Source organism: Cucumis melo, chromosome 9 (assembly GCF_025177605.1).
Source record: "Cucumis melo cultivar AY chromosome 9, USDA_Cmelo_AY_1.0, whole genome shotgun sequence".
NCBI classification, from domain to species: domain Eukaryota; kingdom Viridiplantae; phylum Streptophyta; class Magnoliopsida; order Cucurbitales; family Cucurbitaceae; genus Cucumis; species Cucumis melo.
The window spans coordinates 9,644,420-9,746,684 of NC_066865.1; the positions used below are offsets into that span (position 1 = coordinate 9,644,420).

General features: G+C 33.8%; 4 protein-coding genes and 2 long non-coding RNA genes across 10 annotated transcripts; 2 read left to right on the forward strand and 4 right to left on the reverse strand.

Moving 5' to 3' along the window:
* Nucleotides 1-15,724: 15,724 nt before the first annotated feature.
* On the reverse strand, nucleotides 15,725-18,643 carry LOC103503364 (uncharacterized). Its single transcript, XM_008467537.3, has 5 exons — nucleotides 18,027-18,643; nucleotides 16,796-16,895; nucleotides 16,589-16,718; nucleotides 16,223-16,318; nucleotides 15,725-16,114 (listed from the first exon to the last, which is right to left on the reverse strand). The coding sequence occupies exons 1-5, from the start codon at nucleotides 18,373-18,375 to the stop codon at nucleotides 15,977-15,979; spliced, it is 813 nt and encodes a 270-aa protein (XP_008465759.1). The 5' UTR covers nucleotides 18,376-18,643; the 3' UTR covers nucleotides 15,725-15,976.
* Nucleotides 18,644-25,242: 6,599 nt separating this feature from the next.
* Nucleotides 25,243-26,063, reverse strand: LOC127150842 (uncharacterized). Its single transcript, XM_051089532.1, has 3 exons — nucleotides 25,818-26,063; nucleotides 25,459-25,684; nucleotides 25,243-25,319 (listed from the first exon to the last, which is right to left on the reverse strand). The coding sequence occupies exons 1-3, from the start codon at nucleotides 26,061-26,063 to the stop codon at nucleotides 25,243-25,245; spliced, it is 549 nt and encodes a 182-aa protein (XP_050945489.1).
* Nucleotides 26,064-39,798: 13,735 nt separating this feature from the next.
* Nucleotides 39,799-59,918, forward strand: LOC103503365 (protein RETARDED ROOT GROWTH, mitochondrial). 4 transcript variants are annotated; one of them, XM_008467538.3, is made up of 7 exons: nucleotides 39,799-40,426; nucleotides 40,712-40,823; nucleotides 43,562-43,724; nucleotides 47,699-47,847; nucleotides 49,426-49,577; nucleotides 58,329-58,443; nucleotides 59,505-59,918. In XM_008467538.3, exons 1-7 carry the CDS (start codon nucleotides 40,143-40,145, stop codon nucleotides 59,643-59,645), a joined length of 1,116 nt encoding a protein of 371 aa, XP_008465760.1. In that variant the 5' UTR covers nucleotides 39,799-40,142; the 3' UTR covers nucleotides 59,646-59,918. The 4 variants fall into 4 exon arrangements, with proteins under 4 accessions (XP_008465760.1, XP_008465761.1, XP_008465762.1 ...); XM_008467539.3 differs by having other exon boundaries at nucleotides 40,279-40,426; nucleotides 40,695-40,823; XM_008467540.3 differs by lacking the exon at nucleotides 39,799-40,426 and adding an exon at nucleotides 42,865-42,946 and having other exon boundaries at nucleotides 40,708-40,823.
* A 12,068-nt stretch (nucleotides 59,919-71,986) lies between these two features.
* LOC103503366 (uncharacterized) lies at nucleotides 71,987-73,904 on the reverse strand. Its single transcript, XR_540793.3, has 3 exons — nucleotides 73,655-73,904; nucleotides 72,438-72,553; nucleotides 71,987-72,154 (listed from the first exon to the last, which is right to left on the reverse strand). It is a non-coding gene; the product is annotated as an uncharacterized LOC103503366 (long non-coding RNA).
* On the forward strand, nucleotides 72,500-76,628 carry LOC127150816 (uncharacterized). The gene is made up of 3 exons (XR_007823408.1): nucleotides 72,500-72,612; nucleotides 76,202-76,274; nucleotides 76,590-76,628. It is a non-coding gene; the product is annotated as an uncharacterized LOC127150816 (long non-coding RNA).
* Nucleotides 76,629-77,328: 700 nt separating this feature from the next.
* On the reverse strand, nucleotides 77,329-80,620 carry LOC103503367 (transcription termination factor MTERF4, chloroplastic). 2 transcript variants are annotated; one of them, XM_008467541.3, is made up of 2 exons: nucleotides 80,375-80,620; nucleotides 77,329-79,175 (listed from the first exon to the last, which is right to left on the reverse strand). In XM_008467541.3, exon 2 carries the CDS (start codon nucleotides 79,142-79,144, stop codon nucleotides 77,570-77,572), a length of 1,575 nt encoding a protein of 524 aa, XP_008465763.1. In that variant the 5' UTR covers nucleotides 79,145-79,175; nucleotides 80,375-80,620; the 3' UTR covers nucleotides 77,329-77,569. The 2 variants fall into 2 exon arrangements, with proteins under 2 accessions (XP_008465763.1, XP_008465764.1); XM_008467542.3 differs by having other exon boundaries at nucleotides 79,690-80,600.
* Nucleotides 80,621-102,265: the final 21,645 nt, after the last annotated feature.

Below are 102,265 nucleotides of genomic sequence, written 5' to 3' on the forward strand. Positions count from 1 at the left end.
TAATAATACTACATTGAATTGCATTAAATTTGAAAAAAATGGAAATCATGTAGCAAGTATATCAACAAATTAATACATATAATATAAGTACATCACAACACTAATATACAAAACTGATACAAAGTGGGAGAAAAAAATAATGATTGGGGCCTTAAAAAGTAGGAGAAGAAATATGATTAGGACATTAAAAACGGGAGAAGAAATAAGTTATTGAATGGTAGTTTGAGAACAATAAAATATTTAAGATGTAAGTATTTTAAAAAGTGAGAATGTTGTCGTGTTTAAAAGCAACCATTTGAAAGAAGTTTGAAGAAAGAACTTAGATTTAACAAAAAATGATGATCGAAAATTTGGATAAAAATGGTGAAAAAAAAAGAAGGAGATAAAGATGCCAAAAGCAGAGATTAAGGAATGATAGTTTTTTTTTATTGTTTTATTTTTTATTTTTGAGAGAACCTACAGAAAACCAACCGAAAAATAGTGTTTAAGAAAAACAAACTTTTTTATTATTAGATTAATTTTTTATTATGAATACAAATATGATATAGAGTTTTACACCAAAGAAGAAGAGAAAGTGGAAGATGAAGCATCAAAGGGAGATCATCAATAAAGAAAGAAGCATGTATGGGGGCAATTTGGGAATAAATAAAAATTTTAAAGTAGACAATATTTCCGAAATATTTTAGAGATTAAAATTTGTCATATTTGCAAAATTTAAAAAGTATGTAACATATTTACTAAAACCTATTCACATAGTGCTACCCAATACAATTTCCCTTATTTCTAATGATATTTCTATTTTCAATCCATCTTATTTCTAAAAATCCATTTTAGTTCCAATTATAGATGTATTAAAAGGCCTAGAGACTAAATCCCTAACTTTATTCCTTAATAGAAGAACGAGTTCTCACACCTTGTTCGGGATTGCCAAGAATTAAATCTTTGTGATGGGATGGAGCATATCTCCACTCTTTAGGCAAGGATGAAGAATCATCTTCTTTCTTTTTTATGATGTTCACATCTTGCATACTTGAACCAATTTTTTTGTCTTTGACACTAACAAGTAAATCTCCAAAATCTTTTTCTAAATCATCACTACAATTAGACTCATTTGAAACATTATTACAAGATTCATAAAACACAACATGCATAGAATCCTCGATAACTAAAGTTTTTTTATTGAAAACTCTATAAGCTTTACTAGTAGAAGAATATCCTAGAAAAATACCAACATCCATCTTAGAATCAAATTTTTCAAGTTTTTCTTTCTTATTTAAAATAAAACATTTACAACAAAAAACTTTGAAATACACAATATTTGGAATTTTGCCATGCCAAAGTTCATAAGGAGTTTTATCTAAAGAGGGTCTAACTAATTTAAACTCTTTTTGCAAAACTAATAAAACTTTTCAAAGCATCATCCTTATGTTTCATCATCAAAACCCAAGTAAATCTAGAAAAATCATCAACTATCACAAATGCAGAATAATTTCCTCCACAGCTAGCAATTTTAGAAAGGCCAAATAAGTCTCTATGTAATAGTTGTAGGGGTCTAGTAGTAGACATCGCATCTTTAGATTTGAAAGAGGACTTAGTTTGCTTACCCATTTGACAAGCATCACAAATTTTGTCTTTTTTAAAGTAAAACTAGGAAGATCTCTAACCAAACAATTATTGGAAATATTTGAAATTAAGTGCATGCTAGCATATCCTAGTCTTATATGCCATAACCAAGAATCATAATGAAAATTGGGAAAATATTTATCAATAATATGACAATCATTCAAATCATAGGTGTACACATTTTTATCCATATTTCCAACAAACAAAACTTTTATATCACTAACATTTTCAATTATACAATTTTTTTTTTATCAAATATTACTCTAAATACTTTATCACACAATTGACTAATGTTAAGCAAATCATGCTTTAAGCCATCAATCAAACGAACATTTTCAATCAAAGTAGATGAATCATTTTCTATATTACCCTTACCAACTATTTTACCTTTCTTGTTATCACCAAAGGTTATACCATACCTCCATCCTTTTTAGAGAAGAGATAAGCTTGGATCGGTTTCCCGTCATGTGTGTTGAGCAACCACTATCCATTTACCATTTATTTTTCTTGGAGGTTTTCAAACAAGCCTAAAAACAACTAAGTTCAAGTTCGATCCTTTGGTACCCATACTTGTTTGGGTCCTAGAATGTTAGCATTTACATATTTATGGATCCATTTCATTTTTTCCAAAGACATTACAAAAGTTGGATCTAAATAAGTAACAAGAATAAGCTTTATGTTCATACTTGCCACAAGAAAAACAAACAACATTATACAAGGATTTATCTTTCACAACAAATTTATGTACTCTACTTTTCTTGGAGAATTCTTCCTTGGACCATTGTAAAACTTTACTCTTTGTGATTTCTTCTTGAAGAAGTAGTGTGAGCATACTTCAATTTAAAGCATTTAGGTCTAATGTGACCTTCAACACCACAATTATTACATATAGGTACAAAGCTAGATTTAACATGATTAGACACATCAGTAGGCATGTTAAGCTTAGGCACAATAAGAGATGCTTTAACAAATGTAGTTCTAGAACTTGAAGGAGTAGATGATTCGTCAATATAGCCTAAACCTATCTTATCACTATAAGATACTTTCCTACTTCATTAATTTTGTCCAATCTTTGAGTACCTATTGTCAACTTTTTAATAATCTCCTTAGCTTTATCAAGATCTTGTAAAACATTTAGTTCATTTTCTGTAAGTACTTTAATCAAGTTATCTTTTTCACAATCATCATGCTCAAGAAATCTAACTTTATCAAGCAAAACATCTTTCTCATTACAATCACAAACATGCTTATCAAAAGAGACATATTTAATTCTTCAATTTGCACAGTATTCATTCTCTTTAAAACAAGCAATTTTATTGAGTAAAGAACTTATTTTCACTAGTTAAAACATTGTATTTCTTCTTAAGCATAACATACTTAGAACTAAGTTTATCTAGGTCATTTTGCATACTTTCAAAATTTTCAAACAAGATCAATTGGAGGTTCTAGAGTTTCCTCATCATCATGTTCATCTTCTTTATCACTATGAACCACGAGACCAAGGCGTGTCATTTCTTCAACTTCACTTCCACTTTTGCTACTATCATCTCAAGTAGCCTGCATTGCTTTCTTCTTGGATTTCTTAAATGATTTGAGGAAGGGAAAGTATGTTCTTATGTGACCTGACTTTTTGCATTCATAATAAATCACCTTATCTTTTTTGCTTTTCTCACATTTTGACTCTTTTTGGGTTGATAGGTTTTTCTTGATATACTTTTTCTTTTTTATGAAATTTTGTTTACTTACTTGAGAAATAAGTCATGTCATCTTCATCAAGGTCATCCTCAAATTCAGGATCAACTTCCACGGAAACAGTCTTTAATGCTCTTCTTCTTTTTGAACTCATCCTCCAAGTGCTCCTTCATAATGATCTCATAAGTCATGAGTGAGCCAGTGAGCTCCTTCAATGGAAGTTTGATGAGATCCTTTGCTTCTTGAATTGTCGTCACCTTAGCTTCCCAAGTCTTAGGTAAAGACCTTAGAATTTTTCAAACATTTTCAGAAGTTGTATAGGCTTTTACCAAGACCCTTGAAAGCAATGTTAGTAAATCTAGCAAACATATCGGTGATAATCTCATTAGCATCCATCTTAAACAATACATAATTATGAACAAGCATGCTAATTTTAGACTCTTTAACTTGATTTGTTCCTTCATGAATAATTTCAAGAGTATTCCAAATTTCTTAAGCGGAAGAACACATGGATATTCTATTAAATTCATCTTTACTCGAAGCACAATATAAACAATTAATAGCCTTAGCATTAAAAGAACACTTTTTCATTTCATTTCCATCATACTTTTCTTCTAATGTAGGCTTATCAACTATTTTTATCGGTACATAAGGACTTTTAGCAACAATTAACCACAAATTATAGTTAATAAATTGAAAATAATTTTTCATTCTAGCTTTCCAATATGCATAATTTGAACCATCAAAATAAGGAGGTCTAGAAGTAGATTGAAATTCGACAATCCCATTTGCCAATAGGTTTGCCATAATGATCTAACAATAAAGTTTACCAAGGAATTAAAATTTCAAAATGAACAATCTCGCTCTGATACCAATTATTGGACCAGTATGACAACTCTTTAAGGGAGTGAATAGGGTTTAATTAAACTTTTCATTAGATATGTCCAAATTAAATTAATTAGATAATTTTTAAATTTAATAAAAAAAACGTTAGATAATATATGTTAAATAACAAGATTGATAAAAAGTATGTAACAAAGTATACAATAAATCTCAACCAACATGAATATGCAACTAGAATTAAATGAAAAAATAACTAGAAATGAGTTAAAGAAGAAGACACCGCAATTTTATTTCTAAAATAACTCATACGCTTGTCTAATAAGGTCTTAGTTACTTGCTCTCTCTTGAGTAGTTAACTAACAAATACTTAATTCCTTCTTTCGAGTAGAATTATGTACTGAATATAGTTCTAATTAAACAAACTAAACATTATTATAACCATCTAGATTTCTCAAAGAAAACATTTTAACTTTTTATTTCATTCATAGCATAGTAAGCTAAAACACAAGGTAACTATAAGAAGGGAGAATGATAATGAAAGTGCATTGCGTTTATATTAAAAATTTTAAGCCTATTGATCATTGGATTTGTAGTAAAAATGCAACATAAATGAAAGATAAAAATGAAAAGACAGAAAAGTGTGTCAAGCCTCAAAATGTAATCTCTTGCATCCTTGGCTCCATGGTTATATGTTTTACAAGGTTGGGAGAATAGGATTTAATCATCTCCTTTCTACTCTGACAACTCTAAGCTCTCACCTAATGTTACTGCAAGCAGGAAGGAAAAGAGGATGACAATGTTGAATTTGAGCAAAACAAAGTTTTGAGGAGATGAACTTCAAACGCCTACTTTCTATCTCACACCTCTAACACTCTACCCATTGAAATGAAGCTTTAGTTGCCTATTTATAGGTGTTTGACGGGTGCAACTGCAAATGAGTTCTTATTCAATAATAAATTCCTTTGAAGCTCTTCACTACTACAACACTACACCACTTTCGACTTGCATCATTCTGCATGTCGCCTAGCATTCTCACCAACTCGTTTTCTTCTAGTGATTTTACATCGTATGGTATCTTTTTCATTGCCTTGGTAGTTGACGCAAGCCAAATTCAATCACCTAATGTAGCTTTCACTTCATTGTCTTCTTTTCATCAAATCCCTACGTTAAGATAAAAAAAATTTGTGATAAACATGTGTTTTATTTTTGGTAGCTTGTAGATATCGCATATCTCAATTTTCATAGAATTTATCACGCATTACCTCATGTTTTCTCGCAACTCTACTTCATTATTTTAAATAAGAGGTCGTTATAAATTGTATTTTTACAAGTTATCGCTAGTATTTTGCAGCAGCAAAAGAGGCAAAATCGGGTCAAATTGAAGCTAAAACAATGAAAAGAGGTAGAATTATGAAATTGCATCTAGGCTTAGAGCAGCGTTGCAACGACGGGCAAATAAAGGTGTTTGGCGAGTTGTACCACACACATGCAATAGGTGGCGCATCAAGTGGAGAGCGCCACGACTCTGTGCTGCAGCTAGACGTCAATGGACACGTCGAACGACCTAGTACATTAGATAAAGATTACATCAGCGTTGCTACAAAATTCCTAGTGTTGCAACGCTATGCTCCTTTACAATCACTATAAGTTGAGCTCAATTTCACTTTCAAATCATCTCATCGCATTCCAACTTTTTCCTACCTCATTCCCACGTCTCACTTTCCCTCTTCTAGTCCATTTTCTCTTTGTTTTGAGTGTTTAAATAGTTTTAGAGTGAGGATTTATTTGGAGTTCTAAGTTGATCATCACGGTGTTCTTGAAGGTTTCCATTGACAATGAAGGCTACGGAAGTTGTTCTTCTTTGGTTTTCTCTCTCTTTTACTGTTTTGTTGATATTTCTATATGAGATAATGACACTTAGAACAATGGGTGACTAGACTTTTTAAGTTTTAGGGTGCTGATGAAATTACTTATGAATTTGAATTGATATTTTGATGTTTTCATGGAATTATTGAACTCTATGCTTTACTGTTATTGGATGGTCATCAATGGTTGTTAATTAAATGTTCAATTTGAAAGATTGCATGTTTAATTGAAACTATAACATTGAATTGATACTAGCCTATCATTCAAATAGTTAGGAGAACAGTAAAAGATGATAATGACCATGCCTATTACCATTAAAGTTTCATGCAAATAATCTTAGATTTTGTTTACTAGACTAACTTTTGCATACTGAATAATTAAGATAAAATAATAATTTTTTATAATTAATTATTTTTTATATTTATAAACCAAAAGTTTATGGCACAAAACCCAACAAGAGAAGTATTGTTGTGGGTGAAAAAGTGAATACCTATTTGGCTAAGCTGGTGAATGGTCCATAAAGTCAACCATGAAGCCATAAATTTATTTAACTAAGTATGGAGACAAACTCATGAGATCTTCCATAAAGCTTGAGGAGTTTGACCATATGAAAGCAAATATTAGGCCTAAGTGATGTACTACTACACATAACTTGGTCACTAGTTAAATAAATCCAACAATTCACAACAGTTAGTAGCGACTTGATTAATTGTCTGAGAAATTAATTAGCAAATAATTGTTACAAAACTTTTTTTATATATAATTGAGAGGGCCTATGACATTTTAGGTATGTTGAAATACATCTCAACTTTTATACTCTCTAGCTCTCTCTAAACGACTACTGACTTGATCATCGAAGTGTTGACGATCAAGCACCACATTGGTGTGAGTTTCTCTACTTTGCAAAACATATTTTTGTTTCTCTCCCAAAAGTTACAAATTCATTGTTGATACCAAAGTTCAGGATCAACAATTGGAGTTGCTTATGGGGATGAGATTCAAAACACCCTAAATACATTCTTGTTTTTTCGTTACAAGTGTGGTTTGAGTGCCCTATTTCTATTCCATCTATGCTCAAGATCGAGATTCATCAACCTCATGGAAAACTTTCTTAGTTTGCAAATGATGAAAAGATTAAAAAGGAGGGTGGAGAGATTTAATGTGAGGATGAAAGTCCCAAAAGGATAATTCACTATCGAACTGATGCTACAAAAAGCATGGGCTCCTAGTGCAACCAAAGTTTTTTCCTAAACTTCTTTGAAAGAGAAATCTTGAGGAACAAGTTGTAGTCATGGAGGCCTCGATCAAAACTCTAGTGGGATGGGCTCAAGTGGAAAGAGCCTCAGGAGACAATGAATTTGGCGCTACAAGACCTCATCAGGGCAAATGTAGGCATAAGATCATCTTTCATTCACTAAAGGAGGAGATCACCCAACTAAGGGTCACAATTGAAACACAAATCAAAGTTATGACACAACAAAACTATGATGATGCAATCCCCGAATGGAAGGAATGACTACATCAAGGTTCTCAAACACAAGACTTGGCAAAAAAACCTGAGGTCATCCAAATAGACAGTGACTGTGAGGATGACTATGAGTCTTGTTGATGTTCAAACAAACTCAAAGTGAACAAGTGAATACTGTGTCGAACATGTCATGAAATTAAAGATTGCACATGGGTGGAAACATGGGCACAAATGAACATAACATGTACTTATTTTCGAATCAACTAAAGTTCAAAGAGCAAAGCAGCAGCTCAGAAAAAATAAAGCTTCAGGGCTAACTTTAAAAGACTTAATGTTTTTTCTTAATTATGCAACAAATTCTTTCCAATTTCACTTCATGAAATATTCTTTTTTTCACAAATTTGATACTATCGATAATTGTAGAAAGACAAGTAATTGTTCTTATTTATTCACAAAAGTAAGAAAACTAGTAGGGAAACACATCAAATACACTTAGAAATTATGAAATATGCTTACTAGGCGTTCACATGTTTACAATGTGCTTAATGTCTGGGAAACTGTAATTATAACTTCTTGGTATTTTTCATTGTAGGATTTGATAAAAGTTGGAATAATCAGGCTAAAAGCAATCACTAGGAATTCTCAATGTACACTTAGAGGCAATGTTGCGAAGAAATGCTAAAGAGAGGAAACTACTCAAAGCATAGCAAAAATTCTAAAAGACAGTTTGGTACACAATAAGCAATTCATCACTTAGAAAAGCTAAGCACCAAAAACCAAATGTGGCACATCATTTTTAGAGCGTGGTTGAGACCCACTAACGTAAAAATAGCCCCCAAAGAACACAGAACATACTTAGTGGATGATGAGTGTCGAAAGCCTCTAAATATCCTCATTGAAGAGCCAGACACACACAAGCACAAATATTCTTCAAGCCGAAATTCTACTCAGATTCTCATACCATCTTCACTCTCCATTCATTCCAAAGTTCAGGAGGTTTACAGAGATTGATCAACCTTAAAGAGCAAGAAGTTATGCTCTATAGTTTATCATTTCGTTGTGTTGGTTATTGTTTACATTCCATTGCACTCAATGATTGTATTAGCTAAATTGGCATTGTAACAAATTCATTTTATCAATATATATGACCACTTCAAGTTTCATCACATCTACATCTTTGGTTTTCAATTCTTTTATGAGTAGCTAAATTCATAAATGTATTAAGAAGTTAGACTCTGTTCAGTAGGATAAGTATAGATGTTATTCTTTTTTTTTCTGTCTTTTAAAAATTATAACAAAGCGGCAAATTAAAATATTTACACTATAAAGAACAATTTCGAAAACGAAAAAAATGCCACAAGCCCACAATAAAAAATACCAAAAATGTCTGTTAACCACGTCGTCAAAAACACGCGTAATATATTTGGTACACGATTGTTTAGATTTTTTTTCAAAACTTGGTACATGATCATTTAGATTTGGCTAAACGAATTTTTCAATATTCTTTTGGTACACGATCATTTAGATTTGTTTACACGATCGTTTATTTTTTTCAAGATTATTTGGTATACAATCGTTTAAATTTGGCTAAACGATTTATTTTTTTAATTCTTTTAGTACACGATCATTTAGATTTGCCTACACGATAGTTTTTTTTTACACGATCGTTTAGATTTGATTTGGCTACTCCAATCAAAATGATTTTTTTTCAAGATTATTTATATACAATCTTATAGATTTGGTTACACTAATCTAAAAGACGTAGAAAAGAGGAGGAAAAGAAGAAAAACGATAGAAAGAAATCATATTTGGTTATCCAAATTCAAACGACATAAAAAAGAAGACGAAAAGAAGAAAGACGATGGAAAGAAATCACAGTGGAAAAAAATCACAGTGGAAAAAAAAAAGAGGAAAGGAAGAAAGACGATAGAAAAAAATCACAGCGAAGAGGAGAAGAAAGACCAAATGGTAAACCTGGAATATTTTAAAAATGACTAACTTTATGGGATTTGTTACACGGGCCGTAAATATTTTAATAGTTTGTTATATTTATCAAAATTTCTCTTTTTTTTAATCTTTGCTTAAATAAAATGCTTGAACGCATCGAGAAATTATTTCAAGTAAAGGATAGCAAATTGCTCGAAAGAAAGTGACTGATACCAAGTTGAACGAAGATAGAAGATAACTTAGAAATAAGCACAAACCTATTGCATTTCATGACATATGTAGATAAATCACAAATTGCCACGTCATTTACCAAATTAATGTCAAAAATATAAATAATCGAATTTGGGAATAGTTAAAAGTTTATAACATGTGTCTCAAATGGAAATCAGAGACATAACTAGATTGGCAAATCTTGATGACTCCACATGCTTTCATCATAACCGTTGGATCAAGTTAATTACTTTGTCCCAAATAAATATTATTTATTTGGCCTAAAGTTTAGTTGAGCCCAAAAATAGGTTTAATTTTAGGCCAAAAACTAAATAAGGCTCAAATCCACATGGTTGAGCCCAAGAATCTGATCCATGGACCAGCCAAGGCCAAACCCATAAAGCTCACCAAAGGACTCTATAAATAGAAGATTTCTCTTCATTTGTAAGGTTCAAAAAATTTTACTCTAGAGAGATTTAGAGAGAATTCTCCCAAACAATCAGAATACTCTCTAACTCTTGAAGACTGAACTAGTTCTTGAAGCTCAAGTTCTTTGGAGATACAAATATTCTTTTAATGCTTCAACTTCAAGAACATCAAGCTCTCCGCTTCCATCCGAGAGAGAACTAGAAAATCAAGTACTAGAGATTAAACCACGTCGCATCAAATCAACATAAACCCAGCATCAGCACAAGTTCAACTCTATGAAACACGTTTCTTCAAAAACCTCGTACGAACAACATCATTTACATCTAGAAATAGAGTATTTGTGGCATATAGGTGCCAAAAGGACGCTTGTCTTAATTAGTAAGTGGATGCATGAATAATGTTTATGTTTATTTAAGGACTAGATGAAAACTTCTTAACCCTACTTCATCATGCACTTTCCTACAAATCAAAACCTGCATAGCCTTAAGACGGTTAATGCACTTCCCATTTACACCCATCCATAACATACCACCTAAGCGTAGTACTCTTAGTAAAACGCAACCAACCTCACTGAATTTCAAGATCATTTATTTCACGAAACCGAGTAAGATTTCGATTCGCATTTTAAACAAAAAAATTTCTTGTATTTGACCATATACTCACCATGTACCTACTTCTAGTTTATACTTGGACTGACTAGGAAAGCACAAACCATTTCAATGCATAGACATTTCACCGCATAGCCCATAATCACATCATAATTCTAGCTCACAACAACTATTCAAGCATTTTTTTACTAAGAAACTGTTTTTGGAACATTCAAATTTTATGAGGAAAAATATTAATTGAATTGGATGCAATTAGATAGGTTCTTTTATCATAAAGTTTGTTTGAATGAGATTTAAATTATAATTGTATAATTATATGAATAATTGATTTATTTGAATAGATTCAAATAATTAACTGTTTGATTCAAGTAAGATTTATATTAAATAGATAATGGAAGAATTAATTTATTAGAATATGATTTAAATAATTAATTATTCAATTTGAATGAGATTAAAATTAAAAGGATAGGTTAATTTACATAAATGTAACAGAACTCCTAAATATTGGCTCGTATAACAAAATAAGAAAAGCTCATGAAGCCTGATTTTTTTTCATAAATTCCATATATGCCCTTGTTGGTTGTGAATACTGTAGGGCGAGTTATGTACTTCATCACTTCTTCTTCTACTACTTCTTTGTGATCGTTTATGTCTAGAGCTTTCTCGTCATCGTTTAGAGTTTATTATCCAATCGTTTAAATTTGAAGCTTTTTTCCCCATCGTTTAAAATGAACTACATAATTGTGTATCATAGTCTAAAACATCGTTTAAATTGCAGTACATGATGATTTAAAAGAATATTATTTTATCCAATCATTTAAATTTGAATTTTTTCCCAATCATTTAAAATGAACTACACGATCGCGTATTATGATCTAAACCATCGTTTAGACTATAGTACACGATCATTTAGAAGAAGATTATATTATACAATCGTTTATGTCAGAAGCTTTCTCGTCATCATTTAGAGTTTACTATCCCATCGTTCCTCATCGTTTAAAATGAACTATACGATTGTGTATCATGATCTAAGCCATCATTTAGACGGTAATACATGATTGTTTAGAAGATGATTACTCGTACTCGTGTGTCTGATTGATCGTGTGTTGACTCGGGTATTTTTGGTATTTCATATTGTGGGCTTGTGGGTTTTTTCCTTTTTCAAAATTGTTCAATGCAGTGTAAATATTTTATCAATTTGTTATACGTGTAAAATCCCTAAAAAATATTTAATCATAGTTTAAGTATTTAAAAATTTTTAATATGAGATATTAAATTGATAATTAATTTTAAAATCTCTAGTGGTAGAATAATTTAATAGCACTAAAGTGTAATAGAGTTTTATAAATAGAGCGTTGGAGGGACCTTAAAAAACATACTGCGTCATAATCTCTACGACCATTAACAATTCTCATATATCATCATTTTCCATAGACAATGAATTTTGTATTCCCTTTCAAAATTGTGGATTTTCTCTTTTCTTGCCCCCTATATATGTTCTTTATTTTATATATAATTTCATTTGGAACGTAAGTAACTGGTTAATATTAATTTAGAACATTTTTAAGTATAATAAAATAAATCAAAATACTTACAAATATAGTAAAATTTTGGTTATATTACCGATAGATGCTTGTGTGAACTTTGCACGCAAACTCAATATCAACAGCACCAAAAACTTGGGCTTGTTGGATTTTGCATTGTTATTTGGGTGTTATGCTATGCAAAATTCATTTCATAATTATATCATGCAGACTCTAATTTATGCAACTAATGCAGGTGTCTAGGTTAGGATTACGCGATAAAAGATGCATGTCTTACCTATGAATCGCTAACTTCATGATAATCTACGTTGAGTACAAGTTTTCCTTCCACTTACCCAAGTGTAAGAAAAGCAAGAGGTTTCCTAGGTAAGCCAGGATTGAACACAAAGAATTTCCATCAAACCATCAGTTACAAAGCTTGCTTCTCTACCGGGCGGTATAAATTCTATACAGTATGAAGTATGAAACTATAATGACCTACTTATGTACACAAGGATTTTGGAGGGGGAATGGAATGGATGATAATGGAATGTTAACTAACTTCCATTAGAAGGGTTGAAGAAGTGTCTTAGTACTCTAGGCAATCTAAACTGTGTGGCAGATCCTTGATGCAATGTAGATCACTTTACAATCTTATATTTAAGACGAGCAACCTCTCAACGTCTAAACACCACACTTTTTCTCCTTTCAAGATACAAATGGTAAAGATACATCAAGTGATATACATCTAGACTTCCTTATTTATAAGCATCATATTTGACTCTCTATTTAAGGCGAGCAACCTCTCAAGACCTAACTACCACACTTATTCTCCTTTCGAGACACAAATGATTGAAGTCAAACGTCAAAATGGAGTTTGTTTCCAAAGTCCCTTCTACACATGTTTAGCTATATCCTTGCTACTTATTCTCTTGAGCAGTTGGTGGCCAGCATTGGCCAAATGATTGAGTACAGCTCAACTAAACATGATGAGACTTATAACTAAAGAATCCTTACCAAGTACATAACATGAACTTAAACTACTTAAAACACATTAACGAGATGGAAAGTAAAGAAACGGAAGAGATATAGTGGATAAAAATGCATTGCATTACAAGTGTAGGCCTTTCGGCCATAAAATGAAGAACATTCATATAATACATCAAAAAGTACAAAAATGAAAAGAAAAGAAATGTGTCGAACTGCAGAATGCAATGGCTTGCACTCTGTGGCTCTTTTGCAAGTTAGGGAAAAGGGAAGGGTACTTCTCTCTCTCTAATCTCTTTCTAAGCTCTCACCCAAACATTGATCGAAAAAATGATGGAGGAAGAACACTACTACAAATGTTGAAGGACTTTAAAACTCATCCTTCACCAACCTCCTTAAGGGATGAATCCTCTATTGATAATCTTCTTGGTGGAGTTGGACTTCTTTTATAGGCATACTTTAGGCTAGAAGTTAAATGCTCATGCTACACATTCGTTCTTGCCTATGTTTCCAGTTGTCCTTGCCTACAAGTGTTAGCCCAAAAAGTAATCGTTCCTTGTCACATCATCCCCAACTACATACCATTCTTATCTCCTAACGAATCTTCTCGCGTAGTGATGTGCTAGCATCTCGCCTTGCGACTCGTGAATTGCTAGTCTTCTTCTTGTTGAGTTAATGCACGATCCTCACTTCATTTCTTCTTTTCACCACCAGTGTTAAAAATACTTAAAAGCATAGTTAATCAAGCGTTAAGACTTATGTAAGGTGCATTCTGATGATATTACAATTTGTACTAAATGCTACACGTTTTGACCATTTATCTCGCATTTTGACTCCATTGTTTTACTTAAAAAGCTACAATAACTTGTATTTATACAACTTATCAATAGACACTTATAGATTTCTATTAGTGTGTATTAATGATATTGATAGACAGTGATAAAAGTCTATCACTGTCTCTTAGTGCCTATCATTGATAGAATCTAAAATTTTATTATATTTTATAAATATTTTCAACAGTTTTGTTGTTTACAATAATTTTTCTATTTATTTTAATAAATTAATAATAATCTATTAAAATATTTCCTTAACTTATTTTTGCAATAAAAATTGTTAATTAGTTAGCTAACAATATCTTAAAAGTTAATTTTCATAAATATAACAAAATATCAAAATATTTACAGCCCATGTAACAAAATCAAAAAGCCCATGAAGCTGGTACAAAATTTTCATAAACTCTATATTTGCCTTTGATATTGCAGACAATTTGTCACTTATCTTTCTTCTTCTTATTTGCAATTTATTCATCTTCTCTTCTCGATTTCTTTGGCTCCTCTTCAAGATTTTCTTTCTTTTGTTTTTATTCATTTTTTTTTTTATTTCTTTCTTCGTCTTCTCTTTCTTTCTTATAGCTCCTCTTCCAAAATATCAAGATCGTTTAAATATCATTTTAAACCCTAAACCCTAAAAGAACTATATGATCGTGTATAATTTCCTATATGATCGTGTATAATTTCCTACATGATCGTGTATCATTTACTACACCGCGTATTATGATTGTTTAGAAGAAAAATTACATGAAACATTTTTTTCATCGTTAAAAAGAACTACATGATTGTGTATCATTTTCTACACGATCGCTTAAATGAAAAATTACATGCGAGAGTGTGGCCGATTAATCGTGTGTTGACTAGGCATTTTTGGTATTTCGCATTGTAGACCTGTGGGTTTTTTCCGTTTTCAAAATTGTTCTATACAGTGTTAATATTCTGCTGATTTATTATATTTTTTAAAAAACTCATATTTTAAATATATTTAATTAGTAAACGAGGAATAGTTAAATTCAGCTGCTAATAATTTATTGTTTCATTGTTTATTAATCAAGCAATTATCTTTCTAGATTAATTTTAATTTGATTTCATTAGGAACATATAATCATTATTGATTATTTATAATTAATTAGGCATTATGTCATGAAATCAAAAGGTGTAATCGCACATTTCTATTGAGATTCAATTCCCTTCAATTGGTATCATTTTAAATCTTTGATTGGGGTTGAAAATCTTAATACATGTGATGCATGAGATTTTAATTTCGGTTTGCAAAATTTATTGTTTAGGCATATTTAGGCATTAGATATTAAAGTTATTTGATTAGATCGATTGTAAAACCCTTAAAAAGTTTTTCTTGAACATTAATTACAAGTTCTATTGAACATCAAATTCAAATTGATATCTAATGACTCAATTGATTTCACAAATTTTGAATTTCTATTAGTCACAAAATTAAACTTTCAAAAATCTATTAAACACCAAATTAAAAATTTTAAAACTTAGTAGCTACATTTAAGATCAGAGCAAAAAAAAAAAAAAAATGCAAACATACAATTAAACCCAGATATAAAAATCAATCAAAATGTCCCTTTTTGGGCTCACAGTATGTGTGCTGAACATGACAAACTTTCTTTCATTTTTCCTCAAATGAACATCTCGTCCATTTAATAATAGGTATATATAAAACAGTGTAACTGGACAACGTGTGTAATTTGATATTATTAGAAAACTTCATCATAGACAGCAGATTTATCAAGGAAGAAAATAGCCTTCCGCGCTCTAAATCTTTCTACTTTATCTTGTAGACACTGTTTGGAACAATATCATTAGAGAATCAATTTATATTACACCAAGAGAATATGTATGTATACCATTGCATTTTTCTGTATGATTGCCATTAGCATTTCATGTCACAATTATTCCATGTTTCCTGTGCAAATACGATGTTCATATCAACTCGTCCTGGTCTTCAAGTGATCGTTTACGAGCTTTGAGGTTAAGCTCGAGGCTTTGAGGCAAAGGAGGTGTCCTCCCTCTTCGGAATAGGACAGCAAGAGCCCTCATCTTCTTGCAGAGATCAAACACCTGAACAAATATGCACATATATATTTCAAATTCAGCGAGTACAATAACTATAAGGCAAAAAGCATCATGTTATATGAATTCAAGAGAGATAATATCGCTAACTGTTACCGAGGAGGCTTCAATCTCAAATACACCTTCACAACCTTTGCCTCCACCTTGCAACAGGTCACAATATCTTGCAGCTTCATTTTCATCTTCAAACACCTGAAACAGAAACAAAGTTATTTTTGTACTATTTTTTTTTAAACGGATACAAAATTCTTATTAATAATAACTCAAAGTACAAGAGAATCGTACAATTAGCGTAATAAAAAAGTCTAAACAACGAAAGAAAAACTAGGGATCAGAAGGTGCACTCGGACATCTCAACTAAGTTTAACAAGATTGACTAAAGCTTACATATTAAGACTCCGTATTACTGATATTGTCAAAAAACATGTACTACAATATTTATGGGAACAAATGTGCACTTACAAGTACTCCGTCCCTAATATCTTCCACAAGCATCTGAAATTTGATTCCTGTTTTGGACTGTTTTTTCTGATTTTCAGGCCTCCATTTCCCACCTTTAGAGAACAACAATCCAAGTTCCCTTTCTACCTCACTGTTGAGTAAACAAAACGCCGACTTGAGTAGTGAGTACTTAATGTTAAGACCAAGGAAACAAAGACAGTTATATACCTCCTATTTCTCCGAGTTTTCATTGTGCATATTTGGTTCTCGTTGTGTGTTAGTACGTATACAGGTTTCGAACTTTCTCTCCACGGATTGGCTTCCAACACTGAGTGAGATGATGGAAGAATGGTAAGATTAAACTATAGATGTTCGTATATGAAAAGAGCACCACAAAAATATAGAATTGAACATATTACTCATATTTAACAAACCAGCTTCCAAATACAAGATAATCGAAAAATTAATATCTTTAGCTTGTAACGAACCATTCCACACACAGTTTTCCCTTTCTTTAAGTTAAAAAAACTTTACCCATGTCCAGTCACCCCACCTCACCAACGAAAACCATACAGCCCTTGGAGGGGGTCATGTAGTACCCAGATGATGCTTATTTTGCAATACATGAAAGATAGAACTGTTTGAAAATTCTGACCAAAATTGGAGATTAGTTGGAAAATTAAGGCCCTATTTCATACTCAGTTGGGTTTTGGGGTCCCACACATCTTTGCTTTTTTTTTTTTTTCTTTATTCGTGAATGTCCAGGCTAGCTTACGCGGTTAGCTATGTTGTTAGTTATTGAGACTATGTCTCCCTTTTTAACCATGAAGGTTTCTCCCACCTTTGTTTGGTTGTCTACTTATTATAAATGTTTTGAAAAGAAAAAATGGTTTTATAAAACTTTCTTTTGTTTTGAAATTTTAGCTAAGAATTCAAGGTTCCCTTAACAAAGATGAAAACCATTGTAAAAAAATGTGAGAAAGAAACACACTTTTTTAAAGAACCTAATGATTATCAAATGGGACCTAGAATACCTTATCATTATTCAGCCAGAAACAGTCTTTTCCAATGAGTAAAATTGGTCAGTACAATGTCCTCAGAAGTTGTTGAGAGTTGAAAATTCAAGAACATTATTAATGGTTAGTCCAATTCCAACAAGCAATCAAAACTGAAAAATTGAAGAACATTGTGAAACCTTTTTAAACTTTATCACCAAATAGATATATAATCATTCTACCAAATTATTTAAACCCTATAAGTCGCTTAGCTCCAGAAGAGAGCATTCGGTAGTATTATCTGAAATCATACTAAAAAAGTTCAAAAAGGAAACAGAGCAAAATGCAGGATGCAGCAACAGATAAAGCATAACCGCGCCTTCAAATAAATCAATACATTAATCTTAAGACGAAGGTGGGTGGGTGGGTGTGCGATGAATTTGAATTATGTAGAAAGAAAATACCGTCATAACTGCTGCTATCAAACGTCTGATGAAGATGCCTTCTCATATCATAAGCACGAGAAGAAACACGCTTCACAAACTCATTCGAAGTACCAGGAATATTTCCATCTAAGCTAAGTGCCCGCTCCATATCATCTTCAGCGTCGCTGTCGCCTTGGTTAGCGCCGGCACCGCCCACTCCACAGGAAATTTCCCGCAATTTCGTCGATCGAGGACCGAACAAGACGCGAACACGAGGGAGAGGGTACCGGAGGTCCCCAAAAGAGACGGCGATTCGGTGGCGGCGAGAGCAGAGAGGGTTTCTGGAAGGGAGAACGAGGGAAGGTGAGACGGATGAGAGGGAATCCATTGGAGGAGCTGATTTGAAACTGGAGTCCGTCAGTGAATTGTGTTAATTACGTGAAAATGGAGTCTGAGAAAGGGGATGTGAATCGGAGAGCTGGTGGCGTGAATGAAGGGAAATTTTGGGATGAGCTTCTGTGCGTGAAGGTTTGTCCAACTTGAGAGTGGAGAGGGGAAGAAGAAAGAAGAAGAGAAGGAAAAGTTGGTTTCCTGAAGTTAAAGAAAATGGCCAAGATATTTTTCAGAACCGGGACTCCGGTGGGGCCCGAGGAATGTGAATTGGGTCCCATTTTCCTTTTTTGTCCGAATCATCTCACTTTGAAGTTATGAAAATGGGTGTAGTCATAATACAGTTTTACTCGCTCATGAATGGTAATAAATAAACTTGAGTCACTTTGGATTGTTTTTACTAAAATTTTATGTCCCTTAGCTTTCGTATCCCAGAGTCAGCGTTGGCTCAGTAGAGTTCTTCTGTTGTTGGTATCCTTTTCGATCTCCACGTATTTCAACGCTCCACCGAAAATTTCCTCTACCCCTACCATAATCCAGCTTGGTAGTTTCCACCGCTTGTCAAGGATTGAGCCCTAGGATTTGACGACAATTTCATAGAATTTATAGTTACCAATGCCTCTATTTCTACCTTTAAATGTTAAAAATGCTAGAAAGTTTACATCAGAATCAGTATTCACTCTAAATAGGAGAGCAATAGTGTGGAGAAGCGTAAAGCAAACTTGTATAACTAACTCCACAATGGAATTTGAATATGTAGCAACTTGCGAAGCGACAAAGGAAGTAGTATAGCTAAGGAAATTCTTGACAGATCTAAAAGTTGTTCCAAATATACATCTACCAATCACTTTATACTGTAACAACAGTGGTGCAATTGCAAATTTAGGAGAACCTGGAAACCATAAACGAGGAAAGCATATTAAATGCAAAGACCATCTTATCAAGAAAATTGTACATCGTGGCAACGTTGTAGTGACCTAAATATCTTATGAGCAAAACATTGCTGATCTTTTTACAAAAGCCCTCACAACTAAAGTGTTTGAGGGTCATCTACGATGTTTGTAAACTAGGACAAGTGGAAGACTTATTGTGCATGTGCCCTAGTTTTTTATATATTCATATGTTTATTGTACTCATATGTATTATTCTCTCCCATGGTTAAATTCAATGTTGTTTTATCATAGTAGAAGTTTTAGTTCAAGTTGGAGTTTAATTTGTTGGAATTTATGTACTAAAAACTCGTAGTTTGTAATCATATTCTATTCAATAAAGTTGCTATTGAAAAATTGAATTATATAATCTTAAATCCAATAAACTAAGGTCTTAAGGCTATTTTAAGTAAACTTGAACTTTATAAAGAGACATAAACGTGGATCAAGTTCGAGTACATAGCCTAAAAAATGGTCTATAGTATATGAATAAAGGTTGGGCGCCTTATTCTGGAACGTTATTGATGCAACCCACTTTGTAATTAATACAAACGATGTGATCCTGAATCGTTCATGTAGAGACATGAAAGTGAGGGCATCCTATGTAAAGAGTTGACATAAGACTGAACCATGAAATAGTCATTTTACGTTTTAACATCATTTACTGTTTAAAATTGATTATTTCGATTATTGATGACCTAGGTAACTTAATCTTAATTCTGAACTAACTACGAACTCCTGCTCACACGAGATTATCCTTAGATCAGCATAGGTGAATGCAACTCTTTAGCGCTGGTCCAATAGTCCTCCCATTTCAAGAGTAAGATTGGATGAATAGTTGGAGACATAAGGTGCAAAAAGAAATTCACTCATATCCGCTTTAGGGTTAATAGATAGATTGTTCCCTTGAGAACTGAATCCAGGTGTAAACCCGATATTTTCTTGGTTTAATTTCTTTAAATGTGGAAAAAAAACAAAAGAAAAGAAAAGAAAATGGAAATTAAGTGTGTGTATATGTATATGAATATATATATACACACACACACACATATATATATTTAATGGTTTTATTAAGTAAAATAAAGAAAAAAAGAAAAGAAAGGATCAAAGGAAAAAAAGAGAAGAAAAATGAAAATTTTCTTTTCTTCTTCTTCTCTTCCCTTCACCGCCAAGCTTTTTCTTCAAAAGTTCTTATCCATCTTCCATTTTTCCTTCTTCAAATTACAAAAAAAATTTAAGAGAGAGTTTGGAAGGAAGAAGAAGAGGAATTACTAGAGTTTTGAGGTTGAAGAAGAGAAGGAGAACTCAAGCAAAGTGTATCCATGGCAGAATCTTGGTTCATTCTGCACATCACTGGTTTTTAATTCGGTTTGAACTCTTCAAAATAAATTAAGAGGTGAGGTTTACATTTATTGAAAGCTACTTCATTTTCAAACAAATTTTAAGAAGAAAGTTTGAGCAAATTCGGATGTTCATTGGGTGATTTTTGATGAAGAAAACAGGGTAGTTGGTTTTCACGTGAATTCAGGAGGTCTCTGGTTTTTCTTATATTGCCGAGAGTACCGATGGAGTTAGGATCTCTATTTGGTATGGTTGGAAAGCTTATTCAATTTACTACAACCTTTATGAAGAAATTGTGAGCTAAATATTATTGGAAGTAAGCTTAAATTTCATAAACAAGTCAGGGGATAGCAGAAGACTCCATTTTTTAACTCTCTCTGTTTCGGGCAATTTCTGTAGCAATCTGTTGGGAATCGTATTTTCTTTCTTTCAGGCCGAGAAGAATTAAACCGAGCTTACAGACCAAGGATCTAGCCTAAGACTATGAGTGATAAAACTAATTTTGAAATATTTTCCATAACTGTTATTTATGATTGAATGCGATGAATATTTATTTACAAAGCCATGAAAGGTATTTGAATTTCATGACTATTTTCAAGTATACATTTTGAGACTAGATTTCTTAATGAAATTTATGCTAGCACGTGGATATTAAATGTTTGGAAAGTATTTAAACCACAATGTTTTAAGCAAAGCATGAATTAGTAAGAAGTTTTGTTTTAAGAACTACAGTTTTCCATGAAAGAGTTGAGTAAAGTTTAAGCTCTGTGTAAGATTTATAAGCAGGGATATTTTAATATTTTTAGATGATTTATGAAATTTTCATTACCTTTTCAAAATGTTTTACACACTTTCCAGGTAGAGATTGAGTTCCCGGTGCCTAATAGACTGTCTTAGTCTGTTGAAGCTTCGATATCGATTGCCAGTACGTGATTAGAGTTGTGCATAGAGTTTGTTGTGTTATGATGCATATACATCTTTGTATGATATAGATACTCCACAATTTATGTAAGTTTTAGGAGTCGCGGTTGTGTAAACATTTGTTGGTTATATTTTGTTTAAGGTGTCTTTAGGTTTACTCGTAAAATCAGTTATTTCCAAAATACACTTCATGTATGTGTATGACTAGCCTAGGATCCGTTGTGTTTTGTTGCATGTATAATAGTTTATATACTAGATTGGCAAGTTTATCACATTAAAGATTTAAGCAGAGTTGACAGATACAGGTTAAGAAAAGCGTGTCCATCGGCTTCACGCCGTCTTTCGGTCTAAGCTAGCAAGTAGTCCGGGAGGGGGTGTGACACCAAGTCTTGAACAAGGGACCCCACCCTCTCATTGGCTCTAGAGGGATCCGGTTTATAGGTTGGACCTTAAACCAATTGTTCAATAGTGAATTAGTGGGACTTAAGGAGCAAGATGTAGTCTCGAGGGGTAAAATGGTATTTTAACCCAGTCGAGCTTACGAACAACCAAACAAATGGAGGAGTTGGATTGCATGGGATGCGGTGGACCTTATACCACAAATACATTCCCGCAAAATACTAAAACTATCACATATATGAAGAATGGCCCATATTCCAACACTTCAACTCAGGTTGGAGAAACTATCCCAACTTTGGATGGGGAAGAATATGTCAACAACAACAAGGTGGCCACTATGGTGGATACGAGGTGAAACATCTTGTTATCACCAAGGACACAATAACACTAGGCCAAACAATCCACTCCCTCTTCAAAATCAAAGTAACACCGCCTTTTTATCATCCTTTATGGAGAACCTTCTAAAGAAATATATGCAGAAGAATGATGCCCTTATATAGAGCCAAGTTGTCACGATTCATAATTTGGAAGTCCAAGTGGGACAGATTCCGAGTGAAATCATAGAAAGAACCATGAGGATCCATACCAAGCAATACCGAAACACCTATTATACAATTAGAACAATTTTGAATTCGAATCCGCCTCAAATTGAAGTCTAAAATAAGTCAATCTGTTGATTAAAGAGTAATTTACAATTAATAAGGTTCTATTTTGATCTAAAGACATGAGGTTTCTTTCGTTTTCTTTGTTTGGTCACTACCTATAAATCCAAGCTATTGATTCATGAGAATTGTAACTTAATTTAGATTGAAACTATATATTTCGAAACTAAGAGATCTGGAAAGGATTAGTGTCAAGTTCTGATATTGAGAAGCAGAAGGCCCTTAACCATCCGTGAACTAAACCAAGAATGTAGCTTATCCACTCCTTTACCCATAAACACCGTGATTGACCAATCTAATAGCACTAGTGTTCCACTGACAATATTTCTTCCACTAATGATTTTTCTTCCTTGCAAAATAATGTATAGAAAAACAAGAAAGCGGGGAAGAATAGGCAAGATTCAAAACATATATAGAGAAGCGTCCAACCAGACGTTATCATCTAATCCTTTACCGCCTCCTCTATTTCTTGGTCGCCTCAAGAAGAAAGGTGGCTACAACAATTTATGGGGTATTTAGGGCGTGGAGTGGGCTATTATAATCTGTGTTTGGGGTGCAAATTATTATAGTCTGGGTTATTATAATATGTGTTTGGGGTGCATATTATTATAATCTGGGTTATTATAATCTATGTTTGGGGTGCAGATTATTATAGTATGTTTATTATAATCTGTGTTTGGTGTGCAGATTATTATAGTCTATGTTGTTATAATCTGTGTTTGGGGTGTAGATTATTATAATCCGGGGAATATTAAAAGTGTTTTATTCAATATTCTTTTTTGATTTACACATTTTTTTCCAAAATTATTTTATTCAATCTCGTTAATTATGTAGTTCGTTTAATAAATTTATCTATAATCTCCCTAATGTAATTTTCTCATTTGTTTAGGTGATCGTGTTTGAAATTATGTTATAGATACGTCCCTACAAATTGTCGACAAATTTCAAAAAGGGATTAATCCCACAAAATTAAATTCCTCCACAATATGTTTTTAATGAAATATAAATATATAAAGTTCCATAACATTTGTAATTAAAACTTAGATCAATACAAACCAAGTACATGAGTTCATCAAATAAAAGTACAAAGTCATAAAATAGTTAATTGGTCAAACCCTAATTTTGCAAGAGAATATTGCAATACTCCAATTTAAGTTCTATTGGAATCGACAAGAATCCCTCAATGGCCTCCACACTATGGAATAGGATTTGCATAAGTTTTGCCCTATCTCGGCTTGGTAGTTCAAGGATATTTTGCAGCTGTTTCACAACTTCAGCACGCAATTCGACCTCTGTTACACGCTTCTCTTTTGGCCAATTTGCAATTGTCTTTAATTGATCATTTCCAAATTCCATTGCACTCCTAATCACCTCTACCGTTTCATAATGTTCACTACCTCGTTTCCTCTTACTTCCACTTGAACAATTTCTTCTCTCACTTGCTTGACCTACACGTATTCCAAACATCTCATTTTGTGACATATACACTCCTTGGCTATACATCATCGGGATGTCTTAAACAAGTTCGACACATTAGATCCTACATCAGCAAAGGTCTCTAAACGTGCTCCCGTTGTTCGATCTTTGCTGAAGACATATGACAAATCCTCATAATTTGGAAATGATTTGTGTAGAAGGCCTTTGGCTGCAGGATGACTCTGTAGAAACGTAATTTAGGCAGATTAGTTGACGATTGTGATTATAAAAAGTACGTATAATTGTATTATGAAGTTAATACCTTTACCCAGCTATCAAACAAATCTCATTCTGCGATGATGCATTGGAATTCTTCATTCCATCCAAAGCCACTACATGATGGCCCCCTCATTTCTGCAATTGCTTGGTAGGTTTTTTTAAGAGATTTCACACGATAATCTATTGTCGGTGATCCTTGAATATTAGTGTCGGGCAACTTCTCTGCCATCATTCGTTGCAATTGGGCCAGGTACCCAGGTCGAAAAGTCCCATTATTGGACCTCCATCCCCCAGCTGAAACCAATTCCACCAAGCACTCAACAAGTTTTGCTTCTTCCTCTTTGGTCCATGTGTGTTTCGGTGCTCGTGACGAACTTGCCATTCTATCGTATATATTAGCAGCATTTAATAAAGTGAAACAAGAGATGTTAGTATTCAACATAATTAATTGTAGACAATCGAAATTACATATTAGTAAATATCACAAGAATGACATACATTAAGAGTGTTTCTAGTGTATACATTTCACAACATATTAGCAGTTTAGAACAAATGACAAAATATTTTGAAGCGTTGACAGTAATTAGAAGAATATTAAGGCACTACTGGTCACCTAACTCCAATCATTGAACATTGTATGAGCCAATTGATCCCTCTATTCACTCCATTCGTTTGAAGCCTCAATGTAATTAATCTCGTCACCTCCAGTTGTAGCGTATGTTGAATCACCCTCATCCAAATCATCAATTATTTCACTGTTAGTCATCTCTCTATTGATAAGATTGTGTAGCAGACAACACACCATGATTGTTCGACATTGGACATCGACTGGGTAGTATGACTTTCCTCTTAAAATTGCCCAGCGACCTTTTAACAACCCAAATGCTCTTTCGATGACATTTCGTGCCGACGAATGTTTCATGTTGAAGAACTCTCAAGCTGTTGTTGGTGCATTACCTCATCCACGCCACTCTGAAAGATGATATCTTTCTCCCCTATATGGGGCCAAAAAACCCTCAGCATTTGGGTACCCAGCATCACATAGATAATAATACCCTGTTCAAAACTCGACTATTTGAATTCCCGTCCTATGAATATAAAGACTACGAATAGATAAAACATGTAGCTATTTACCCTTTGGAACCTTCGGTCTGTTATGTCTTGATATTGCATCTCTAAGAATTCTGAAATCAGCGGTCGATCCTTCCCACCTAGATAAAACAAACACGAAATCACCTTTTGTATCGCAAACACCAAGTACATTTGTCACAACTTCACCCTTCCGTGTCCTGTACCTTAGACGATCAGTTGCACTGACATTCACCTTAATGTATATGTCATCTAACGCACCAAGATAATTCTACGGTATGATAACGTAAATTTGTATGAAATAGCCATCTAACGCATATTGTTTGGTAGGTCTAACTAACATTCAGAAAATTGGTATTTACCTCAAACCATTTTCATCTCGGATCCGTGCACGAGTTTGTTACTGGCTGAGGTTTTTTCAACAACTCATCGTGTAACCGCAAAACTGCTAACAAGACAAGGTTGAAATATCTAGAAACAGTCTCACCATACCGTATAAATTCCCTTTGTATCATTTGATTCTTCACATCATAAGCTAATATATGTAGAAACATGACAACCATCTCCTCTACATCTATAATTTCTATTCCGACTAATCCAGCAATCATCCTTAGTAAATGGCATAAAATGGCAAAACACCTTCTATCCATTCGTGTACTTTGATGACAACAAAGATCTGACTCATGGATTAGTAAAAAATATGCTAATTGTCTAATACAATGTCTACTATCAAATGATGTATGTTTTATCCTCTTATGATCATTCAGTAATAATTCTAGTGTCAAAAGTAACTGACGTTGGAAAGTTGTAAATATTGTAAGTATCGTAACTAACTCTTATGGATCCATTATGTGATGAGAACTGATGACTTGAACAATTCATATTGTTTGTTTAGAGTTAATACACCAAATTTAGTAACACTTAGCAAGACACCAAACGGTTTGATGTTAACAAATAGGAAAGAAAAATTAGATATGCTGAAAAATAGAAGTAAAATAGTTTATTTAATAATTTTAAATGTGAAACTAATTGATATGTTCTTATAAATTTTTCCTAGGAGGGTAAAGTGGAAAATAAATATTTGAAAAAAAAACATTATCTAAACCAAATTGGAAAATATATTTTCAAGTAAATATTAGAAACAATAATTTTGGAAAAAAAAAGGATTGAGTTCCCTAAGAAAATATATTTGTAATCTATTGATTTTTTAATAAAAAGTTTTTTATCTAAATTTTTTGAAGTGTTTGAAAACCATTGAAACATTTTTTTCAAAATAATTTATTCTCAACTTAAATAAGGTATCACTTTTTAGTTTTTTTTAGTGGTCAAATGTTAATAGAAAATTAGGCTTCTTTAATAATAATGATAATAATAAATCATTCTCTTGTTCGTGTATCAATTTAACATAATTTAGAAGTCAAAATAGTACAAGTTTAGAATCCAAATCTTTCGGTAGGGAAAATGAAATTGTGAGAGGATAAAGCAGTGTTTTATATTTTCTTTTTCCTATTTTTGAAAATTAAGTTTAAAAATAGTCTATAGTTTGCTTGCCTTTCGTTTTTAATAGTTAACTTAATACTTTTTAAGCTAAAAATAAAAGCTTTTAAAAACTTGATTTAGTTATATATATTTTTTAATTTGATAGATTTTGTTAATTTGCATTAAAACGTTAGTGTGTATATTGATATTTTGAATCTAATTGTTATGTTCGTAAGTATTTCAATTTATTTCCTCACAATTTTTTCATAGTGATGTTAGTAAACATTTGAATTTTAATTAAATTTAGAAAACAAAATTTAAAATCATTTATAACAGGTAGATTACAAGACAGAGGTAGGAGCAAGTTTTTTGTTTGGGAGTATGAACTTCCTAAATTTTGTGTTATTATTCTTATTATTATTTTAAGGAAAAGTGTATTGTTATTATAAATTCAATCCAATATTCTTAATTGAAATAATAACCAATGATAAAATATATGTTGACACATAATATTTAAATATAGGACAATGAACCTTTCACCAAAACACACAATTGGTTGTCATGAAAACAAAAACCAAACAGCAAATCCCTATCAACTATCAAATTCCAGCTTATCAACTATAAGAAACTTTGTCCACTTGATAAATATTGGTGTACGAACCTTGAATAACGAACTCTTGCTCTTCACCAACCTAAAAAAACATCACACAGACAAATGTTAGCCACGAAATTCATTAAACAAACATTAACAATATTACAAAAGTAGAAGGAAGGATGACATACCACTATTGTTTAACCCGACGTACACCCGTTTAAGGTTAAAAAAAAGGAAGGGTAAAAAAGTTTGAATACATGTAGGACAATAGATATAAGGTAAAAAGAATTAAATTGGACAAGCCTCAGAGGTAAGAAATTCATTAGATTAGTTGAACTTGAATTTCTTGTATAATTGACAGCATTTTGGGTACAAATCAAGTGTAAATAAAACATGCAAAACAGAGAGGAATATGTTTTGCATACAAACATAACAGACATACAGAAAATATAGAATACAACTACAAAAGAATTGGTCCAGTCTTAATCAGTGCCAAACAATTGCAAGGAATGATAAGAAAACAGAGAGGGATGAAGACCAAATGCATAACAGAGAATGACAAAAAAGTAATTATGTTTATACTAAATAATCGAAGAGCAAACATAAGTGAAAAACACAGAAGCCTACCAAGGAATAATCAGAAAACAGATATGGGATGAGGTTGAATAATACTTGAGTTAAATTGAAACCATTTATAATGGTTGGGTGAAAAAGTCTATGTGACCCAAAACACCAAATAAATAGTACATAACACATCTTAAAGATGTTGACCATCAAGTACATGGGAAGATGTTGAAATTTTTTTGAGTGCAATAGTGACTTTGCAGAGAATCAAAACAATATTAAAAAAAATCCATGAACATAGGGATATGTCTTAACCTAACCCTAACATCAGTTAAGATATTAATCCAAAAAACAAGGGATATGACAATGATGTAATGAACCTAATTCATAGGGTAACTAGTTCACACAACAGGTCATGAGTTACAGAAAAATACTGATCATGTGCCTCTCTATTTATGGCTTTGTTAAAGGAAGTTGTTGCTGGTAATGTATAAAAATACAAACACATATAATAAATTATTAAAGAAAGTTGGAATGTGAGCATTACCAACATTATAAAAATAGGTTTTCAACCTCAACCTTGTTCTCACCACGATGGAGGAGACTTGGAGTATCTACTACCTAGTTTTTTGTCTTCATGAATTCTACAGAAAATGGTTGGGATAAAGGGAAAGGGCTGAGCTAAAGGGATGGTCAGACTGAATTCTAAAGGGGCAATTCATTAGCGGCTATTTTGGATGCTCTTTATTTGAACTTTGAACAGGATGCAACCCCCAATTTTCATGAATCATGGTTGAGTATCCATTAACAGTAAAAGAATAGGCTTCAACGCTGGAGACGGGGCTCTCCATTTGAACCATTGTTGAAACTTAAGCCTAATGCTAATACTAACTTATAGTCTTTCGTATCCCAAAGAAGCAAATGAACAGAAGGCAGTAAAATGGCTAATTGAACAAACAATAGAAAATGTGAAAAATAGATTTTCATTTTCTCTTCATAGATATTCAAACCACTTGAAACTAATGCTATACCTAATCTATAGTCCTTCGTATCTCATTAAGAGAAAAAAAACAGAGAAGTAAGCAAATTAACAGAAGGCAGGAAAATGGCTAATTGAACAAACAATAGAAAATGTGAAAAATAGATTTCCATTTTCTCTTCATAGATATTTAAACCACTCGAAACTAATATGATGCAAAAAGCCACAAAATCTGGTTATGCTGAATACTCAAAATTTGAGAATTTATCACAACTTAGAACTAATCATTTGGAATTTCTAAAATGGGTTACAAAAATTACATAAAACCCATAAAATCATCAGCAATAAGTTTCAATCCAACAATCTCAAGTTTCTTGAAACAATTGAAGGATCAACAAAATGAGTAGAGAAAGATCTGGAAAGAATCACATAATTTCACGAACAAATCAGAAAAAATAAAGAACCTCATCATCGGCTTTTCTAGAATAAAAAAAGAGAAGTGATACAAACCGCGAAGGGATGGGAAATTTTCATCCCTACCATGATCTCTTCAAACCCTAACCATGCTCATATCTTCGCAAAACCCCTACCAAGCTCCAAAGAAAAGTCCACAAACCTTAACAACGGATCCGTGAACGACTACAACCGAATGATGGCCAAAAGGAAAATATTTTTGGTAGAAGATTGGAGCGACAAGGGGGAAGAACGAAAAATATTTTGGGTAGAAGATTGGAGCGACAAGGGGGAAGAACGAGCAGCAAGGTGAAGATTGAAGAAGGAGACGAAGTGGATCGTGAAAGACGAAGTGGAAAGTGGAGTTGAGAGAGAGTGAAGAGGGAGTAAGGAACAGTACGCAGATGAAGTGGAATCGATTGTTCACGGAGAAGAGAACAGTGAAGGATTAGGGTTATTTTGAAATAACACTAATCCTTTGGTTATTGTATAATACGTGGGCCAAAGATGGAGTGGGCTATTATAGCCCATTCAACTTTACCTCACTCCGTGGGCGAAACAGCCCCTTAAGCATTTTCTGGAGGCGCTAAGCAGTTGCACATCAACATACCGCTTATGGAAGTATTTGATCAAATGCCTTCTTATGTCAAGTTTGTGAAGGACATATTAACAAAGAAAATAAGGTTGAATAAATACGAAACAATGGTTCTAACACCAAGAAGCAAGCAATGTCCTCAAGAAGGTACTTCTTGAAAAGATGAAGGGTCTAGGAAGCTATGTAATCCCTTGGTTGATAGGCGGAATGGATCTTGGTCACATCCTATACCACCTTAGAGCAAGTATCAATTTGATATCGCTTTCCATTTTCAGGAAGTTGAAAATCGACGTGATAAGTCCAACAATAGTTTTGCTCTAATTGGATGATAGATCCATTGGTAGACCTAAAGGAAAGATTGAAGACGTGGTTGGTGAAGGTGGACAAGTTTATATTGTCTTCAAACTTCATTATCCTAGATTATGAAGTTAATGAGAAGTACCAATTATTTTGGGATGACCATTTCTGCCTATTGGTCGCACCTTCATAGACGTCCACCAAGGAGAATTGGCGATACGAGTTAATGATCAAATAGTAATATTCAATGTCTTTGACGCGTTGAAATTTCTAGATGATATTGAGTAGTGTAGAGCAATTGAATCCCTTGGGTGAGATAATTGCGAGGAAAAGATTATCAATGAGTTGTTCTATTAAGACATTTTTTATTTCGAGTTTCCATAAGAAGGCGATATTGAAGAAGTAAATGTCATTAGCTAACACAAGGAAGTTTTGAGTCTTTGGATCTGTCAACTAAAGGCGATAAGAAAATAAAGCCATTAATTGAGAAACCTCTAAAGTTAGAACTCAAGCCTTTGCTCAACCACCTGAAGTTATGCATATTTAGGGGAGAATGATACCCTGCCCGCCATCATCTCCATCCACCTGGATATCGCAGAAGAAAAGATGTTAATAAAAATGCTGAAACACCGTAAGAAGGCGATATGATAGACCCTTACGGGCATTCAAAGAATCAACCCATCGTATTGCATGCATAAAATTAGGTTGGAATAAGGGTAAGCTAGCCATTCAATATAAATGGCGATTAAACACCACAATGAAAGATGTCTTAAAGAAAGAAGTTATCAAATGGCTTGATGTGGGGTGATCTACCCAATCTCTGATAGCAAATGGGTCAGCCCAGTGATGGAAAAAAAACATCAGAGATGGCAAGCAGAGCGGAAGATTTAGGATCATGCTTTACTCTAAATGCATCTAAACGATTTAAAAATTAACATGCAACTACTAAACGATGGACCTAAACGAAGAATGTAAAAAGTAAACGATGAGCTTACCTTTTGTAGTTCTCAACTTCTTCTTCGATCCAAAGCTTCTTCTCTACCTGAAGATCACGAGTAAAGGACAACCACTATGTTGACCTACTAATCACAGGACCAAGAATCGAGTTGTAGGACTCGTTATGTGAAGTAAACTTTTAAAGAGATGGAAGGAAGAAGGTGTATCGTTTAAAGATTTTATGAGAAATCATCATCATTTACTCATTCTGTAATGAGAAGTTTATATATTAAAATTACATGCAAAATGCATGCAATTTATTTCATATAATCTCAACACCTAATTAATCCATTAATTATTTAATGGAATTAGTGACTTCTAATTCATAATAACCTGCCACATTTCCCACTAACATTTAGTTAATAAAGAAATTAGTCAAAGGGCAATTTGGTCATTTAACCAATTTAAGTCAAAGCCAAACTTTGACTTTTCTTAGTCAAAAGTCAACTTTTTGACTTTGTGCTATTTTACCCGTCTTGACTAATTTTAACATTCCGAGTATGAATCCGCATTCATTTTTCTAAAATTCAAATCATATTTGAATATAAAGTTTAAGTTTATAATTACCGAATTATATCATATATACTTGTCGATTTCTCTCTCTTTTCTTAATTCAAACAATTCGAGTTACTTCAACATATTGTTCTTAGTTGAATCCATATGAGCTAGTAGGGGAACCTAATGGACTTATAGATTATGGGCTCCAACAATTCGAGATTAACTGGCTGAACTCTTTTAGACCAAGCTTAATCAACATTCGTTAACTAAAGAGTCATTCCATTAAAAACTCTTAGTTGCACTCCCTCAATAGATATATTTTTGTCCACCTGATATAACCATGATGAGTAAATTGATCCTTCACAGGTTGTTCGTAATCTTGACTGAGTCAAAATACCGTTTTATCCTCGAGATTACATCTTGCTCTTTAAGACCCACTGATCCACAATTGAACAATTGGTTTAAGGTCCAACCTATAAACTTGAGTCCTTCTTGGGCCAATGAGAAGGTGGGGCCTCTTATTCAAGACTTGGATTCAGTCCTTAAGGGAACAACCTATCTACTATCCCAAAAGTGGGTAGGAGTGAATTCCATCTTGCACCCTATGTCCCTAGCTATCCACTCGGTCTTATCCCTGAAATGGGAGGCTTATTAGGCCAGCGATGAAGAGCTGCCCTCAAAAGATCTAAGGATACTACTGAATGAACAGAAGTTCATAGTTAGCTCAGAATTAAGATCAAGTTACCTAGGTCAGTTTATAGTTTACGGTGTTATAACTAAAAGTTACTATTTTGGGGTTCCAGTCTTATGCAAACCATTTACACAGGATGCCCCCACTCCCATGTCTATACATGAACGATTTTCAGAATTACATTATTTGTACTAACTACGGAGCGGCTCGCATCCATTACAAGAGACGGGGGTACTCCCGACGCACAAATACGTCGACGAAAATGAAAAGTACGTCGCGAAAGGATTTCCCGACGTATAAAACAGCGTCGGGAAGAACGTCGGGAGAAATGCGTCGCGAGAGGCTTTCCCGACGCCGAGTTGGTACGGCGTCGGGAAAGGTTTTCCCGACGCCGGGAGATGCGTCGGGAAAACCTTATTCCCGACGCCGTCTATGCCGACGCATCTCCCGGCGTCGGGAAAACCTGTTTTCCGACATTTTTTTCCCGAGGTAATGAACGTCGGGAAATCTTTTTTATATATTTTTTTAAATATTTGATTTTTACTTTTTTCCTTATAATATTTTGCTCAAACATTCACAATGATGTTCGGATTGCTCAAAACAATTTCGCGACGTTTTGGATTAAATTAAATTAAATTAATAAATATACAAACACAAATTAAAAAAATAGAATTAAAATTAATAATACGAATAAGTTGACTACAACAAAATATAGTTCTCAAAATAGAAAAAACATAAACATAATGAAAAATCTCCCAACGAGGTGCGTATGCGCGTCATTCTACACCTTCGGTCCTAAAAATGGTATAAAAATAACTAAGTTTAATACATAATCATATATTGCAAAAACTTAAGAATAATAGAGACATATACGACGTACCGCAGAGCTAGGGATCATGTGGTGGTCCTTGTTATGCACAAGTTAGGTCTTCAATCATTTTTTTCATAGCTTCCACTTGTGAAGCTAATGCTTGGTGATTTCTATCTTGTACTTCAATCCGTTCCAAAGCTTCATGAAGTTTAGCTTGTAATTCAATCTCTTTTTGTGTGGACTGCGAACAAGATGTCGACGAATTGCTTGCACTTGTCGTTCTGCGGGCCTTGGCTTGGGTCCCCAACCAAGGCCTTTTGAGTAGCCTAGTCGTCTACCCAAAACCTGATCGCATATCTCATTCTCAGAGAGTGGCTGACTACCCTCTAGGGTAGGCTGGGATTGGAGTTCCAGCATTTGATTCTGCAACAAATTTAAAAATTATGTTAGGTAATGCGCAAAAATATATAATAAAAGTGGATAATCAATAAGGGTATAACTTACATGCGCATCCTCGGCGGCCTGCGACACGAATGTCCCAGCTCGAACGTGTGTCTCCCGGAACAATTCCACACGATCGACCGGCTGCCCTTTTCTTTCAGCGAGCTCATACTGTCGTTGTAGAAACGACTTGGACCCGCTACTATGATTGTAAGGCTGCTTCTGTCTAGCAGCCTTGTTTGTCCGTGATTGCTCCTGCATTAAAACAATTATATTGTTTATTTCTTATACATATTAAAACTTGTTATCATAATTAATCATGACAAATACCTGGAATGCACGGCTGATATAATGGTCGCAGAGGAAGTGCCAATCCTCATCACGTCCAACCAATGCGTTTGGTGGGTTGGCACGAGCCTCCTCCGGGTCGCTGTACTTTTTAAAATGTCTATGACAGTCGGCCCGGAACTCTTTAAAGGTCGTGAGCATCTGATGCTCAACAAACCTGTTCATTGCTTGATCATTGAAATCAAGCACAAACAATCGCTACACATTACGAACATAACACATTAGATTGGTTAAAGTTAGATATGTTTCAAATGAAATCATATATAAATGTGTAGTGCATTTAATTACCTGGAGGTCGCCCTTGACGACCTCAATGTATTCTCTCCCAACGTCCGCCCACTTAAGACAGCGGACGGGAAATGTCTTTCGCACGGGCTGAAGGCAATAGGCGTGTGGAGAAATAGGCTTCTCCGCTCCAGGGGCGATCGTCATCGGAATGCGCCCATTTATTGCAACGTGGCACTCTAACTCAAAGAGTCGAGACTGCGCACGTCTCCTAGGAGTCGGAGTCGTTTGTTGAGAAGAAGACACTGCTCAATAAATAGACAATAAAATATAAAGTTAGAAACCCCTACATGAAATATTTGTAAGTTAAAAATGAAGAAAATTCTTAGACTCACCCGTATTGTCGCCCACAGATGACGACCCTCCCGCAATGTTATCTAAATCCTCCTCAAACTGGAGGAACATATCGTCTGTCTCCATAAAATTTGATCGTCGATATGACATAATGACTATGGACATATAGAAAACAAACATTCAATAACCAAATACGAACACATAGCTAGAATCAAAATATATAAACTAGATATAAATATGTGCATACGTGGTTTAATTTGTCACTATAATTCCTCATCGCTTGCATGTGACAAGTGTTCATCCACATCGTCAATGAAGTCGTCAGTGACATGACGCACAACCGGTCTTTCAACGATTGTGGGATCAACGTCATTTCTGCATAGAGTGTCATCTTCGATGTTGTCATCCACTTGGTGGCTTACAACAACTTCTACTATATTAATATGGTCATTCTAAACATCCTCCACTTCTGGCACGTCCCAAATACGCTTATTTTGGATGACTTGAACATCCTCCACTTCAATTTAACTATTAACTTCCCCCCCCCCCCCCCCCTCCAATTTCAATTTTCAATTCAACTATAAATTCCCCCCCCTCCCCCCCAATTTCAATTTTCAATTTAACTTAAACCCCTCCCTCCAATTCAATTTTAAATTTAACTATACATCCCCCCCTCCCCTCCAATTTCAATTTTCAATTCAAATATAAACCCCCCTCCCCCAATTCAACCCCCATTCAATTTTCATTTAACTATAAAATCCCCCCTCAATTCAATTTTCTAAAACAAAAATCCTAAACCATTCAAATTTCAAATTTCAATTTCAATTCAACCACAAATTACACACACTCTATACAAAAATACATTTAACAAACAAAAATCTATTCCAAAAGAAAATCTTAAACTAATTTTCATAAAAAAAAACCCTAAACTAATTTTCATAAAAAAAAAAACCCTAAACTAATTTTCATAAAAAAAAAAGCCTAAAACATAAACTTAAACTAAATAAATTTTCATATTTCACTTACCTAAAGTGGTAGACGGCGGCGAGGGACAACGGTGAGGGAGGGCGACGACGGACGGCGGCGGAACAACGGTAACAATCGCGACGACTTCTTCTCCTTTCTTTTTCTCCTCTCGGTTTCGGTTCTGTAATTTACAGAACTGAAACGAATTTAAAGGGGATTTCCCGACACAGTGACGTGGCGTCGGGAAATTCCTCAAAACGCGTCGGGAAAAGGGGAATTCTCGACGCTCATTAAACCCTTTTCCCGACGTTTCATGCGGCGTCGGGAAAAACCCCTATTCCCAACGCCGCTCCCGACGCACTGTTCACGGCGTCGGGAATAGTTCGTTTTTTTAAATTAATTTACCCTTTTCCTGACGTATTCTTGCCGTCGCCTTCGTGGTGCGTCGGGAAAGATTGTTTTCCCGACGCATCTCCAGACGCGTTGTTGACGGCGTCGGGAAAGCCCTTATTCCCGACGTTCTTTATGCCGACGTGCTTTTCGGCGTCGGGAATGCTCCATTTTCTTGTAGTGATCCATAGTGTTTTTCCAGAATAAGGCGCCCAACCTTATTCATACGCAATAGACTATTTGGGCTATTAACTCGAACTTACATGTTTATGTCTTTACATAAAGTTCAAGTGTATTGACAAACTCAGTAAAAATAGCCTCGGGACCTTAATTTATTGGTTTTAGGATTAAAGCATTCAATAATAAATTTTATTAAATCAAATAACAAAGTACGAGTTTTAGGACATAAATTCTAACACCCAGTTCAATGTGTGCCAAAGAAGGGCGGGATGATCATAATCACTAATGAAGATAATGAATTGATTTCTATGCAAACAGTGACTGGGTGGCAAATTTGCATGGATTATCGCAAGCTTAATGTGGCCACCAAGAAGGAACATTTCCCATAACCTTTCATTGACCAGATGTTGAATAGGCTTACGGGCAATAAATATTACTGCTTCATGGATGGTTATTTTAGGTATAACTAGATCACAATTGCATTCGGAGATCAGATAAGACAATGTTTACATGTCCCTATGGCATGTTTGCCTTTTGTCACATGCCTTTCGAATTAAGCAACGAATAAGTGAATGTTTGCCTATTTTATTACATGACCTTAACTTAGTCGCCTAGCTTAAAGCCTTAAATTCATATTAACAACAACATGAAATTGAACACATATATAACAACAACCAATGACGATGTTTGGCAACAAAGGAAAAGGTGGACCGATGAGGGTTGGCGATAGAGGAAGATGCGGAAGCATCGATTATGTTTTGTGAGGGAGATAGAGAATTAGAAATTAGGGTTCAAGCAAATGAGATCTAAAACCTCAAATCTATTTTTACACGGGATCTCTCGGCATCGTACAAAAGGCATTGAGAGTTAGGTGAGAACTTCTGATGCCTTGGATAACGATGCGAGGAGTTAGTTATATGCAAAAGTTTTTTCTCAACTAACTTTCGATACCTGTAGTAACCCGTCGAAAGATATTGTTTCTCACGACTAATTATCTCTTGATGGTTGTTTCTTGTGTCGAGAAATTGCTTTTCTCTTATAGTAAATGTATTAAAACATTTACAAATATAACAATATATCAGAGTCTATCTTTTTCAGACACAAAATAACTATTATGACTCATCTTTGTTGTAGCGGATGATTTCATTATTTTTGGTCAACTAATAACTTTCTCTCATGTTTAATTTATATTAACAAATAGTGGTATGATCTATAACAATTTGATTAATGGTTTTGTAAAGTCCGACAGATTTGACAAGGCCTTGGGGTTTTATGATATGAGATTAAGCCGTATGTGTATACTTTTAATACTTTGATAATTAGGTATTGTTGTAATTCACAGTTTGCACTGGGTTTGGAATGCTTAGTGGGAAAGGGAATGGAAGCAAAGTTATGGAGAGGGAGAGGACGATGAGGGAGAAGAGAATAAGAGATGTAAGATGAATGAGAATCTTCCCTTTTCATAATGTGGGCAACCACTTTTTCTAAACTTTTTAGCTCTCTTATTCACCTATAGAAAATGAAAACTTTTTAGCTCTCTTATTCGCCCTAAGATGATTAGAAATTGAAAAAAAAAATGCAACTATTATATCTTAAAAAGCTCATTCCATTGCTCATCTTCAAGATTGATGGTACCTAATAATGGATCCCAACGATTTCCTGTCATATCACTAAATATCTTTTTGAAATCCTTGTAAATTTATCTTAATTTGTTAAACTTATTTTTCAATTGATCATGAGAATAATTATATCCTATACTAGCATTTAGTTGGCTTCTTATATAATTCCAACTAGTCTTTGTAAATGTTGTAGTTGGTCGATTGCCTTTTGCAACCTCTTCATCCATTAAATCTACAAACAAAGTTTCACTCTTATTGACCATGGTCCCTCACTTTTTAATTCATCAATCTCAACAATGTCATCAACACAAAGTTGTTCAGTTGATTTTTGTGACATCCTTTCTACATAATGACAAATCCAAAAATTAGTGGCAAAATTAAAATAAACAAACAAAATGTTCATAGTTTACACATCCTTTCTACATAATGAAAAATCTAGAATTAGCCTTTGTGGCTATGGATTATAATAGAGACTTGAGTTTGGCAAAAGTAGAATGCAAAAGTAGATCTTCATTAAGGCCCATTTCTTCTTCTTAACCTCCATTGAACTTTCTATTTTCAATCTTCTTCTACTTTCTTTTACCACTTGTCTCTTGTTTTTAGGTTTTCTGCTTTCTTTTACCACATAAATATTGTTTTTAGATTTTCTGATGTGAAGAATATTGCAACAAGAATAAGGTTTAAAATCATTTTAACTATAGAAAGGAGATATACTTACCTCACTAAACTTTAACCATTGAATCATCTAAGTAACAATTCAATGAAGAAAAAGACCACAAAGGCATACTTTAATCACATCATAAATTTTAGATTAAACTTTCATCACTCCAAGTTATATTTTGAACAGTTAACATCTCTAAACTTAGCTATTGTAAGGTGTTAAGAAAGCCATTAAATTTACATAAACAAACCAAGCTTAACAAATAATGAACAAAGCCATTGAATTGACAATAACAATTTAGCACCACACTATAGAAAGAAATGGTAGGTAAAAGAAAATGCTTCCCAACACCAAACACAGTACAAATTGATGAAGTTTTAGCAGACAATTCACTAGTGAAAATAATACACTATAGACAAATTTCATCTGTTCAAGCTAAATTTGCATCTGTGATGTTTGAATGAAAAACTCCAAGTCAATATACCTTCAATTTTCAATAGAAAAAGAGAAATAACAAATAAGCATAAATTTCTTCACCTACGCTCACCTAATTCAATTATACCTCTAATTCAAGGGGTGGGTAACCTCTAGATTTTCTTTAAATCAATCCATTAGCAACAAAAAGAAAAGAAAAAAAAAAAGAAAAGAAAAAAACACATCAACAAAGACAATACGTAAGTGATGGAAACCCTAATTTTAAGGGAGATGGAGATCGATAGGAGACAAAGCCATATTTTGACTTGTTGGAGAATCAATAAATAGAGAAAAAAAATACATACCTTTAGTTAGAGAACCAGAGAAGGGAGAAAGAGAATGGAGAGTCGAAAAGAAACGCCTAGCCAGAGAACGAAGATGTAGTCGGAGGAGAGAAAAGGAATAGAGAGCTAGCCGGAGAGAACACCTAAATGGAGAAGAAAACGGAGTCAAAAAGAACACCTAGCCGGAGAGAAGACAAAATCGAGAAGGGAGAACGCCTAGCCGGAGAGAAGGACGAAACTGAGAATGGAGAAGACAAGTGGAAGAGTAAAAGAGAAACATAGAGAAATAAAGTTGCGAAAGAAACAAGAGAAACTTGTTTTTTTTGTTCCCACGAATTATCAAACAAATTCATTTCTTAAAAATTAGAAATAGAAATAGACACGTTACGAAATGGGTCCTTAATCACAATTTATTTATTGAAAGTTGAAGGGTGTATATAAATTAAAATGAGAGAAAGTTATTATAACCGGGAGCAGAATGGTTGGGTAAAAATTAAAATAAAAGTTGGGTGACAAATGTAACAACTAGAAGAATGGAAGAGGCATGGACGAGTTGGCATTGTCCCTACACAACCCAAAAGCCCTAGTACATGGCGGCAATTTCTACTTCACTTCTTTCTTCTTTCCCTTCCATTCGGACCGTTGTGCACAGTAAACTCATCCTGCTCTAACCCAGTGATCCATTGAGAACTTGAGAAGAGGACGTCTTATTTCCTCACCCACATCCTTCTCTCTACCATAATGCTTCCATATAAACATGGCGGCCTCGAAGCCAGTTTTCCCATGACGAATCACACACGCTGTTGATTTTCGAACCACATTCCAGTGAATGGGCTGGAGAAGGGCTGCTTCAGTTTTTCTCAGCCGCATATCGTTAGCTTCTAAATCTCCCATCCCAATTCCTTTCGCCAATTCAAGACCTTCCTATTCCTTTCATTCTCCAAACCCCGTGTTTCGTTTTCGATGTTTGAGGTCTTTTTCTGCTGTTGCATCTCCGATTTCTTTTGTTGCTAATCAATTTGAATCCGAGGTTGATCATTCCTACGATTTCGAGCCGGAAGATGATGACGAAATTGGGAAAATTCCCATCAAAGCTTACTTCCTTTGCACCAGGTTTGTCACTGTATTGACCTTTGGATTGATGTATTTCTCGTAGATTATCTTGTTTAATCTACTTCATTTGTCTCCACTTGTATATTAGACTATTAGGTGTTGGAACTTGTTAAAATTAGACGCCATTTCTTCATTCATAGACAAGTTGGTATTGAAGTAAACCGAAGCTGATTTTTTTTTTTTTGAATTTTTTTTTTGGCTGCCTAGTTGATGCATGCTTCTCTATTTCTTTCTTTTTTCCTGGTCATTTGTGGGTTTCCTTTCTCAGATTCGTGATTTTGGCAGTATAAATTTGAAGAATATGCAATCTGAGAATCTAAGCAATGTTGTCCCTCCTACCTCCCGCGCGTCAAATTATATCGCTCTGAGATACACTGATTTCCCTCGAGAAACCTCCGTAAGCAGTTGAAACATATGTATATTCTTTATGCTTAAATATCATGCTTTGTTCAAGTTACTCTTTTTGTTATTATTACTTTTTTGATACAAAACGGATGATTATTCATTCAAAAAAAGGGGAGCCGAACAACCTAACGGGCCAAGGGGCAAGAAGCCTTCAAATGTAAATTAATGTGGAAGGTGGAGCAAATACAAAAAAACTTGTGTTGGCAACCCCACCTAGAAGTCGTGAACTGGAAAAAGTTACAAGTAATAAAAAGAATTGTACTTATCTAAGCTAATTCTAGCATTTATTTCCTTACAAGCTTCCAAATAAGCTACAAAAAGCCTTCGTTGTATTCGACCACAACACTCCTATCTCTTCCAATTTCCAATCGCTCAAAGAGTTCACCTTCCACCTAGAGCCAAAGGTTAACATCACTGCAAACCAAATAAGTTACCAGAATAGTTCCACACTCTCTAGCTGAAGCTACAACGAAGCAAAAGGGAGAGTGTTTGCTCACTCCCTTTATTGAGGACACACAAATTGGGGGAGATGTTTTGGTGGGGATAATGCATATCTTCGTTGCACCTTGTTATGAGTATTAATACTGCAGAGAACACACATACTACAAGGCTAATTCAGAGGCTTGTCAGATTGGATTATAAGATTTGTAGTTTGGCCAACTCAGGTGGTGGATTCTTTATTCACATGCCTTTGGGGTTTTCGAAGAAGGGTGGTCACTCTTTCTTAGGAATGCTAAAGAGCTTTAAGGAGAAAAGAGTCTTTTGTTTGTCAAACTAGGCAGACACTGATTTTTAAGCCTCAATATCTAAGCAAGGCTATTCCATCGTCTTTCATTCTGAAAGACCAGAGATAGTGCAGGTAAAGAGCGATTGTCGTGATTGTCATTCCTCTATTCTTCATACAAGAAAACAGAGCATGACTTATGAAGGAATAAAAAGATAGGCACACTCCTCTATTTTAGGTATGGGAAAACAGAGCAAGAATTCATTTTGGGTTAAAAAAGAATGATGAAGTTTTTGTGGAAAATTTCAATAATCTCTGGATTATTTCAAGGCTGTTTACGTTTAGAGACTCCGACTAGAAGAAGATAACAAAATTGTTGGAAGATTTTTCAAATTCAAGTATTTATCAATCCTCCGTTTGCAGGCTATACACTGATTAAAATTGATCAGGGTGATTTTTGATTGAGTCCCTATGTAAATGATATGTTTTTGGTCCCTTTCACTTGTTCGAAAAATGGGACAAATTTCTTCACAGTTGCCCTTGCAATACCATTGGGATAGTTTGGTACATTCAAATTAATCCTAGTTAATCCTTGATTAATTACATCTTAGTTACCCTAACTTACAAGAAGCTTACATTTTAGTTACCCCTTTAGGTTTTAGTTTCCCTTTAGTTATCCTTTTAAGGATTCTTTTAATTTTCTATAAATAGTGAGTCCCTTCTTGTATTAGACAACTTTTGATAATAATAAAGATTTTGATTTGGTTCTTGGTGAAAGTTTCTTTTATCTCTTGAGGCTACATACATCACATAAGGAGTGAAAATAATTGAACACAAGGCAAACTAATAAGTAATAACACAAGTCAAAGCAACCAAAGTCTTGGAAATGATGGTAAAAAGATCAATGTACAAGAATCATCATTAACTGGCCTATGTTAGACCACCAGTCCTTCAGACGTATAAAAGGAGGGGCAAGAAAGGAAATCCACATAATAATACTATGAGAGAGATCATTGGAGAGGAAAGAAATACCTGAGGGTCCCACTAGATTGTTGGTTTAAATAGGGAATGTGTTGGGATTGATCATTGAGCTTTTATTTTGGTAAAAAGCTGCTGTAAGCTTCTCGGGGAGAGGATTCTAGCCTTCTCGAAGGAGCTGGTTTGTTGCTTTTTTGTTATGTATTTTGCTTTCCATTTATGTTCATCTTTAGACTCTATTTTGGCTTGTAGAAACCTGGTTGATATTGCAATATGTTTAAGTAGAGTGCTGTCTCTGTTTTACTATTGTTGTGATCTTTCTGAGTTTCAGGTTGAAGAGTCTTAACACCCTAGTGGTAAAAAAGGAGACAAAGTCTCAATAAATGGCTAAGAGGTTATGGGTTCAATCCATGGTGACTACCTACCTAACAATTAATTTCCTACAAGTTTCCCTTGCACCCAAATGTTGTAGAGTCAGGTCGGTTGTCTTGTGAGATTAATCGAGATGCTCGTAAGTCAGTCCGAACGCTTACGGATATCACAAAAAAAAAAAAATGATCAATGGGAAAGCATAGCAAAACCAAACCACATTCCACTCCACTCCTAGCTAAGATACATTAAAGAAATCTCATGATGAAGTCATATGCATGCATCACATTATGTGACACGATACTTCTATGCCATATAAACGAGTTCTTTTTCCTTTTAAGAATGCATTTACGTGTGTACCATTAGTTGCACTAATATAATTCTGCACTATAATCAAACTGTTAAACTTTTGTAATTAGCCAGGAATAAGCAAGTGCAAGCCAATGCAAACTAGTCCCTGCCACTAACTCAACTGTAATACGTGAACATAAGATTCCTCATGCAGTCCTTCTCAATAGATTAGAGGCGACATGCATGTGCATGTTTATAGATTCAAGCAATCCATGCTTAAGAAAAAAGTGTTTGATAGCGTACTGATCTTATTTTTCTTTAATTACACTCCTCATTTTTTTGTTGGTAATCTTTTACTTATGTTTTAGGGTGTTAGAGTTAAAGGAGGGAACACAAATTGCTACAGATACATGGTTGTATTTCAATATGGCTCTGCTGTTCTGTTTAACATTGAAGATCATGAAGTTGAAAGTTTTCTAGATTTGGTCAGAAGACATGCTTCTGGTTTGCTTCCAGAAACAAAGAAGGATGGTAATTTCTTTCTGCATATTCAGATTATTTATTCTGTTTTTCTGTGACCTTGCAAATCAAGCTCCTCCCTTTAAGCAGTGGTAATAAAGCATCTGATCACTCTTACAAGAGTATATCTACCATGAATTAGATCATTTAAAAAATGCTGAGTAAACAAAAATATGTATAGTACCGGCATGCATATGCATATGATGTTTATACGCAATTGTTTATTTCTGTCCCTGTGGCCTTGGGGACATCCGATAAATTTGAAATAATTTATTTTTTCTTCAATGAAAGCTTACTTTCTTAAAAAGAGTCGAGATGTAATTGGTAAGGGACCATCTTTCTCACTGTCTACTCATTTTTTACCCTGTTATGGATACGATGAGGTAAATGAAAGGTAAACATGGTTATGTGGGTACTTAACAATTGCCGGCAAAGTTTTCAACTAGGAAGCACTCACACACGATACGGATATGGCACCGACACGACGTCACACCAATTTCTAGAAAAGTAGGACACGACATGGTAGAGATATGTTATTTTAAAAATAAATGTATGTTGTGCATGTAAACATGTTTTTGATAGAACACCAAGTAGTTGTGTTCTAATTTGATTGAAAATACTTCAAAGATTACGAGGTAGAATTGATGTATTATCAATTCTGAATTGAAAAGTACAAGAAACTATGAACCAAAAGTAAAATATTACCCTCTCTGCCTATCCTCTCTCTCACAAACTGAACCAAAAGGAAGAGTGCAGAAAACTACCCACAAACTGATTCCCCCCTTATTATTTTCTCCCAATTCTTCTATTAATGAAGTTAGGACTTAGGTGTATTTTTATTCGTTTTAATATTATTTATTATTTTGACATTTTTTTAAAATAAAAGACATATAAACATTTTATCAAGAATAATTGCCTCGATTAATCGGGGCTTGCCACCATTTGAGGCTATGGTGCAAAAGATTAAAGATGGCGCAATATGGCAAGTGTCTTATTAGAGCCACTCACCTTCTATATGTTAAAGGCGTTGAGTACTCACCTCTCCTTGCCTCTTGTCATAGGTGAGCTCTTGGGCTTGCCTTAACAACACTGTTTGCTGGTTTTGTTTTTGAATTTTGCATCAACTTGCTACGGATTAATAGTAGTACACATTTTTATTTGGGTGGGTATGAAAAAAGATGGCAAAACAATCTAAGGAACTAGTTGATCAATGCCCCAAAGAAAGTTAGACAAACATGTTGAGTTGACAAAAAGTCTACCTCCGGTTATTGTACCCCTGATTGCAACAATCTTGTAACTTAGAGGAGTAAGAAGCAAAGTGTTGTGGCCAAGAGCAGCTCTGAGGTCGAATACCGAGCTATGAGTTTGGGAATATGTGAGGAAATTTGGCTCTATAAAGTCCCATTTGATCTTCATCAGGAGTGTGAGACACCATTGAAGCCTTTTTGTCATAATAAAGTCGCTATTAGTATTGCTAACAACCTAGTTCAACATGATAGAACCAAACATGTTAAGATTGATTGGCATTTCATCAAAGAAAGACTTGACAGTGGGAGTATATGCACTATTCCATGCATTCCTTCAAGCCAACAGGTTGCTGATGTTCTCACCAAGGGGCTTCTCAGACCAAACTTTGACTTTTGTGTTAGCAAGTTAGGCCTCATTGACATTTACGTCCCAACTTGAGGGGAGTGTTAGGATTAGTGGGCTTGGCCGATAGGGTATTTATGGAAAGATTTACCCTAATTCCTAAATCTTTTCCTTTTTTATTCCTTTGTGTATTCTATTTATTCTTCCTCATTGTACCTATTGTATAATTTATCAGGACAATAATAAGAACAAAAATATCGTGGTTTTTCTCCTGGTTTTCGGGTTTCCACGTAAATTGGTGTTTCGTATTCTATTTTGCTTTCAATATAAATGAAAGCCCTGGAAGTTGCTTTAGTGCAACTTTCTTTAAGCAAATGTGAACTTACCGGTGTTGTCCAAACATTGCGGAAAGGTGTTCCTTTGATATAAATTTTGAAGGGTAGCTTGAAACGGTGAGGAGACTTCTTTTTTTTTTTTTAATGCTGATGAAGGGTGACTTCTGCTAGAGGAACTTTGCCTATTTTTACTTTTAGAAATATGACTTTGCCTATTTATAATAAGTAATCTGTTCGACTAGAGGAGGGTGAGCCCCTGGGCTGTGGTATATCAGCCACGGTTTCCCTCCTTATTTGGCATCACACGGAAGAGAGGTGTAGTGGCTGATATGTTCTGTTATAGGGTAATGCACCACACTTATTGATGCTCTTGATGTGGTTAAACTAAATGAAACCTTTGATTGTGGTGTTGGAATTTGGAAACTAATGGGGCATTTTCTTTGAAATTCTCATCTACGTCTTTGGGATATTTGTTGTCATGTTTCCCTATGTGCTTTGATTTCAAAGGTTTTTTGTAATAATACAAGTGTTAACTTGCATAGTTGGAATCCCTACTTGTAAGAGGGTCTCCTCTTTTTGTGGGCTTGGTGTTTTGTATGCCCTTGTTTCTTTTTGTCATTCTCTCCATGAAAGTTGTGGTTTTCATTAAAAAAAAAAAAAAAAAAAAAAATCAAAGGGAGATATTCGATGCATAGATAGATCTCTTCGTTTGGAAAGGTTTATATTCTGGAAAGGTGAAGTTCTCCACCTGTTAGCTGAGCCATCATGCCTTAATACTCATGACAAGCTTCGAAAATAGTTTCCATGGATATCTCTCTCCAAAATGTTACATTTATGCAAAAAGAAATTCCAAAACATTTCTTTATTTGGTGCGAGTACGCTAGAATCTTTTGGACTTTGTTCTTCAAGCTTTTGGGTGGCCGACGATTTTTCCTCTTGGCATTTTGGTACCTTATTACTACCCTTATTGTTTAATGGGCATCTGTACGAGAATGAAAGAAAAGATTCATTGGGTGATTTATTTTGGGATTTTTTATGTCTATTTTGCTAGTGGCAAGGAAGAACGGACACGTAATTTTTGATGGAGTGTTAATGTCTGACACATTTCCGACAACGATGCGCTCAGATACGCGTTAGGCACGCTTTTAGATGTTTTATTTTTATTTCTTTAATAAATCAATCATGAGAAGACATGTTCGGACATGCCAAAAACAACCTTATGTTTTTTCCCTTTCTGTTGATTTTCCCTTTTCCTTTGCTGGACGACCGCCACTTCATCGAACGTTGAAGAGAATTGCTCGGCATCGACGTTGGTCGGAGTAGTGACTGCTTGTGGCCAATAGCGGAGCAATGGGAAAGGTAAGAATGGGGGAGAGGGGCCTGGGAGAACAAAATATGGGGAGAGGGAAAAGAAGTTTAAGGCTGAAGGGGGAATGGGATAATAGGATTTCGGGTTTAGAGTTTTCTTTTTTTCTTTATTTTTATTTTTTTCTGCTTTAATGGGTTTGTTGGGCCTCTTGTTATTTCTTTTAAATTGACCAACCTTTTCCTTTACTAATTTTTTTTTAAAAAAGTTACTTTTAATGACTAATAAAAAGTAATATTAATTACTTTTAGTACTTAATAAAAAATAATATTTTAAATAATTAATAAAAAAACCTTATTTTTAATAGTAATAATAATATTAACAACAACAACAACAATAATAATAATGATATAATGTGTCCTCAACGCGTCACATCCTACATTTGCAGAAATTGGTGTGTTGTGTAGTGTGTCTCATGTCTGTGCCATGCTTCTTATCTAGTGCGCAATATTCATATCTTCAAAACCAACTACTAGAAACTGACATGTTGGTGCTAGTTTGACGTGATCTAACCAACACTGACTGACCAATGATCACCACTAGTTAATACCTATCTATGGTTTTTCTTTCTTCATTTACTATATTTATGTGCTTCTAGAGTGATGTATAAACCTGTACATGTGCTTGGATAATTTCTTGTTGCATTCTTTTCAGAAATATGTTTTTAGTTATAATCTATTTTTACTTTGTGATAGATTATGCTGTGAAAGAGAAACCATATTTGGTCGAGGATATGCAGGGAGGTCCCGATTACATTGTTCTCAAGAGTTTAGACACGGATAGTGTTCGCATTATTGGAAGTGTGCTAGGTCAAAGCATTGCTTTGGACTACTTTGTATCACAGGTAATTTCACAATTGTACATACTCATTACATACATAGAAACATGGAATTTTCCCCAGAAGTTTAGGGGTAAAGATGTTCCCATTATCACAAATCTGGAGCAAGTAGAAAGAAATGTGAAGAACTCCTAGGTCAATTAAGGATCAAATGTTGGAATCTCATGGGTAAAGACAAGGTGATAGAATTGACATAGAGAAATTCATAGAACTAGTTGAGATAGGAGAATATGTAAAGGGAATAGAGATGATGATAGACATCATACTGACGACTCTTATTTGAACAAAGTGAAAATAAAATGAAATACTTAATTGAGGCAGTCAAGATGAAATATGTTTATCAAAGTTATGTTGCTCAAGAGTTCCTTTTTCAACTGACAAACAGAACGAGATCATTTCGTACCAACAACTCTTGTATACCTCTTTAAACGCTCTTATTCAAGCTCTCATACATTTTTTATTCTCTCTTTATCTGATAGACCCAAGTAGAAAATGTCTACAGAACGACAAGGATAGGACAAGGGCAAAAGAGGGCAAGAGGAAGGAATGACTAGAGAACTTTATTCTTTCAATTATGGGCGATTTGAATTTTATTTATGTCTAACAGAACACTATTGGACCAAAGTACAAAGACATTGTTGAAAAAAAGATGGCTTTTTCAAGATGAAATGAAAATTAGATTCATGTAAAAAGAGAAGTTTTTGATTCTTTAGCCAGAAAAATGTGGCCATGTAAAATTTATTTTTATAGTTAAAATTGATTGAAGTGTCAATAGGATACAAAACTGTTCATTAACGAAATTAGTTGGATTCATGTAGAATCGTTGCTATAACCTTTTTAATGAAACCAGACCCCTTCCTAGTAGTCGGGTATATATTTGGTTAGTAGGTGTCAATCTAAGAATTATTTTTGGTTACGATTAGGGAGAGATGGGGAGCTCTTGAAATGTCTCTAGAATTGTTATTTGTTCTTTTTAAAAAATTACATTTTGTCAAACTGATTTTTATCAATCTTTTGTTTCTTTAATCTTTATTCAAAACCACAATTTCTTGGAGAGAAATGAAGAACATAGAAGGGCACTCAAAAGGATAAAAAGGAAAAAAAGAAGCCCAATCCCCGACAATAGAAAAGGGAGTTCAACCCTTCCTGCAATAAAGGACTCCAATGCTAAAGAACGAGTCCAAAAGATCAAGACAACAGATAAATACAATTTGATTTTACAATTTGGTATGGAAGCAAAATAAAATGGGATTAGCATGCCTGGTTATGTGAACAATCATTGGCAGTCTATCACATTCGTTTATTTACTCCTGTCCAACTTAGTAGGCACACTTATATTATTTCTAGACCTATTCCTAAAGCATGATTGGTGACATTATAATTTCCTGCAACTTTTCCATCATTGTGTCATAATTGACATTCTTTGTCGCTTAGCTGGAATGATGGAGGTTATGAGATCTGCTTGCTCATGAAATATCTAAGTTTCTAATTCTCCGAGTTTGGCATTTTAATCTTCAGCACCAATTAGTGCTTGTATTTGTGTTCTCAAAACATGCCTTTTCTTTTCTCTCTTTTTCTTTTCAGGTTGATAGTTTGGTTGAAGAGTTTGCAGATATAAATCGTAAAATGGAGAAAACAGGAACATTCACTATGGATAAGAAAAAGCTCCTTCAACTTGTTGGAAAGGCCAATTCAAATCTAGCAGATGTAATTCTCAAAGTTGGTCTTTTTGAGAGGTAAGACCACGATAGTTGATATTGGACTTATAGTATATTGATCTAAACAGATAGCTGTCTGTTTATTTTATTTATTTATTGTTTTGAAAAGGATGCAATATACAAAAATGTTCATTAAGGAAATGAAAAGAGACTTGCAATGAAGAAACTAAAATGTTTGTCTCATGGCCAATCCAAGGTGGTCATGGCAGTGACATAGCTCTACAAAGTGGCGGAATAAGAGATCACCCACAACGGAGGACATTCTTAAAAAGGAAGACCATCAATGTCGTTCGGCGTTTTTATACGTGATTTACCCATAATTGTGCAAATATAGGAATAGTCTGGTTCCTCATAGTAATAGACTTCCTCCCGAAAGTTTTCCATCACATAAGGAAATAAAAAGAGACTAATGCTCAAAATACAAACCAATAAGCAGACAAAGTAGAAGAAAAAAGATCCCCAAAACAAGTAAAGAGGCAAACAAAATCCAGTAAACATTGCTTTGACTTAAGATTTCATTTATTTATGCCAAAATAGTATATTTCTTGTTTATTTCACAAAGCGAAAGATTTTACTTAAATAGAACAACCCATTACGAAAAAGGAAAAAATAAATTTGGCAAATATTATATAACCAACACAATAAAATATAATACAATAAAGGAAATAATCAACACTCCCCCTCAAGTTGGTTTGAAGATATCAGTCATTGCTAGCTTGACAATCAATTTGTTGAATTGCCACTTTGGAATGCCTTTAGTTAACACATCTGCAATTTGTTCTGATGTCGGAAGGTAAGGTATGCATATTACTCCCACGTCGATCTTTTGCTTTATAAAGTGTTCATTGACTTCAATATGTTTCGTCTTGTCAAGAAGGACTGTATTGTGGGCAATAGAAATTGCTGCCTTGTGACAGTAAATGTGCATGGGCATTGTCTGAGTGAATCGCAATTCTTCCAACAATCTTCTTATCCATATACACTCACAAATGTGCTGGGTTAAAGTTCTAAATTATGCTTCTGCACTACTTCTTCCAACCGCACTTTGTTTTTTACTTTGCCAAGTAACAAGATTTCCTCCAACGAAGGAGTAGTATCCATAAGTGGATCTTCTATTAGTCGTGCAACCTGCCCAATTAGTATTGGTGTTTGAGATGATCATGTCTTTGAAACAATATGCCTTTTCTTGGAGTACCTTTCAAATACTTAGGATTCTATAAACCACATCAATGGGAGTTGGTCCAAGAGCATGCATGAACCAACTTATCATACTAATTCCAAAAGCGATGTTAGGACGTGTGTGGGAAAGATATAGTTTTCCTACAAGTCTCTGGTACTTTTTCTCTTTCCTTTATCTCATTCTTGATCACAGCTTCCAATTTCAGATTCTGCTCAATGGGAGTTCTGCTACCTTGCAACCCAGTATACCTGTCTCTTTTAGCAGATCAAGAATATACTTCCTTTGTTTGAAAAGAATGCCACTTTTGGACCTGGCAAACTCCATGCGTGTCTGGTTGTTTGGACGTAAAAAATTTAATAACAAAATAATTGACACGCCAGCTAGCGTGTCAGACATGTTCAATGTGTGTCGGTGTCTCACACGTGTCTGACACCGACACTTGGCCACTTGTGGAGTGTGTGCTTCATAGTTCAAAACCTTAGTTGGCATTCAATTGATCAAGTATGTAGCTGTAAGGATTGCATCACCCCGTAAATACTTTGAGACATTTATAGAAAACATAAGGGCATTAGCAACTTCAAGTAAAAGTATATTCTTTCGCTCAACAATTCCTTTTTGCTTAGGAGTATCACGACGTGTTGATGGAAGTACCTTTTTCGTGTAAGAAATTGGTTAATCATTCCTTGAAATATTCAGTAACATTATCAGAGTGAAGGATGCGGATTTTAGTTTGGAACTAAGTCTCAATCATATTGTAAAATCTAACAAAAACCTCTCTTACTTTTGACTTGTTGAACGAGTATAAATCTATAAAGGTAACAAACCAATGCGTCATTATGAGTTAAAGCTTTAGACGGACCCCAAAACATATGTGTGAATTCAGGAAAAAGGTGAAGAAGCCTTGTAAGGTTTGGGCAAATAAGCGAATAGATGATGTTTGACAAAAATGCAACTTTCACATTGAAGAACAATCAAGACCTTTAAATAAATACGAAATCAAATACTTTGAGTAAAAAAAATTAGGATGCCCTAATCTACGATGCCAAAACATTATAGTTTCTTAAACAGAAGGAGAACATACACTACTCAACTCGGAACTCGTTTATGACTAGCTTTAACTTCATCAAAGTCATAGGGATCACCAATCATCCTAGCACATCCAATCGTCTTCCTCGAGTCTTGATCATGAAAGGTACAATGAGTGTCATAGAAGACAACACGATGGTTAGTATCCTTAGAGATCTTACTAACAGATAACAAATTGCAACCTAATTTTGAAACATGAAGGACAAAATACAACGTAAGTTTTGTAGTTAAAGGAGTAGCTCTTTTCCTACAATAGGGATGAAATTACTGTTGGCGATGTGAATTTTTTCATTGTAATATACAGGGGAGTAGAATGCAAATAAGAAAGAGAAACTGGTCATATGATCAGAGGCTCCAGAATCTATAATCCATGGAGATGAGTTTATGCAAGAGAGAGCTTGAAGAAAATTACTTGATTGTGCCGAGGAAACACTAGAATTACCGGATGAAGAAGTAGTCTTTAGCAATTTAAGGATTTGATCAATAATCTCCTTGCTAAATAGATTGGAATCACAAACATTTTCATTCAAGGTGTGGAGGGAATTTCTCTCTCCTTGCTTAGAACTTTTCCAATTCGTAGGTTTTCCACGAAGCTTCCAACATGTTTCGCATGTATGTAGGTGTTTATGACAATGGTCACACCAGACTCGAGGCTTTTCATGTGTCTTGTAGGAGTGATCAGAGGCCTTCATGGTTATTTGTTTGGTCACCAATATAGAACTTTCTACTGAATCAATAGGCTTTTTTCCAATCATAGCATTTATGCGGTTTTCTTCCCAGCGAACTTTAGAAAACACATTGTTAATAGATGGAAGAGAGGTTAAGTATTCGACCTCTAACCTCATCAAATTCAACATTGAGTGAGGCTAGCAAGAAACTTGTAAATACGACCATCTTCTACATTTTCCTATAATACTTTTAATCATCTGCAGAGTATGAATCAAGCGATCTAAGTCTTGCTAAATTCTTTTTAGTGAGTGAAAGTATTGTCACCAAGTTACCTCCTTGGTTTATATCTCCTAATTTGAGATTCAACTCAAATACTTGTGATTGATTGCCCAAATAGAGTACATTTGTGTTACACTATCCTACGATTCCTTTGATGTAGAGTAACACATGTAATTACAGCCATGTCTTCAACCATGGAGTTTACAAGCCAAGTCATTACCATGGAGTTCTTAGCATCCTATGTAGCAAACAAAGGTGTCTAGTTTAGGGACAGTTTTCTCTCCGGAAATGTAGCCATTTTTCCCTTGTCCACGAATATACACCTTTAACACTTTGTGACCAACACAGAAAGTTGTCTCCATTAAGTCGCATCATGGTTATTTGGATAGTGGGGTTATTTGAATGGATACCATTGTCGACTTTAGCCATAGGTGACTGAGTATTTGACATGGCTGAAGCAACAAAGTTCAAAAAACGGACCTAACAAATCTGAAAAAATAAACTAAACTCGTCACTGGCGATAGATGGTGGCAAAGGTCTTAGACAAGGACGACCAACGAAGACAAGAAAAACCACAAAAACCTACCAATTACAGCAAAAAATGCAAGAAAAATCACTGCCTGAAATGTTCGGCAAGCTGTGGTGGTGGTGATGATTGGTCGGAGTAGAGTGACCAGTGACGACGATCCTCGAGGCGGTGGGGGGTTGTAAGTGATTTAGGGTTTTTTAGGTTTCGTTTGGTTCATGATTCATTATCATTTTGACGTTTTTAAAAACAAAAAATAAAAAAGAATAATTAAAACTGTTTGGTATACTTGTTTTTAATAAAAACAACACATGAGTCCATTTTCGAAGACAATAAATTGTCGTTTTCTTTGTTTTTAGATTTTGTTTTCAAAAATCGTGAACATGATATACACTATTGTATTTTCAAATTCACAATCAAACACAAATTTTAAATTTTAAATTCAAATTTCAAAATTTTAAATTGGAACCAAACATGTTTTCGAATATAATGAAAAGAAAGAAATTATTTTTGTTTTCCACTAAACTCTTTGTTTTTCAAAATAATTTTTGGATCATAAACCAAACGAAGTCTTAGGTTTTTAAAAAGTTAGGGTTTTTAGGATTTTCAAAAAAGCTGTTTGATGTTATGCCAAAATAATTTATTTTTTGTATATCCATAAAGATAGAAGGGTTCTAAAATAGAAGAACGATCCATTATAAAGAAGAAAAAATAAATAAATTTAGCAAATATAATGCAACCATTAGAATAAAATATAATACAAAAATAATCAGCAGGTTGTATCACAGCAACCAATTTGGGATCACTGTGCACTTCTTGTTTGACAATTTGAAGATCAATTAAAGCTGGGACAATCTGATTGGCGATGTGTACCAAGGGAGGCATTCTAGACAGAGCATCAGCCACCTTGTTGTTTGGTCCTGGTTTATATTGTACTTCAAAAACATAGCCCAATAATTTGGAACCAACGTTGATGCTGTGGTTGAATAACACGTTGCTCTAGCAAAAATTCGAGAGCTCGTTGTTCAGTTGAAATAATGAAATAATGGCCCAATAAGTATGGACGCCAATGTTGGACTGCCAAAACGACTGCCATGAGTTCTCGTCATACACTGGTTTGGCCTGATCATGCATTAGGTATGACTGAAGTAGGCAATTGGTTGCTTGTTTGGATCAATGTGGCTCCCACGCCCATGACGGATGCATCAGATGAATCTCAAATTGCTGGGAAAGATTAGGAAGAGCCAAGATGGGAAAAGTTACTATAGCTTACTTTAAAGTATCAAATGCTCACTTTACGGGCACATTCCACTCAATCACACCATATTTTAATCTACTACTCAAAGGAGGTGCAATGCTACCATAATTTTGCATGAAACGTCTATAGTAGCCATTAAGCCCCAAAACTCCACAAACTTCTTTGATGGATGCAAGAACTGGTCACTCAAGCATTGCCCGTGTTATATCAGAATCAGGCTCAACACCTCGTCCCAAAATTAAATGGCCTAAATATTCAATTTTCCATGAGCATACAATGCATTGTCTCTTAACACCTTTAATACAATGCATTGTCTCTTAACACCTTTAATACAACCAATAAATTTTGGACATGATCCTCCATAGTCCAATTATAAACCAAAATATCATCAAAGAACACCGGAACAAATTTACGTAAGAAAGGGCGAAAAACCTAATTCATCAAAGCTTGAAAAGTCGAAAAATCAATGATCAAACCAAACGACATAACTAGGAATTCATAATGCCCATGAGTGTGGAAAGCTATCTTTTCAACATCAGCTGGATTTAGTGTATTTGATGGTACCCTCACTTAAGAACCATCTTAGAGAACAACGTAGCACCACTCAACTCATCAAACAAATCGTCAACAACGGGAATAAAAATTTTATTTGGAATAGTTACATTATTATTGAAGTGCGGTAGTCAACACAAGAATGTCAGATTACTTCCGAAGTCAACATGTTCTGCACCAATTTTTCCATTTCACTTTTCTGATGATAGGCATAGTGATACGACCGAACAATAACCGGATTAGTCCATGGTTGGAGATGAATATGATTTTCAATAGTCCTACATGGAGGAAGTTCTTCAGGTCATTAAAAAACATCATCATATTCAAGTAATAATTTAGGGATCGAATCAGAAAGAGTGAATACATCATCAACTCCATACCACTCAACCAAGGAGACACAGCCTTGACATTCAACTAAGAAACCTTGGTCATTGGATGTCTAGGACTTGATTATATGTTTGAGACTGATCTGCTGTCTTGTCAGACTTGCATCTCCCTTTAAGACAATTGTCTTTGATCCTTGAGAAATTGTCATTGATAGATTATGCCAATCCACTTCAGTAACGCCCAAGGTGAATAACCACTGCATTCTGAGTATAATATCAACTCCTCCCAGTTCTGAAGGAAGAAAACTATCAATAACTATCAACTCACCCAGGCGCAGTTACACTGCCTTATGTACCCTTGCCTTTAACATCAGTGTTGGTGCCCATAATCACCCCATAATTTGAACTGTTCAGCTGCTCGACTAATCATTGATTGATAAAATTATGGGTAGCCCTACAATCAATCAAAACAACAAATTCAATTTGAGAAATAAAACCACGAAGCTGCATTGTTCTTGGTGTGCTCAATCCAACGACCAAGTTCAAGGATAATTCAATGATTGGGTCTACTATTGTTTGTGGAAGTTCAACCATGGATTCTTCTTTGCCTTGGTCAATAACTCAAATTCTTCACCACTGGCTTCAACTACTAAAATATGTAATTATCGTAAATCTCGAGCATTGCATCTATGGCCAGTCATAAATTTCTCATCATATTGAAAACACAATCCTTTCTCCCTCTTTGTTTTAAAGCAGCATCAGAAAGTCGTTTGGATAGTCCCTCCTGTTTCAGGTTGATGTTGGAAACACTATGCTAAGTAATGGTTCGCTTAAATGTTCGCATAGATGACTATTTGAAGGTTTAATTTCTGTCCTTCTCGATGACGCATGTGATGTACAAAAAGCTTCCTTAATTTGGGATTTAGTCAGGAAATAAGTACAGATACCCAGTTTAGCCCGTGTAATTTCATGATTCTTGACCAATTGGGCTATTTTCATGATATTAGAAAGTCCAACAGGTTTCTAACACTCAACCTCAGCGTTGATCCATGGCATAAGCCCATTTAAGAATGTGTTTTCAAGGACTTTGGTCGGTAGTTGGAGTAAAGAAGCCACCAACCTATCAAAACGATTACAATATTCCTCCACCACTGTTTCTGCTTGATTACGAGAAATTGCCCACAAACTGAACCTTGGCATGATGAGCCAAATCGAATCAACAGTCTGTTAGATATCTTGATTCATATAGGGTTAGGGGTATAAGGGTAATTAGATATTTAAGAAGTTACTAGTAGTTATTATGTAATTGTGGTTACTAGGGAGGTTACATCTTGTTATAGATGGAGGAAGGGTAAGTGAGGGGGTAATTCCGTGGAGTGATCTAGGGCTTGGGTGAAAGTACTCAAGAGGGAGGTTCCAAGTGCTTTATACTCCACTGCTTTGTACTAATCGAGTGCCGCTGCTTTGAAGCTAATGACTGCCACTGTTAATTTTTCGGAATCAGTAAGTTTATGGATTTGAAAGTAACAATCGGCTCAAAATAACCAAGAATCTGGATCCATTGAAAATTGACATCTCAACCTTTAATTTGCTACCATCCTGTTCACCCTCATTATTGTCTGAATGTATTACTCCTATAGTCATAATAGGTTCCACCGTGTTTGTCACTGTCGTACTCTTAATTACCTCATTCGATTCATTAGCCGTCAAATTGGAAGGGCAAATCAACACCAGAAACTAAAGAAGCCAATAATGTTCGAGTGTCATTTGCGTTCCTTTGTTGTTGTTCTGACTGTACTATATGGATAAAGCATTAAACACTCTTAAGCAAGTCCAAGCAGTGTTTCTTCAATTTGTGGTAACTTCTGAACATCTACTTGAATCCTGGCAATTTCAAAATCAGTTACGCCTATTCATTCTTCAATTTTCTTCTGTGCCACCTTTCCTGTCATCCCCAGGTTGAGGGCTCTGATACCAGTATGATAGGTACTAAAGTAAAGTTCTTTTATTATAGATAATTTACTGTTACAGACCTTTCCTCCCATAGAAGAGAGAAACCCAAGCACTTCAAACTAAAAGACTGTCTACCCATCTGCTAACTTCTTATTTAAACACATAACATAGCAATGGTAACATAACTTCCTTAATAACCAACTACTACGCACCTGAAGGCTGAAACTAGTCAAGATAAATGCCTAAAACTACCCAAGATAATCATCCTTACTGTTCGATGATTCTCCCGACTCAATAATAACTACTTCTTTGCCGTTTTTGCCCCTATGAGCATACTGATGTACAATCAGTGGCCTATCATATACATAATAGGTTTTTAGCTTATTTAGAATGATTTCTTGCAACAGTAGTTCCTCGTCTATTGGGTTTTAGGTAGTTTTCTTTTGTGCTCTGTTTATCATATTGTATCTTATATACTCGAAAACAGCTGTTAGATTAGACAAAGAAGTTTGTCTCCGTTTAAAAAAAATTGATATCAATAATCTTAAAATAAGTCTTTTAAATATCAAAAGAAACTTGCTGATGCAATTTTTGACATCCAACACCAAGGATCAGATTGTAACTGTGCGTTTCCTTTTTATTTCTTATTTTATCTAGAGCCTCTTTAAAGCTTGGGTTACGTCTTATGTGGTTTTCTATGTTCTTGGCGCCTGGATAATACTGTTGTTCAGAAATGTATTTGACATCCTAACAGAACCAAGATCATAACATAGAAAAGTTTGCCTTTCAAGCTTGATATAAGTAAAACAAAAATATATACATTCTTATCTTCTTATTATTACATATTAGTGCATAGAAAATTTGATCATAATATTGCTTTAAATTGGTAGGATTTTGTCATCTTAGCGCTCTTTTATTGTCTTTTTCCTTTGCCACTCAGATCAGAAATTGCGTGGAGGGATGCAAAATATGCTCAAATATATGAGTACCTTCGGGAAGAGTACGAGGTCACCCAGCGCTTTGGAAATCTAGATTTCAAATTGAAGTTTGTGGAGGTAATTTTCATTCTATTTCATTTCATTCCTTCAAAGTGCTTTTTTCCGTATAGTTGAGCCTCTTGAGCATTCTTCTTAAATGTCGTGGCAACAGCCAAGTTGAAAGCAATGGCAAATGTGTTTAGAGGACGTGTAACCTCGTGAAACCTTTCCTATTTTCTTCCTGTATTATTTTTAAGGGAAAGAAAACTAATTTATACTAAATATTTTTTCAACTAAAACTCTCAATTTTCTCAAGTGAATGGATTTATAAGTCCATTCTTATTTCATTTTTAAATCATTAAATCGTTAATGCATAATATTCACACATTTATAAGGCTTTAAATTCAAGTATTGTGGCACGTATTAGGGAGTGATGTTAAAATCAAATGGATACTAGCAGCTTTTGATTAATTTTATTGGTTTTATCATATTCTTGTCTTCTATTTTTCTCCGCTTATTTAGGAAAAAATACTAGTTTTTCCTACTACTTTGGTAGAATTTTAGAAAAGGAAAAGTTTTATTTAATTGTTTGGATTGCGAATATTGTTTCATGGGTATGACTTCCCAATCTTCAAGAATTAAATGTTTGTTTTTTTTTTAAAAAAATAAAGAATTAAAATATTGACATCAATATTCAAATCTGCGGTGAAGGGACTTGGTCCTATCAAAAGCTAGCTACTATTATAGGAGAATCAATTCATAGTTCTTGAAGGAATGAAGTCTTGATTGAGGACTGCCTCTTTAATTAATTAGTTTAGAATGTTTCTTTAAGAAATTGGTTCTGCTAAATTGTTTCCGAGTGTTGATTGTGCTGTCCATCTGAAGTTTGTGTGTTCTGAGCTGACCCAAAATAATGCAAATGAAATCAGGTAGTGGTGTGTGTTCCTTTTCCAAAAGCCGAGCTAAGGAAAAAGTAATCAACATCCTCATTGTGATTTCCTTGTTTAAATCTTTCACCTGAATTCTTCCACTTATATCATACTAGCTGGAAGGAGGATATTTTACTTTTCTGGAAATGATATTTCTTGAGATAGAACAGTGTTTAATTCTTCTCTAATAAATTTGGGCATTCCTTGCAGCATAACATTCATTTTCTTCAAGAAGTCCTCCAGAATAGGAAATCAGATCTCTTGGAATGGTGCATCATTGGCCTATTGAGCATTGAAAACATTATATCATTATATGAGATTGTTAAGGATTCAACTCCTATGCAACTCTGAGTTGCCAGCGTAGCGGATGAAAATTTTGCTGTGCAATTAGTCAAGTCTAATTTTGTTGTTTGTTGTACTAATTATTCTTTCATAAAGATAATAATCTTATTTTCTTATATTATTTTTTTTTTCGATCGTCCAACTCAGCATATTACATTATGCTCATGTTGTCATGTTGTTCTTACATTATTATATTATACAAATAGATGCGCATAAACATATAAATTTTGTAACTCGAAGAAAATTAAGTTGGAGAAATTCATTACTATTTTACCTTCTGGATTTCTTTTATGTGTATAAATATTGAAAACTCTCCTAAAGTTATGTTGATGTTTAGCCATAGCAAGTGTTTTGAGAAGATGCATCTTATTCTCTCTAGGGAGAAATTCTTGAAACTGATGACAGATACAAAATTGTGTACTAATATTGTAATAGGTAGCAAAATAAGTAAGATATTTTGCAAATGTGTCTTCCAGATTTCTACTATTGCAAATATGAGAAAGAAATTCAAGTTATGATATTGGTTATTTCTTTATATCGATTTATCCTCTTAATGAACCTAAGCAAAATTCCTATTCTCTCTTTTAATTCTTTTTCTCATTTGCATGCATGATCTTCTTTTTCTCCCGCGACTCCTTTCCTTCCCAAGATTTTTCTTCTCCGCAAGTGTGATCTCCTCAATCCTTTTAATTTTCTTTGCCTCGACCATGATTAATAACTGAACTTTGAGGCGGTAGACAGTGTTTTGGAAATTGTTATGTGATTTTCATTAGACTTAGTCTAATATGAAGTGCGTGTATAATAACGTTCAATTTATAATCAATAAAAAACATATAATCTAAAATCAAGATACACAAATTTACAAATTATTTACATTTGCAACCCTTCTATATTGCGATAATCGAATAATAATCAATATCGAATAGCAATTAAATATCTGTACATTACATAGCAATAAAGTATTGATTAGTATTATAGAGAAGTTTTAGGTTTTTGTATATTAATGCTCAACATCTATTATTTCACACATATATACATGCATATATATATATATATATATATATATATATATATATATATATAGAGTAGGGTCATAACAATTGAATACAAGGAATTGGTAATGAGATTTTATATTCGGGCTAGTCCAATATATTAGAAATTTAAGAAACAATTTAATTTATTTATTTCTCAGCACTTCGCTTCCGGAATGACAAAGATATCAATAACCCACCTTAAAGCACACAATAAGCTAAGATTGATATCCCATCATCAGTACTGCATGCCCGTTCAACGCCAGAGAGTGCTGTCAAAGGTAGATTCTTCGAACCCATGATGTAATCCATAGTCTTTTGTCCCTTGAAGATATTTCAATGCTCTTTTGATCGCTTTCCAGTTAGTATGAGATGGATTTTTAATAAATTGACAGTTTATTGACGATGAATGATAATATCTGGTCTTGAATGTTTTGGGTATTAATTTGTTGTATGCCTTAGTTTATTGTTTTCATTTTTCTTATTGGAACTTTACATTTGTATATCACCCCTGAAGTTTTAGTCAAAAGGATGTGAGCTATGTTCTAAAACTCGCGATCGGTAAATGCCGAACATTTTTTGTTTATTTAATAAAGTTGTTATCGATGTATTATTCAATAAAGAATTATTGAATATTTGCTTAGTAGTTTATAATTCTAAATCCGATAAACTAAAGTTAATTGACTATAGTATGAACAGTTTTAACTTTACATAATGATGCTTTGTTTATTTGTTGTACATGCATTGTTATATCATAAGTTTGTCATTAAGGTTCTAATTATGCAACTGTATCAAGACGACATGATTATGCATATGACATAAAATGTGCAATCAACGTAATTCTAGTTTGTTGCTTAAACCTAATTGTGTCTATTGATTATTGAGTACAAGTTTTCCTCTCTTTTTGAAGTGTATCGAAAATATAGGTTTTTTGGGTAAGATAGAGTTGAACACAGAAATTTTAAGAAATTGGGATTATAACGCCGACTTTTATCCTTGTGTTGTATCTATACAATCTAATTCAACTAAGTTCACAATATTAAGTATCTAGACTACTTATATTGTTTACATTAATGATGTGTTGAAAGGTGACATGGATATGAGTGATTATGTATGTCTATTGTCCTAACTTTGTTATCAAACTTAGGAAGTAATGCACAAGAACTTACTATGCAATAATGCGAGATGAAAAGAAAAGATATATCTCTAAAAGCGATACAAATAACAAATTTAACTTCCAATCAAGCCAAGTAATCTTTCGGTGCTTTCGCCATGTATGCTTGCCTTTTAGAATGCATATGCTAAAATGAACAGGCAATTCATATCTAAATCTTTTTTGACGTGATACTCATGTTTCAACCATTATTTAAGACAAACAACCTCTCGGCGCCTAAATGCTACATAGACTTGCATTTTTATGTATATGATAAGGTGTAAACTGCATGATTGATTTTATTTATAAAATAATTTCTATGCTTGTTCAGTAAGGTCTTAGTTACTTGCATTCTTGAGTAGTTAATTAACTCCCACTACTTAATTCATTCTCTCGAATAGAATCAGTTGTTGATTATAGCTATAACTAAACAATCTAAATATTGCTACCATCCAAAATTTTCAAATAAAGTAAAGAAATGGGAGACTAATAAAGAAATGAACATTTCATCAATATTGATATTAAAAACTTTAGGTCTCTTGGGCATGAAGTTTATAGTACAAATACAACAAAAATGAAAAGTAAAAACGATAGAATAAAGTGATGCGTTGAGGCATTCCAACATGTTGCATTCCTTGGCTCCACAATTGTCTATACACGCCAAAGTTAGGGGAATGAGATTTGGTAATCTTCTTTCTACTCTTACCTAAAGATACAAAGAAAGAAAGGATAAGGATAAGGATGACAATGACAAATATGCAAAGTTTTAGAGAAGGTAAACTAAAAAATCTGCTTTCTCCAATTCTTTCACACACTATGCAATGTAGGCAAAATAAAGCTTAGGTTGTCTATTTATAGGCATTTGAATGACGTGGTTGCACATGGCTCTAACTTCACAATAAAATTCTTCTAACACTAGCTCAAAGACACTTAAACTTTGCGCTACTTCCATTTTGCACCATTCTGAATGTCACATGGTACTTTCCTCACATTCTCACCAACTTGTTTGTCTTCTACCGATTTTCATCGCATGGTATCATTCTTGTAACTTGGTTGGTTAAAGCGAACAAGATTCAATCGCTTAGGATAACTTCTTCATTTTTCTCTGTCTTCTTTCTATAAAAAGCTTGAGTTAAAACAAGGAAGACTGTGATAAAACAGTGTTTTGTCTTTTGCAACTCCAAGATTGCATAGTTCACAATTTCATGGAATTTATTAGGCATTATTTCACTTTTATTGCATTTCTACTTCATTATTCTCCATGAAAAGAATATTGTAACTTGTATTTGTACAAGTTATCAAGTGACATAAAAGTGGATTGAGTTCAAGTTTATAGTCTAGATGATCTATAGTATAGGAATAAGATTGAACGCCTTATTTTAGGGACATTATAGATGCAACCTACTTTGTATTTGATGTAAGCGATGTGATCCTAAATAGTTTATATGAAGACATGCTAGTAGAGGTGTCTTACACTAGATTATATATGACCGAACCATGAAATAGTCACTTTTACATTACAAAATCGTTTACAGTTTAAAAGTAACTCTTTCGAACTTGATGACCTAGGTAACTTGACTTAATCCTAATCTACCTATGAACTCCTACTTATTTAGGATTATCCTTAGATCTGCATATGTGAGAGCAACTCAACAACACTAACTCAATAGACCTCTCATTCCAAGGGTAAGACTTGGTAAATAGTTGAGGACATAGGGTGTAGGATGGAATTTACTTTTACACACTTCTAGGGATATTAGAGAGGTAATTATTGACTCTCTGTTTTGAACAAGGAGTCTTACCCTCTCACTGGCTCGTGTGAGATTCAATTTAGTGGTTGGACCATAAACCAATTGTTCATTACAAGATCATCTGGGACTTAACGAACAAGATGTAATTTCAAGGGTAAAATAATATTTTGACCCAGTTGTAATTATGAACAACTTATGAAAGATTGATTTACTTATCATGGATGTATCAAGTGAACACAAATATATCTATAGTGAGGAATGCACAAGTACAGGCTATAGTGGACAATCCTGTTATTTAACGAATGTTGATTAGTTAGGTTAAAAGAGTTTAGTCGATTAATCTTGGATCGATGAAACTCATGATTTGTAGATCTATTAGGTTGAAGAGATAAGAGCCCTAACGTTGTCGAAAAAAATTTACATAACCTTTTTTCAATTTATTTAGGAATTAGAAATACTAATACGTTCGTAAATTATACATACATAAACATACTATTGTACAAATGCTAAGCATGCTTTTAAAATAAAATTAGAGTTACAAAGAAATTGAAACTTACTCATGTTGTCATATCTGAATTCTACTCCCAAACTGAAAAACACCGCCACTTGGAGTCTTTCTATTCTCTTAATGATTGAGATTGTTAGCTTATGAGAACCAAAATTGGATTTAGGAATACAAAGACATTTGTTTTCTTGTTTTCTTTTTTTTTTTTTTTTTTTTCTTTTCTTTTTGAGAGATTAGATGGAGACTTCAATTCATCAAATTGCTTAGTCTTTTGAGATAACTTTTTTCCTTTTATTCGCGATGAAGAAGAGGAAGTTAGCAAGAGAGTTTTGAAATACGTGGTATGCTTCCTACATCCCTAAATAACTCCCACATTGTGGGAGTTATTAATTTAATTTAATATAAAAATAAATAATTAATTAATTATTAATTAAATTATATTTAATAATATCTTTTAAATCATATTTAAATGATGTCTATTACATAACCTATAGTTTTAATTTATTTAATTTAATTAAATCAAATTTAATTAAATAGAATTAAACTAGGGGTCTTTTGATAAATATAACAAAACGGTAAAATATTTATATTGCATAGAATAATTCTAAAAATGGGAAAAGCCTACAGACTCGCAATCGAAAATACAAAAAAGGACCCATCAACCACGCCGTGAACAACGCGTGTAATATATTTGGTACACGATCGTTTAGATTTGATTATTGTTTGGTACACGATTGTTTAGATTGGATCATTTAGATTTTAATAGTCAAATCTAAACGATTTACTTTTTCAATTCTATCATTTAATTTAGTTACATAATCATTTAGATTTGGTTACACGATCATTTAGATTAGATTTGGCTAGATTTTGGTAGCCAAATCTAAACGATTTTTTTTTCAAAATTTGGTGCACGATCGTTTAGATTTGGCTAAACGACTTTTTTTAAATTCTTTTGTATACGATTGTTTAGATTTGTCTATACAATCGTTTGTTTTTTTTTTTACACCATCGTTTAGATTTCGGTTACTCCAATCTAAACGATTTTTTTAAAATTCTTTATACACGATCTTTTAGATTTGACTATTTTTTGTACACGATCGTTTGGATTTGGTTACCCAAATCTAAACGACGTAAAAAAAGAAGAGAAAAAAAGAAAGACGATCGAAAGAAGTTGCAGAGAAAAAAAAAAGAAGAGGAAAAAAAGAAAGACGATAGAAAGAAATCATAGCAAAGAAGAGAAGAAAGACGGAAAGGCAAACCTGGAATGTTTAAAAAATAGTTAACTTCATGGGTTTTGTTACACGGACTGTAAATATTTTAGTAGTTTGTTATATTTATGAAAATTTTTTCATTAAACTAAACTATTAATTAATTCTCCAATTAATTAATTACTAAATTAAATATCTTATATTTAGTTTCATCCAAATTTGAATTATATTCATATATAAAATTTTCTCAAAACCTATAGTTTTAATGTGTATCATATACGCATTAAATTTTAAACTATAATTTGAATATGAATGTAATTCACATTAAATTAATATTTGAATTTATTCAAAATATATTATTCTCTCATCAATTAATTTTGAACCATGTTCAAAATTAAATTTATATAATAAAGTTTAATTAAAAATATAATATTTATATTCTAATATATCACCATACATTATAATATTTCCCTAAGTAAATTTTAACATTTCAAATTATATCCAAGATATATTAACCTCTTCATTATCCTTATGAACTATAAAATGGACCTACAAATTAGAAGCTACAACAATATGAAATTAATTAGTTAAACTCATTAACCATATTAATTAATATTCGTTAATTGTGTGTACACTCTACTAAAGACTCACGATTAAACTCAACACTGTAAATATATTTATGTGTTCATGAATATAGACAAATAGCGGCAAGTTAGTCCTTTACAAGTGTCAATAACACCAGATGGTTCAAAATTATCATTGTACCCCTATGTTACTTCTCAGTCATTAAATATCAATGTACCTCTAATGAACAATTTGTTTATGGTCCAACCAATAAACAGAAATCCCTCTTGTACCACAAAGATGGTAGAGCTTTTTGTTCAAATCCTAGAGACACATCATTTAAGGAAATACCAATCTACTTACCTTAAAATCAGGAATGAATGAATTTCATCTTGTGTGATTATGTTCCCAGCTCCCCACTCAATTTTGTCTCCAAAATGATAAGTTTATTGAGTAAAAATCAAAGAACAATCCTTTATGAACAGGAGTTCATAATACACTTAGGATTAAGACTAAGTTTCCTAGGTCATCTTAGTGAAATAGAAACCTAACTAGTTAAAAGAGTTACATCTAGTAGTTATTATTTTGTGGTTTGGTCTTATGCAAACTCATCAAAAAGTATACCTCTACTCGTATATCACCTACACGAACGCGTTGGATCATTGCACTTGTATCAAATACAAAGTGGGTTATATCCATATTGTTACTAGTATAAGGTTGTGAGGTCAAGATCCGAGAAAGGGAGTCCTGTTGAAGAAGAGAGGTGCTGAGGAGTGGGATGATCCTTCTAAAATAAAAGGATTGATCATTCTAAAGATAAAATTCAAGGGAAGAAAGGAAGTATCGTTTGGAAAAAGGCGATAGAGGGAAAGTTGTTGCGGCGGAGGGGTTCTATCTCAAGAAGAGTTAGGTGATCTGGTGAAGTAACAAAGTCAAAAAAGAAGTGGGCAATTGTGGTCTATTGAGAGAAAGAGAAGGCAAGGAAGAAGAAGGCGAAAAAAGAGTTTAGCTTCTCGAGATGATAAAGTTTGCATCTTGAGGGGACGTCTAATCATGAGTTGATCGTTGTCTATGTGTCGAGTTTGAATTTGGCTGTAATGTTGTTGCAAGGCAGTAAGGTGACACGTATAAAGTATAATTCAAAGTTGACGAGCAAAGAGAGTAACCGATCCAAAGGATTAGTATAAATGGGGGTGAAGGCCTAAGAGAAGTGTTTTTATTTGAAAGTTTTGTTGAGAGAAATGTAAGGAGTTAAGTTGCTGCTGAGAGAGCTTTAGGCAAGAAGAGACGTTTGGGGAAGAAAAGAATCAGACATTTGTGTGAGTGACTTTCCTAAACTAAAAACTCATGCATGAGTGACCTTCTTAAACTAAACACTTCTGAGAGGGTGATTTCTAAGCTCAATGATTTGTAATGTTTTCTAAATAGATTCTTTTCGAATATGTGAGATATGCATAACACGTTATATAACTTTCTATGTTATTATTATTGTTGTTGTTTGAAAAGAGAAAACTACTGCTTTCTATATGTTGATTGTGATGAATGCGTGCAAACCATTAATCTTGTTCCTATCAAATAATCAGTGGTTATGTGGTATGCACATAATGTGAATGGCATTGTATGGACTGTCGATGCAACAAGAAAGGGATGAATCACAAAACTTCTCAAATGTTGTGGATGAAGTGAACATCACAATAGCTCAATCGCAAGATACTGGTGAGAGTGAATCATAGTAGGCTTGGCGAGGGAAAGGATTCATGTTCTTGATGGGAAGGAATAAGAGAAGCTAATATGAGATTTCTGTGATTTATGAAAATTAGAGTTGGAAGATGTGTTTGATAAATGAAAATGAATTTTTGCTTAACTTATATTCCCAAAAAGGTTTTCTAAAATCTTCACTCACTAAGTATTTGACTTAAGTGTTTAAGTTTCTCTTCTCCAGTGATCAAGCATTGAGACCAAGTAAGGAAAGGTGAGATGGATTATGACGCAAGAAAGTTAATCAAGTTAACCGTCTTCGGATGGTTTAAAGTTATTACGTTTGGAGAGGGGTGCATCCTAATTTTGTTTGTGGGATGGCCTTATCTTTGAGATGAATTGCTAGGCGATCAAGAAGAAGAATACGAAAGGGGTTCTTATACTCTTAAACACCTTGATGCAAAGAGTAGCATCCCAGTGGATGTAGGAAGGCGTGGAACTTAGAGTTTAGGTTTTATTTTGTGCCTTGCAAGGAAAAAAAAGTATTTGTAAAGCATTTGATCAAGTAATAAAAGCAGAGTTGTGTTTTCTATTTTTTTGCTGTGTTTGCGCTTATGGCTTCGTGGCTAATGAGTTTAAGTATTTTCCGCTGCGTTGAGTTGTAAAGATCTCCTGAGTCCAAAGTTGGAACTCTGCAATGGAGAATGGTTTGAGAAGTTCAACTTACTAGGAGTTCAACTTGATCTTGCGGAGAGGCACACATTGTGTGTTTAGGCGACACGCCTCTTTCTGGTCGCATGGTGGCTAGAGGGGTGGTGCATGATAGGTACCTAACCTTATCCCTTTACTATAGACTCTTTAAATTGTATCTAGAACATTAATCTTTGTATGTCACTACATACAGTTCAAGACTCATTAAATAATTTAGGATGTTAGTTTGTCGTATTTAAGTTATTAAGATAAAACTAAAAATATAATCAATAACGTTTTTTTAAAATTACTATAATAATACCTTATTAATAATGGTTAATATATTATATTTACTCTCTACAAGTTTTAGGACATAAAACTCAATATAGGTCCATCTAGTAGCTCATATCAAAATTTATCTTAGAAAGTGTGATTTGTTCGAATTTAGCTTGATAGTAAAACCACAAAAATATTCAATATATTTAAAAATTTGACGAAGAGAGAGCAGTGATACATAAGTAAAATTTAAATATAAAAAAGTGGACTAGAGATTCAAAGTCAGTAAATCGAATTGATCGGGTTTAGTGGGAATTTAGTATGGATATTAAAATAATAAATAATTAAATTATTTTATTTTATTAATTATTTAAATTAATTTTAAATTTAATACATCCAGGTGAAATTGGATTTTTTTACAATAGTTTCATAAAAAGTCAAAGGTTGACTTTTGACTGTTGGTGGTCAAATTTTTTTATCAAAGTCAATAGTTTGACTATTGACTCATTTAGTGGAAACATCTCACATTAGTGTGATTATTCAACATTTAGTGCTAAGATGAATAACCTTCTTGTTTGGGGTTGGTGTTCATCTCACTAATTTGCATCGCCAAATCCGCTAAATTGCATTAGCTAACTGTCAATTGATATGCAAATATGATGATTTGCATGATCTTGGCTATATATATATATAGAAGGTATTTTTTTTAGATTACTTCTTCTTAAAATTTAGTGAGCTTTAACACATATAAATAACTAATTTTTAAACTTTTATTACTTAAGTCATACATTTACAACGTTTTACAACACTTAACGAAATTACATAAACAACACTTTAACTTATGCTAAACGCTTTGGCAGTCCCTTCTCGCCTAGCAAGCCCTTCACCCTTTTCTTACTTTGGCTTTAATGCCCGATAACATGAGGAATAAAACTCAAAAACATAAGTCAAAAGACTTAGTGAGGTTTAAGAAAACCTCTATACGAAATACCTTTTATAAACATCATTGTTCGAATCAAATAACTTAAACACATCTTTTAACATAGACATATCATTTCGCACATAGACCTCATTTCACATGAATACACATTAGTCATAAACATATTCCTTTCACGAAGGAACTGAATAATTCTCAATGCAAAGTTTCATCATCTTGCGTTTAGACTACTATGATGGCCTTCTCATCAACGTCATTCGAAAATATCTTGATTTATCTCTTGTTGCTTAGGCCGAAGCGCAATACAGATCTTTTATGCATTATCCCGCCTCATTCCACCATGCACGCCTTTTATATATGGTTGCTTTTACTCTTTATGTGCACGTAACAATTAGCTCATTGATAGAAAGAAGACCAATGGTTTGCACACCATTTCACAGTCATTGGAAATACATAAATCATTTTTTGATCATAGCATAAACTTTGATTTGAAATACCATTTGGAAACATTCATATATCAAACATTATTTCAAATCAGTAGAAACTTGAAAAGAAAGCTTTTAACCAATTATTTTAAGAAAAACACTCACAAACTTAGAAATTCAAACTCCTCTTGCTTATCATCTTCTCTTCTCATTTAGCACTTGAGCAACACTTCAACACTTAGCTTTTCTCTTCAATTTTTCAGAGTAACAATACTAAATAATTTGGTGTCACCCCTCCTATTTATACTAATCTCAAAATGGGTTAGTCATGCTTAAACTCTTAATATTTCGTCAGCTCCTACTCTTATTGGTGCACATGGAAGCTTAGTGTTTAATTTAACTATGCTTAGCTTAAACCTCTTCACGTGGGCCATTAAATATCCTAAGGAGGTTTAGAAATTTTCTTACCTCTTATTGCCTAATCTTCGACTTTTGGGAGAAACTCAGTCGCGTGATAACTCTGCTGCGTTGTAAGGTTTCCTTGCCTAACTCTTCATCTCGCAATAAGCTTCAAACGCCAGCTTTTAATCACCTAGCCAATGTCAAAATGCCTTCTATTTAATACTTAGTCAAATACTAGCCTTTATTAGGTACGAGTCTCACAACTCTTCCTCACTTTAGAAATATCGTCCTCGAAATTTGAATAAATACTAACTTTGAACTTTTCAAAACTACTTTCTTCATTACTTAACTTTTGTAATTACAACTTTACATGGCATGAAAAAATTATAAACAAAACTACAAACTTGATCTTTACACTATCTTATTTTCTTATTTTCTCTTAAACTCTACATCTAACACTTTTTTTCCTTTATCAAACGTAGAGCCTCCCTGCATAGACTATTGAACTGAGTGAAATTCCACTCTTGTTGGAGTTGATCTTTCTTCGTCATCTCCAAACTTATTTTGGCATTCACTTTTATAATGCCCCTTCTCGCCACATTGGTAGCAAGTGATGCTCTTTTGCCTACAAATTCCCACAAGTCTTCTACCATAGTCATTACACTTCAGTTTGTCATTGCCACTCCAGCGCGACCCTTGACTCAATATAGATTTCTTAGGATTTCCTATACTCTCTCCTTCTTCTACTCTACTTAACTCAGAACTTGGTTTCTTTATGTCCAAATTCTTTTCAACTCGCAGAGCCACACAACCAACTCTGCATAATCACATCTTAACACGATGGGCACAACTGAAGTTCTTATTTCTCCTCTTAATCCATCTACAAATCACCTGCACTTTTTTGTTTTTGGCACGACTAAACCCATAGGGTACTTAGCTAATTCTATGAACTTCTTTTCGTACTCCACGACAGTTAAATCACATTGTACCAAATGTAAAAATACATCTCTCTTTTCTTCTTTATAAATCTCAAAAACAAATACTTACTATTGAAAATTTCCTTAAATTCTTCCCAGTCAACTCTTCTTCGCCTGTTTTCCTAAAAAACCTACCAATCTTCTTTGTATTCTTGCAATAAGAACATGGCTAAATCTACTTTTCTTTCCTGCGAACATTGTGTAACTCTAAAACACTTCTCTAATGTCTTGATCCTTTTATCAGCTTCTCTTGGTTCAGTTGTTCCAGTGAACTCAGTAGTTCCTAATGCCTCCAATCTCTCTATTCCAAATTTCTTCTCTAATTGTTGTGTCATAACATCAATTACCCATTGAGCAACTCTATCATACACTGTCTCTTCTTGTTCTCTTCTCACATCTTGGTTAACTAAATGCACTTCTAAGTCAATTGTAGGCTCAGTGGTTTTCCTTGATCCAACTCTTGCTCTTCTTGGCGGCATAACTTCTACTATTGCCTACTAAATAACTTAAACACTTAGCTCACCCAAAACACACTTCAAACCATCAGGACCCAAAATGCACTTCAAACCATCAGGTTTCCAAAATCATGCTCTGATACCAAGTTGTCACAGCCCACCCCGCAAGCACCCACTAGATGTGGTATGACTTTGAGTATCTGCCAAAACACTCTGCCTTAAGCTTAAACTAACTTAAGACATAAATTTATGGTCATGAACAACTTAACACATAGAAGTAACCAATTTTTAAACTTGTATTACTTAAGTCATACGTTTACAACACTCTACAACACCTAGCGAAATTACATAAACAAAACATTAACTTAAGCTAAACGCCTTGGCAGCCTCTTCTCGCCTAGCAAGCCCCTTACCCTTTCCTTACTTTGACCTTAATGCTTGGTAACCTGGGGAGTAAAACTCAAAAACATAAGTTAAAAGACTTAGTAAGGTTTAAGAAAACCTCTTTACGAAATACCTTTCATAAACATTATTGTTCAAATCAAATCACTTAAACACATGAAAGGTTTAAGCTAAGGATATTTAATGGCCTAAGGATATTTAATGGCCCATGAAAGGTTTAAGCATTATTATTGCATGCAATAAGTGGTAAGAAAATTTTAAATTTCATGCAATAAGTGGTAAGAAAATTTCACGTGATAAGTCAATCGCGTTCTAAGGTTTCCTCACCTAACTCTTCATCTTGCAATAAACTTCAAACACCAGCTTCTTATCGCCTAGCCCATGTCAAAACGCTTTCTCTTTAATAGTTAAATACTAGCCCTTCTTAGGTATGGGTCTCACATCTACAATCATTTCATGATCAATTACAACAACAAATACATTGGAATTACATAATTCAAAGGTGAGGTCTCTAGTTCTCTGTTTTTTTCCAAAAAGTTAGCATGTTTTAATCCTTGAAATTCATGCAAGTTAAGCTTTTTTACTTTGATAAGCTTCCACTAGCATGTTTATTTATCTTTCTGTATGTGAGAGATATTGGAGTGTGCCTATTGTGCTTCGATAAAGTGATGGTTCTTTCGTGGGTGTTCCTTCAAATGATTAAATCACTTTAATTACTACTTCCTGCTGGGGTGTTGCAAGGCTTGAGATGAGACAAAAAATTTAGTCTTTCTAACAAATCTGATATGTATTTAGCCTGAGTTAAGTAGATTCCACTGTTGTCCCTAATTACCTCCACACATAGAAAGTACTTTAAATCACCTATATCTTTGAAATAAAAAGTCTTGTCAGGTACCTCAACAAATTTTTCTATGGTCTTCTTATGACTCCCTGTCACAAGAATATCATCAACATATAGTAATATAAAAATAATTAATATACGTTTGTAGAGGTAGAACAACGAAAAATCAGATTTGGGGCTCTTAAAACCTCATTGAAGAAGTGTGGATTTCAAATTCTCGTACCATTCTCTTGGAACTTGTTTTAGTCCGTACAATATCTTGTTTAGTTTACATACATTCTGAAGTTTGAATACATAAACCATAACCCTCAGGTTCAAATATGTAAACATCTTCTTTTAGCTTTCAATTAAATAAAGCATTATTGATATCTAGTTGTCTACTCTCCCAATCATTTGTCGATAAGCGTTTTAACCACAAGATTAAAAATCTCATATTGAAATCAATTCCAGGATGTTATTGAAAGCAATTAGCAATAAGTCTGCTGTATGCCTTTGAATAATTTCATCCTGACTGTATTTGGATCTTGAACATGAAGGAAGAAGATCCCCTACGCAGCTGAATAAATTTACATAACCCAATTCTCAAATTTAATTAAGATTTGGAAATAGACATACATGGACAAAATCAAAGAGAGAACAAATTCTACTGAGATTTAAATAGATTAAGCATGCTATTAAAATTGATTCTAAGGGAAGAATTTACACTTATTCACGTTGTAGTCTCTGACAAAAAATGTTCTCCTTGGGATGCAAGATTAGGTATTGTATTCTTCTTCAAAATTAGAGGGACGCCACCAATTGAAAACCAACCTCTAACTAGTTTAAGGTTTTTGGCTTGTGGGAACCCATGGAGATTAGGAATCTTTCTTAGAAGAGAAAAAATGAGGAGAAGTTTTATTTTCTGTAATTCACCAATTACATTTTGCTTCACCTTCCTATCTTTTGCAACTTATTGAAGAAGAAGTGAGCGGTTGTGCATGAGATAAAATGTGTGAAAATTTCACATTCAATCTAATCTAAATTAAATTAAGGGTCTTCTAAAAAATATAACAAAAACGGTAAAATAATTACACTCTATCAAACAATTTTGAAAATGGAAAAAGCCCTACAAACCCACAATGTGAAATACTAAAAACGCCTCAATCAACACACGATTGATCGGCCACAGTCATACGCGATCGTGTAGACAAAAAGCACGATCTTGTAGATTACCATAGATAAACGCTAAACGATGGTGAAAAACTTTAGATCTAAACGATCGTGTAAAGTACCTTCAACGAGTGCTGCATATGTACTCTGATTGTGTATGTAAGTATAAACAATCGTTTAGAGAAGCCAAGCCCAATTACTCATAATTACAAAATGACCATCGAAATCAACGTGCTATAAAAAGGAGAAAGCACTTGTTCTTCATCTTCTTCGAATCATTTTCGTCGTATATCTTCTACATCAATTGTTTATTTTCTCATACCTTCTGTCCTTCTTCTGAAATTCTTCTTCCTCTTGTTCTTCACCTTCCGTTCTCATCAATCTTCAAAATTTTGTTTCCGGCATTCTGGTCGTTGTTCAATAATTTGGTTCCACAACAAAATCTATCTCCATCTATCTCAATCTATCTCCATCATCTATCTCTATCTATCCCGATCTATCTCCCATACAAAGAGGTCTGAATCTATATTCATTATATTTAATTAAATAATCATTATTATTCTATATAACTTAATCCTAACTTTTTTTATATATATAAATAGATAGTGAGCAAGAAGCAAAAATTAAGAAAGAAAAAAAATGAAGCATCACCTAACAAATCAATGAAATCTAAAGGAAAGCCAAAAGGAAAAATATTAAGAAAGAAAAAAAATGAAGGTAATAAAATAGAATGTCAATATCTGTCTATATAGTATTCTGTCTTTGTGTATATTTGTGTATCTTTGTCTGATTCTCTATCCTTGTTAATTACAATGTGAATAGTGTTGTGTATTTGTGATTCAGTAATAATAATAGTAATAGTAGTAGTAATAATAGTAATAATAATAGCAGTAGTAATAATAATAGTAGTAGTAATAATAATAATAGTAATAATAATAATAGCTCTACCGCACGTTACTCCTCTTCGACGATCTACACCATCACTACGTCAAGCACTGTCGTTGTTTGTCTCTATGAAGCTTGCCACCATTCGACTGCTTCCCGTCCAACGAGTCCTGTTGGTCGTCTCTCCACGTTCAAGCCACGAGAACCGCAGCAGCCTCTTTCATTTCGCAAGTCGAGCCGTCCAACGTCAGCGAGCCGAGTTGAGTCAACTGGTCCCCTTCTTCATGCGAGCCGAGTTGCACAAGCCAACCTTTCTTCTTTCCCATCTGTGCGTCGAATCGTTTTCCAGCCTCGTCAGTCACCTTTTTTGTGAGTTTTTTTTTCTTTTGGGTTTTGGATATACACATCAAATGTTAATTATTATTGGTTCGAAAAATAAATTTATTTTGAGATCTAATTGAGAGTTTTTCTTGAAGATTTGAATTGGCAAATTTTGGAATGTTTAACATGTGGAATTCTGCCATCAAGGTTGGATTGGTTTCAACGTAGTTAAATTGGGAAAATATGGATACTAGCCAAGGGTAGACTTTATTAATTAAGGTCATTAAAAATTTTCCCCTTGTTTAGGATTGAATTGATTGGGGAAACTTTAGTGTTAATCAAGGGTTTCCTTTTTTAGCCAATCTCAGGTAAAAGATTCTACTAATAGACCTTCGAATGAAAATTTAAAAGCATGCATGTGTTGATTGATTATGCATTGACAATACTTCAATAGATGAGTGGAAGGAGTTGTTGGTTGATCTTATGTGATGTATATGTTTGATGGATTACATGATTTTAGATTGTTATGATTGATGTTTCATGTCATGCTTATTTAGACTGTTACATGCTTCTAGGAACAATGGTATCTGTTAGCTTTTAGCTATTAGAATGTGTACCTACATGTACGGTGTCCCTCGGGATCCCTATCTTTCACTGTTATGACTGTGTTTGTTAGATGAGACCATCAATCTATCATGAATCATATGTGGTCCGGCGGGATCACTAGATTGTCTGGTTTGATGTATCTTCTATAGAATCTCCAGACTAATGAGTGTTCCCACGAAATCAGTAGACCATGTATGTTCCTTTAGGATCACAATACTTTATAATTGAGGGTACCTTCTAATGGAACGTTAATGTTTATATTCACTCTTTTCTATGTTTAATAATTTAGGCAAAGGTAGAGGAAATGGAAAACTAGCAAGTGACAAGAATGGCCTGTGACATGTCATATGAGGACTCCACAGGTTTTGCTTTTACTTTTCTATATATGTTTTCATGATTTGAATGTTAGAGGTTTTCTGTTTTTGAACTTAGGATTATTTTATGCTTATTCTCTTAAAAATTAGATAGGGTCGGAACTAGGTTATATTTTCATAGTTTTTTTTTATTGTTTTGCCAAATTTGACCCCTAGATAGTTGTTTCAAAAGTATTTAGTAAAGAATTAGTTTTTCCTATTTTCAAAAAAATGCAAATTTGTTATTTATTACAAAGTAATGATCTCAGCTTAGTTTGAAAAGTTAGGTCGTTACAATAGTAATTATGGTTATTTTCATAGTAGTTGTTATAATTCAAGCGATTATGGTTATAACGATGGAAGCAACACATCAATACCACAACTTTCGGGTGAAAGAGATGAAGACTCAAACTCGCCTCTATCCTATCTGCATTCGTCAAAACATCCTCATTGGAGAAAACATGATTTGATCCAAGATATCCTCCTATTGGATTTCAATCATGTTAGGAACTTTGAACATACTATGACTTGGAAACTATATTGTTACCAAATAAATTATGCTAATGTTGTGCTAGTACCTCCTACTAGATCATCTTTTTACTATTGAATCTTGTATTTGACTTTCATTTTGTTTGACCGGCTTTTTAATGAAATATTCGGTTTATAATCACTTTCACTATTATCTACTATTCCATTATCGATCATATTTGGCTTTTTATTATTGATTTATATGCTCAAAGTTATGAAGACATGGGGTAAGTTAACTTTTGACCCAATAAATAGGCTATTAGTGAAAGTCATAGTTTATTACTTTGATATGTTTGTTATAAAATATTGTGATATTTCTCAAAATATTTATCAATATATTCGTAAATTTGAGTTAATATTTATACCTTTCATGATACTTTCATCCTTGGTTCTAGTGGCTTGGAGGTGCCTTCATACATACCGTACATGACCCATTTTTTGTAGCTCAGACATGAAAGTTTATCCATTACATATGATATAAATTCTTAATTTGCAGTATTTTAATTTTGAGTTTTCTTAAATGACTACGTTTAAATTTCTAAAAAACTGAATTTTATAGATATTTTAATTAGCACACAAAAGTATTAATTAGAATGAGATATCAATAGGGACGGATACATGTGGCAAAAGTTAAAAGTAAAAGAGATAAAAGAAACTGTACACAAATTTAATATGGTTGAACAAAACAGGAGGTACTGCCTTTCACAAGGTGTTCCACGCTCTAATGATGATAGCCACTACCCTTCCAGCCAAGGAAACCAACACAAAATAGCCTGTCAAGTCTCCTCCTCACTATCCTCTTCATACTCAGAATCCGATTCGTCATTTCGAGGTTGTACAAGAGAATTCATATCGAATGTTGGCGTAGTTTCCATCTCCTCCATATCTATAGTATCATAACTCATCCTTTCCACAAACTTTTCATCAGCACAATTGAGAAGCCATGAAAGTGAACAACTAATTCCCTTCTGTACAACTTTCCTATGTCTGGGCTTTATTGTGGATTCTAAACCATAAGTAAAGAATGCAGGAAAAGTGGCCAAGTCTTCTAAAGGCCTTCCCATTTCCATTTGGAAGAACTCAAAGCTGTGTTTCATTATGTCAATATTCAAAGCAAGCAATTGGGGACATCCTATAACCATGTTCTTTACTTGAAGCAAAGAAAAACCACAAGTTTTTAAGAAATCTACATGGTTTATCACAGCTGAACGGCTGAGGCTAACGATTTGTGGCATCTTTTCGATGATGGTGCCGAAGTTATCGTTGTCCAATTCAATTAATGATTTTAGCAAATTTCTCTGAGTTTGAAGATTAGCTTCTAGGTCCATTCCTATTATCTCAGCATATTGTGCTACTATAGAAGGAAGGTACGCTTCTCTTACTTTGAACTCTAAAAGCAATTGAATATTGGGCTTGACTTTTTTTTCCAATCCAAACCCCAGAATGTGTGGTCGCTTCTCTATTAACCTAGCCACTGCTAACCTTGGAATACCCAAACCTTCAAGATACTCGACAAAAGGCTTGATTACTCGAGCAACCCGCATTCCCAAAATCTCTGGGTATTTGGTTAAAATCCCTCCAATTTCCCTTCTTGCAACTCCAATGCCTACCAAATACGCCACCGAAGTACTCATGGTTCCCTCGAGCTTAAACCCCAATACTTCTGGATATCTCTCGAGAACACGAGGGATATCGTTTGGCTTAATATCCATGCCTTGAAGATACTTGACAACTGGAGCAAGGTCGACAACAACACTGGAATGGAGTACTTGCGGATACCTTTTTAAGAACTCAGTGAAAGTAGATTTCCTAACGCCTAATTTACCAAGGTAATCAAGTACCGGTATCATATTTTTCTTAACACTGCAGCCAAGGACGAGAGGGTAGTTATTTATATCTTCGATTGTAAGTCCCAATTTGAGAAGAAAATCAACACGTTCCTTCATAACATCGACTGTTACAGGAAGCTCCAGTCCATCAAGTTCATCAGGAACAACACCAATTCCACGCAAGAACTCATAAACCTTTGAACGGTTTTCAAGCCTCACATTCTTCATCTCGACTAAACTAGGGCGACTATATAATGATGAACCACTACTACCTCCTTTTCTACCCACTTTAGAGCTGTAAGGCTTTGATGAAATAGTTGAATGCAGAGATTTGAAGACTGTTCTCCTATCACCATGAGAATATTGTAGCTGTGTAGTCAAACACCTCCTTTTCTCATGGATACAAGACGTTAGAAATGTTGGTGTGGCAGTAAATTTGAAGTTGTGACATTCAAGAGTAGACATCTCAAATAACATGAAGGAAACATTAGGTTTTACAACACCGGCATGGCCTCTGATCATTGTCCCTTGAAGCTTTACACTAATTGTTCACCTGACAAAAGTTGCATACATGTTATAATTTTTTCATAAAGCATCTCAAAGGACACAATATATTTTTAGGAATATTGTACAAGATGACTTTGCTCTACCCTATTACAAGATACGTGTATACTACTAATCTAATATTCACTAGAAAATCGATTTAAGTTGCCCTCCAGTGCATTTTTTTATAGTTCATACTCACTCTCAATTAATTTGAATGGTTAACAAAAACAATCAGGAGATTTTTTCTTTTATAATTAATCATTTTTATTTTCTTGTAATTTATTTCAACTCTTATTTTCTTGTAAGTTTCTTTATGAGATTATTTCTTGTAAGTTTGAAACTACAGACAGCGTAAAAATAAATAAAAAGTTAAAAATAAAATCAGAAGTTCCCTTTTTATTATTATTTTAAAAATATATTAGAAAGAAGAATATATAAATATATTTAAGAGGAGGAGGGAGCTTTTCTTCAGAAAATTTATCCGGTGTTCCGGAGAACTTCACACCCTTTCACAAACTCACAGTGTAGCAGCAATTGTGAGAGATTCCACTTTTACAGCACATGACACAAATATTGGGGGGGATGCACAAGCAGGAAAATCTCCCTTGAACCTTATCCATAGAGTTAATTTTAAGGCCATGGTCCACCGGAAAAATTTTACTCTTTTGAATGGCACCATCCCGGATGTGAAAGAACATATCTTCAAGCACTCATCTTCTCTAAGATAGCAACCAAAGCAGACTTGACTTGACTGAAAACAAGCTAGACTTATCCAGCTTTCAAATTACTATCCCTTTGTGAGGTAATACAAGGCTCCATATTATCATCCCTTTCCATAACTCTTATACGCTGTCTTTGACAATCAAAATTTTAAACACATCAGAAATTAAGTGTTTGAGGGATTAATCGGCAATCCACTTATCACGCCAAAAAAACACCTTCTCCCCCCTTCACACTTTCAAAATACCGTTCTCCCAGAAGAAAAAGAAAGGGGAAAAAGCTGTGGCTATGTCCTTCCACAAACTAAACGTGCAACTCGAATCTATCCTCATATTTGTTTTTTCATTACTTTTATGTACGATTCGGTTCCAAATCACTTTGGTGCATAAGTTAGAAAACTACTAAAAATGCAATTATCTCGCTTTCCTTCTTTCTCCAAACTAAAAGCAGCTACTACATATGAACCGTAAAAAGCATAAAGTTCACCTCAAGAAATTGCGTCAAAGAGAAGTGAAATCCGAAGGCGTGGTTGCGACTGACGACTTGAGAAGTAAATTGTTGCGGCAGCCGGCGTCGAGAGGAGAAGTGACTGAGGGGGAGGCGTGGTGTGAGTAATTGTTGGGGCGGCCGGCGTCGAGAGGAGGAGTGTCTGGAGGGGGAGGGGTGCGTGAGTAGGCTTGTAGGAGAGGGAGATGGAGAAGTTTTAGGATTTTCCAACTAATTTTAGTTTTCTATTTTTGAATTGGGCTGAGGGTTGTTCTATGGGCTGGGCTTAGTTTATTAGGTAATTCGGTGGGAGTGGGATTGGTATTGGTTTTAACTAAAATAATGGTTAATTATAATTGGTAGCAAATTTTTAGAATAATTATTAAGTACGTAGCAATATTTTAAAAAAATTGCAAATATAGCAAAATCTATCAGTGATATACTTCTATCGTTGATAGACTCTTATGGTTTATCAGTGATAGACCAACATTTGCTACATGGTCTATCGGTGATAGACTCCTATCATTGATATATTTTGACAGATTTTGCTATATTTGCAATTTTTTTAAAATGTTGCTAGATAATTAATTATTTTGAATATAATTGCTAAATTTGCAATTATCCCTAAAATAATAGGTCTTTCTTTCTTAAATAAAAGTCTTGAAAAGATTAACATTTTTACTAAAGATTTTGCAAATTTATCTTATTATTCAAATTTATTAATCTCGAAAAATATTTTTCTTAATTATCAACAATTATATTTATTATAGCAATGGTAACTTTCTTAATTATTAATATATATATATATATATATATATATATATATATATATATTTGTATTTATTAATTAATATTTAATAACTTTAAAATGATTTAAATATGGTATAAATTATTATCTTATATGGGAATAATATTTTTAACTATCCTACAAAAATAAATATTTTCAATTTCATGCCCAACCAAAAGTTAATTTCTCACAATTATCAATTATGTACTATTCTGATCGCTCGACCTCGGTTCATTCGTTTCGGTTTTTCGATCTACCATGTTCACCCCTACAAAGTATCAATGATAGACTTTATAGTGGATTACTTCATATTACTACTTCACATTAAAGTCACTTTTACTTTTATGGACTAAAAAGGTAGATTATCATTGAAAGGTTTGAGTCAAACAAATAGAAAGTATTTACTATACAAAAAAAAAAGTTCTATATGCTCAAGCTAAAAGATTATTATGTAACCAGCACGATGACAATGACTGCATTTTGAGTGACTTTTCTTCTCAACATTTGATAGTATTCTTTGTTTTCGTGGTCGTCCTTGCTCGACGCTTGAAAGGTGGAGGTAGTATGTTCATGTCAACCTCAATGGACTTCCAATTAGCATGGTTCCCAACTAGACGAACTGATCCAGAACAAAAAAAATACTTGGAAACAAAATAGTAAGTATTAATATTACGCCCACGAAGAACAGCAAGTGCATGGGCGCATGGAATTTCATCAAGATCCCAAACACAATAGGTACATGATATGCAATCTAACTGTTCCATAAATTGTTTTCTTCCATCAATCACTTGAAATTCAACATCATTAATAGCATTAACCTGAAGAAAAAAACTTAGTCAACATATATGATATATCACTGATAGAATCTATCACTGATATATACAATCACTAATAAGAATCTATTTGCGATAAAGTCTATCATTGATAGGTCTTGTTATATTACCCACTAATTAAATAAATAAACATTAAAACACAAAAGCCTGTTGTGAAGACAAAGTATTACACTAAAGCATTGACAGAAGACAAAGTGTCTATCAGTGATACACTAGGATACAAATCTATCACTATTATTAATAGAACATGTAATTCTACGAAAATGAAATCATATCATCAATGTTTAAAAATAATAATAAAAAGAACATGTAATTCTTTTAACCTAAAAACATGAAATCAACAAAAAAAAAAAAAAAGGTTCTACAAAGATTCAAACTCGAAAATTATTAAAATTAGAAGGAACAATTAAAAACAAATATTACAAAGATTCAAACTGGAAAATTAAAATAATAGGAAACAACTAAAAAGAAAGATCAAATCTAAAATCTTTAAAGAAAATAAATCTTTAAAAAAATTTCGATTACATACTAGATGATTTAACGAAAGATAGCTGTAAAGTTGTTGGCCAAACGACTAGTTGGAGGACGATTGATTGGAGGCAGAAGAAGGTGATCTTAACGTAGAGAAAATCATAGAGAATATGGAGAAATGATGGTAAAGATGAAGAAGGGAGAAAATCACAGAGAATATATTGGAGAAGGGAGAAAATTGTGGAGAAATGGAGAAATGACAGTGAACATGGAGAAGAGGGAGAAAATCACACCAATTTCCTTTTTAAAACGAGGGCAATCTTGGAATATATTTTTAGAAAAATAAAAAATTTGCTATGTTTGCAAATTTTTTAATAAATTGCCATATACTTAATATTTTATATCAAAAAGATTATACATTATAAAATCACTAATCTTATTGTAAGCTGGGTGGGAACTATTATAATTTGGGTTTTTCACTACTCATTTTTTACATATATACTGTATAAGAAATATACAATTTTCTTAAATTGATTTTATTAAATCTTGTTAATTATGATATTCATTTAATAAATTTAGCCTCAATCTTGATTTATCACTGCTTTCCTTTTTTTTATGCATCTATGGTACCTCAAATAAAAAAAATCATCAAATGATTTTATTTAATTAATTTTGTTACTTAGGAGGTTCATTTTATAAATTTATCTTCAATCTCGCTTTTTCACTACCATATTTTTTCATGCATATATACCATACATGAAATAAAAAAATTTCTTCAAATGATTTTATTAGAATCTTATGAATTAGGATGTTGATTTCAAAAATTTAGCTTTAATCTTGGTTTTTCACTACTGTTTTTTTCCATGCACATATATGGTACATGGAATAAACATTTTTTTCTTAATTTTATTTCACTAAATCTCGTTAGCTTTACTTTGATCTTCATTTAATAAAAGATGAACTCGTTTGTTTCTATCAAATTTGATGGTTTCATAATGTGTTCGTTTAACCCTATGGATAATGAAGCTTAGCCGATTTTTAGTGGACCCATCTACAAAAGTTTTTTCCTTTGTCAATCTCCAATAATTTAATTTAAGTTTCAATGATGTTAATTTTCAAACCTTTCATTTTTGTACTTGAACTTTAGATTTTTTTTTTTGTTAACTTTTTTACAAAATATGAAAACATATGTTCTGGCAATGATATGTAGTCAACCGTAATTAATATATAATACTCTCTTCCAAGCAAGTACGGTATATGTTATGATTTATGAATGGTATCTTAGAAAAAATGTCGAACTTCAATTACATTAGAAATATATATAGTTTCAAATAAATTTATTTGAAGTTGTGTCAATAATTTTAGTTGGGATAAGACACAAAATCAATTTTTATTAACAAACTTTGACAAGTTTCAAGGATTTTTTTAGAAATAGCACATTTTTTGTTTATATTTCAAAAGTAGCACAGTTTTAGAAAACTCGTAATTTTGTTTTTCTTGGGGTCAATCTCAGCCGAGATCGACCATTTGAAGGAAATTTATCAATCTCTCTCAACTGAGTGTGTCACCAAGATAGTTTTTTTTAGTTTGAAAATAAATACACAAAAGCCAAACAACATGTGCTACTTTTGAAATATAAACAAAAATGTGTTAAGGAAAACTCGGAGACCCCTGGGCAACCTTAGCCCATGATCATATTACATAATGCTTACGTTCTTTAGCTCAGGTCATCTTGGGGCAACCTTAGCCCAAGATCATATTAAGTAATCCTTATGAAAATTTTAAAAATAACACCTTCTTGGTTTTATATTGCAAAAGTAACACAGTTTTAGAAAACTCGTAACTTTGTTTTTTGAGGTCAATCTTGGTCGAGATCAACCTCGAGATTCTTCCCAAATTTTTTAAAACTCTTTGAAGGATTTATCTCAGTCTCTCTCGATCGACCGCATCACTGAGAAATGTGTTTTTTATTAAAATTTTGAAAATAAAGACAAAGATCCCTCAACATAACAAGATATACTTTGGATATTAGAATGATTTTTTCTTACAAACTTTTGTTCCTTAAGAGCATTAGCAAGAACAACCTTAAAGAAATAAGGATTGTCTTACGCTTTACAAGGTCATTTGCCGATGTCATTTGGCTTGCAGCGACTAGAGGAAGCCATGAAGGGAAGCTCTTGTTCAAGAAATTCCACAATATTCTTCCTTCTATGACTAAAAATTGAACTTTAATTTAAACTTATTGGCGTAAAAATGGCTAACCCCCGATAAAAAATGAGTTGATGGAGTGAGTGATGGAGGAACTTCCATGTTGGTCATCTTCTTTAATTTATGGCTAAAATATTTTCCTAAAGATGACTAAAAAGTATCTAGGTCTTAGTTTTTAGTTTCCGTTTTAGCTTCTATTTTTAAACTCGAGGACATCTCGGGACAACCTTAGCTCGAAATTATATTACATAATGCTTATGTTCTTTAGCTTTAAGCCATCTTAGGTCAACTTTGTCTCGGGATCAATGATATAATTGCTTATGATTTTAAACTTGAGGACATCTTGGGATAACTTTGGCCTGAGATCAATGACATAATTGCTTATGTTTTTAAACTAGGAGACATCTCAGAGTAACTTTAGCCTGGGATCAATGACATAGTTGCTTATGTTTTTAAACTCAAGGACATCTTGAGACAACTTTTATCACAACCCATCCCCGAGCACCTCCTTACTAGGCCCGAGATATGGTGTGAAGTCGACCGATATCGCTCCCTCTTTCGAACGATACCAATTGACTCTCAACTTTTAACCTTTAAAAGAAAAGGCAAGCAGAAGCAAAAGGGCAAACCTAAACACAACTAAAAGCAACTCTTTTAAATTACACAAACTTTAAATAAGTTTTACACGAACATTTAAAAACAACTCAAAAATACATTGAAATAGACTTTAACTACAACCTATTAACAACTGAAATCAAATTGGCCTGGCAGCAGTAAGTCTAGCATCCCGAGCAACACAATTTATACCTAAAAAGTGGAAAACATTTTGAAGAGTGTGAGTTAAATGAGCCACATGAGTGATATAGGTTTTTAAATAACACTTCATAAACATTTTAAAGACAATAACTTAATTCATAAACTTTTTTAAACATTAACATAAACAATTACCTTTCCTAAACCTTTTAAACAGTAAACATTATGATAACATAAATACTTTAACTTTGGCAAATCTTTGCTTTTCTTAAACATAAACAATAACATCAGCACTTTAACTTGATAAACATTTAAGAACAGTAAGTCAAATCATTGCTTTTGCTTTTCGAATCCCAAGTATATACTCCTACAAGGTGGTAGAGTGAAGTTAATACCAACTCTAAATTTCAGAGATGGGCATCCCCAATTCCTGCTCCTACGAGGTAGGTGCCCCTGGCTCAATCCTAAAGATAAGTGTCCTTACCTCAAATTCTTGGCGCCCCAATGCTTAACCCACTTAGGGCTATTTGAGATATCTTGGATCTGAGAAAACATTTATAAAATCATATGCTTCAAAACTTTTGCATGATTTCCTCTTGCCCCGAAAATAATAAGAAAACTCAAGTAAATATTTAGGTTACAACTAAAGAAAACTTCTTCAACTTCTTACCTTTTTCCCTCTTATACTCAAGAGAACTCTTTTCTTACTAACCTTGAGCTCTACTCTTCCTTTTTAGCTCAAACTTGCCAACACCCTTGACCTTTTAAATGTCTCTTGATTGAACCCCTCTAGCTTTGGCTTCAACTCTTATAAGCAACTCAACTTCTCTCTACCTCTTCTCTCAACCTTTCTCTTTAGAATGAAAATGGTGAGAAATGAGAGCCTACTGCCTTTAAAAACACCAATTGCATCCGAAAATGCTAACCTGGCGCGTTAGAAATTTCCATAAAAATGTATGTCACACGTCCATTAAGTGATCTTCCCCGAGATCAGCTCAAGATCTATCGAGATTTGCTCTTTTCTCAACCAGACGTGCAACAAAATCATGCCCGAGAACCCTAAATTTCCTTTTTCTGCTTTTAATCCTGATCGTACACAGGTTTGGGATAGCCCGAGTTCTCTTTTCCTTTTACTTTGAGCTTTCAATCTCGGTTGGACATGTTCTCGAGATTGCCCGAGTTCCCAACCTCTTAAGCTTTTGTCCTTCATCTCGACCAAACTACCATCGAGACGACCCCGAGATTTCACTTCTAGAACCATATTATTTTTTAGCTCAGTATGTCCCAGTCCCGAAAGCACCAGAACTTGCTCTTTATTTTTCAACTCACCTAAGATTGCTTGATGTTGGCCTGAGATTTTTATTTCTGACTTTTCTCTGCCTTTTCTCTCAGTCGAACAGAATCAAGTCTGAACACTCTACCCCAAAATCTTGAGAAAAAACTCTTAGCCTCAACACTTAACTTTGAACCAAATCTTTTAAAGTTTCTCTTTCCTTTACCTAAAGCTTAACAAGTCCTAAAGGTCATAGAAATTTGCGGTTTCACAACTTTGACCCATGATCAATGATATATTGCTTTTGTTTTTAAACTCTAGGGAATTTCGAGACAATCTTAGTCCAAGATTATATTATATAATGCTTATGTTCTTGAGCTCAGGGCATCTCAAGGCAACCTTAGCTTGGGATCATATTACGTAATGCTTCTTATATCCAAAGTCTCTTGTTAAGTTGTTTGGCTTCTTTGTTCAAATGATTTTATTTAAAATTCTTAATTATGAAATTCACTTCATAAATTTAGCTTTAATCTTTTTTTTTCACTACTCTTTTTGCCCTATACATATAATGAACAACACATAATTCCAAATTGATATCATTAAATATATATCCTTAATAAGGATCCTAATTCAATTAATTTTAAGTTAATCTCCATAAAGCCAGAAGATAATTCATAAGAGGACCTCATTATTGGTTATCGCATGTTTGGGATACAAACCCAATAACAATCAACAACACCCCTACCATGCTTCAACGTCGATGCCCCTACCATTATTCGGATCCCACCATAGAAGTAACATCTCTCTGTTCACAAGCATTTTGGGTACAAGTCAGAACGACAAAGGAAAGTCGGAGCGGTAAAAAAGAGAAAACCAAGCCATTCAACGAAACCAAAGAGGAATAAGAAAAAGGGTTTTGGAGGCAATGCATTGGAACAAAGCCATCAATGAAACAAATGACGGACTACGATTAGGTTCCGGAAGGAAGGTCTAGAAACCCAGCCTTCAATGAAACCATTCATGGAGAAGGAAAATGGAATTGAAGGTTAGGGGTTGAAAACCACCAGTAAACCTTGAACCCTAAGAAACTTCAGTTTTCATAGAGCTTGGAAGGTTAATTTTTTAGGGAAGTTAAGATGGGAAAGTAAGCTTAAGAAGTGTCATTTTAAGGGTTTCATAGTAGGTAGGAAGAAGGAAAACTAAGAAAGGATGGTTTAAAACTAAAATGTTAGGTTGAAATGTGGGAAAAATTGGCTAAGTCCATAAGCTAGGCGTTTTAGTCTTGGTGGGTGGTGAAAAGAGGGGTAAATAACCTCTAAAGGTTTTTTGGACAAGGGTAGGTGGCAAAGCAAGTAAGGATGTGTGGTCGAGAGAGATTGAATAACTTTAAGTGTGCTTGGCGATATGATTTTAATTAGGCGAGAAAGCTTGTCCACAGAGGTTTGTTGGTGGTGAAGTGTGTCACTAGGCATTTAGGCTTGTTCTTAGCTATGCGAGAAAACTTGCTTAGAGGTTAGTAAGGCGTGGAGAAGCTAGGCGAGGAGGCATATACACGTGAGATGAGGTTTGTGGCCTAGGGTAAAGAGGTTAGCAAGGCATTCCAAAGGGTCAAGGCATTTTGATTAAACATTTTAAGTAAAGTTAGGTGGGATGATAAGTCGGTTAAGTGGATTCCATGTGTCCTTTCCATGCTTAAGTAAAATTTCAGCAAGTTGGAGGTGTCAAGAATTTTTCATGCAAGACTTAGTATAAAAGGGTCACTTCATAATGAAATTTCTCTCATTCTACTCTTTCGTTTTGGCTGGATTTACTCCCAAAAGTTCACAAATTGAGTTTATTTTCTAAGATGGGGATGTTGATTGAATTTGAGGAGAGGAAGGTTGGGTGTAAGCTGAAAAAAGTGAGAAAAGTCATTTTTTGAAGGAATTTGAGCAGTCTTCACTCCAAGGAGGCTACAGAACGCATATCATGAAGTTTTTAGCTGATATTTTGTGGTAAGAAAATTAAGACATTTCCAACAACTTTGTAGAAGAAAGTTTTTCAAAAGAGTTGCGAATTTTTAGTTATGATTTTCTAAAGTGGGACGTAAGTTCTAGCCAAGGAATTGGAATGTGGGTAGTGTGGTGGCTTGCTGAGTGTCAGGGGTTGCCTGACGAGATGGGTGTGGAAGTTAGGTTCAAAGAGGTTAGTGGTGTGTGGGGAGGCCTGTGATGGATGCATGGTTAAAGGACTGTGCGACACGGCCTGCGTGTAGAGGCAACAACTCGAGACACGTGGTAGCTCTGCGTGCAAGGGATGCACTCGAGACACTCAGCACATGGCCAAGTGAGGGTGCAGTGTGCCTTTTAAAAGGTTAGCACATGGCAAGGCCTACCCAGGCCTAGCGCATGCATGCCAGCCCTGCCGTCGTACTCTGCATGCCAACCCATGTTAATGGGTGATTTTGAATTGTTTTGGTAGTTTTTAGAAATTTTCAGCAACGTTTTGATATTTTTATGATTAAAGAGAATTAAATGAAACTATTTTCCATTATTTCAGGTCAAGAAGAGATTGGGTGAGTATACAAGTCAGGGGTTTAAGCTAAGGGTGTTCAAAAAATAGTTGAAAACCAAACTGATTGATAAACCAAAATCAAAACCGAATGCATGTGGTTCAATTCGATTTGTGTTAAATTGAAACCGCTTCTTATGCAATTTAGTTTGGTTTAAGACATTAAACCGATTCTGAAACTCAATCGAACTGCTTTTTTAAAAAAATTAAATAAATAAACAAATATATATATATATATATATATATATATATATATATATATATATATATATATAAACACACACACACACATATATATAACTAATTAATTACATATATAAGTATAACTTACTTAGAGTAGATGGTATTGGAAGTGGAACTCGAATGACACTCGAACTCGAACGACATAGGAAGATGAAGACGACACCCTCTGATACGCAAACCCTTATTTTCATTCTAATCAATTTATTTTCATTCTAAAAGTTGGAAAATCATGTTTCTAATTCTTATATTGGTTTAAAATTTTGTATATTATAGACACTATGCAAAATTTCGACAACGTTTGAAGCTTTTATGTGTTGTGTGTTGTACTTAATTATTGTACAATTAATTTAATCTACATTTGTAACTTTGCAGGAATTTTATTTATGTATAATGTTCATAAAGGATTTCGATTATAATATTTATGCATAAGCAGTTAGGTTTTGGTTCGGTTTTCTTTGTGCATCAGCAGTTCAATTTCGATTCGATTTGACATAAATGAGTGGTACAGTTCGGTTTTGGATGAGATCTTTTTTGCATTTTGCGGTTCAATGTGGATTCAGCTTCAAACCGAACTAAACTGAACCATGAACACCCCTAGTTTAAGCTACCACCTGTGAGTGAGAAAATGATTTCTAAATGAAGTTTCTAAATATGTTTTAGAAGCTATTGTTTAAGTATGCATAGGAATAACTATTGAATTGTACTAATTATTATATCTCGATTTACAAGCATGTTTATGAAAAGTATTTGAGTATTTATCTAAAAAATATTTCCAAAGCATGATTTTTGAAATGTTTTGACAAAGCATGTGTTTATTAATAAGTTTATTGATGAGATTTTAAGGCAATGATTTATGAGTACGCTTTAAGGTTCTACAAGAAATTTGTTCACTGTTTTAGAAAGATACTTGCAAAAGCATGAATTTAAAGAGAAAGGTTATATCCAGGAAATCCATGTTTGTTCTATTTATCGAGTTTTCGACGATCAATGTGCATAGAGTTCCAGGGATATAGGGTTATACTGATCACTTAGCCACTACCATTGAGTCAGGAAGGATGTATGAACAAAGCTCTGCTATCTTGACCGAGTTCAGGCATGATATAATCATGACCAAGTTATTAGGTACGGTAGGTCGAGCTAGTTACTATCGTGACAGAGTTTTTAGGGCATAGAACTAACAGAGATAGGTAAGCAGAGATTTATTTTAGAAAGCAAAAAAGCTATTGAAGGGTAAAAGCAGATATCTTAAAAGCAGAAAGAGTTCAGTATAAAGAAGTTTTAAGACTTTATACTTTATATCATGTTTTATGAATGATTTATGGAAAAGACTAAAGTTTATTTATTTCAAAAGTATGATTTATAAAATCGTCATTCACTGGGCTACTTAGCTTACTTTGTAACGCCCCAAATTTAAGGTAATGTATTTGTAATTATTTTAAGTTTAAATTTTTGAATTTTGGGTGTTATTTAATTATTGAAATATTTGATTGATAGAAATTGGAACTTATTAGATATTTTGAAAAAAATATCAAATTGTTGTATTTGTGGAAATTAGATTAATTGTACATTTGATACTATATAATTAATTAATTGTGAAGTTAAAATAATTATATTATAAGGATAATATAATTATTTAAGGGTATATGTTATTCTTTGAAAGAATTTTGATTAATTATATGTTTGGGTATATAATTAATTAAAATAAGGATAAAATAATTGTATTATAAAGATAATGTAATTATTTAAGGTTATTATATTTTTAAATAAAGTGATGTGATTGATTGGGGAGAGAGGATGATTTTGAGTTTTTTTAAAAAAAAGATTTGGTGGATTTTAAGGAAGAGAGAGAGTATGAGATATTTTTTGGGAAAAGGATTGGGGGAAAAGAAGAGATAATAATAATAATAATTTATTATTATTAAGGCATTAAATAGGCTCCTTGAGAAGAGCACTATTCATCATCTTCCTCAAAGAAATCCTAATCCACCACTAAGAACCCTAGCCACCGCCGAGCCTTCTCGGTTTCGTTTCACGTTTGCCGCTTTCCTCTGTTGTCAGTCGCTCCATCAGCCGCCGCCCCTACCCGAACTCGTGCCCAAGATCCACACAGCGAAACCCACGACCCGAGCCGCTCCTCTATCCATTCGTCGTCGCCTCGAGTTTCGTTTCATCTCAACCAACAGTTTGCCTCGTGTCGTCATCTGCCGTACAATAGCGTCGCCATCGAGCCATCTCCATCCGTCGCCGGAGAATGCCGCGAACCCGAGCCACACCTTCGCTTGAGCCGTTCGAAGTCGTACCCTAGTCGTGTCAGCCACCCGCGTGAATCTGAGCCGTGTTTCTTCCTTCAGTCGTGAAGTCTGAGCTACGCGTGGCACCGAGCCATCCACATGAACCCAAGCCAGTGTTCGAGCCTCGCGCGCCTGTACGAACCGAGCCGTCAAACCTATTTTGGCCTTTTCACCTATATTTTTTTGGTAAGTTTGAGTTGGATTTTGGTTAATGCCCAAGAAAGAATCAGTTGGACCCTAAATACTTTAATTATGGATTTAATTGAATTATTTTTCATGATAGATCAATTGAGAGTTGTACCGTAGAATTTTCTTAAACCAGGGATAAATTTGGATTCATCTTCAACTTTGGGTAAGTTGAAATAATTGGAATTTGATTCTTAAGCGACTGTTAACTAATTTATTAATTTTAGTTATTGGGTTCTCTTGTGTTTATGACTCGATTGTTGAGAAGCTTGACCGTGACGATTAGGATAATTTTGGTTTTAACTAATCTCCAGGTAAGAGATTCTTCTACTAGACCTTCGTATTGAAGTAAGAGCTTGTATGACATTCTTCTTTTATGCTTTGATGTAGCTGGTATGCATAAGATGATCATGTGTGTGGTGATGGGTAGTCAGAAATATTCCATAATTATGATGACTGATAGATCCGTTTGAGATATGTTATGATGATGATATTTGAACACGAATGCTATGATTGATTCTTATGCCATGTTTATGATGATGTGATGATATGTTCATGATATGGATAGGGTGTACTGTTATCTTTATCTATTAGAGTCGTACCCACATGGGTGTCCCTTGGGATCACCACCTTTTTATGACTGTGTAGTCCGACGGAATCACCAGTCCAGTATAACATAAACATGATTATGAGTGATTCAACGGAATCACTCACAGCCCGATTGTCTTAGTGTTTTCTTCTGGTACACCAAAGATGAGTTTGTCTTAGGTATTCCTTTGGGCTCACCAAAGACCAGATATGTTCCTACGGGATCACAGATTGCACGTGTTCGAGAATATGTCAGTTTAGGGGTACCACTTTACAGGACTCTAATAGGAAGTTAACAGGCACCTAGCGGAACTAATAGTGGGTCCTTTACTGAGTATATTTTTATACTCACTCTTTCTTGTTTAACTTTACAGGCAAAGGTAGAGGTAAGGGCAGAGGGAAGCTAGCGAATGACAAAAAGTGACAGTGGTGAGCCATAGGGATCATTTTTGCTTCCGTCTTATGTCATTTGATCAGATGCACTTTTTATTTTATTTTATTTATTCATTTATTTTTCTTTAAAACTAGATAGGGCCTAAGTTAGGATTTTATTTAATTTTATTTCTACATACATTTGTTTATGATTTTAATGAGTAGTTTGAGGTTTTGTTTTATTTTCTATTTTTAATTTAAGAAATTTTATTTATCTTTTAATTAGTAATGACCTCGACTTAGTATAAGGAGTTGGGTCATTACAATCTCCAAATGTTTTCCACTTTTCAGGAAGAGTTCATGATTCGAAAGCCTGACCGTTGTCATCAGTCTGTTGTGCCAGTTTTGTTATTAGGCTTTGTTATTTTTGGTTTTTACTTAAAGTTAAGCCATGTCATGTACATATATGTAAAGATAAGTTAGTCAAGTTGTTTAGTTTTCGATAGGTTTAAGCATTTTCTGTACTTAATGTCATTAATCTATGCTTATTATGTTAGTTCGCTGCATAAGTTAAATTACTCGAAGTTGTTAAGCATTCAAAAAAGTTCAGTACTCAGAGTCAACTGTTGTTCAGAAGAAGAACAATATCAATGCTAAAGAAACTAAAACCTTAATCAAAAGAGAAAATACCAGTTAAGTAGTTAAGGTCAACTGGTGAATATGTTAGCTAGTTGTTTGTGAGAAGGGATAAAACGAGTGATGAGGGAGCCATCAATCACTTTTTCTCGAACAAAGTGATAATCAAGCTCAATATGTTTGGTTCAAGCGTGAACTATTAGATTGACGATCGTGTATAGCGAATTGAGATTGTCACAAAAGAGTTGAGTTGTTTGATAGAGGGGTATACCAAGATCTTTAAAGAAGAAAGTGATCCAGGTAAGTTCAGCAGTGGCACTAACCATGACATGATATTTTGCTTCAGCGCTTGATCTAGCGACAGTGATTTACTTTTCCGAAGACCATGAAATGCAATTTGCACCATGATAGACACAAAATCTTATTGTACTATGCCTGGTTGTAGTGCATCCAACCCAATCTGCATCACCAAACACATAAAGATTATTAGTAGTTTGCTTAAAAATAGGTAAATCATAGTTTATAGTCCCTTTAATGTAGCGAAGGATTCGTTTCACAACTCGAAGGTATTTTTCTATTGGGCTTTGAAGTTGTTGATAAACACAGTTGACAGCATGGGAGAGATCAAGATGCATAAGATTGAGGTATTTGAGGGACCCAATGAGACTACGATAAGCTACCATCAGTTATGTCATTGTCTGAGAGATGATCTGAGATGGCGACAACCATAGGGGTATTGATCTTGGAGGAGTCAACATGTGTCTTTTAATGAGGATTTCTTTTGCATATTTGCTTTGACATAGGAAAGGACCATGGGGAGTGGACATCACCTCAATTCCCAAGAAGTAGTGTAGAGGCCCTAAGTCTTTAAGAGCAAATTCATTACCAAGGATGGTAATGAGTTGTATTGCTTGAGGGTAATTTTTTGTGATAATTATGTCATCGACGTAGATAAGCATAATGATTATGACATTGGGTTGTTGAAGAATAAATAAGGATGGATCAGAGTGACAACAATTAAATCCTAACGTCATAAGGTAGTTGGAAAGTCTTTCAAACCAAGCACAAGAAGCTTGTTTTAGGCCATAAAGGGACTTGTTGAGTTTGCAAACATGGTTTGGGTGATGAATATCTTGGAAACCCTGTAGTTGCATCATATAGACTTGTTCCTTGAGGACTTCATAAAGCACATTTTTAATGTCTAATTGACGTAAAGGCCACTCTGATGTAACAACAAGACTAAGAATAAGGAAAATGGTGGCAAGTTTAACAACATGACTAAAGGTTTCATCATATTCAATTCCCTCTATTTGAGAGTATCCTTGAGCGACTAAACGAGCTTTGTATCTTTATATTGAGTCATTTTCTCTAAGTTTGATTTTGAACACCCATTTGGGTCCTATAATATTAATGATTTTTTTTACGGGAAACTAGGTCCCAAATATGATTTTTGTGGAGAGTATCTATTTCTTCTTTTATGGCATTATACCAATGGGAAATCTTAAGAACAGGTTTATAAGATTTAGATTCACCAGTGGGAGTGGTGACTAAAAATGAGTGATGTAGGTTTTGAAATGCCCCTTTACTCCTGGTGATCATAGGATGAGTATTCTGATATTCCTGAGCTTGAGAAGAAGGTTTTCCTACAAAAGAAATAATAGGTAAGTCTATATAAAGTTGATCACTAATATCATTCAAATTTGATAGATTTAAAGGATAAAAGTTCTCTTGCATTAAGGCTTCCTCAAATGTTGCTGCCAAAGACCCATCAACATTTTGTGATATAGGTTGGATGGTGGGTATGGCATTAGTAATTGGAGAGTTGCAAATATCTTCATGAGTTGTAATGGAGGGCAGTTAATAAGTTGTATCTGATATGGATTGAGTGCTAATTATTATTGTGCTGCTTCTTGAATGTTGTTGAGGGGAGTTGTTGGAGTTCTCTTCACTGTTCAGAATGGTCAATGAGGAAGTATGCATATTGTTTGCATTTCCTCCTTCCTCAAAGGAAAATGAGTGTTGTGTTTGTGGAAACTTTGTTGTATTATGAATTGCTCTAACTCATTTGTGACTATTTGTCATGGAGCGAAGTCTTTTTCAACCCATTCTTCAACTCCTACAAACTCAGTAACCTCAGAGAATGATTGTGTTGGTGTGCATGTGTTTGTACTTGGTAAGGAAAAACACTTTCATCAAAAACTACATGTCCTAACATATAGATTCCATGATTTTGTGGATTAATGCACCTATATCCTTTATGAATAGGGATGTATCCAGTAAAAAACACAAGGATACGTTCGTTTTGAAAATTTATTAGAACTATAATTTCGTAGGTAAGGAAAACATTTACAACCAAATACTTTGAGATTATTGTAATATGATTCTTTATTAAAATGCTTACTAAATAGGGAATCCATTTTTAAAGTTGATGTGGGCATTCGATTAATAAGGTACGAAGCGGTATAAAAAGCATCAACCCAATATCTCATAGAAACATTTACCAAAAAAGCAGGGTTAGTCCAGTTTCCACTATGTGTCTATGTTTTCTCTCAACTACTCCATTTTGTTGTGGAGTATGAGGGCATGTTAGTTGGTGATGAATCCCATGTTGATCTAGGTGTGGCCTAAATACAATAGATGTGAATTCACCACCTCTATCACTTTGAAAACTTTTTAACATTTTATCAAAACGATTTTAACTTCTTTATGTAATTTTACAAAGCATTGGAAAAAAAATCAGATTTTTGTTTTAGAGGATGTAACCAAGTGTACCTAGAGAAGTCATCCACAAAACAAGCATAATATTTGAAATTCTAACAAGAGGTAACAGGGCAGGTCCCCGTAAGTCACAATGAATTTTTTACAAAGGAGACGTGCATATATTTGAATTAGAAGTAAAAGGGAGTTTACAACTTTTGGCCATTTGACAACTAGAATAAATAGATTCTAATTTCTTCCAACTTGACACATCAATAAGCCTTTTATTGTATAGGAATTTCAAAGCTCTTTCTTTTAGATAACCTAGTCGTTCGTGCCAAATAGTAGAAGTTGATTTATTAGTAGAAAGTAGATCAACATTAGTTCTAGACATAGAATGGGAAGTGAGAAAAGGCATAAAAGTTTTGTTGGCAATGTCTTCTTGTTATTTTAAGTCATAAATGTCATTTCTTCTAACCCCTTGGCCATTATCTGCCCCATTGATTCTTTACAATGAATTCATTAGTAAAAAATTCAGTAGAGCAATTATTATCAACTGTGAGTTTACTAATAGATAATAAATTCTTTTTAATTTGAGGTAGCACCAATACATTATCATGAAATAATATTTGTTTTTCTCCATATTTTAGATACAATTTTTCTATGTGTGTAATTTTAAGACCTTCATCATTTCTAACATATACTTTATCTCTACCTAAATAGGTTTGCAAGTTACTCAGCTTACCAATATTGTTGGTGATATGCGCCGAGACTCCTAAATATGCTAGATGGTGGAGTTGGGTTCATCCATCAAATTCATAGCAACAAGAGCCTTTGGTATACCTCCAGACTGAAAAGAGTGATCGAAGCTATAATTCCAACAATTAATAGCCTCATGGTTAGCTTTGCCACAAATTTGACATACTTCCTAAGTATGATCTCGTTAAATAAAAGTTTGTTGTCCGTATGATTTCGATATAGTGGTTTTGATAACATTGCTATGTGAAAACCTTGGTATCGAGATCCTAGCAAGATGAAACATTTTAGTAACATCATCAAGTGGTTTCTTCATAGCAGCTAGTTTATCACATAGATTTTTTTTTTTAAATGTTCATCAAGAGTTGAGCATTCCTTCTTCAATGTGAGAAGAGTTTCACTTATATGGATTTCACTTTTTTTTGTCATTGTAAGCATTTGATTTTCTAATGATTTCGAAATCTGGAATGCTGCCTTTGTTCTTTCTATCATGTTCAAAACATCTTATGAGATTATCCTCAATAGCCAAGAGATAAGAAGCCATCATTTGTGATCCAAACTACATGGCTAGGATCATATTTGGAGCTTTCTTCCTTATTGGCAGCTTTGTCATCATGTTTCTTTTCTTCTATGAGATAATGTTCAATACCCATACTCTTAATTAATGGTAGCATTTGGGATTTCCATAAGAGATAATTTTCAGTGTTGAGTTTGATTGAAATGAGACTAGTTGACTGATGGAAAGATTGAATTGTGAGAGCCTTTTCTTCTATGGCCATGAAAAAAAATTAATTAGCACAGCAGTATGCTCTGCTACCAAAAGAAACTAAAACCTCAATCAAAAAGAGAAAATAATGTGTGATAATTTTATTGATACACACAATGAATATTTATACACAACGATGAATAAGGTTAAGTTGTACTACATACATGATAAAAAAAACCAGTTTTATGAGGGAAGTTTTTCTATTAGCACAGCAGTATGCTCTAATACCATAAAGAAACTAAAACCTCAATCAAAAGAGAAAATAACATTCGTGATAATTGTATTGATAAACACACAATGAATATTTATACATAAATATGAATAAGGTTAGGTTGTGCTACATACATGGAAAGAATAAATTTGTGATGGAAAGAATAAAATTGTGGAGGTCAAGAAGGAAAATTGAGCAAAGGTTATATTTCCACTCAAGGCAATATAATGATACGGTAATATAAGAAAAAGGAATGCAATGAGCATTCAATCATGGTAAATTTGGACAAGATTTATATCAAGGTTAATTATTTGGATTTTGTGGTAATTTGATTATTCTAGATTTGATGGCAATTTGATTTTGAGATGCTTGATCTCTTATACATGTCGTCTTTTAGATCAAGAGTAGATGATCCAAGAGGGGGTGTAACAATTCAACAAAAACGATGATGGAGATCTGAGATTCGGAGACGAAAAGGAAAAGGAAAACGACAGATATTTGAGATTTGAAGAAGGATGGGAACATAGAGATGGAAAAGAGAAAGAATACGAGAAGGAGGGAGCGAGAAGGATTACGCGGAGAAGGAAAAGGATTACGTTGAAAACTACGAGGATTGAGAGGGGGAGTTAGCTGAATTACGGGAAGGGTTGAGAGGAAATATGAGGATTATGGAAACCCTAATACGGACTCAAACAAGGAGTGAGCTATTTTGGCAGACTCCACTCCTTGCAAATCTAAGGCCCAAACACACCCAAAAATTTTCAAAATGATAACAACCTGCTTCTACCCACGTGATCAAGCTTTTTCTTAGTTCAAAAAATGCCATCAATAATTCGTACAAAATAGTATTGTTTGGGGGTAAGGAATAAGTTATTATATATATATATATATATATATATATATATATATATAGTTAGGTTACAATACTTTGTTTTTTTTTTTTTATAGATTATTTTAGTTTGGATTATAATAGTATGTTTTTTAGATGTGAGCTATATCAGTTTGAGACTGAAGTAGTAAATGTTGTAGCAAATAACAAAAAGAATTGTGAGCATAAAATAGTAAAAATTGTAGCAATTAAATAGTAAATACATTAGCAAATTGATGGGTTTGAAATAGTGTTTACTATAGCTAATTGAATAAATCAATATAAAGCAAAGGTAAGTGAAAACTATTACCTACAAAACAATGTGTGGAGGGTAGGGATCCACAAAAGATACTAAGGAACGACAGCGGAAGCAGAAGGAGACAATGACGACGGTGGCTGAGTAGTCGACGTTAACGACAGTAGCGTCAGAGCGACAGTGGCTGAGGGTGAGTAGGACTATGAGTGACAGAGTGAGAGTGAAGGATGCCAAGTCAAAATCTGTTGGAAATTTACAAAAAATAGTCCAATTTTGAGGGGTTATAGGGTTTTAGGATTGTTTAGGATAAAATAGACTTTTAGGAAAAAATGAGAGTGAATAGTCCAATTTCCCATCAAGGTAAAAAAAACTTTAAAATCACAAAATTGAATAGAATACTCTCTCACCCCAAACTTTTCCTCCTCTATATTGAACTTGACTTTTTCTTTCCATCGAACAAATTGTGAACCTTCATTAATTTTTCTTTACTAACAAAATGAAAGAACTTAGCGGGGAGAACGAAACGTGAACATCAGACCTTGGTAATTGATTATTAGGTGTACCCCAAACGACGAGGCAACGATGATTAGGCGGCAAACCAAGTGGAAACAATGGTAACCCAGAGGTTCATTGTAGGTATATTTCGATGACTAAAACCTAAACGGTACTTCATACTCAAAATTCAACCCTGGTAAGGAACTTGAGCCCTCATATTGACTTAAAAAACTTTATATAATTGAGTTCTGTACTAGTTTTTATTATTATTATTATTTTTGTTTATTCGTTCAAATCAATTATATAGTTTTGTTCTTTACTGATTTGGATTTTTGTGTGTTTTTTTATAATTATTTCAATGGTTAGTAACTTATTTTCTATCTTGAATATAGATAGTTGAGTTGGTTCTTGCTTTCATTATTTAAAACTTTATGTTTTTTTTTCTTTTAGTGCGTTCTTTTGATTTGGATAGGATGACTCATTGTGAATTTGGAAAATCTGGATTTTCCTATCATATGCTATTTCAACTTTGGATTTTGAATATTATGTACTATTAGATTGATCTTGAATATTCTATTTTCTCTCTTTTAGAATATTTTAGTCAATTACTTTGGATTTGAGGGTCCTGTACTGTTTGAAGTTTCAGAATAATCTTGTAACATCTCGAAACTTTCAAATCTTGGAATTTGGAATACCTAACTACAAACTCTAAATGTCCAACCCTAAATCAAAGCAAAATCATTGTAAGCGCTTTAGAGGCTTTACACATGTGTTTAGATAGTTTTTTACTAATCTTTTTGTATCTATTTATTATCTCGCAAACAACTCTATATCAAAGTGAGATCGTTTTAGGTGTTTGCGAGATGTTTGAGAGATACAGAAACTGAAGGAATGAAATTCTCAAAGCAGAAGCGTATGAACACCGTGCAAATAGAATTCAATTTGTAAAACAAAAAAAACTCAGAGAAAACAAAAACTAAAGCCTAAGCATGCTTTCATGGAGGAAAAAGGGAAAAGAAACTAACCTTTGTAGAACCTCAAAGAACTCTTCTTCCAATCTTTCAAGAACATCACGAAGTCTTTCTCGTTATTTTCAAGAAAATAATCAACAGAGAGTTGTGGACTTCTATGATTTGGTAAGGGAAAATTTTTATGAGATTTCTTTTTCTTTTTGGAATACAAAGAGATCGTCCAAAAAAATGAGAGAGAGAGGAGATCTTATAATGCAGAGTGATTTCGAGTGATCTCAACCAACTTAAGAGAGATGGGAAGAAGTTATCAACATAACTCTCTCATTCTCTCTACACTTAAAATAACTCCATATTAATTAAATATATATTTATAAAATAAAATTTATATAAATTTAATTCATATTATATGTCATCTAATATAGACTTTATATTATATCATATATAATATAAGCAATGGTTTAAATCTCTCATATAATCTATAGTGCTAATATGAATCGAATCCATATTAGTTTAACCTATAGTTTATTTCTGAATTTTATTCATATTATTATTATTATTTGAATCATATTCAAATATTAACTTCTCTCATAAAAATTTTATATTATAATGTATCAAATACATTATATTAATTATATCATATACAATTTATTCCCTTTAATCAATTTGAACAATTCAAATAAAACCAAAATAGATTTAATTCTCATATATCCTTATTGAGCTAACAAAGGGACCTTGTGGACCTACAGAATGAAGCTCCAATGATATGATATCCAAAAGGAATCTAGAGGTGGTCTGTTTTACGATCCTCAAGAAAATAAAGTATTTGTATCAACAAATGCAACAAATGCCACATTCTTAGAGGAAGACCACATCAGGAATCATCAACCTCGAAGTAAATTAGTATTAAATGAGATCTCCAAAAGTGCTACAGATAAACCTAGTTCATCCACTAAAGTAGTTGATAAAACTAGAATATCTGGTCAAACACATCCTTCTCAAGAGTTGAGAGATGCTCGACGTAGTGGGAGGGTTGTTCATCAGCCTGATCGTTACTTAGGTTTAAGTGAAACTCAAGTTGTCATACCTGATGATGGCATAGAGGATCCATTAACCTATAAACAAGTAATGAATGATGTAGATCGTGACCAATGGATCAAAGTCATGGACTTCGAAATGGAGTCTATATATTTCAATTCTGTATGGACTTTAGTAGATCAACCAAATGACGTAAAACCTATTGATTGTAAATGGATCTACAAAAGAAAACGAGACCAAGTCGGTAAAGTACAGATTTTCAAGGCTCGACTTGTGGGAAAGGGTTATACCCAAAGAGAAGGAGTGGACTATGAAGAAACATTCTCTCATGTTGCCATGCTTAAGTCGATTAGAATACTCTTATCCATCCCCACTTTTTATGATTATGAAATTTGCCAGATGGATGTCAAGACAGCTTTTTTGAATGGAAATCTTGAGGAGAGTATTTATATGGTCAACCAGAGAGGTTTATTAAAAATGATCAAGAACAAAAAGTTTGTAAACTTCAGAAATCCATTTATGGTTTGAAGCAAGCATCTAGATCCTGGAATATAAGATTTGATACTACAATCAAGTCTTATGGCTTTGAACAAAATATTGATGAACTTTGTGTTTACAAAAGGATCGTCAATTCCATTGTAGCAT

What these genes read in the sequence shown, in the direction of transcription:
- LOC103503367 (XM_008467541.3), bottom strand. Translation starts at nt 79,144, where the DNA reads ATGATCAGAGGCCATGCCGGTGTTGTAAAACCTAATGTTTCCTTCATG.
- LOC103503364 (XM_008467537.3), bottom strand. Translation starts at nt 18,375, where the DNA reads ATGGATTCCCTCTCATCCGTCTCACCTTCCCTCGTTCTCCCTTCCAGA. An exon ending in TGATAGCAGCAGTTATGACG is followed by an intron (nt 16,896 to 18,026) that starts GTATTTTCTTTC and finishes CATCTCACTCAG; the next exon opens with TGTTGGAAGCCAATCCGTGG. An exon ending in AAAACTCGGAGAAATAGGAG is followed by an intron (nt 16,719 to 16,795) that starts GTATATAACTGT and finishes TTTACTCAACAG; the next exon opens with TGAGGTAGAAAGGGAACTTG.
- LOC127150842 (XM_051089532.1), bottom strand. Translation starts at nt 26,063, where the DNA reads ATGGATAGAAGGTGTTTTGCCATTTTATGCCATTTACTAAGGATGATT. An exon ending in TGTTGAAAAAACCTCAGCCA is followed by an intron (nt 25,685 to 25,817) that starts GTAACAAACTCG and finishes ATCATACCGTAG; the next exon opens with AATTATCTTGGTGCGTTAGA. An exon ending in CAGACCGAAGGTTCCAAAGG is followed by an intron (nt 25,320 to 25,458) that starts GTAAATAGCTAC and finishes GGCCCCATATAG; the next exon opens with GGGAGAAAGATATCATCTTT.
- LOC103503365 (XM_008467538.3), top strand. Translation starts at nt 40,143, where the DNA reads ATGGGCTGGAGAAGGGCTGCTTCAGTTTTTCTCAGCCGCATATCGTTA. An exon ending in TGGACTACTTTGTATCACAG is followed by an intron (nt 47,848 to 49,425) that starts GTAATTTCACAA and finishes TTTTCTTTTCAG; the next exon opens with GTTGATAGTTTGGTTGAAGA. An exon ending in AAAGTTGGTCTTTTTGAGAG is followed by an intron (nt 49,578 to 58,328) that starts GTAAGACCACGA and finishes TTTGCCACTCAG; the next exon opens with ATCAGAAATTGCGTGGAGGG.